This window comes from Clarias gariepinus, chromosome 5 (genome assembly GCF_024256425.1).
Source record: "Clarias gariepinus isolate MV-2021 ecotype Netherlands chromosome 5, CGAR_prim_01v2, whole genome shotgun sequence".
Lineage (NCBI taxonomy): Eukaryota > Metazoa > Chordata > Actinopteri > Siluriformes > Clariidae > Clarias > Clarias gariepinus.
In genome coordinates, this window is record NC_071104.1 from 19,841,819 (window position 1) to 19,985,997 (window position 144,179).

Here is a 144,179-nt window from a genome sequence, read left to right on the forward strand (position 1 = left end):
ATGCTCTACGGCTTAGAGACAGTGGCGCTGAAGAAAAGACAGGAGGCAGAGTTGGAGGTAGCAGAGCTGAAGATGTTGAGGTTCTCTTTGGGAGTGACAAGGATGGATAGGATTAAGAATGAGTTCATCAGAGGGACAAACCACGTTAGATGTTTTGAAGATAAAGTCAGAGAGGCCACATTGAGGTGGTTTGGACATGTTCAGAGGAGGGATTGTAAATATATCGGTAGAAGGATGCTGAGGTTGGAACTGCCAGGCAGGAGGTCTAGAGGAAGACCAAAGAGGAGATTTATGGATGCAGTGAGAGAGGAAGACGAAGTTAGTTGGTGTGAGAAAAGATGATGCAGAGGATAGGGTTAGATGGAGGCAAATGATTCGCTGTGGCGACCCCTGAAAGGGAACAGCCGAAAGACAAAGAAAAAGATATATGATGCATATAATGAAACGTAAGTTGGTTTGGATAAGGGTATTTGTCAACTACCATAAATGTATGTTAATGATGGCTGATTTTCAGTGATCTCACACTAGTGCTATCTAAATAAATGTGTGTTTGAAAGACAAGCATAAAGTTGCAATCATACCAGTAACCAGTACAAGTAGAAGTAACTGTCTGTCTCACAATGCACTTAAACATATTTAAAATATATAATTTATATTTAATATCATAAATATAATTTTTATCTATTTAACAGAAATTTAATAAAAATAAAAAACAATGCAGTTCAAGATCATGATTTTGTTATATAATTTATGAAGTCAGACCAGTTGCCCATCAAAAAACAGTTTATAATATTTTTACTCCTGTAAATGTATGTGTAAAATTTATTTTGATCTGTACCTTTCAGAATAATAAGGACATAACATATTCACCTAAACGTCCTGCAGAAATTAAGGACTGGGATAAAGAACATGTGAGAGACTGGATTCTTGGATTAAGAGATGTGGATAATTCAAATGCAAAGATTCTGTATGATCAGCAAGTTAATGGACAAAGTCTTCTGTTACTGGAGATATCTGCTTTTCTAAGTATAGGCATTAAGCTTGGACCAGCAACACTGATAATTCACTATCGAAATGAACTTAAGGCTCAGCAGTTAAACATCTCAGGAGGCCAGACTAGTAGATCATGCAAGCCCTATCCTTTTAATCGATATCATGCTGCATGCAGATACAAGAAAAACAGTATTCTTGATATAACAGAAACAGGTATTCTAAACTTCATAGAACCATGCCATGAATACAAAGCATTTATCAATTTCCAAAATATTCATGAGGAAAAAATGCTTGAGACAAAGTTAAAAAAGTTTGGTGATGAACTTCTTAAATTTGCATGTGCTTGCATGAACAGTCGAACTAATGGTACAATTCATTTTGGAGTTGGAGATTTACCTGATTTCAGTCATGGACAAATTTTGGGTACTATAGTCGAAGACAAGGAAGCATTTGTTATGAAACTGGCAGATGTGATTGAGGGGCATTTTGAAAATAAGCACATTGACCTTGCAAAAGAATGTATTAAATCTCCCAGGTTTGTTGAGGTTTTTAATGCAGATATGACATCCTCAGGCAAATATGTCATAGAGGTAGACATTGAACCATCCTTTTTGGTTTGTGAAGACAAATTATTTCACATCTACAATGTTGACACAAGGAAATCAAAGAAATCCAAAATAAGACATCTAGGTAATGATGATCAAAAAAGTGGAAAATGTTTTTACATTAGAGACAGCAGCCGTAGCCAAAATCTTTGTACTCAAGACTTCTTAGAAAAGTACAAAAAACATACCAGCATTGATAATATGGCACATCTGTCTAAGCTGAGACAGGAAGCTGAGGAAAAGCACCTTACTGGTGTTAAACGTAGTGTGCAGGGTTCTAAGCTGTGTGAGATGATAACAGGAGGCTCCCAGTCTTTGGACAAATCTCACTTTGAGCGATATATATTAGTGATAAATAAAGCCCATCCAGTTCAAACTAAATCTTTGGCATTTCTCCAGGATATGAATCTAACAGCTGTTTTGGATTTTGATCCAGAATCTGCTGAAACTGGCTTGAATAAGCTATTTGAAGACAGAAATACAAATGTTCACTCACCTTTGCAATATAAAATCACAGGGTCAGTTGAAGAAACTGTACGTAAGCTGAAACTGACCAAAATCACAAGCTGGGTTTTCTGTAATGGAGGAGTAAATGATGAAACACCCTCTGATGTGGATAACTGGCTAAGAGAGAAAGGTTCCTCTGTTCGTGATGTTGTGTCATTCCTCTGCCGAAAGGATGTTCTGCCACACAAAAAATTTCTCATCATATTTATTTTGTTGAGTGATATTACTGACAAGCATGATCCTCTCCTTGAGACCTTTAGTATGTTTTTCCAGGAGCTGCAAGGTACAGAACAAATTCTGTGCATATGTGAAAATGAAAGATCATTCAGTTCCTGGAAGGATCTCATTGAAGCTCAATGTAGAGAAAACATTTCTAGAAGATGTATTTCTGAGCTCAGTTTTGCAGAGATTAATGGTACTGTCCTCAGTCTGTGGTCAGAAAATCGCAAATCCAGCAAATTTTTGCCTGGTGCTGGTGGTAAGGTATTACTATCAAAGAAAGTGGAGGGCACCTTGGATGCACTGAATGTTCTCTGTGTTAACCAGTGTGAGGGAGGCAATGAAGACAAACTGCAACTGGAGGAAATGTTTTACAAGGGAGGAAAGGTGTCCTGGTGGAACTTCTACTTTTCAGAGCAGCCAGGATCAATGCCATTTATCAAACGAGACAAGTTTGACTACATAATTAATACTATTATTCCAGATATGTGCTCCCGCAGGCAAGCTTTTGTCCGGTTGAACATATTGCATATTTCTGGTTGTGGAGGAACAACTCTGGCCATGCATGTTTTGTGGACAGTAAAGGAGAAATTCCGTTGTGCAATACTGAAAAATGAAAATGTTGATTATGAAGATGTAGCACAACAGGTAGTTCACTTGTTGACCTATGAGACAGTCGATCAAAAAACACGGCTTCCGGTAATGCTCCTAACAGACGACTTTGAAGACTTTGATGCTGTAAATGAACTTCAACAGCACATTGAGAAGGAATGTCAGAAGAAAAATGTATCTTCCAGGTCTCCCCAGGTCATCCTGCTGAATTGTATGAGAGCTGACTCAAGGGACCAGACAGAAGCAACAGATGATACAGTTTTCATCAGAAACAAACTATCTGACATGGAAAAAAGTTTATTTGAGACAAAGCTAAAAGAAATTGAAAAGGTTTACAAAAATGCTGAAACGTTCTATGGTTTCATGATCCTGAAGAAAGACTTTTCTTCAGAGTACATACAGGGTGTTGTGAAAAATACACTCAAGGGCTTCAACTTTAAAAAGAAAGATGCTCAACTCTTTGCAGTTCTAGTCCTCTTGAGTTGCTACTGCAAAGGTGCAAAGGTGTCAGTCTCTATATGTGAAGAATTTCTTGGTCTGGAAACAAGGCCTGTCTCAACTTCATGCAAGGCTGAAGATGGGTTTGGGAAGTTTTCTACACTTGTAACACGATGCATAGCAGAGTCTAGTGTGGAGTTTCAGGCTTTGAGAGTGATCCACACAAGTATTGCAGAACACTGTTTAACAGAACTTAAAAGTACTTTTAATATAACCAAAGCACAGATCACTGACTTTCTACTAATAACAGATGCATTTTACAGTTGTATTCAGGGAAAGGAAAAGCTCGTGCAGGACATTCGCAATATGTTGGTGAGAAGACAATACTCAGCTGAGAGTGGCCGAGCAGATTTTCAGTTTTCCCCACTTATCCAAGCCATTGAGAAGGAGACTCCAGGGTATGAAGGAACTGTTTTAGTAAATGCTACTAAACGCTTTGAAAAAGATGCAGTAATATACCAGCTCTTTGCCAGGTACAACTATCTGAAGAAAAAAGACTTTAAAGAGGCAAAAGTCTTTGCAAAGAAGGCAAAAGATCTCCAGAGGGATAACTCCTACATTTGTGATACCACTGCACAAGTGTTTAAGCATGAGCTGAAAGATGCTATCAGAAATCACAAAGGTGAGGAAATAAAACCTGACGAGTTGAAAGAATATCTCAAAATGGCAGAGTCTGCAACAAAGGCTTTTAAAGAAACACAAGAAATTGCTAAAAGAGAAGTTTCACTTCGATATCGAGCAAAAAATGACTTTAGCCCCTACAACACTGCTGGTCGCCTTGGTGAGCTTCAAGTTGCTGTTATGGTGATAGAGATACTGGAAAGAATGCCAATGTTTCCTTCAGACAGGGTTCATCATGACATTCTGGGTCAGGTTCTCTCAGGTAAAATGAAAATACAAGACATGAAAGAAAATGACAACAAAAAGCAGAAGAATGCATCCTATTATCATTTTCTGATGGAATTTACAGATCTTTTGTACAACCTTAGAGACAACATGAAGAAGCACTTTGATTTTCTTGACAAATACTTTGTTAACTTGAGCTCATTTTATTCCAAAAGAGACGAGACCAGAGAGTCATGCACACGAGAGCAGATCATTTTGTGCTTTAAACATTATGTTGACCTCTTTTGTAGGCAAGACACAAAAGAATTACAAAAAAACAAGAAACTGAGCACCATGCTCAAAGTTGAGAAAACACGGGATATGTTGGAAAAAAACAAAGCTGATTCCTACAGTGGACTGCTTACATTTCTTTTTAAAGAAAATTCTAACGCATTAAAAGACATTACAGATGTTATCTGTAATTACAAGTTTCTTTTGAACAATGTTCCTTTCGAAAAACAAAATGAAAGGCACTTCAAGGACAAGGTGAACTTCATCTTTGCAAATATTGTTCTCAGTAAAATTTGCCCCACATCTCTGCTTTTGGAGTCCTACATGGACCTTCTTAATTTTTTTAACGACACCCTAAAATTTTTCAGTTGCACCCCTCTCAGTGACTGCATAGAATTCTATTTTGTTACAGTGATGATGCTGTGGCCAGAGCCCATCTCTCTTTTTTCAGAAGAAGAGTTGAGTGACAGGTTGGGAAGTTATGTGTCAAAGATGAAAAGTTCTTTTTCAAATCAAATGAAGCCAGTATGCAATGGCAAGAAAGCAGTTGTTCATTTTTATCTGGGAAAGGAAACAGGTTACGATCGTCTGATCACTCAAAGGGACATTGATACATGTGTGGGCTTCACGCAGACAGTATCAGGACAGTTGCAAAATGGAAAGATTTGGGAGAATGAAAAAGTTCAAAATATACTCTGCAAAGTCTCAGGAAAGATTGTTAAAAATGCCATTATGGCAGACACATTGAATCCAAATGTGAAGGTTGCAGTCTCTCCTTTGTTTAAAAGTCAGTTGTGTGGAGATTTGGGTGACAGAGTATCATTTTTTGTTGGATTTTCCATAAATGGTCCAGTTGCACTTGGCATTCAGCCTGAGTAATACATTTTCTAAATTTGATTTAGTGAGCGGCTTCACATCCAACCTTTGTAATTCATGTTTATAATGTCAACTTGTACAGCAGGTAAAAGTTTGTTCAATGGTGTGACCTTTTAGAAATTAATGTAGCATACTCATTTTAAGCATCAGCTAAATGTGTTTATTTATTTTTGCTAATCTGTACCTGTTTATCTGTATGGTAGGTTATTGCTGCATATTCTGTGTTGTGTTATTATTAAATGGTTAAAGTATTTTAAGCTTGCTAATCGCAGAGCAATTTAGGCCTGTTGTGAAGCCTACCCTATTTTTTTTTAAACTGTTCTTAGACCCAACATGAAAACATCTTTTTAAAACATCTGTTCATTTTTATAGTGTTTATAAGTGCTGTATTTCTTTTTTACCTTGCTTTTTGCATTTTTTTCTTTCACTTTCTTTTTAAAATATTTTATTAGTTGTTTTACTAATGTTCCATTTTATGTCCTCTTTTGAACAAGAATTTTTTTTTTAAAGTAAAAATGTAACACTTGTCAAATCCTCACTGTATTTATTTCTCCTGGTTATAGAAATCATACTGTTATGCATTATAGAACAAAAACATTTCTGTCCTATGGAATTCTATATAAATAACATCTTTCCTCCTTCAATTTGTTTATGGACTTATTTTATTTTATTTTATTTTTTGTGCTTGTTTTTTTTTATTATTAATGTATAGCACCAAAAAAGAAAAAAAAAAACACGTTCATGCAATCTGGGAAAATCGATATGAAGTCATTTGGCTATACTTCATTTCACCACTAGAGAGGGATATAGGACTTTTTAGGATCGTGCTTCATCACTCTGTGTCTGTGTGTGTGTGTGTGTTATTAATAACTAATTAAGTACTGATCACAACTTTCTGCCTGATTTTAAAACTCCATGTTTTAAGGTAATTAGAACTTTTTCTTACAGTTTTTTTTTTTTGTTGTTTCCAGCTTGCCTGGATAAAATAATTAAATATAATTTATAAAGTGGTAAGAAACGTATGTTAATATGGAATTTCATGGTTTACTGCGTTAATTTGTCATAATATTTTATCTGATCTTCATGTAAGTCAAGAGTATTGACACATAATGTGCCTAAAATAATAACACAAAGTTCTCGGCCCATATTGACTAAGCGTCTCAGAGTAGGAAATCGCTGCTAAACAAGACGGAACAGTTATAGGGGGAGGGGCGCGCCCCGCGCAGGGGTGCTACTGCATAACAGCATGATGATAGTTGTGCACGCATCCTTCACGTGAGTACTCTAGTGAAAAAAAAAAACCCTGCGTGCCTCTGTCATTGGGTAGGAGCGGAACAATGTTCTTGTGTCGAAGTGTTTGTAGTAAAAGCTGCTTTGCACAGAAATTCATTGCAGCCGGCTTTATTTTTTATGCTTATTTATGAGTAGGTATTGTATGAATAACATAAGTCAACGTAGATCTACACATACACACACTTTGCACTAAAGGTAAATCCAAAATAGTGATGTCACTGTCTAAGCAGAGGGATGTTGTGCAAACCTATGGAATATAGTCCGCACATGAAAAATGAGGTAATAATATTTCAGAATAATTCAAACTCAGATATTGTTGTATGATATCTGATTTTTAATTATTTGACTACAAATCTCACCTCATCATTCCTCTCAGTGATTATTTCCAGGATATACTAAGATGCCCCCAAGCTGGCTTCTTAAAACTTAAAAAAAAAAAAAAAAAAAGAGCCAAAAGAGTCGTTCTTTTGAACGGCTCTTTGAAAGGAACGGATCGCCAAGATCCGGATCCCCTCAAAGAGCCATAAATCCCATCACTAGTCTTACTGTTTAGGAGTAGCGAGGAAACGGCGTTTAGGCAGAGACGCGCGTGGAGGAGACGTTTTAGTAACACTGAATGACACAGAGCTCATAAAAGTCACGTTCGAACAAAAATTTAGTACTTTTTTAAATTTATTTTTTATATAATCTTGTGTGGTGTTCAACTGGTTCAGCAACGAGTATGTCGTATTCTGTCTCCACAGGTGACTGATACTATACGGTTTTTAGTAACACCGAAGACGCAGCTTTAAAACTGTGACGCGGCCGCCAATGTCGGAAATAATAAAGTAAACTCTGCTCTTACAGCAGCCGCCAAGCATGCGCAGATTCATACACGTTGCATAGAGTAAAAATAAATGAAAAACAAGCTGCATTCATGAAGTCGTAGGCATCACCTATGGCACATACATTAAAACAAAACTGTATAATTATATAAAATTATTTAAGTGGACACCACTATTTATTTGAGATTCTCCATTATAAGAAGCACTTTATTAACACGCACTTCATTAACACGCCGTACCACCTTGTTTCACACTCCTCGGCGTTACGTGCGGCAACTTGAGAGATGGGACTGATGCTTTCACAAATTGCCTCCGTTCACTTTTTTCTTTAAAAGTAAGAGTGGGGCAGAATTTAACTTTAATAATTTCTTTACATTTACTACTTCGCTCTCATCCACTGTCCAGTTTCACTTTATTTTCGAAGTCCTTTTGGTCAGTTTATGACAGTCCTACACAGCTCTATTACTGTTTAAAACTACAAAACCAGTAAAAACTACAATACCCATAACATAACATGCTGCCTACTTTACGACTCCCAGTGTCGTACATAGTGACGTCACACGCTTTCCTCGGCGCAGTCCTACTCCTCGCCAAAAAGTAAGAATAGGAGACTTTATAAATAATTTAATGTCTTACACTAAGGTAGGACTATTTTTAGTCCTAAATGAAATGTTATCGCGATTCCTACGAGTGATTCTGAGATGCTTAGTAAATACGGGCCCTGCTGATCTTTCATGACTTTCAATAACCATAAACGGATCATATTAGTGCTAGTAAAAGTAGACTAGAGTTACCTTGACTGATAAAAAGCACTCCAACTGTTTGTTTGCTGTGCACAAAAAGAATATTGAGTACTGAATATACTGGATCTGCCTCACCAAAAAAAGCTTTCAGAGGATCTATGATCAAGAATTGTTGATTTACATGATGTCGGAAAGGGTTATAAAGTCATTTCAAAGACTTTAGAAATTCACTACTCTACAGTTGGAGACACTTTGGGACTGTGGCTACTTTACCAAAAAGTGGGCCCCAAGTCAGAATGACCCAAAGCGCATAAAAAGATTCGTCAATAAGGTAAAGAAAAAACCCAGAGTGACAGCCAAAATTGAAAGCATCATTGGAACTGGCTAACATCTGTGGTCATGAGTCTACAGTACATAAAACCTTAAACAAGTAGGGTGTCCACCACACAGGAAGCCGCTGCTTACTAAAACGAACATTGCTGCATGCTGCAAGCACATTGACACTCCACAGCAGTATTGGCAAAATGTTCTGTAAACCATAAATTATGTTGAAAAAGAATTGAATTCATCATGATTTACATACACATACACATACATACACATAAGATGTCCAAAGAAAATTACCGAGCTGAAGCAGTTCTGCTTGGACTAAAATTTTTCAACGATGTGCAGGTCTGATCCACAGATACACATGAAAAATCAGATTTAGTTTGTGTTATTATTTTAGGCACATTATATTTGGCAATACTCTTGACTTAGATGAAGATGAGGACCTGTATTAACTAAGCATTTCAAAATCACTTAAAGGAATCACGCTCAAATTTCATTTAGTACCGAAAGTCTTCCTACCTGAGAGTCGGACATAACAGTTATTTATGATGCTTCTACTCTTTTTTTTCAGCAAGGAGTAGGACTGCGGCAAGGAAAGTGTGCAATGTCACTTTTACAATGCTGTGAGGATTAAAAAGTGGGCTGATCCTGCTGGGTTTTTTAGTTTTTAAAGGTTTTTGTAGTATTAAAAGGTGGAAAAGCAAAATGGTGAAATCAGCGCCAGTTGTGTGAAAGCTTTATGCACACAGACAGAACTTTTAGATGTGTGACTCGGCTGCATGACATTATCCTAATCAAAGTGCTCTGATCACAAGCAGTTATAATAGAGATGTGTATGACTGTCATTATCTGGTCAAAATAGTTTCTAAAAGAAAGCGAAACTGGAGAGAGAGTCAGGCGTTTTGCTTTCAAAGGAGGTACTAAAATGTAGAGAAATAAAGCAAAATTCTGCCATACCCTTACTTCTAAAGATAAAGAGAGAGTGAAGGCAATTTGTCAAAGCATCAGTGCCACCTGTCAGTTTGCTGCACGTACCCCTGAGTAGTGTAAAAAAAGGGGGATACGCTGTGTTAACGAAGTGATGAAATGCTGCTTATAACAGAGATTCTAAACTAAACAGTTGTGTGCACTGAAGTAATTTTATATAAATATACAGAAATTGTATTGAGTTCCTTGAGACGCCAGGCCTCTGAGAAACTATTATTATTCGCCTTAATCACTAATTCCCCAATTTCCTTTATAACAATTTATTAATTACCATAACAACCTAAGCAATCATCCTCACAACCATGCACACTTTGACTCAGTAGGTGGTAGTAATGCACCCTACTGCTGGCTAATCTTATTTAAAAAAAAAATAATAATAATAATAATCCATCCATTCATGAACCTCTGTAGTCCAAATAGGACCGGGAAGACCAATGGTGAGCAGGCTATTAATTCCTATTTTTATGACCTCCAGTCCACATTCGCATTGGAATGCCAATTAGCCTAATTTTGTGTGAATTTGTTTGTTTGTCTGAACTGTGTGCGGAAACTCACTAAGCACAGTGAGAACGTGCAAACTCCAAGCAGGAATTGGCAGGAATTGAATGCTTGAGCCTGGAGGTGCAAGACGACCGGTGCCACTGTGCTACCAACACCCACCACCACCTAGAGTGCCTGACACGCCTTTATTAAGATATACTGTGAATATACAGTATATATATATGGTGGTCATAAAGGGATGGACATGGTCAGTAACAATGCTCAGGTAGCCCGTGGCATTTAAACGATGCCCAATTGGCACTAAGGGGCCTAAAGTGTGCCAAGAAAACATCCCCCACACCATTACACCACCACCACCAGCCTGCACAGTGGTAACAAGGCATGATGGATCCATGTTCTCATTTTGTTTATGCCAAATTCTGACTCTACCATTTGAATGTCTCAACAGAAATCGAGACTTATCAGACCAGGCAACATTTTTCCCGGTGGGATCTTCTGCTGTTGTAGCCCATTCGCCTCAAGGTTGTGCGTGTTGTGGCTTCACAAATGCTTTGCTGCATACCTCGGTTGTAACAAGTGGTTATTTCAGTCAAAGTTGCTCTTCTATTAGCTTGAATCAGTCAGCCCATTCTCCTCTGACCTCTAGCATCAACAAGGCATTTTCGCCCACAGGACTGCCGCATACTGGATGTTTTTCCCTTTTCACACCATTCTTTGTAAACCCTAGAAATGGTTGTGCGTGAAAATCCCAGTAACTGAGCTGATTGTGAAATACTCAGACCGGCCCGTCTGGCACCAACAACCATGCCACGTTCAACATTGCTTAAATTACCTTTCTTTCCCATTCTGACATTCAGTTTGGAGCTCAGGAGATTGTCTTGACCAGGACCACACCCCTAAATGCATTGAAGAAACTTCCATGTGATTGGTTGATTATGAGAAATTGAACAGGTGTTCCTAATAATCCTTTAGGTAAGTGTATATATATATATAAACCTAAGATTGCAAATAAATTGGTCTGCGAGCATTTTGCAAGACGAGCACAAATCTTAAATAAATTTGAACTAAATAAACGAGCGAGGTCGTGACATATGAGTAGTGTATGCATGCGCTTTGTATGCAGAGTGTCACACGATCACAACTGAGTCAATGGTTCTTTTCTTTCTAACGTGCTGCGGGATTATGGGTAATTGTCTTACATTCAATCGCAGTGTACTGTATGTGCGTCACTTGTATCGTCAACATCTGTGCACACGAGTACTGTTTATTATAACACTGTGACTACGTGTGTGTGTGCGCAAAGTACTTTTAAATTTTGTGTCCAAATGTATTGATTGTTCTATATTAACTGTACTGATATCAATCTTGGCCCAGGTTCTCGAAAGCTTCTTATCGCTAAGTGGTTCTTAAGTTGTACCTTAACCTCTCTCTTACCGTTATGGCGCATTTCCTGAAACGTTCTTACGCTAAGTACCTCTTAGGTAAGTCACACGTTCACGTTCATAAGGTTGCCCTGGACAACGTTTTACCACGGGCGCTCGTAGACACCAGCTCTACAGTTTCGCTGTTGCGCTCGGGATTATTGGGACAAGGCGAGCGCGGTTGCACACTGCCGGACCCAGCCTTCAACATTCGCACTGTGTCGGGGAGCCATCTGAGGATACGGGCCTGTCGCACAGTGCGAATACAAGTAGATGCAATTACTCTGTCTCATCCATTGTTTGTGGCAGACATCGAGGATGATTGTATCTTGCGGTTGGACATTTTAGAAAGGTGCGGTGCGGTACTAAATCTCGCTGACGGGACTCTGCGTGGTAACTTCGGGTTAGCCAGGTTGCTAGTGCCCAAAGCACAGTCGGACGTGTTGGTAGCACACACCAGGGGGGCGGAACTTCCGGTGGTAGCGCCATGTAAACATCCGGTAGCAGACCGAGCGAGAATAATGGGCGAGCTCATGCAGCGTAGCAGTATGGGGTTGAATCAGACACAGACCGACACCTTAAAGTCCCTTTTACACGAGTTCGTGGACATTTTCGCGGTAGATGAGCGCGAGTGCTCTTATACCAATTTGGTGCAGCACACGATCGATACAGGAAACACAGCTCCTGTGCGGCTACATCCAAGACGCCTTCCATTAGCCAAACGAGCTATCGCCGAACAGAAGCTGCGTGAGATGGCTGACTCGGGCGTCATAGAGCCAGCGTCCGGACCGTGGTCTTCACCGGTTGTGCTCGTGCGTAAAAAGGACGAGTCTTGGCGGTTTTGTGTTGATTACCGGCGGTTAAACGAGGTAACGCGCAAGGATTCTTATTCGTTACCGCGAATAGATGATGCACTGGAACACGTTGCGGGCTCGGCTTGGTTTAGCTCGTTGTATCTGCGTAGCGGGTACTGGCAAGTAGAGCTCGCCCCGGAAGCACGACCTAAAACCGCGTTTTCGATCGGGCAAGGGCTATGGCAATTCCGGCGCATGCCTTTCGACCTATGTAACGCTCCAGCAACGTTTAAACGACTAATCGAGAAAGTGCTGCCAGATATTCCTCGCAACCGTTGTGTGGTCTACTTGGATGATTTGTTGGTGCACGGGGCGGAGTTTGAGGGCGCGCTAGCTAACCTACACAAGGTGTTTCTGGCTATCCGGCGGGCGAACCTGCGGCTTAATTCCAGTGCCAGCTGTTGCGGCAGGAAACCGTCTTTCTGGGTCACATGATTAGTGCTCAAGGAATCGCTACCGACCCAGCCAAAATCGCTGCGGTAAAGACTTGGCATGAACCGCTAAATGTGTCGCAGCTACGCACCTTTCTCAGGTTAGCCTCATATTACCGCTGGTTCGTGAAAGATTTCGCCACGATCACAAGCCCACTGCACAGGCTAACGAGGAAGAACCAGTCATTTCGCTGGGACAATGTTTCCGAGGGCAAAGAGCGTGCTATCGCCTACTTTAGCCGTGCGTTGTCTGGACCGGAGAGGAATTACTGCGCTGCTTAGTTTTAAAGAGCCCGAGAGGGCAGTAAGCGCGCTGGCTTAAACAGCTACAGCACTACAATTTTACCGTTCAGCACAGAGCGGAAAAATTGCATGCTAACGCCGATGCTTTATCCCGCCGGCCGCGCAGCAAAGCGCGTTGTCGGTACTGCGAGTGGGTTAAAGAGCGCGTGGGTGGTTGCGACGTCGAAACTCTCCGAGCCCCTTGACTCTGCGCAGTCCTCCGGACACCCCCTCGGTAATCAGCCGTCCGAGCCGGCGTGCAGCCGAGTTACTGCGTCGTCTAGACCACCGCCTGTAGTCGGTTCACCTGTGCTACAGTTGGACTGTGATCAGCTAATTGCCGAGCAGGAGAAGGATCCGGCGCTGCAGCAGTTACTAGATTGGGTTAAAGCGGGCCTCAGATCGGATTATACCGCGGTCGCTCATCTGCGGGCATGTGTGCTGGGGATGGTTCATGGGCATGCAGGTTCGGGACACTTCGGAGTAACTAAAACTCTGCGGTGTTTGCGCGCTCGCTTCTACTGGCCGGGCTGTCATACTGACAGCGAACTCTTTGTTCACAGGTGCGACGTCTGCACGGCAAAGAAGGGCCCTACCCAGCGCTCGTGAACACTCCTGCAGGACTTTCGGGTGGGGGCACCTATGAAGCGTTTGGGCGTGGACATACTCGGGCCGTTTCCCATTTCCGATCGCGGGAACCGGTATGTGCTGGTGGCCATGGACTTTTTCACCAAGTGGCAGGAGGCTTTTGCTGGTCCTGACCAGAGCGCTTTCACCACGGCTCGAGTGCTGGTGAATGAGGTGTTCAGCCGATTCGGCACCCCGGAGCAGTTACATAGCGATTAGGGGCGCAACTTCGAGGCGGAGGTGTTTGCGGGGGTGTTTGCGGAGGTGTTTGCGGAGGTGTTTGCGGCGGTGTGCGAGCGCCTCGGGGTGAAAAAGACCCGCACCCGCCCCTCCATGCAAAGTGACGGCCTCGTGGAACGGTTCAGTCGGACGCTCACCACACAACTCGCCATGCTTACCAGCGACCGGCAGAAGGATTGGGATGAACATTTGCCTCTCGTGCTCTGGGCATATCGCACAGCAGTGCAGGAATCCTCACAGCTGACGCCAGCTGCGTTAATGTTCAGCCGTGAGTTGCGCACTCCCGTGGACCTTGTGTTCGGACCACCTCCCCAATTGGATTTACCCACGAAGCCTGGGTTGGATTATTTTTGTTCTTTGAAAGACAAATTGTTCTGTGTGCACGAGTTGGTGCTTAAACACTTGGCGGACGCCGGTGTTAAGCAGTGCCGTGTGTATGACACTCACAACCGGGGGCGAGACTTTGCTACTGGGGAGCAGGATTGGGTGTATTCCCCCGGACGAAAAAGTGGGCTCTCGCCTAAGCTTATGTCTCACTGGGTGGGCCCCTGTATAGTGATTGCCCAGCTCTCCGATGTAGTCTATCGGGTGCGATTGGCGGGGCGGTCGCGAGTGGTCGTGCTCCACCAGGACCGTCTCGCTCCCTATCAGCCCCACGCCAGCAAAACAACGAACTCTGTGGAAGCCGGTCCGCCTCAGGGAGAGGGTTTCACTGGATATATAGATTTTAGGCACCTTGCACCAAACACCAGATTTTGGGAGTACTTTTCCGTCCTATGGCCATATTTTCCGTGTTGAAACAAGTTCCATCACTATGCTGCTTCTAAGTAAGGTTATAAAACTTGTCCTTGTTCCAGAATCTTCAGAATCGTCATAAGTGATGAAAAATGAGTTTGCAAAATTAGATGAGTGATTGAGCATCAGCAGTTTCATAGTCACTGAACAGAAGCTGTGTACTAAAAAATATTTGTTGCTATCCATATTTAATTCTATTTAAATTTAAGTGTATAGCACTTTTAAAAATTGTCATTGTCGCAAAGCAGCTTTACACAAACAAAAGAAATTATGGAAGTTTTTATGAAATGTGAATGTAAGAATCTAAGCTGAATTTTGTTGACCTTAATTTTCGAATTATGGCGTCCATAACAATTATTCATGTCAATATATATGTAAATGTAAATTTAATATTAATATCAAATACATTTTCTATGATTTAAATTCATGTCCATCTTATTCCATGTTATATACTCTAATACTAATTACAAAGGCGTACTTGCTGTCTTACTGTTGTCTTACATCCTGATCAAAGGGGTAGAAGAGAATGATGCACTGTATTAACTTATGCCTCTCAAAGTGTTACGCGATTTAAGCATAAAAGGGTGTCCTGTTGAACTTGTTCTTCACTTGCCCCATAATTTCTGAATTCCGACTCTTGTACATTGACTTGGACACAATGCTTAGATTGAGACTGTGTTTTAATTGAAATGGGGAAATAAAAGATGGTTTCCTTTGAGTGAGGTAGATTTATGGGGCCTGTCCTGCCTGCTGGGCCCACGGTTCCTCTGATCTGCTTTTACGTCCTCACCCCTGTGACCCATGCAATCATTAGGAATCCCAGAATGGTCCCAATGGCCAGAAGCCAATCCCATTTCTTTATGTTCTAAATTTAAAGACTATATTTAAAACCTGATAATTCCTTTAAAAAAAAAAGAAAAAAAATATAGATAGATAGATAGAACATGTATATTATAAAATAAGCACAGTATAAACCATGCAATCAAGGCCTTGAAATGTTATGCAAGTGTGCAAGAGTATAAAGATATATTAGAAATATATAAGAGAATAGTTGGATGTTATAAAATATATATACTGTAGAGTCTGCCAAAAAATGTATGCACACTTAAGGAAAAGAAAAAATATTATGACATGTATTATATTAATATTTGAAGGTATTATCATAATATTATATTTAGCAATAAATGTAGTATTAAAAAAATATTCAATATTTGCTTTGACTATTGGAATGGACATATAGTGTGGAGTTTTACATGTTCTCCTGTGACAGTCTGAGTTACCTACAGGTTGTCTGGTTTCCTCCCACCTTTGAACAATATGGTCAATTCATCAAATAAGTAACACTAAGTGTGATAATAAGGATGCAAGTGTGTGTGTGTGTGTGTGTGTGTGTGCATCCTGGAATGTCATGTACTCCTATATGTTATGAATAAGGACTTTGAATGAATAAATAACTTTTTGAATGGGTTTGTTTTGATGTGGTTCGATTATATAATATGGTAAAAATGGTGAGCAGTGCTATAACAGTGGACCCTGACTCCAAAGTTATTACAAATAATTCATATTAATATATTATGTATCCTGAAGGGTGTGCAGACAATTTATATTTTATTGTCATTAACTAAGCACAAAAAATAAATACTGTAAATCTGCTGACCTACCCTACATTTACTTTCTACCATTAATTTCTTTAGCTGACTTACCTACCTCACAACATATAGTAACAATACCTCAAACAGATGAATAAGGGTGAATGGACTTTTTGTCCTTTGGATCTGAGCATTCTTCACATTCCCTCTGCTGGATCATATTTAGAGAATGATTCACATTTCATCTAACCCCCCTTTCTTCAACACTTTCTTGCTCCAGCTGCTTCAACATAAAAGAATATTAAGTGCTTTCTTTAAAGACTTTCTTCAACCACTGCTTCATAAATTCTAGCAAAAGTTTATGCGTATCCTGTCCTCAAATGAGGTAATTGTGCTTAATAGAAAGAAGGGAGTTGAGTTGGATTTACAGGAAATTAATGAAGTAAGGTTTAAAAATATATATTTTTGTTAATGCAGGTACAGTAGGTGAACATTTTTTAAACGCTGTATTTATTTGTTGATTTTAGTGTATAATTTTTATCTCTTTAATGTTTGAAATAATACTTAAAAGTAAGTCTTGAAATCTCAATTCCCTAGAGTTAGGAGCATAAAACCTTCTCGCCTACTTGTGTTATAAAAGGTTATTAGGACAGCAATCAAAATGTTTGCACTTACAAGTCTGAATATCTCATTACTGATGTAGTAATAAGTTATAAAACAGACCACTCCTCTGAGAGGCATTTCAGTAGATTTTTGAATGTGGCCTTGATTTTTCTATTCAATCACAAGAACATTAGTAAGGTCAGGCACTGGTGTTGGATGAGAAGGCCTGGGGCGCAGATGGAATTCTAATTCATATTAAAGATGCTCGTTAATGTTGAGATTAACTCTCTGTAAACGCAACTCAACTTTATCTACTCCAGGGTTGACAAATTGTCTTCATGGAGCTCACTTTGTGCAGAGGGGCATTGTTATGATGAAACATGTCTGGGCCCCTTTGTGTCGGGTAATTGCAATGATAAAGCATACAAAGATATGCTTTAGAATTGTATGCTTCCAAATTTGTGGCAATAGATTGATGAGGTCCAAGTCATTCATTCATTCATACATTCTTCATTATTCATCCATTCATTCTTTACTAAATGCTTTATCATGGGTAAGGCGAGCTCAGGCAGAGGAATGCTGCCTGTAATATGGCAATTACACCATAGGTGTGAAGCCAGTTCATGACATAACACCATGCACATTCAAACAGGGGGTTGTTGATTAGCCAAGCTACCTACTTGGATGTTTTTTGGGTGATGATTTTACATGGACAGTAACCTGAGCAAAGGACTGAACCAGGGACCCTGATGAGGCAGTGATACCATCTGTTACACTAAAACTAGCCTGTTACGTTTAATTGAAATTGATTTGTTAATAATATAGATAATTTAGACATACTAAATATTATATGCTGTGCATGCAGTGTAAGGGATCTGACTACAATGACACCCTTTATGCTGAGACACCCTCTTGACCAATGCATTGATGAGTGGATTGTGTAAAGAGGGTTTAACTCTGTGCCTCAGACCATGACCAGGGTCAAATCCTCACATCCAAAATGAGTGCATTATATTCAATTTTCCTTTTAATGGCAACTCTAAACCAGGCCTCACAAGGAAGACAGATGAAAGTCTGGTCAAGTGGATTTCACATTATGTAGAGCCTTAAAATAATTAGAATTATTACTGTTCTTGATGTTTTATGTATAGAATTTCCTTATAGTCCATGTTTGGCCTGTTATAATAAGGCAATACCTGTTTTGTTGCATAATGAAGTGGTATTATTACTACTACTCAACACTGCTAATAGCTATAGTTTTATTAATGTAGAAATAGAATTTTCACCTCTTAGATCTTCCTGCCATGGGAAACATTGATACTCTAAAATCTAAGTTGACCCTAAAACAAGGTACTATATGTATGGTTACACTCTGAGGTTCAACTAGGACACTGGATTAAATGTGTCAGCTATGCCTGGAGCTGCTTGATTAAATAAGCAGTTTTATAACATTTTTAGGTGTTTAACCCCACGAGAAGCAGCTGCCTTTCCCCAGCTGTCTTCTTTTCCCAGAGAGAGGACAGCTGCATGCAGACATCCTTGTCTGTTGAATGTAGATGTAAATGCCTTTGTTGTAATTTCATGGCCAGCTCTGTATACACTCTTCCATGTATAATCATCGGCCACCTGTAATATCTGTGTAACTCATTACTGAATCTCTTAGTCAGCTCTTGCTCAGTGTAAAGTTTCTTATCTTCAGGCTATTTTCCCATCATCATTTCTCTAAAAGAATATGAAATTTCAGTGCCATAAGTCATCAGAAGAAACTGGGTTACATGAATTGTCAACAAAATATGCTGTCAAAATGAAACCGTTTGTCACATGCTTTGCTGCCATCTTTCCAGTCCTCAGCAGAATTTTCATATGGTTCTTGCATCTGTAGGTCAGTCCTGTCAATGTTAATACTCAATAGGATGAATGCATATTACATATGTACAGTACCAGTCAAAAGTTTGAACACTCCTTCTATTTCCATGGTCTTTCCTGATTAAAAAGCAAAATCTTTCTACATTGTAAAACAATGCTGAACAATGCATACAAAATTTATAATTTGAACAGTTGTTATTGAGATGTGTCTGCTACGTGTCTTTCTAATGGCTCTAGTCTGAGGCTGGTAACTCAAAATGAATTTCTCCTCTGCAGCAGAGGCAAGTTTTGGTCTTGCTTTCCTGGGGTGGTCTTCATGAGAGCCAGTTTCATCATGGTGCTTGATGGGTTTTGCAAAAGAACTTCACAATTTCAAAACTATTTCAGAACAGCTGACCTCTATGTCTTAAAATAATAATTGACTGTTGTTGTTGTTACTTAATTACCTAATGCCAAATGTGTTATTGCATAGTTTGTAAATCTCCAGTATTGTTCTAGAATGTAGAAAAATAAATCCAAACTTAGGTCCAAACTTGTGATTGGTATTGTATATGCACTTTGAACTGTTGGATATCCCCTGCATGTTGAGATGGGTAATATTAGGCATACACAGTAACTTTTATTTACAAATAACTAAGTCAACTAAATAAGTCATCTAAAACACCATAAAATTTCTACCTATCACATAAAACATTTTTATTTATTAAATTGCCAATGTGAGGGGCAGAAATAGATGCACACCAGTAAAGTTGTACTTAGCTGTAAATAATTGCTTATATGTTAAGGTTAAGGTGACACACCTGTGTGAAGTTGCCCCTCACATGATCAGAAAATGAAAGAAGAAAAAAAGTATGCACCCGTATATTTATACAGTAAAATTCTTAGTGTTGGGGGTTGTGGTCCTGCCACTGATTAAATTTGGGGCCAATCAGATACCTTCCTGATCTTGCATGATGGATAACTGCACATATTTCTCAGTGTTGAGGACACTATTAATCTAGACCAAATCTCCAACTCTATTTGCAGAAATGCAGCCCCAATCTTGCAAGGATCCTCCACCATGCTTTACTTGTTGACTGCTGACATTTATTATTATGCCACTCTTCAGCCCTTCATCAAACAACCTACCTCCTGCTACACAGCTGAACATTTTAACATTTTGACTCTTATGTTTTGTGCATTCGAGTCTTTTGGCCTTGTTTACACAAAAGAGGTATGTCTTTTGGCTCGCAATTCTTCCATGAAGACCACCTCTCTGGACTGTACATGGGTGTAACTGGGCCTCGTTTTCGCCAGCTCTTTGCTAATGGCAGTAGACATTTTCCGATGTCAAAGGAAAGTAAGCATGATGTGTTAAGTTTCCCTGGCCGACCACTCTACAGTCCTTAACATTGCCAGTTTCTTTGTACTTCTTCAAAATACCTTGAATAGCACTTCTTGAAACCCCAGTCTGCTTTGCAATCTTTGCCTGGAAGAGAAACCTTGCTGATACGGTATAACTACCTTGTATCTTGTTGCTGTGCTGCTTGCAATGGTGTATAACCTGACATGAAACTGTCCTCAACACCCTTACCTTACTAGCAGAGTTTGGCTGCTTCAATCATTACACCATTTCTACATACCTGCCTTTTGTACAATATTGTGTGTGCGTGTCTTTGTATGTCACACACATGATGCACATAAATGCATCCAATATAATTAGGAAGTATAAAATTCTTCCTAATTAAATTGGATGCATTTCTCTGTAAATTAATAAACAATGTTTTTGTAGATTTCTGAATCCATTAGGCTGCTGCGATCATGAGTCATTAATTGATTAGTGAGCTTGCCATGTTCTGTTGTTTACCACATCTATAAATATAAGGATATGATAGCTGATATGTAACATCTGACAATTCTTTAAGTGGGTATCTTTATTTGGATTGAATAAGTAGACACCACTACTTCACCATTAAAAACACTTTTAGAAATTTCCTAGTTTAAATGTTGCTATCACACAAAAAAATTGTTAAGTGTGTGCATTAATTGCCCAGCTAATTGAATATTTTTCAATAACCTTAAAGCAACAAGTAAAAGACAAATAATTTGACTATGTACTGTCTGATGAGAGCGATGATGTCACCAACACTGCTCAACTGTTTATTTTTTTTGTTTTCACAAGTACACTGATCATCCAAAACATTAATGCCACATAACATTAACACATTACCATTATATACAAGTAAACTGGTGACAGGATCATGTGCACCCAAGGCTCGTTTATGCCTGTGGGGAGGAAAGGCCAGCCTGTCTGGTCCGATCCCAAAGAAAAGCCAATGCAGCACAAACTGATAAAAAAGGCAATGCTGGGCATGATTAAAAGACACCAGAACACCCAGTGCACCATGGCTGACCATGCACGGGACCCGACAGGCAAAGAGCTTAAAGCCCTAAACCTGTCCTCCAAACTCCCCAGATCCCAATCTGATTGAGAACCCATGGGATGCACTGGATAAACAAGTCTCAGCCATGGAGGCCCGACACCACAACACCAAGCCCCAAAGGATCTCTTTCCGATGTCCTGGTGCCAGACACCAGAGCACTCCACCACATGTTGTAATGTTATGGCGGTTTGTTGTATACTGTATGTGAGCTTTTATTTTCTTTAATTATGCTGATAAAGGGTCAGCTGAGATCTAAAAACACCTGACATGACAGCAATTCTTCAGTACATCACTGTTCCTTTTAGAATAGTTAACTGGTGAGTGAAAATGTAAAAATATTTATTTACACAATGTTGCAATGCATTTAGGAGAAAATACTAAAAAATCCCCCTTTTGAGTAAGTTACTTATAAACAAAGACAGTGGTAGCGGTCGTAATCAAGTAGGCCTAATATTTATTTATTTTAATTATTACAAAATCAATGTGGCCCGTGACTGCATTTTTCTGTCTAACAGGAAAAGTTTGGATGCTCCTGCCAAATACTGTCATTTGAAGAAAATAATTCATTTGTGCTGCTAGTGATTAATTATCACAATTTAATGAAGATAACATATGGAAACTATTAACAAAAAAGAAATAAAACACAAATATCTAACACTGAAACTAAATACAAGATGACATACAGTTGAACAAGACGTTAATACTTTTTGCATGTTGATTTTTTTTTCTTTTTTTTTTTCTTATCTTTTTTTTTTTTTTTTTTGGAAGGCACTTAGTGAACCCCTACTAAGTGTACTGCTGAGGAAGGAAAATTTAGATTTATCCTAAGGAGGCCTGAGACCTTTAACCTGGACAGATTGAAAATGGTTCGGTATAAGTGAAATATATGGCTTTCTGATTTGGATATATGTCATAAGACCTGCAATTCTTTGTGGCTGATTGCATATCCAAGTCAATTCCAATTTAACTGCAGGCATTTGGTATTGCTGACCCAAATGTCTGTCAATTTTACCGTAATATATCAGTGCTTTTATCTTATTAAAATTATATGTACATATTTTGATCCAAATAGGAAATAAGTGTCTGATGATCTATAGTATCAGTCATACAATGTATACAAAAAGTAGAAAGATCACTAAACAGAAGTTGCTAAAAAATCTTTCTCAGTATTCAATGCATTAATCCTCAAACCATCAAGTTTAGGAATTTACTTTCCTCTGCAAGGGCAGTTAACATAGAGCTCATATCACCAATAGCCATGTTGCTGATACCTGCTGGCACTGAGGCCAGTGTGACAGAGTTACGTGGAGTAGTGAGTCGTGAGGAATTCTGTGAAAGACTCTGCAAGAGTCCTGGGCTCAGTGTGCCAGACATCAGGCTGGAATGATCTCCATCATCTAACATGGTATCAAAGTCTATTTGAGCATGTTCAGCAGTTTGAGTAGAATCCACTGTGCTGGTAACCTGATTGATTCCAGGGGATGCCATTGTAGCTACTGTAGTATATTTAGTTTGACTGGCAGAAGGAGACATTGGGGAATTATAATCTATGTTGCTGTTTACAATTTTATCACGTGAATAGCACACAGTGTTATCTCCACTGGAGGAATGAATAGTTGCAGCAGGTCTTTTTGGGCTAGCCTCAGATGTGTTAAAATCAGAGCTTGTACTGGACAGAGAATAACCAGCTTGATGGGGCAAACCGGAACCTGTGTGATGCCCGTTTGAAGGTTTTGGTTCAGGTGGAGGCCTAGGCTGAAAAACTCTGCCTCCATTTTGAAGTGCTGTTTGGGTCAATGAAATATAATTATGCTGGTTTTCCAGGCGTGAATAGCCAGACTTATAACTTTGCATTTCTTGATTTTGCAAAGCCATGCTATTGCGTACTGGACCATGGTAGATGTTTCCTGATGAGAGATTATGGTTCATTTCCTGTTTATAACCTGGGTGTACCTTTGTTTGCTCGTTGAGGTTCTGACAGGGATTAACATATAACTGTCTATAGTACTGATTGGGGTTTGTCCTCTGAAAGTTCCTTTGTAAGTATCCCTGGTTAGAAACAGCCAAATTCTGGTTGATTGGTGTAGACTGCGGATTTGAACCAAAGCTTTGATAAGGGCCACTGTTCTGTTTTTGCTGGACCAGAGCCAAGTTGCCTCTTAGATGCTGTTGCTTCTGAAATCTAGCTGAGTTGTCCACTGTACCTGAGCTGACTTCATTCCATTGTACAGGCATGTGATTCTTATTTACACTGTCAGAGGCTGGGAAAGGCTGCTGGGAACCTGGGCTGATTTGGCATGGGGGCATTATTTGCTCTATGTCATTCATGTTACCATCAACCAAGGCCATGCGTCGTTGCCCACAAAACTGCTGGTGTTGCTGGGAGTTCTGGTTGCTTCTGAAAACCTGTGGCTGACCACCATTGTAGGCCATATCATCCTGAGTTGAGCCAGCATGCTGGGACCTGAGGTATTGCACTACATCGTCTGGAAGCACTATGTCCTCTTCAGTTTGGTCAGCTTCATCCATGGCCATATTTTCTATGACAACATTTTCTGAGATGCTTGGGGGCCTCTGGTTGAAAGCATGACGATGCAAGCTGCCATCAGAAAAGGTGTTATTTTGCAAGTTAACACCATGATGATCACCTAGAGTCACCCGGGAGGGATTCATGCTGCTCATGCTATTGTAGCGCTGAACACGGGGAAAGGAGTGAGGATCCATAGTTGTCCGACGAACAGGATCACTGGCTCTCCTTGGCATATTACTTGGGATTTCATGAGGCATCATACCATGGACTCCATAACTCATATCACTGCAGCGCCTTGAGATGGGTATATTCCGGGCTTGGAATAAATGAGCTGAGTTCTCTTGAGAATCATTGTACAAGGCCATCCTAGTTCTAAGACTCATGCGATCCATGTTGGGCAGGGGTGTAGGTGGAGCACCCCCTGTGGCTGCTGCATATTTTGCCTTCAAACGATAATGCTGAGCTGGGGTTAGGCTTAGCAGGCTTGGCAAAGCACTTCCACCACACTGACTGGCTTCACTAGATCGTCGTGATAAATCAATAGAGATGGGATCATAAGAGTCTGCAGAGCTGATGTTGTTGTTGCGTCCCCCAAACTGCGAGGCTTCACTGGAGCGCCGGCTGGAGTAGCAGGGCGAGATGCCTGAGGATCTGCGGCTGAGCGTGTAGGCTGAGCTCACAGTGCTTGTGGTGCTATCTCTACGATCCTTCAGCTGATTCAATACTGTCATTTCACACAAGGGTAAGTCTCCGAAGCGCTGCCCAGGCATGCCAACACTTTGAGAGCCTGTACTTGAACTTTCCAGCATAGAACCTGAAGGGGAGAAAAGTGTAATGAAAGAGATACTCTGAAAGAGTTACTGTATTTTTATGTACAGTATGTGCATTCCAAATGCAACGAATGTTAGCATACTCACCAACAGCTGGTATTGGAGGCAGCTTGGTGTTTCGGACTTGAGGAGTTGAGTTTGTCCAGGAGCACGAGTCTCTCATCGTCTTTAGTTTCTCCTTCTTTATATGATCAAGATGTAGAACAACCCCCCTATTTTTGCGCAGCTGGAGACCTACTCCTGCTGAAGTCCCTGGAGAACCTGTCGAGTCTACCACAGGTGGATCATCCAGAGCACACAGGTCCCCCAAACTGCCTCCACTGTGTATAGCCATTTCTACTCCACTGTCATTGTTGGTGGTGCTACCAAGGGGTGAGCGCTCACTGCTACATGATGACTGACCTCCAGGGCTGGACTGATACATCTACAATGGATAAAAGATTATTTTTTAATACCTACTTAAATTTAACTTAATTCACCCTGTACATAATTCTAATGTTAATTAAAAAAAAAAAGTTTCTGACAGAATGGCAATGTAGCATATACAGTATGAATAAGTGCATTGCTCAGTCTATTTGTTCAGGGCTTAAAGCTTCAGTGATATAAATGAGTTTTGACTAAGTCTAAACTAAAAAGTGCTTCTTGATCACAGTGTGATGCTTTTTGTCCAGTAAACACAGAGTAGTCTCAGTATGTAAATATTAAATGGATGACTTTTATCGTTGTACTACAGAGGAAACTGACAGCTCCCTGGGTAATGAAGGAACAGAACAGAATATGGTGAGATAAGAGGACTTGTGCTATGTAAGAAACAGAAATGTGCGATGTGTGGAAAAACTGCACAAACACACAGTGTCAAAAACACTATATATGCGTAATCATATCTACAGCATATAAGACATGTAAAAAGAAAGGTTTACATGCAGGAACACAAATGATTTCTGGAGTTTTGATGTATTTAACATTAAAACTGTAGGAAACATGCTTTACTGTTGTGGTGGATTGTAAATCATTGTCTCACATTGCAGAAAATGACAAAACAAAGATTGCGCTCACCTTCGTAATGTCTGTCCATAAGATTTAAAGCATGACAGATATTCAAGAGTCAGCTCAATACTTGTTGTAATAATTATACAAGCACAATTGTATTAAAAAGGAAAAGTATAAGTATGTATAAGAATATTGTATATGCTGTTAATTAAATGTGATGCTACTGTAAGTAGTTAGGATTAATACGGTAATATAATAAAGCAAATTAGCTTCTTACCATTGTGTTCTCAGTTTTAATGGACTTGACTTGTAGGCCATCCTCCACACCTTTGCTGGTGCTGCTGGCTTCAGTTGAACCCTCTGATCCTCTCTCAGCATGCTTACTGTTGGCCTCATTTTCCCCACCCCCTTTAGGTGGCTGGGGTTTTGTAGGTGCATCGCCACGTTGCTTCTTTGTGACGTGTGCTTCAGGACCATGAACTGTTTTCACATGCTTTCTGAGGGAACTAGGGTCTGTGTAACGCTTTGTACAACCTGGGATCTTGCAAACATATGGTTTCTAGGGGAACATGAGGTGAAGAATACGTTTGCCAGGATTTTTGGTTCATATAATTATCACACTTGCTTGTTCCTCTTGTTCTAGGAGTAAAAATAGAGTACAAATATCATCAGTAGTCCTACCTCATTTGAATGTGTTCGGTTCTGGTGCTTGGCTCGGTCTGAGGCATTAGAAAAGGCCTTGTTGCAACCTTCATGTTCGCATACATACGGCTTCTCTCCGGTATGTGACCTGAGATGAGTTTTCAGGTTCTCAAGTCGAGAATATGCTTTGGAGCAGCCTTCAAACTAGAGAGAGGGTAGTGAATGATTATCAGCATCATGGACAAAACAGATTTTAAATTATATATATTTTTATATATATATATATATATATATATATATATATATATATATATATATATATATTAAAAATTTTCCCTCAATTTTCTCCCTACTTTAGTTGTATCTAATTCCCACCCATCTTTGGTGCGCTCCTCCATCAAAGCTACTGCTACCAGTCAGGGAGGGCCGAAGACTATCACCTGTTTCCTCCGAACCACACGACTCGAGCACTTTACAACTGCACCACTCTGAGGCGAGCTAATGCTAATGTTTGTCATCAATGGATAAATTAATGGATATATCAGCAATTCCAGGCCTTGGCATTGACTTTGTTAAATTCAGATCTGAAGATCTAGAATCCATTTTAGGTGTCCAGAGATGATCAACAAACTTGATTCCCTGTTACTTACTGTGCATTTGTGAGGCTTTTCTCCAGTGTGCCGGCGCATGTGGACTACCAGCATGTATTGGGCTTTAAAAGGTTTCTGCTCTCGTGAACATTCCTCCCAACGACACACAAACTCCTTCTTCTCCCCGTGGATATGGTCATTATTGATGTGCTGTAAGGAGAGAAGTGTGTTAGAGATATACTGCACTCTAACACACTTTGTTACACTGCAATGACAATGGTGCTTTGAGTTGTAATTTATCTCAAGGTTTGAAAAAGATTCCATTTACTGTATCAAAGGGTCAGCATCAATTTATCACATTCAAACATAGTGTGATAGGTACTGCACTTATACACGCATTAGAGGTGTATTCCCTTTGGTGGCGAACCCGATCATGAAGGGCATTCCGTACACCGGGGGGGCATAAAATCCCCATTCTTACATTACAAAAAGTACTGAACTCTTTCAACAGCCTTTTAAAATCGGTTTTCACTCAACTGTACAAAACTAATACAATAAGGCTCCATGCTGGATGTTTTAGACTTATGGATAGTAATTCTCCTTCATACACTGAAAGTATTTGTATAGAATAGCTGAGAATCAATGAAATGCATTTCTCATTGTCTATTTTTTTTAAACAGAGTAATGTACAGTACAAGGGCTAGGATTATACATTCAATTTGAGGCTTAAGCTCTTCACTTTTAACTAAAACCTTAATTTAGAGCTATGTAGATGACTACTTTCAAAAAAACTCATACAGTACCATATTTTTTTTCTTAGATGTGTAATTTAGTTTATATGGGAAAAAAAAATCTCAGATTAAAGCTTTAAGGACCAAGGTGTAGGGATGGATAAGCTGTAGGGCTTCTTTATCTGTTTTTTAAATAATGATTCCCTTTCACTGCTTTTCCTTTTTTATTTTTACCAATATTACTCTTGCAATATACAATTTAATGCAATGATTAAAGGACAATAGTCTGCATGTAACTGCTTACCTGCAACCACTTGAGACACAGTGTCTTTATTTCTATGTAAATTAGATGTTTCTTAAGTTACAGATATGTGCTGACATTTTGACTGGCTCAGACCTGCTCAGTTTAGAAACTCTGAAATGGAAAGACGTTCAGAGGCCACTATGATTGAACCCTGAACCCCTGCTGAGTCGGTCGGTGCTCTTTGAGAGGAGTGTTTAGTCCTAGTGAAGACTCTGACTGGCTGTGAGTGTTTCTGTCATGGTGTAGAGCACACGCTGTTAATCACGGGGAGGGGCGGGGGGCATATCTGAGGTCCCATGGCTAGGGCAGCCGCATCAGAGCTGCTAGCATGTTGACAGATTTACTGCTGAACCTCGGGGAAGGTGAACAGAGACCGAGAACCTGAGTATGTTTCAGTGCATGTGTTAAAGTGCCGTGGTGAGGGGAGAAGGTTCCTGTACAACTCGTTGCACCTCTGTATACAAACTCAACTTCTCATTTGACAATGACAGGAATAGAGCAATTTCAATTATAAGAAAATTACTTTTTTTCATAACTAGGGTGCACTTTAAAGCTAGTTTAGTCCCAACCTATTTTTTCAGCTTCATAACATGGGGTACGGGGTAGCTGATTGGGAGGTCCTACTATAGGTTCAAACGCCAACACCAACAAGTGGCCACTGTTGGGCCCTTAAGCAAGGCCCTTAACCCACAACTGCTCAGATGTATAATCAGAAATAAAATGCAAGTTGCTCTGCATAAGGACATCTACTAAATGCCATAAATATAATAATGTATAAATATCATACATTTAATTATACACACAGACCTGCATTGAAAAGTAACTGAAATATCTGGCAATATTAAATGATCACCTCTGGTAATTTTGACTCATACACAATCAATATTCTGACATGTGGTTAAGCACAGCAGTGTTACTTACATGCACCAACTGCTCCTGTGTGTCATATTCTTTCGAGCAGCCCTCCCAGTGGCAATTGGTCTCATACACTGCCTCGGGCTCCTGCTTGCACTCGTCTTTATCCAGCTCCTCTCTCAGTTCCACATGCTCCTGCAAAAATGGCCATGAACGTAGTTTGTAGAACAAACAAACAGTTGTTGTTTGTAGATATACTGTTGTGGAGACTCTAGATACGGAGCTGTTCTACTTCAGGTGTTCACTAAGCACTATCGTGGATCTCTACCATATTTCTGGAGCCATTTTGTAGGCGACTTTCCTCTCAGAGTCTGAGAATGTTTAGAATGCTTTTGAGGACTAATGATTCTGGCATTAAACTTAAATGGGCCAAACCTTCTCTAATGTGGTGAGCAAATGGAATGCTTTAAGGCCACATCTAGTATTCCAGTCTGCTCATTCATTTTGTCTGATAGTGTTTATAAACTGAAGGGGTTTATTTAGCAACTAATGACATGAAATAAAGGGTAGCCATGTGTGAGGATAAGAAAATAAAACCAAACAGCTTTCTTAAGGTTGAATGCTGGTATGATGACAACAATGTGGTTCTATCTATCCTGCTATACTATACTTGTCACTCAGCAACTCTGTACAGTAATGTGCGAACATTTTAAGCCCTACTATTCATTCAGATTTAGCTTTCAAAGAGACAGATTTTCTTGTATTTTTTGGCAGTTTTAAGGAATAATTCTCCAAGCTTTCTGAATTAGATTTTCATTCCAGTCTCTGTACCTGAACGTTCTTGTTTGTTAAGCCACACAGTGAAATATTAATCATTCAAGCATAAAAACCATCTAACTTCAGGCATAAACCAGTGGGAAACTGGTGATGGTTGGAACAGACAAGAGGGAATATGAGGTTTTTACATAAGTAAGCAATTTTTAATTAGTATCTTTAGGCACTTCGCAGCTTGTCACAGTAAAACAATTGTTCCGAATTCTTTAATTTAATCTGCATCATTTATTTTGATTAATATGAAAAAATGAGGTGTGGCTCAAGACTTTTGTAAAGTACTATACTTCATACCACCAAACTGTTTTGCAAAAAAAAAAAAACTATGAAAATGTGAACAGACCAGTGATGGTAAGTCCAGTAATAAGACCAATTGTCAGACCAGTAATGGTAAAGAAGGCAGCACATAAAATGAATGCTATTAAAATAAAAATACATGTATGATTATAATTAAATAATTTACGAGTGTCAGACAGGTTAAACCAAAAAGACCAATTCTTGAATGTGTGACCTTAATACCTGAGAGCAAGGGGAGATAGGGCATGTCCCATCCACTTCTGTCTTCACCTTTGACCTCTTGGTGGTCATGGGATTGACTGTACTGCTGACTGCTGAGTCTCCTCCTGCATTCTAGTGGCACAAATGATAATGAGAATAGAGCGAGGGAACACAGGTCATAAGGAGACTCACTGTAGTGATAATGTTGGCAATGCAGTCACTGACAGTAATGTGCAGATTTTATTTCTGCAGAGGCGCCACGTTAAATATCCTCTCTTTCAAAAAACAACTTGCTCAGAGACTAAACAATTACGAGTGCCCTTATAAGACTAAAGCACATTCATGACATTATAAATTCTCCTATAACCCACAGAGAGTGAGGCCGCAGACTTTTATCTTTAGATAAATTTCTTAACACACCATACAGCACTCTCAGAGCACAAAGTTCCTCCATGAGAAAAGAAGAAAAAAAAATGGGGGTTGGGAAGTTATCTTCCAAATCCCACCCAACCACCAGAGTAAAGTGTAGGCCAATGTTTTCCATAACTCAATAACTGACAGGGATTTGTTGAAAAGCAAGGGAAATGTGTTTCTCATCATTGCTTGTGTGTGCATGTGTGCGTGTGTGACACAGAGAGAGAGGGAGTGTGTGCACTTTATAGTTTTGAAAATGAATTGGAATGAAAATGGATTTAGTGAGTGTCTGGATATAAGAGTGGGTCAGTGAGTTTGGAGGAAGTTTACATTTTAGGCAGTCCTAATGTTTACATGAGATTGATAGAAGAGGTGGAAACAACACTTAGGATTTTGGACGATGAACATCATAGCACAAAGGAATGATGCCACAGTCTTAAGGGGTTTATTGTGGAAACAAGGACGTATATATAAGCAATCTTTTAATTTCCCATGCACAATGCATTTGCCTACATTACATGAGCTCAGAGATTTGCTGGTGTGTTCAAAAGGTTGCTGTTCTCTCATTAGCTGGCTCACCTGGTTGGCTTCTGAGCTGGGGTTGTTGCTGCTGCTGGTGCTGCTAGTGCTGGTGGTGCTGTGGGCTGCAACAGTTCCGATGGGCTGCTGGCGGTTGATGAAGGAGGGAGTGGGTTGGATTAGGGGAGGTGTGTGGCCAAACGCGCTAAGCCCTCGGTGGTGGGAGAGCAACTGCTGGTATGCCACAGGAGTGATGGGGTGGGGGAATGTAAACGATGGACTGATCGGTAATGGTAAAGGAAAAGAGGAACTGGAATTAGGATTTGTACAAGACATACATATGTGTAAAAAAACAACAACAGCAGGCTTTCCTGTACCTGATAGCTCCAACTGAAAGATGGCCATAAGAGCTACTGGCATTGGAGCTGGAGCGTGAGTTATTGATGTAGGCCACCAGAGAGTTAGGAGAGGTACGGATCATTGTCTGCAGGTCAATGCTGGCATCTGACAAAGGAGAGATGGACAGTGCTCGCTTTCGGCTCGGCCTGGGTGTCAGTCTGGGGCTTGGAAACCTCGACACTGGGGAGAAAAGTGTTTACATGAGCTCTCACTGAGAATTCCCTGTTGTTTTTTTCCCCTCTCTGGAGCTATATGCCGGACAAGGGGAGAAGCTTTGTTGCACCGCTCTTTATCGTCTGCATCGCTTTCACACTACTTCACTGAATAATTAATCAGCTCAATCGTTTTACGGTAATTATACTGATACTAATCTTCCAGAGCCTGCATCACTGCAACATGCTGAAAAGAGGCAATTTACCAACATCGATTCCAACACATAACTAAAGTGTAATGACATTGAGAGGGGACACACAGTACCCCTTCCTGGTGGACCATATTTGTTGTAGAGAAAAAAGCTAATTATGAAAGCTTACTTAGTTTGCATAGTTTCATATAGCAAAGTGCTATATTAATAGCAAAACCTTACACTATCATCAGACTTACATAGAGTATTTTATGACAATGAACATGATATATGGACTATTACTAATGCAAACAGTAATATTTCCTAATGTTTCTAGGTATTTCAAAAATAACTTATAATAGCAAGTTGAAATATTTTAGACGACTGTTGTGTGTGCGTACACTATATATACTGTACTGTGGCTTCAGTTAATTGGTGTTCATCAGGTACATACAGAGTAATAACAAAGCAACAAGCTACCATACTAGGTACTATACCAGGGCTATAGTACTATACTAGGTACTATGCCCTAAAAAAGGGCATATGGAACTAAAAAATTTTTTTTAAAGATACACCAACATAATTTACAGCATAGCCTGTTGAATTACAGCAAACACATTCAAACAGAACATAACCTCTCTTACTCCATGTCCCTCTTTGACTGCAGTCTCTGTCTCGGTTTCCTCGGTTGCTGTTCCCTACACATATTCTGTTGGCTGTGGCTCAATGTCGCTCTCTTTCACTCCATTCCCTGTCTCCTTCTCCTCATTTGACCTAACGCTTTCCATCAATAAGGTGCACTTTTGTGTTTAAATGTATTCTTTAGTTAACCATAATTAATAATTCTATTATTAAACCTAAAAAAATATATATTGCATATATATGTTTTTTTATCATAATAATTTATAATAATTATTATTATATTACAAAACTAAATAACAAAATGTATTTGCCATGTAAACAATGATTCTATTCTTATTCCTTTTGCTTTTTTCTACCCTACCCACAAAGCAGCCTTTATTTTTCATGATATTAATAATTTATTTTATGAATATCATAATTAATAAAATAAACTACAGAGTAAATGACTTGAAAGAGGCCCCGAATATTCTGCAATAACTCTTCGCTATGATGAAACAATCTAAACAAAATGATGAAATATGCTACACACCTTGATTTATGGGTAATCGATTGCATTACATGCGATACTGGAAATGTTCTGCTACACAGTTAAAACTGTATACATTTCAGTATGAACTATTCATGACGCAAATAGTTTGGGACTGTGACATAGAGAATTCCTAAGACATACTGTACAGAAATGTTTAAACCCACTCATGCTTTTCCCTGAGCTGCACAACTACCTGTACTGAACCTACTACACTTTGGCTACGTTTACACTGCAGGTCTCGATGCCCAATTCTGATCTGTTGCCTATATCTGTTTTTTTTTACCGTCTGTTTACACGTTCTTTCAACTATGACTCATATCTGATACACGTGTTTACACTTGCCATACCATCTGAAACATCGCGCATACTTTAAGGGAGGTTCTTGCGCTACACACTAGCCAAGATGGACGAAGGTGAAGTATGCTTGACGCTCTGCGATATATGCAAAGTGCGCGAAACGTCACCATGGTTTTAAAACGAAGGAGGAGAAAAAAACAGCCTAATTGCAGCCTGCGCATATGCTTCATTTACCAAATACTGATTTCTTAATTTTATTTAGCCCTAATAAGCATTAAAAAAAGGGGGTGGGGGGTGGCTGGGTGCTTTTCCTTTTTCATATCACCTGCGATGTTATAATTCCACACACGCTGCCACCGGAGAATAACATTACGTCATTAAACCGCTAAGAAGTCACAGTTTTAATGACGTAGAGAACGCAATGCCTCAGGAAATCCGATCTGTCTGTTTACACGACAACCACATTAGCACATATCTGATTTATTTCCACATATGAAGGAGGCCTGAAACCGATCTCAAAATATCGTAATGCATGCGTTTTTTTCTGGTAGCCAGGGCATGTCACAAAAAGGTTAAAGACCATCATGTGATGTTGACTGATGGCAACCGAGAGACTTTATTTAGAGCTTTGGTACATGAAGGCCACATGTAGGCCTTCACAAAAAAAAAAAAAGATGGTGGCTTGAACAAACTTAACCCCCACCCCCTTTCCTTGCATGATTGTTTATAAAGAATATATATTACAGTTTACAGTATTACAGACAATTTATCAGCAACTAACACAATCAAGCCTTTTGTTAGTTTTACTGTTTCTAAACTGTAGAGTTAGCAAAGACAACAAATGATCCACTCAGAATGCTCCCCTGCAGGTCTTTTAAATAAATATGTCAGGCATCATTAGAACTGTGAAAGGGTGCTGGAAAGAAACAGTCATGACTTGGCAAGACTGGAATCTTTTCGAGCCACCAGAAAAGTCATTGTAACTGGAATTTGCATCCATTTTTTCAGCATATGCCTAAAAAAACTTAAACAAAAGAAAAATGAGCTTTAAATTGGTCTAAACTGAATGATGTGGGACAGTCATTCATGCAAGTTCACCTTCACTCTGTCACATTCCTGACTTGTAGTGTAGCTTTACTGTGAGTGCTCGCACTTTGCTTTAGTATAAAGCGAGCTATGAGCAGAACTGTGTTTTCCCTGGCTGAGGTCAAAGCAGTCCATATGTTCTGTGATGTGCTTTTTTATGAGTGCCATGGCTCTAATTTAGGGGTGTGCAGGTTTCTACAAGAACTGGTTTCTAAAGCAGATGTGCGTTGCTGTGTGGCTTTTTTGGTGCCTGGCGCGACGCTGTGCGCCCCAAGCCACTGGGGGAGCTGGGAGGGGGCTTTTCTAATTGGGAAGCTGGTCTTATATATGGATTGAAAATTACAGGCACTTTCTGCACATTTAAAAAAAAGGGGGCAATTAAAGGAGGCATCTGCTGCAGTACATTAATTGGGATGCCTTGGTGAAGATTTATTTAAAAAAAAAAGTGGGTGTTAATTCTCTGCTTTAGTGAAGCACAATGTTCCAATGTTATGTTTTTCCAGATTTTTGGAATACAATTTTTTTCTTTATTAGGAAAATCTACACCTCTACATCTTTTCATGCTTTAGCCTTAACTGAGGTGAGATTGTGAGATAAAATTTTTCAACATCAAGATAGTTAACTTTGCACAAGATCTAAATAAGTTTTGCACTGGATGATCTCCAAGCCTCAGCATCGCGCCCCAGCCAGGACGCATACATACATACACTGCTGTGTTCTAAAACACCCTCTACTTTGTGCTCCAAAACCATCCAACATCAGGTTTCTCTCTGCAGTCGAACAGCAGACGTTGGCTTTGGCAGCTGCTATTGTTATGGGAGCTCAGATCCCTGTTGGCTGCTCAAAAGCCTTTTTTCAGTCTCTTCAAGTGTTCTTCTGAAAGCATCTCAATTAGAGACCCAATTCGAGAGTAGTTTAGTTATACATAGTGTGCTGAAAAGAGATCTGGTCAGTGGATTAGCTCAGCCTTTGCAGAATTCTTATTTATTTATTCATTCATCTATTTGCAGGGATTCTCTAACAACATCAGTGAGTGGGACTCAGACCACTGTATTGAATTCAGTAAAGCTCCACACAAAGAGGCCTGAGGAACGTAGAAGGGAACAGTGCGTTTTTTATGTATTTGTTTTTCACTGCATGTTCTCCTGTTTGGCCTATAGCTGTTTTTACATTTACATTTGGGCATTTGGCAGACGCTCTTATCCAGAGCGACTTACATTTTTATCTCATTATACATCTGAGCAGTTGAGGGTTAAGGGCCTTGCTCAAGGGCCCAACAGTGGCAACTTGGTGGTTGTGGGGTCTTCCGAACCGTAGTCCAATGCCTTAACCACTGAGCTACCCCTGGTACACTTTTTAACAAGTTATGTACATGCTATTGGCACAGGCCTACTGTACTAAATCAAAGCATTTAATTCCATTCTTTGTTTATAGCTATTTTTTCCAAGCTTGATTGGACCAAAGCTATCTAGTGACCAAATGTTGCATAAGAGCTGTCAAAAAGGAGAAGAACTTGTGCTTCTGAACCGATGGGTTGAGACTCAACTAAATGTCAGATATATAATGTAGTCAACTATACTGATTGCTAAAAGACTAGCCCTTAAAATATATTTATTACATAATTTATTATACGCCAAGAAATTTTACTTAGAATGCCTTGGAATATTTTAAAACTTTTTTCACTAATGTAATGTCTACATTTCTAAATACATATATTGCCAAGAGACAAACTGTAATTATGTTGACAGAATATCATTAACTTCCCTCCCCCACTCCAAAAAAAAATTAAAAATCCCTTAAAGTTAATGATATTCTGCCAACACATCTTGAGTGTGTAAGGGTCAGTCATGGCCTGTCTTGACAGCAACAACACCATTCATACTATTTTTTAACCTCAGGGTTTGTGGTTTTAGATGGTTGCAATTCTATTTTTATAACACATATTGAGTAAAAAACAAACAAGAAGAAGCTTAAAAAAAAATCAGTGTTAGTAAAAGTGGTGGCATAAAGAAAATATTCACTATACCGCTGAACAAAAGAATATATTTACTTAGCTAGCATTTTGCCTGGCTAACACTAAGGCCTTCTTCTAATCCACTTGCTGCCTCAATTCTCTAATTATTTCCTTTTTAACCCATACATGCAGTGGAAAAGTCAGGCTGCATAAGAAATTTATGGTGCAGATTATATTGGCTCTAATAACAGTCTACAGAATTTTCCATGTGTGCTTTTCTTATTTTTACAACAACGGTAACCATTTACAGTGAAACTCAAACCTAATCCCTCCCCTTATGTTGGCTAATAGTCAAATGCGAATCATCAGGAAAGCAGGCACAGCACTTTGAGTTCACCAATGCTTCACTCTTGTGGTGGGTCTGCTGAATTTATTATCACATAAATTGATTTTTAAATATGCATATGAATTTTATGTTTCTCCATTCCAAGACAAATGACAAGTTGTGCAATGCATATTTATCAGCCCCTCGCTCTGCTGAACGAGCTTCTTTATTTGGCGGTCTGGCCGCCATGCCATTTGCTGGCAGCCATGTTCAATGAGTGCCCTGTGTCTGTGGGCCAGCATGGAGAGCCCTGGACCTGTGAGTGCTGAAAGGGAGACCACATCAATCCAGTTCATGGAGAAGCCCAAATGCATGGTTGTAAGAGGAAAAAGTCCTGCACTGTGTTGGTGTTTGCGGGTGATTTTGTGCAAACAGTTGCACTCCACAAACCGTGGCCAGACAGCCCGATGGAGGCCTGGGCTTTTGGCTGCAGATGCAGCCGCTCTTATGACCATCTCATTATGGTTGTGTTTGATTAGTGGGCCGAGAAGTAATTACAACTTGCAATGTGAGAATGCTGGTGTGCCATCTTGATGGAGAAGCATGAAGATTTGTGCCGGACAGGCATGGAACCAATGAGGCATAATGGAGAGAGAAAACCCACTTCCTCTGGGTGGCTGTGCAGAGCAAAGCCAGTGAAAGCAATTACAAATTTCCTTTAAAGTAACCTTAAACCTGGCATTGACAGATCTCCCCATCATTCACCTCTCTGCACAATATTAACCATTCATCAGGTTAAATTTCATTGGAAACAGGTAGACCCTTTGGGTTGTATCAGAGCCAGAGTTCTGCTCGGTTCCCAGATTCACAGCCTGCTGTATATTATAAAAAGTGAAGGTAAACACTATCTTCTTCTGAGGTCAGCAGGTCTGGGCATCTTGTTAATGATGACACACTGAGTTACACTATGGAAAAAAAGTTTACTGTATGTTTTAAAAGCATAAAAGATCTCACGACTACATAACATGACTAATTGGCTTAGATTACAAAACATCAGAAGGGTGCTAGATACCTGCCATAACAGTGCTTCAGAAACAAAGTGCAGAGATGAAAGCTCTGCCATGCGCTGTCCTTCCCCTCACACTAAGCCTTTGAGACTCTCCATTTAAGGTTATAGTTATAGTGAATGTGTAAGGATATTACTTATAATAACAAAGCACACCTGTTGCATGGTCTGAATTAGAGGCCCCAAAAGAAACACCTCATAAATTGCTGAGTGTACTTGTGTTTATAGTCTGTTTCACCTGTGAATCATGTTTTATATCCATATAACAAAACATCCTCCTTGTTTTAAAGTGAGAACACCATGGCACATCCTGTAACTCAAATCTCAGTCACATTTCTCTTCTGACTTTTTAATCATAGCTCAGAGCATGTTTTGATTGTATCACTGGATCATTACTAGTTCAACCATTAAGGACTTTACCATCTAAACATCTTATAAAGAACTGAGGTTGTTAAGTTGTTATGGTTGATTTGTATTTAAATCAACAGTCAGGAAACATAACACCACACTGAATGGAATCCACACTGCCATTTCAAAAGGGTCAAATTATTGCCCTGCATCAAGCAAAGAGAACAACTAAGGAGAAACAACACAGCAAAAAAAAAATATATATATATATCAAATATATATAAATTCTTGTTACTTTACTTTAAAAATACGATCTATTGAAGCAATAAACAATGATGGGGTATGCCTTACATTACAATTTATAGGTTTTTTGTTGCAATAATAAAAACTTGACTAAAGTCCAGTTAAAACTTGTTTGATTTATTATTAGTAATATTTACAATTAAAACATTTTCTGCCAAACAATGTAGTCAGTTAATAGCAAGCTTTGGTTACTAAGCCAAATAATTGTTAAATAATGTGTCCAAGGTATCCCATGGACCCAACAGTGGCATAAGTCTAATAGTTATATTTATTCAAAACTTGGTGCATTCATGTAGAGTTTTATTATGATGCAATATATACATATAACAAGGATTTTCCAATGGCTCAAAAAGATCTCACAACTCAATCCAGTTTATTGACTTTGGTATAATTTCTATATACTACATGTGATGTGTTGAGGAATTGTAAAAGGATACTCACTGTCCACGGGGCTGATGTAGTCTGGTAGATGCACGGCAGTGGCAGCAGCTGCTGCACTAGTCTGCATGAGCAGCTCTCCATAAGGGCTGCGGTGATTAGCCATTAGGTGATAGTAGTCAGTTGGGTTAGTCCCAGGAGGAGGAGGAAGGCCAAAAAGACCTCTTTCTTTCAGCTGCTCATGTGTTACTGAAAAGAGAAATAAAAGTTGGAGCACTGGAAGATCAGTGCGCTTTCTAACCCAAAACATTTTTAACTGTAAATATTCATCATACACACATATACAGTACATGTATACACACATACTTACACTATATAGTTGCAACCTATACACATAAAGACCCATCAGCAACTCTGTCGTCTTGATAAAAGGCCTGTTTTACCACATGCACCTAGTAGATTACAACCTAAAGGTGTCAAGTAAAGCCACAAAAAAAAAAGATTTTTTTTTTGTTGAAGAAGTTGTTTTTCTTTCTTACTGGGTCAGATAACCATTAGTGCCCACCCCCACCATTTCCTCTTTTTCCTGAATGAACAAGTCAATTCATGTCCATGCTGGTCACTGAAGAAGAGGGAGTTCCGGCTTGTTCCTTTCCCCCTGCGCCTTTTGGGTCGTTACAGCTACATCTGATCTATCAGTGATAATTAGGCCACAGCATGGTAAAGAGAACAGACGTTTGTTTGTGCTGGATTCATGGCAGAACAAGGCTGATTATTTTCACCACAGTTGATGTATCATGGAGCTATCATGTATCTCTAGAGGTCTCTAGAGTCAAAGAGCTGAGGATTGTGGCAGAGACTGGCCTTCTCAAGCCCGCAGGGGAGTCTGATCAGCGGTCAGATCAATGCACTGGACTTTCCCACTAGAAGTTAACAGTTTGATCCACACATCTAAAATTGTTACTTATGAAAGCTGATATTTGTCAGGTCACGGCTGTACAAAACAGCTGGCATAATGAAGGCATTTTTTGGCCAGTGCATGGTAATATATTTAATATGGCATGGAATAATTGAAAAAAATATGCTGTGATTATGATCACATTTCAAATTCAACACATGCTGATAATGAACTTTTTTATTTTTTATTTTTTTGTTGAGAAACAACAAGAGGGGGGCTTATGCTCATTAGTTTGTGCTCACTCAAGCTTAATTCCCTCCATTTGCTTTGCTCACTAGTCATTTTATCAGTTACACAATCTTTTCTACATTGCTTATTTAACTGTAAGAGCAGAAAGCCATTACTGCATACAGTCTGTAGAAGGTGATTTATCTTTGATACGGCCTCCTTGTCCCAACCTCTTAAAAGGGTTGTGAGAACAAAGCTGACAGGATGGGAGGTTAAATTTTAGGGAAATTCTCTTTTGGCTCTGTTTTCTTTACAGCTTTCCATGGTTTCTTACTAATTCTCACATATCATTTAAGAGCAGGTCTTGAGAATGTTTTAGGTTTCAAAGAGTATTTGACAGGATTAATTACAACAACAGAAGAGATAAGCCTTTATGTAAACTTAGACATGGCAAAGTGGTGTCATGGTCTTTGCAGTGTCTTTGCATTTGTGGAGTAAGGGAACCATTAGCTCTTCTTCCTTCTTAAGCACACTCAGTTTCTTTTATTTTATGCACTCAATGCATGGCTTTATATTATAAACTCAGACACCATTAGTGCATCACTACATGATCATGACAGAAAGAGGCGAAATGTGCTGGCTATTCATAAACTTTAATGATTTCCATTTTAGTGTGAATAAGCTTTTGACAAGAATGTAGTCCCTTTAATGGAGACTCACCATCCGCTGGGCTGAGGCCTCGCGCCGCTGAGATGACGGACAGCACAGGGCTGTTATGGACTGAGCGTAGGTAGGGCTCCATGTGAGGGTTGATGTAGGGATGTGGTGGGCTAAATGGAGACTCACCCATGGCTGCCGCATGAGGAGACACCCGGATTAAAGAGATATCAGAAATCACTGGACTTCCAGGTAATCCAGCAGGTCTAGAAATTCGGAGACAACAAAAAGATATATAGTCTTATATATAAAGTTATAATTTTTTAACTGCAAGAAAATCCAAATCCATGCATTGGCAGCAAGGCTACTATTATAGTTTGGCACTCTGGCTTTGTCACAACTAACTACTAGCATACTCCTAGGTTTAATGTCAAATGCCAATTCAGCCAAGTACATCTCTAATGAAATCTGAGCACTGCTCTGACACTAATTTGAGCTGTGAAATTAGTATTTCTTTGAACTTCAACCTACTCTAACTATTACAGTGAAATCTTGGTACATGCCTTGGGCGAGCAAGTTGAGACTTAGATGAGATTAATACATCATGTTAATGGTGATCTAGTGTCTACAAGAGATGGTTCTTCTCTAGTTTGATGTCTATTTAACATGTCCTAATTACTACTGCCCTTTGACTGAGCCTATTTGTAGAACATGATTCCAGAGTGAAGGTTTGGGGATGGCCCTCAGATTAAGTTGAAGAAATAAATGTGTCATCTCTTGACAGGTAGCAGAGCCGTCTGCACACCCAGGGAAACCTAGCCAGGAAGGAGACAATAATTGTAATGCCTCCTGAAGGTAGGAATCTGACATCCGTCGTTTGATGTCATCTTGCAGAGGCATTTTAAAAGCCTTAATATATGAATTTCACAAATTTTCTTCTAGCCTAGTTGTAATAGAGTATTTCAGGATGGAAGGGCGCACAAATCAAACACTGTGCCTGGAGGTCTGGGTGGACCAACATGCTCCTGTAATGCAGGTGTGACACTATTCTATTCAAATAACCTTGCTTAAGGCTTCCTGGCTTTTAATCTTGTGTTAAAACTTAATTCTAAGCCTTATTCATTTATCTCTGGCAGGTCAATGTTTAGAATAACAGGCTTTCGTATCATAGGAACAGAGCTAATAAAACTATTTACTATGCTCTCAGCACTAGTCTTCAGCATTGCTTGATTGGGTTTTTAACAGATTAGACATGCAATTAGATAAAGCAGAACAGTCTCTGTGTTAACATCACTATTTACAAAGAAAGAAAATGAACTTATTATTATTAAATAAGATTCTCCTTAAACGCTTGTTCAGTATTCAGACTAGGAGCAGAGTGATGCAGATGCAGCTGGGGGACTTTTTATGCCAATGAGAATATGTCAGGTTTTGGCTCGCCCATAGAAGGAGGCCCTCATTAGCTGTTCTAAAGAAAATCAGAGAGAATAACAAACTCTGTATTTCATGATGACTTCTATGTTGATACAAACATTTCGACATAACAGTCACTACAATGAGCCAATCTACTGGATTCTCTAACCACATTTAACAGTTAATACTACAGTACAGAAGCCAGCACAGTGATCTACTTAAGGGATTATAATCAGTTTGGATATATTTTTGGCTGTGTCCAGTCTAATACAGGTTTATTTCCATAAGAATTAAGCTCTTATACAGAAGTTTGAGCCATACCTACAGGCTGACGATCCAAAAGGTACATCTAAGACACACTATACTTGTACTGCCTAGCTTCATTTCAGTCCTTCATTTATACCTCCTCTGTATACAGGCCAACCTACATGCAACTTGGATCTGAGTACAGTTTCCAGTAAACGGCTGCAGACTACGAAGCTTGTGCAGCAGCCAACATTCTGCCATTAGTCCCCTTGCAACGATAGCCATAAAGGCGGCTCTGTTCTGGCGAAGCTGAGAGAAAACAGACTCCCATACACAAAACACCCATTCCTCCCCTCCATTCAGCATGAGGGGGAAAGCTCTCAACATTAATGTTCAGCTAGCATTGTGATTTTCGAAATGGTAAGATTGAGGGTTTTCCCCACTTTGGACAATAAAACAGCCCCACTGTGCCATATGTGATATATCACATATATACTTGAATATACAGTATACTTGTATTAATACATAGATTTATGTAAACCAGTTATAGCTTGATTCAAAAACGAAACATTTTGCACTGACCTGTGGAAGACTATTTACCATAAATGTTTTGGCACTGTGGATTCATCATGGTTTTGTGTGCTGTGGCTGCCATTTAAAAACTTTAATCTGCACCAGCCTTTACTGGCTCTTTGCCTACTGTTAAGCTGAGCAGTGTATAACTAAAAAAGCAACAACAAAATGTCTTCATTATTGCTCGTCTGAAGTAAATGAAATAAATTTCCATAGCCCTGATGAAATATTTCTGTTTCATGCAAGTTCTCAATATACTTGTGGTTTTCCAAATTAAACAGCTCTGTACCAGTTTCAGTTAGTTGATTAGTTACATTAGCTAATTTTAAGCATAGGAAGAGAGCTCTTGCATGTGATGTCATGCCTGTTCCAGAACCAAACTACACTTCTTTTTGACAGGCAATCTGACTGTGGTTTTGCTGAACGAAATACAGACAAATGACATACAAGTTATAAAAATTGTTGTGAATGCCACACCAGACAAGGTCAAAAACCTGAAAGACAGTTTTTTTTTAGACTTTCCTTTGGAAAAAATAAATGAATAAATAAATAAATAAATTATAGTAAAAAAATAAAAATAAATTATAAATATATTTGTGTACCTGTTGAAGAAACCATTATTCCTGGAATTTCTGATTACCTGTTGACTGAATGGCACTCGCCTGTTTTGATTTGGTGGTAGTTCAGCATGGATGTTAGAATATTTAAATTGACAATTGAACAGCTTTTTCCAAGCGTTTTTTCACTGATAATAAATTCACTGTAAATAAATTCAACACAGTTTTTTACTGTTGTCAAAGTGTCTTAAATGTTCTATTCCAGCCTCTCCTTCAGTCTGCTTGTTGGGCGACCTAGATGGTGTCACTACAGAAGCTAACACAATCCACATGGCTTTTACTGCCCTATGCATAGCTAAGAAGACTGTCCTCAGGTTTTACTTTTATTGGTTATTTGACAATTTTTTTTAAAATTATTTTTATTTTTTTTTATGTTTATATTATTCTATTTTTATTATTTTTATTTTAATTACTTTATTGTTTTATTTTTATTTAAATCTTCTCTACCATCTTTATATGTCTTTTTAAATCTTTATTTTCATCAGGAGTTTGTTCTGTAATGAAAGAGATTCTGATTCTGATTCTGATTCTCATAAACTGGAAAAATAAAAATAATCTTAATATCAACCAATATATATTTTGTTGAATTATATTAGTCTTGACACAGCTTCTGCTGCCACATTAGATCAATCTCTCTGGGCTCCTTTGAGCAACTCCATCACCTAGTGTGGGTGGGGGTCCCAATTCTGTCTGGCTGTGGTTTTTGATGTTGGTGTGGGGTGGCCATATGGGCTGGGGGCATCTGGGGGTTCCTTGGGGGTGGGTTTCTTGGGGGGTTCGGCGCTGGGGCTGCGACCCTGGCCTGGATGGGGTTTTGGTGACTTTTGGGTGCTGTTTTTCTGGCAGCTGCATGAGGTGCTGCTGGGAATGCCTGTGCCGGCGGACGTAGGTTGGGGTTCTGGTGGCAGTTTGCCTCCGGGTTGGGGTTACAGCTGGGCCTGGGGGGCTTGGGTCCTGGTTGGTGTACCGTTGGGTGCATGGGTTGGTGCATGCGCTTGGACCCTGCCGTGGTGGGGGGTGGTCTTCGATGCATCAGTGCTTTGGGGGGGAGTTCCAATAGAGGCGGGAAAAACGGGCTTAACCTGGGTGTCTATTGTCTTATGCAGTCGGGGAGTTGACTGAATAATGGGGGGGGGGAGTTTTTCCTCTGCTGTGGGGTCTGGTGGGCAGATTTGGGGAAACGGGGGTGCCTACGGGGGTCAGCGGGGAAGCTGGCTCCTGGGGGGGGGATTTTGCCCCCTCTGATGTCTGCCCTCCCCATCCCTAAGGCTTCACTTCTTCCGCTCCATCTCACCAACACACTGGTAGGGTCTGACGTGCGGGTGCGTCGCTGGGATGTGGGGGAGGTGGTACTCCTCTGTCTACTCGTGTCCACCTGAATCTCAATCACACATTACAACCTAGACACTCTCATTACTTACTGTCACATGACACATACATATAGGGCCTTGGGGGTGGGCACATCGAATGGCATCCAAGGGGCGGTCTGTTCATTTACCCTTCCCTCTGGTGCCAGTGCCAAATTCTCAATTTTAAGTTGCACATAGACATTGAGGGCTCTGTTTTAAAGCACCACTGTTTTAAAGCACCTTAAAACAACACACAACAACACTACATTTATGCGGGTGGGGTGAAGCATGGGGTTTTCCTTTTTTTTTTTTTCTCACACCCCTGTTCTCTGTTCTCTGTCAGGGACCGGAGGCTGTGAGGATGAGCTGGCCCCCCGGTCGGGGTCGGACTGGTGATCTTCTTTGCTGCTGCAGAGAGCGAAGGGGGTTAAGCTCCGGGATCGGGCGCTGATTGCCCCTCTGGGGTGCCTGGATCTAGGGGTATAGAGTGCATATGGGGAGTGTGAGTGTGGTTACCGCGTCCATTTTTTTTGTGTCTACATGTGGGGCGAGGATGTGAATATTTGTTTGCGTGCATGAGGGTGGGAACGTATGCTTGTGTATATGTCTGCTTGTTCGTCTACGTCTATGTGTCAAGTCGGGCCATAGAGTTCGCTTCACTCATCATCTAATCGCCCCCCCACCCCACCACCATGCCCTGCCGGTGGAGGATGCCCCCGCAACCGGTGTGTTGGTGGTTTCTCGTGCCGGGGTGGGATGCTCGGGTAAGCGCTGCCCCACTCTCGGTGGTCGCTTGCTGGGGCCTGGCCCTCCTGGCTTTGCTGGGCCCCGGTTGGGGGGTGGGGGGCCCTTGGATCTCCGGGCCCAGGGGCCAGTCTGCCCTGGTGTGGTCGGCTGCCGGCGGAGCCTGCGGGCTTGCCGCAACGGCACCCTGGGGCGTCTACATTGTGGCTGTCGGATGACCCACCTTCGGGCTCTCCTCTGCCCTTTTCTGGGTGGGGGCCGTGGTTGTCCCTGCGGTGATTCTCCTGGGGGTCTCGTGCCCTGGGGGGCCTCCGGATGTTTGGGGCCCGGGTCTTTTCCATGTCTGCTTTATGCCTTGCGGGACGGGGCTGTTGTTCCCCACACACACTATCAAACTTTTACATGGAGGAACCTTATGAACACAAGCACGCTCATACACACAGGTGTGCACACAGGTGTACACACAAGCATTCACATTGGTGTAAAAACAGGGGTGCACAGACACACACTGTCTTGATCTGCTGTTGCTTCATAACTTATTTTGTAATATTAGTTATGTGTGCTGCTAAATAACATTTAACATTAAGTATTTACCGTGATTCATACAGATGTTGGTTGTTGCTGCAGTTTCTCTGTTGTTTTCTCTTTTTGTCAGCAGGTATGGAAGCAAATTATCTGTTTTTTCTGTTTTTGTTTTTCTTTCTATCCCCTATTCTTTTTTTTCTCTCCCTCTCTCCGCCTTCTCTGTTGACTTTCTCCACAACCCTTTTTTTGTCTTCTTCTTCCCTTTTTTTATTTTTTATTTATTTTATTTTATATATGTGTGTGTGTGTGTATATATATATATATATGCCATGGAGAGTTATATATATATATATATATATATATATATATATATATATAACCTTTTTTTTCTTCTCTCCTGTTTCTCCCCTGGTCTTGTCTGTCATAGTATGTTAAATAAAAGGGTATATAAAATTTTATTAATTAATTAATTAATTTAAAAAAAAAAGGCTGTGAATGATGATAGCATAGCTACACAAACGCATTGTCATGTGTTATCTGTGTTACAACAACACTTGACTGCCTTAAGAAGACCTTACTTATACAGTAGATAGCCTATGCCATGGAGAGGTCTGAGGGCTGATACATACTGTAGAGATCCTACAAAGATTTCATCATACCACCATAGGTGGCTCCTGTCCACGTAACCCAGTTCCAGTAAATGTGAGTTCTGTTTAACAATCGTATAACCTGTAATTCTGGGAGGAGGACAAGAACATTCCACTCCAATGACACTATTGCTTTGAGCTTTACTGCATAATGCTACACAGTTGTTCTAACCGAATTATACTGTATTTAATGGCTTAGGCCTTAGAAGTTTCCCATTACTAAATACCTATATGAACAATGCCATAACTGTTCGAGTTTATACACTTAATATTATGTAAACTTAAAAACAGCCTTTTAAGTAAATTTGAAATATATTTTGAACTCAATTTGGCAGACATGGTTTTAATATTTGGCAGCTTGGTAAATATTACTGTTATCAAAGCCCTTTTTGTATCTCGGTATCTTGTCAGGGTAAGCTGCTTTTTGGCATTACCCTTGCTAGCTTAGGGGATATATAACAGTCTAATACAAGTCTGATACTGACAGTGTTTCTCATCAGTTGCTCAGATTTTGAAATATATTTCATGTAGAGATTACTAATTTTTTAAGTAAAGTTAAAAGTTTTATATATGTTCTGACACACTTTCTGTTTGCCTATGCCTATGACACTAAGTGTGTCAGAACTTTCTGTTTGGGCAGTTGTGCTGTTTTGGTTAAACCAATAAGGTGACCTTAAATAAAAAGAATTTCTGCCACAGTTCATGCATTATTTATTCTTTTAACTGTTATTTTGCATATAGGTACACTTTTGTGGTTTATTTAGACATAGACTTACACCAATACGAAAATGATTTGTATGATGATAAAAGGCCACAGTTTTGGTTTATTTACAAAAGAGTATGACAGACGGCTACTTCTCCCTACGCACACAATCTATCATTATTCATTGGCATTGACCAAGAAAAAAACATATGAGTGTCAGTAATAACAGGTATAAATTGAAAGGTGGAAAAACAACATTATCCTAAATCAGGAGAGTGTGCTGAGGTTGTTCTGTTGAGGCCTAATGTGGTCAGTAACTTCACCACAGGAAAAGTTGGGCATGTTCCATACTAAAACATTAAAATGCTTTTCAAACTAAAAAAGCGGGGGGGTGTCGGTAAGAGGTAGGGGGGAAAAATTATTTTCTCATTCCTTCTTGTTAAGTAAAGCTCCATGCAAACTGAAAACTGATGGCGCTTGATATAAATAATGCTTTAGCTGTGAAGCATGCAAATTTCAAAACTTTATACAATGATAAAGACAAATTTTGTCTCAAGTAGATCATAGTATAAAGTGCAGTTCATACTTGTCTCAATGACTGCAAGCTTCCCAGGTCTTGTGGCTGCAAAAAAAGCCCAAATCATCACCTCTTTACCACAATTCTTGACACTTGGTATGAGGTGTTTGTGGTGATATGCTCTGTTTGGTTTTTGCCAAGCACAGCACTGTGTATGATGACCAAACAGTTCAACCATGGTCTTATCAGTCCAAAAAATATTCCAAAACTTCTGTGGTTTGCAAACAAGTTTGTGCTTAATTCTTTTTTGACAAAGGGGCCTTTCTCAGTTACACGTCCACGAAAACGAATTTTCATTCAGTCTTTTTCTAATAAGAGCATAAACATTTAATATGTTCTCAACGGCCTGCAGGTTACATGATGTAGCTGATGAGTTTTTATTTATATCTCTGAGCATTATACAGCCTGATTTAGTACTGTGTTCATTTTGTTTTAAAGATTGTTTGAACTATTCTTCAAACAATCCTTATTACTGTAGAATTGTGAATTTGAATTTGTTTATAGATGTGTGAGGAGCTACATTTCCTTCTTGGGGGTCATAGCTGATGTCTTTTCCTAAAGGTAGTAATATTCTTGTGTATTTCACTAGTAACAATACGCTACTAACTATTCTCATAGAAGTATAAAGTTTACTTATTTTTGCCACCTGGTTTCTGAATGTTGGTTTAATTTTGGGGGTTAATTACTAATAAAAGGTCATTCGCTTACATTTACATCTATGTTTATGTCATTTGACAGATGCCCTTATTCAGACAACTTTCATTTATGGTGAGGGCTAAGGGCCTTGCTCAAGCGCTAGCAGTGGGAGTCTGGCACTTCTCTGATTTGAACTCCACCTTCCGATCAGTAGTCCAACTTATTTATTTGTTTATAAAGGTTTGTGTGGACATTGTTATTTATGCTCTAAAAACAGAAACAGCTGAAGGATACTGAACTTTCTTCCCCCCCGCCCCATCATCAGCAGTCTTTTCTTTTGCAAAAAACAAAGGGACCCGAAATCAAGTACAGACTGACTCTGAATGGCCAAAAAAGGTACTACATAAGCAGCCCTCTAACAAGAACATTCCTAAGCTGTCAGACTTTAGTCACAGTGTAAAGACATGTATTTGTCATACAGACCTTAATAGTTTTGTACCATCTGTTTATGCACAGATATATTCAGCACTCAGGGCCCAGACTCCAGACACTTGAGTCAGTGCGGCTAACAAAGTACCAGCCCTGTTGACCAATGACACTGTGCTTAATTTGCTCTTCAACATGTGTTGTAATTAGGTACGTTTGGCAGAAACGGAAAAAAGCTACTTCAAGGTCTTGATGAGTTAGGAGCCATTGTCAAGACCAAGTCACATTAATCAAGGCAGCCAGAGTTCAAAGAGAAAGCGAGTCTTCTCCTCTCTTAAGTCTTCCATGTTCTGTGATTAATAGCCCTGCTGTTTTATAGGCGGACACTACACATCCCTATAACATTTGTGATGTAAATATGCGTGTCCATTTTTACTGGGTGCCCTGGGTCTGTATGCGTGGAGTTTTTATGTTCTCCGTGTGCCTGGTGGGTTTCCTCTGTGTACTCTGCTTTTCTCCCACAGTACAAAGGTATGCAGAAAAGGCTAATTGGCATTTCCAAACATTTCCATCGTGTGTAAGTAAGTTTTTATATTTTTTAGCTTGTGCCTTGCTAGGGAGCAGCCCCCGTCCAGCATGTACCCCGCCTAGTGTCCAGAGTCCCCTGGGATGGTCTCCCGGACGCTCATGTGTTTCCCATGCCCGTGTACAGAATACACAGAATAGAGAACGAGTGGGCTGTATAGAATTTATATGCCTGTTAAGAAAGACTTATCTAGCAATAATTTCACAGCAGCAAGATGGCTTTATATTTTTCAGTACATAGTTCCCAGGTACTGAGTGGATGGGCAGCAGATCCTCTTACACAAATGGAAAGATTATGTCAGTTGGCAAAACTTTCCTGTATTTGGTGCATGGCATGTTAGCATCACAGAACTGTCCAACACAATAAAATATTATAGCTGAGATCATGGATAAGTGGAAATGGGATTTTCTTTATTACATTTTATTCTATATTTCATAATTCAGCACTAGGGGAAGCAGCAGAATATACAGTACCATCCTGAGGGTGAACTACTGCTCTTGATAAATGATTCTAGAGCTTGTGTCTTCGGTACTTTGTGTTTTTTATGTTTAGTTTTGTAATTTAGCTTTTTTATGTTTTTTTAAATATTATTTTTATGCTGATAAAGTGTGTCTATATTTTCATATTATTAAGACTGAAATACTACTCTATACATGTGTGGTATTTACTTCATTATTATTATTATTTTTAGCAAATTTTATTATGGTTGCAATTAAATCTGGAGTTGCCTGTAAATGTTAATATACTAAATGGACTTACCCATGCATGGCATGAAGAGGGTCTGGCTCATAATGGTATCTACCCTCATGATGGCGCATGTCGATTGGGATTGGTGTGTGGAAAGTCGGGAATAGAGGAGGCGCTGTGAATTCAAGGACAGGCACAGAGACAGAAAAAGAGAGAGAGAGGAGGAGGGAGAGAATTTAAATAAGTGGAAGGCTTCCAGATTATTTTTTTTAAGATAGTGAAAATAAAAGTCTCCAATGCTGCATATATAAATTTGCAAAGGCAGTTTGAAAAATATATTCACAGTAACATCAAGTAAAAATACATAAATAAATAAATAATAATGATAATCTCAAATATCTTCATCTTCAATATAATATGGTCTTAAGCTAAACCATAAGTTTGAGGCTTTTTTTAAACTTAAGGACAAGGACACACAGAATCAAAAAGAAGTGGTGAAGTTACAGCAAAGGGAGGTAAAAGCACTTCATATTTCCTGATGCTTTTCCAGGCCATAATAAAGTATGGTGTTGGCCAGAGAGTGCAACTGCCTGACACATTACCACACACGATACCTTAAAAGAATTGTTGTGATCATGACGAGCTGTGGAAAAGTACAAAGGTCTCCTCAATGCCCCAGACACATGCATTTTTGTGATACACCAAGCAATAAAAAGCAGATAATACAGTGTGCTCCATGGTGCTTATTCGGGGTTCCAGGAAATAATAAATGTCTCTTTCTTTTTAACAAGATTTACTTAATGCAATGAAATGTTTAATATCATCCCATCATATATGATGGGAGTTTTTTTCTGTTTTATTCTATATGTGTAATTAAGAGGTAGAATATGCCGTGCAATTTTCCCCCATTATTTCAGTCATTATAGTTTTATTCTTTGACAGGGTTTTGTATCTCGAGCCTACCCTGGGAACACTGTGCATGAGGCAAAAATACACACCAAAAGGGACACCAGTCCATCACAACACACAATGCACAATGCACACACAATTGCACCTAGGGGCAATTTATATTCACCAGTGCATGTTTTTGGAAAGTGTGAGTAAACAGGAAAACCCATGAACACATGAGAACATGAGAAACTCCATAAAGACATTTAACACAGGCTCAGTATAGAACCAGAAAGGCTGTCAAGTAGCTGTACTACCCACTGTGCCACCATCCCACCCCTTCCATTTTTTCCCAAAATGAGAAAACCAGCCTGCAGATGCTTTCCTTTCTAAAGAAAACATGTAATCATCTTCCCTTACTGTGTACTGTCTTAGTAAGCTGTTTCAATGCCCTTTCTAGGCCACAATCCAGTTTTTGACATAATTCTCACGGTATCACCAATGTCAGTAAGTCAGTTACATTCTAGGCACGAGAGCATGGGAAGTCATAAAAAGGTCTCTAAAACATTCACGACTTTTAAAGTTTTAAAACCCTTAAGATGATCTGATCATAAAGTATTTTAACAGATCTTTTATCCTGTGTTTTATTTTGATACATGTATCTATTACATGGTTAATAAACCAGTAAGTGACAAAAAAAAAACAATACGGTTGATCTAAACATAAAATCTGTAAAAAAAAAACCATGTAAAATCTGATTAAAAAAACTAAATAACTTATATATTGCATAGCAACGTTGGAAAAATATAAAAATGTGTATTAGACTCTCCTTATAAAGAAAACCTACTTTTGACCTTTTCGTGAGTTTTTTTTTCTTTGCCATTACTTTCAACCATTTCCTTGTTGAGTTGAAAGTAAGAGACGTTCTCATGCCTAGTACAGAGACCAGGATAATGAGCCCCTCAGCTATGCCTTTTGGGAGAAAGAGTATGTGCATGCATAACATCTTCATTCATGCTGTGGTCCATGTGTGGCATCTTAGTGTGTGAGTTAATCATGTGCAGCACATGGGAGGTGGCCTTCAGGGATGTCTGTGTCATTAATAATGGTGGAAGCTGGTACTGGAGAGTATGCATGTCCCATTCTTGCTCTCTTTACAAAAATGTGGCTTGTCAGTCTGTTACAGAGCACTGACAGCTGGTATCCTTCCAATAAAAAACTTTCCTGACAAAAAAAAGATACTGCATCACGGTGACATGTTTTTTTTTTTTTTTGGTAAACTACACATCTTTGAAAATGCATTTATTGTTGAGGTAATAAGTAATAATTATTTCTGCATTCGTAATCTTTCTGCCAGATTTAGGAATTCATTACTACACAGGCCTATGCATGCTAATAATAATCTGACCATTCAGTACATTCAGGTTATAAGCTGACTTCATTTTTTTGCCACATAACTTTGCTGAGCCTAGACATAACCAACCGAAGCAACCACATATCATAACACTGCTTCTAAATGATATATCCGTTCATCCACTTCCCTTCTTACCCTGACATTCCCATCACTCTGGAACAGGGTCAATCTGAACTTATTAGATCTCATAAACTTCTTCTGTTACTTCAAAGTCCATTTTGTCTCAGTAACAGGGTGGTTTATTATGACCACTCAGCTTTTAGTCCCAATCCTATGAGTCCCCATCAAAATGTTCTTACTTTCACTATTAAAAAAAAAACGTGATTTCTATGGGTTTTCTTTTTTAAGCAGTGCAACTTTATCAAGTTTTTAAGTGATCTGCATTCATGATTTTTTCACACTTGTTCAAGAGATTAACCCTACAGTGCACTGTGCAGTGTTGCTCCTGGGCCATCTTTGCCAAACAGCTCTAACATCTACAATAATAATTATTTTATATAGGCACTATATTATTACTTTTTGTAAAACATATCACCAGACAATTATTTCACATAAACCTTAGGATGGCCCTATAGAAGCAGCTTATCTAAGCACAGTATAGTAATACTAATGATAGCATTGGGAAGTGTTGGGAAAAAGCTAGTTCTATATATTTTTTTTTTTTATTAAATGAACTAGTTTCCTTGTGTTTCTTTACATATTATCATTTCCACAAATTACGGTCATATATTAAAATGATTATTATTAGTTTCCCATATCAATGGCCCAAATGTGCAAAACATCCTGTCAGGGCATCGTGAGAACCTGCCAGACTTTTTGTAACAGGATTAAGTCAGGACCTGATCTCCTTTTAAAGACAATTCCAGGTGGTAGACATTAACATGGGGTGCACTGAATCTCAAAGCACAGGAAAAACATTCACTTTTCATGTCCGAACGAAGCTGAGAGTACTTTTGTGGTGAGAGAAGCTCATCCTCAGAGGAAGCACTCAAGAACAATAATAATATCCTGAGAGGCCAGGCAGCGGCAGTGTAATTAAAAAGCTTTTCTGTCTTGCTCCAGGAACAAGGAGGGAATAAGCAAGGGGGAGTCAACTCAGACAGGAAATTCCAACTGAAAATCCTGGCAAGAAGCCTAACAATACAGCCTCATGCCAACTACTGTAGACTACGTCTCCAAACTGCCTTGAGTCTTGGGAAGCCGCAGGCCAAATGGTAGAGTCTTCCAGCCTTAGGCATTCCTGGTAGCTGTTTGTTTTCCTCTTCTTTTGAACAACATGTTTTTTTGTCCTGTGCCTTGTTTCTGCTAACACAAGTCCTAAAATCTTTAATAAGTAGATTTTTTCCTAGTTTATCTGCACACTTAAATTGTGTACCCTATCTAATATCGCATTTAAACCTGTATTGATATTTTTTGCTCCCTGATGCTAGGTGTGGCAAGTGAATGCCACTAAGAACTTAACTGATTGGATTTGCTTTGGTTTCACACCATAAACATACACAGCTCTTTGTTTGCACATTGCATGTGCACTTTGTATTATGTTATCTATTGTTGTCTCTTTTTTGTATAAAAGTAGTTTTAAGTTAACTTAAAATAAAAAAAATGTAAATTTGAAAGCTAAATTGGGTCTAAAGCTAATTAGGTCTCTTTGTTAGCTAGCTGGTTCCAGTAGGGTTGTGTAGTTAATTTATGTTGTTGCATGTATGTACTGTAGCACCTTGGCCCTGGAAAAAAAAGCCTACCTACCAAGCACATCACTTGCTACATTGCACATCTGCACGCTGCTCATTTGATGCACATTTCTTGTTCTTGTTTGCACACTGCTCATTTACACATAAATGAGGACTACCTTGCACTTTGGAACATGGACAATAACACTGCTGCTGTTATTGTCTATTTATTTGTATTTGATTTTTTTATTGGAAATTCTATCTTTAGTTTAATTGTATTCTCTAGTGCATTTTTTATTAATTGTAGTAAATTCTTTCTATTCTGTACTATCTTTCTATTTACTGTGTATAGTTGTGTAAAATTTGAACAAAAACTGCTTCCAGGATTTAAAGGATACATAGAGCAAAATTAAATTCCACCATTCATCTTAATAAGAGTACATCTGAGAAAAGCTGGGTGGAATTTTTTATACTGCACCAAACATAAAAAGCATACATATAAACCAGGTCCTGTCAATTGTAATCTAATAGTAAATATTGTCCATTGTTTCGAAATTTGGTGTAGTTGCAGGTGGACATGTGTCCAAACATTGCATGGTAATAAGCTCACATATTGGGAAATTTGTCAGAAGAGGGGTGTTTATGGTACGGTATAAGGCAATGAGGAATATGAGCACTGTTTCACATGGTTGGTCAGCAACCAACACCACAAAGCACAAAGTGATTTAGCAATTGTCAATAAGCAGTGACTAGTTTAGCTCCAGTCCTAGCTATGTTTATTGGACCTTGTCATACATACAGTAGCCCCAGATGTGGAGGATCCTCAGCAGACCTGTAAACCTTTCCTGTTAATGTTTACAAAACTGGGCCCTGCTGGCTTTGCTCTGGCAGTCTGAATCCATGTCGAACAACTGGCCAGATTCATACAATTGCTTACACAATTTCCTGAAAGCTGCTGGCTCTCATAATGTCATGCAGCTGAGTGAGTTTTAATAGCACTCTTAATTAGCTCTAGGCAACATAAGTTATTTGTAATGAGCAGCTGCGCAATAGTGTCACTTGCTAATGTGGCCAATGTATCATGGCAAACAACAAGGCTTTATTGTCTAGCATTTGACTTTTATCGTTCACTGCATGTTAACATGCTTTTGACATAACCATAGTGCTAGCAAAGTGACAAGTGTTACATATAATTACATGTTATAATTATATATATGACTTAACACCTCTAATTCATTACTGATTCTCAAAAGCATTGTTGTGATTATAGAAATTGTAAAAATAAGTAAACATTTTCTTTGCCTAAATTTAGCATGGAGATCGTATCAATTACAAAAAATTAAGTAGAAGAATATAAAGATTAATGTAACGATGTGTGGTTCTCCTAAGATCTTCATGGGTCTCTAGTCTTTCTATAAAAATATACAAATCTATGAATTCTAAAAAATCTAGGGAAATTATGCAAATAATCATGACAATGTTTTACAATTTACTTTTATGGCTAAAATAAAAGAATCCTTAGACAATGGATGTCAAAACATACTTGCATCCTTGTCTTGGTCAGTGCTGTCTCAGCATTAGGTGCACTACAGCTTTATAATGGGAAGAATAGCTGTAGAAGAAGTGCTCTTTAAGATTGACAAAACAAGCTGATTCATCTAAGGGAATCCAAGCTGGCGTTGCCCCTCAGTCCACATTCTGATGACACAAAAAGCAAAAAAATATTGAAAAACGGAATGCTCTAGAGATCAGGTCAATAAACCATTTATATATTAAGGGTTTTCTTACAAACTAAAAACAGCTGCAAATGTACAAGGTAATTCTCCTTGTGGGTGCTATTTCTTAGGGTAACAAATTAAGAAAGATGCCTATGTTGAGATAACCCCTCTTTTTGCACCTATTTTTGCCTAGGGTTACTTTAATGTTTCAAATATCTCCATACAGGGCCTGGCTGCTTTGGTGTAGGTGTGTGTTTTTCTACTATGCACAGCTATAATCATTTTTTTAATTTCAAGAAACCAGAAACACACTGATGACTAACATTCATTATTGCACGTCCTCAGGCTTATCACCATGCCACCAACAAGAATTAAAATGGTTTGATAATGACGCATTGATGTCCCTTTAATACCTATTATATTGTTTGTCTCATATAATCCCCAACTACTCTTGCAGAAATGATTTGATGTACTAATAGGACGATTTATTGTGTTTTCATTTCTAAAATATTTACAACCCAGTGTGGTGCTGCCAGCTTCAGTATGACTGGACAGATAGATAATAAGATTGAAGGAAACTCGAAGGGAACATTACCCCTCAACTCTTTTTTTTTTTTTTTTTTTCAAAGGAAGAGAAGATTATGCTCTTAATTAGTGCTTCCAAAGGGAAGGCTCAATTTACGGGATAGCAACAAAGAGAAGGGGGATGGGGAAGGAAGATGTTCAACAGTTTGGTATGGGGGCCCCTATTAAAAAGGGGAAAAGGGGGGTAGGAGGCTGAGAAAACCTTTCTTTCCAACAATAGGGGTGAGATCCTTCTTTATGGTGATTCAGAGTACACTGGAGGAGGCTCTAACTCTCAGCATGACCCATGAGTAAGGGGTCATGGAGGTAATGCCTACATCAAACGTATTCTTTCCCTACACAGCAGTGTTGGCCCTGTTGGGGAAAAAAAATAAAATAAACAGCTTCAGTCAGCAGTATGGAGAGGGGAACAAGTTAGAACTAAAGGCTAAAGAGGAAAGCAAGTAGGGCAGAGTCAACAGTGGCATGAATTAAAATGCAAACTCCAGGAACTGGCAAGCAAACAAGCACTGCGACTGTTTTTCTTCTCTAGATCGGAGTGGAATTGCAGCAGTGCTAGTCCTTTAGCTAAGGGTCTTAGAATAAGAGACTGTTTTACCACGTGCCATTCAAACAACTTGTAAAAAGAGATTCATGGGTAAACCCTGGCTCAGATAATGTCTAATGGTGGCCGTTGTGTTCATGTTTTCCAGCTGTCTAAAAAACCTAGTAAAAACAAAAACCTATACCTTAAATGCTTTCCGTCACAGAACACAATGGCCTAATAGCCTTTACGTTGCCCAAAACTGCTGCTTAAACTAGTGCTGAGTAGCACTTCTACTTCCACAGTCTTTTAACAAATTTTAAACACTCAGTAATTTTCTATTTGATGCGAAGCTGTTTCAGTGTCTGCACTAAATAGGGGGAAAATCTTAAAGTGGACCTTTATATTTTGAAAATTAATGACTTTTTAAAAGATCTATAAAACTAATAACTCTCTTGGCAGGTAAAAACCTGTTTTGTTAACAAATTCTTACTAATACTTATTTCATAGCACAGGCAGCATGGCACACCTGCCAAAGTGGAAAGCTTCTGTAATGCTTTCACAGCATCATAAAAATCTATTCTGTAGATGTTTATAGTGGCAAGTGAGAGTATGCACTAAGTAAGATCAAGTCAGCAGCTATGTGCACTTGTAAGCTACATTAATGGTAGCAAAAACAAAACAATAAAGAATGGTGTAATTTAAATTTCTAGGTTTGCAGTGTGCTGAACTATCAAACCAACAGTTTGTGCCACTCCGGTTCAAATAATGGTTAATGAACTGGGGTCAAACCAGAAAACTGGAATTTGACTAATATTAGTTTTAAAATGTTTTATTTTGTCAAAAGTTTCTGGGATTTTGGTGGATAAATATCTTTGATTGTATAAAGCTGTGTTGTTTCTTACAGTTTTTTGATTTTATAAAGGGTTTTAAACCAGCAATGTGTGACCATGAGCACAAAGCACAATTCCATCATCAGGTTTCCTTTTGCTGCTTGCTCTGAGTAGAAAGAAAATAAGAAAATGAATCACGCTTGGTCGGTGTTTAATTCTTTGGACTTTGGAATTGTTCCATGAACCACATCCTCCTTATGATGCTGGCTTGACATTGCCAATGGAGGTATTACAACAGAAATGCCCCAGGATTCGAGAACTGTAGTCCCCATGTTGCACCTGGGTGAAGGACGTTTAGTGAAAAGATATTGTTTCATAGTAGCTGACTAACCCTTGAGCCATTTGTCAGATCTTCGTGTTTTGTAATGAATCATCACTGTGAGCTGTGGAAGGCAAGCCCTCTCTAGTTCCACCGTTCTGTTGAAAAACTATTTAACCAAGTCATCACACTTCCACCATTGTTGCTATATTCGGAGCCATCCTGTTTACTTTGTTTTACCATCAGTGTTGGTGTATGGGTACATCCTGCAAAGATTCTTTTCAGTTCGGTTTCACCTTTGACCCTGCTTCCTTGGACCGTTTATTGTCTTTTGTATGAAGGATGCAAGAAGGTCATTGTAAATCATTTTTTGAAGTAAAAGAATGAATTTAAAATATTTAGAAAGATCCTATTAGGATAGGATCCTGAGTATTATAAAATCTAGCTAAATAACAGTGATAAAAAGTCATTATGGGGGAAAAAACTATCAAATTTTACAAATTAAATATGTTGGCTAAATATTTTATAATAATTTGACTAATAAACAATGAACTACAGTGACAAAGCAAAGCTGTGCTTAAAGCTTGTTGTTAATCACCAAATAAAAAAGACCAGAGCACTCAAAGGGTTACTGAAACTACATCAAACTGTCAGAGTAAAATATATAGTCAAATCTATACCCGCTAGTATAAAATGTTGCTTTGTGTGGCAAGCATTACACGATGGGACTGTGTAGTAAATAAGTGAGTCCAATTAAATTTTCGCAGCTGATCACTTTTTGGTAAAACACAGATCCATTCTGTATCATTTTTTTCTGGACCTGGCTTGTGTTATCACTGAAATCAATGCTAGTTAGCTTGCTAGCACTACAGGTCATACAAAATGTTTTTTTTTTTTTTTTAACAGGCCAATGCCAGCAAGCCACAAATCACAATGGGTCACCCTGAAACATTCTCTATATCGATTATCTTCTAAAGGGTCTTGAAAGACCTGGAGCCTACCCCAGGTAACTTGTGGCACAAGGTGGGGGATACCCTGGACATAAGCCAATCCATTGCAGAGCACACACTGTGGATAATTTGGAAACACCATTTCGCCTAAACAGTATTTGGACTGTGGGAAGAAACTGGACCCAAGGGAGCTGCGGTGAGCATCGAACCCTCAACCCTGGACGTGCGAGGCCACAGTGCTAACCACTACTTGACCAAGCCATCTCTGACACACACACACACACACAAGGGTCTTATACAAATTCTTACTGTACTCATACCCATGACTCACCGCAATTAGTAAATTCACAGTGTTCCATAGCAAAAATTGTGTGAGTAGGGACTATCCTAAGGGGAGAACTAGACATCAACCATACGCATCCCTGCTGACCGTGCCTAAATGGAGTGACAGGTTTTACATTTCATTTGTAACCTGTACATCTATACTCTTAATTCTTTTCAGGATATTTTTCATCTTAGAAAGGCACTCCAAAACATCATGTACTATAGCCTGAAACAAAATCTACTATGTTTTTGTTCACACACTTGTTTAAGTCCTTGTGGTGCTCTTGTAAATATTGTCTGACAAGCAGAAGCATGCTTCTGTCTGGCCCTCCGAGTGCACTCTGCATAGGGCAATATTTATCTTAGCACAAGCTGCTAGAGAATACTGAAAAGAAGCACAAGAGGTCTATGTAAACACTTCAGAGGGATCTAAGATGACCCCGCAACACTTTACTGAAAAGTACTACACCAATAAGTCACCAATGATTCAACAACATTATCCTAACTGCAGATCAGAGAAAAGCAGGCAAACATTACACTGTGAAGTGAATGACTAGAGACATAGGGACTGAGGAGGAAATGTTGTATTATACCCTTTTATCACTGTTGTGCCAAATAGTTGTCAGATTTCCTAAAGATAGGTGTTTAGAGGTCTTATGAATGGACACCGGTTCTTTTTTTATTGCTGTGCTGCAACATTGAGAGAATAACTATAATAATAATGGGAACTGCACAAAAGTAACAGCAAGTAAAACCATATTTTGTTAATTTTTGATATAGGGAATTTTTGACAATATGAGTTTTTTTTTTTAGTTAAACAGATCAACATTTCATTTTTTGACCACATTATTATGCTCAAGTCGGGCTAAACATACACTAAAAGAAGTAGTAACAGATGCTAAGCATCACAAAAGTGATGCAAATTAAAAAAAAAAATTGTGATTACCCCCATTATTATTATATGGTTGCAGTTTGCTTGTGTCTATATGGAACATTTGGTGCTAAAGTGGGAAAGAGACTTTTACCATGATGGTAAGTAGAATATGCTATTCAATATACTATATATTGTATATAAAGTGAAACCTCGGATTGCGAGTAATCGCAGTTTTTACTGAATTTTGACTTGAAAAATGAACAAGTCTTGGTTTACGAGTACCGAGTATCATGTATCACGCATGTGCTTCTTGTTTTGATGCCGAGCATCACGTGATCTGTTGGGAGACTGGCAACGCACGCGCAGAACGCGGAAGAGCGGCATGCAAGAGGGGCAATGGAACACGCCCAAAGGGACTTCAAAGAGGCGAGTACAGCCGCGAGCTCACTGCCGTAGCTCCCGCGGATCTTCAACTCTTGCACACAGCCGGATTATGGTGACCCTGCCGCCGAAGAGGAAAAGGCCGCAAGGAGGATCAAGTCACGGCCCTTGTTCAGGATATCCGTTACAATGTACTTTTTCTGTTTATAAGGCTTTGCATTTTTTGCAATGTTATGTGCACACTAATTGTTTTCCAACAGATTATTTACAATTTGGGAAAAAAAATCTATAGTTTCTTTTTTATAGTTGTGAACTCTGAAAACTGTCATCTTAATGTCATTATGTCCAACGTCTGTTTAGCTGTCAAAATGAAGAACCCACTTAAGAGTGTCCACCTGTCAGTTTCCATTATATCTGCTCATTCCATTGACAATGAAGCAAAATTAGGATTGAAATTGCCATCAATTATGAGGGCAACAGGAGTGAAGGTGAGAAACATAAAAGCTGTGTGATGGGACGTCTGAAAGACCGAGAGCTTCTCTGGTTGAAAAGTTTCATGCTGACAGTAAAGCAGAATTCTACAATGATCTCTGTCTCAGTTAAGAGGAGGGTCATTAGCACAAATAATAAAGACATCACTTTAGACACTTTAATTTGGTAATTAGGCCATTAATGGCAGCCTGAACTTATTCTAAAGTGAAATGACTGTCTTGGAGAAGTATGTGTGCTTACCTTTTAGAATAGAAGGTATATCTCGGCTTGGTGAGCATCGACTGCAGAAATTGAATCAGATAAATAAAGCCTGTCTGCCACTTTCAAATGGTTAGATAAAGTCCTTCATTGGATACTCTGTAGTTATAAAGGTATCACTAATAACTGAAACTCAATGTTTGAGATTACAGAAGTAGGTACATTTGCAGCTTTGCAAAATAGTCCACTTTAGTCTTGTACTTCTGTGGATACATGTACCTACAGTACAAATGCATCTCCTTTCACAGAAAGAGGCAAATTAACTTCCTTGGCTGATCAACAACCACAGACATTTTCCTGCAGTTTGGTGGGAAACATCTCATCTCATATATCGTATACACATCACCATTCTCTTTACACAAAACACTCTAATATGTTCCATGAACATTTTTTTTCATCAATGTCTTGCTTATGATCTTCTCCCACTGGAAACTGGAACAAAAGTGTGTATATTTATAAGTGTGGGCTGCCAGATTGTACCCTCAAGATGATTAAAGTTGTGGCCAGAAAAGTGTACAAAAGTTATCAGATACTCCTTATCCTGTGGGTGGAGTGTCTGAGGCTGAGACTAAATGATTTTAAAACTATGTGACTGTCAGTTCCCAGCAAAACAGCTCATCTATCTATAGATAACAAAGACCTTTTCTTTTTCATAGCAGAATTGTTAGATGTCTAGACAAAAATTACAAACTTTCATATAAAATCATAGTTTGTCTACAGTATGTGCCCATGTGTACTAACTACCAGAGGTCTGTGGTCCCTCTTAATTAAATGTATCAATGGATATCCAAGTTATAGGCTTCATGTTTCTAATAATGACTTTGAATGGCAAAATAAATCCTCATTAAAGCTTCTCAGACAAAGATAACAAGGTTTTTAGCAAATAATATTTATAGTTTATATTATATTTAAAGTATATTTAAGTATAGTTTAGCTGTATAATGAATGTTTAGCAAAATTAGCATTCACAATTAGCAGTGAATGAAGAATGATAAACCAACTTCTGGTGTTTTTACCTTCCTGATAGATTCAACAGGAAGTTAAGCAGGGCAAGACCTACCAGCAATCTGATTAAAAAGCATTTGTACTTAACTTCAAAATAATCTCAAAGCTCAAAGAAATTTCACAATCGCCATTTCCATGATGAAGATCCACATGTGCCGCAGATGTGTTCAGATTCAGTTAATTCTCCCTGATGGTAATTAGTATCACATGGTGCCATTTGTGGAATTGCTTTGATTCCCCAAAAAACTGAACAAGGCTCTGCATAAATGATGGTTGTGTGTACCTATTTCAGTTGTACTTAAATGTCTGATGTGGTGGATGCTAATGATTACAAAGACAAAGATTTTTGAAAGATTATGTTACTAGTCTTATCAATAAGCAAATGCTAACATGAACTGTAATATCTGAGAATTCTTCTCTATCCTCAGAATTCTTTCTGACTGACAGGACAAATAAAATTTTGACAGGTAAGAAGCCTGCAATGGTTATATGATATTGCATGCTGTCACAAACTGTTTGACGTAGAAGTCAAATAAAAGTTATGCAGCACGTTTATGTAGAACACAGTTTAAGTTTCTCTCAGTATTTAATTGCTTTGTTCTTTCTAACCCCTCAGTAAAGGCACGTATGAGAGTGTGATTTGAAACGTAGGGCACTGGGTAAACATTTAAAAGTTAGAAAAGTCTGCTTCATTGCAGTCATCGTAAACGTCACAAGAACTATTATGCATGCTGTGCCTAACGTGAAGGTTGTCAAGCTCATATTATTTCTTCTGTCTGAGTACATTTTCATTAAGAATTACATGCCAATTTTACTGTCTCACTGCATTTGACAAGCCGTCATGTCAGATGTGCCTGAAGTGTCAAACCTGAGCTACACCAATTCAGACCAACACAAGGACTATTTAAAATGAAATATGTATGCATTTCCACAGCTAGGGTATGCCCTCTGCAACAACATTTAAATGTCTTACTCTGAGATCTGACACAAAGATTATCCATAAATGACAAATACATACATTTATAGCTTTGCTTTGAGTGTTTTACCCTTGAGGTTTCTTTTAAACCCTGGCAGTAAGTTGGATACTTAAAAGCATTCAGGATACACAAAACTGAAAAGAATCCTTAAACACAATTAACACAAGATCTTAGCAATACACACACACAAAAAAGAAAAAAAAATGACTTGGGTGCTTGAAAGTATTTCCTTTGGTTGCAAATCTAAATTTCACAGGAATACACTGTGCCACTTTAAACCAATTGGAGCTTGTGCAAAAAGCTATCTGTCAACATAAAGAATGGCAAAATCAAAATAGTAGAAGCAGAACTGTGTCTGGCAACCACACAAAAATCCCATGGGATACTATATACAGCATTAGGGCTACCAAATCAGATAAGGCAAAGCATATTTACTTTCAGATTCAACATCACAATTTAATTGATTAAGGATAACTTCAGAGTCAACATTGTCCCTCCTTTCTTTTTAGTCATTTGGTGGCTCTATGACCAGTGGGTTAAATCTACAGACTTGCTAGGTGTTGTTTTGTGTGGATGAAAATATGCTTTTTTTTTTCACTTTGGCCTGCTTTTTGGCAGGCCTAGGATGACTCCCTCTGGGCCCAGACGCCTCTGTGTCTCTACCAGCAGGGTGAGGCCCGCCCTGATGGAAGAAAATTTTACCTGAAGCAGAACACTTTTTGGCTACTGCCCAGGCATCTTAAGCTAATGAATACAGAGAGTGCTCCTAGCAAATGGCATGAAAAACAGGGGGGAATCGGCTGGGAAAAATTAGTGTGGGGGGGCGGGTGTTAGGGTTAGTCAAAAAGACTTTTTTGCCATTACTTCATTTAGCTCATACTTCAGCCTTATTATTCCAAAGGTTTGTTTTTGATACTAGAATCTACTAAAGCTTAAGTCTTTAAATGGATAACTTTGACCTCTTTCAGTGCATGGGTGTGGTAGAATGATACAGATTTTCTCTGTTTCCACACCCAACAACTCAAAAACTTAGTGTTGCTTCAGCTGCTGAGCATTAGCAGCAGGGTGAGTTAATGGCTGGCTTAAGGCTAGCTGCTACAGTAACTACTGAGGACAAAATTTGTTTCCTTAGTAATCAACAATAAAGATGTGTTAATCATACACATGTAGACAGTTGCAGGATGTTAAAAAAAGATCAATCAAACTTTAAGAAATTTATCAAGCTATTCTATTGAAACAAAAGACAATAAAAAACAAAATTATAGACAAAACCAAATTCAATGGAAATTAACCAAGTTAGATAACCATTTGATGTAGAACTGCATGGCAATTTTCTAGAGATCTTAAAGATCTTTTTTTTTAAACCAAACAAGTAAGCTCCTCACATTAGGCAGTTATTTTTTTTTCTTCAGAGCCAAAAGAAGTCTTATATGTACATCTGCTTCCCCCATCTCCTCTTAAATATCCCCTGGTGTGTTGTGGGAAATTTAGAGCTTGCATGATCCTTTCATAGAATACAACTGTCGAATAAGAAGGATTAGAAGGGAATTTCTCTCCAATGACTTAACCTGTTTAGTGCCAAAACCAACAGTTTGTATAGGTGTACAGTATGATGTAAAATTTGCTTGTGTTCAGAAAAAAGACACACTTAACTCTAAAGAGCTGTCTAAAGAGATAATCATAATCATCATGTCACTGCATTGCCAGCAGACAGTTTCAGACCTAGGCCAATACAGGATCTGAGATTCGCTGCATTTACTTGTGTTTGTGGTGAAGTGTATGTGGCCCTAAGCCACAGCATGTCAGGAATATGGGTTGTTTATTTCATTGGTTTCATACCATCGTCTGAGCCTTAGATAAGATAAGATAAGATCCTTCCTACATCCCCACTAAATTGGAAGAAACAGGAGTGGGATGATCATGAGAGCTAGGAACAAGTCTGTATTTGCTAGTATGGTGTGCTGACCTTGCATCGCTTTGAAGCCCAAGCCAAGAATGCTTAGTTTACATTGTGGGAAATTACTTGGTCCACAAAACTAATTTGTCTGGAGGCTTTACATTTGCCCAGATTTCTACCTTGTCATTCAAAGTTTCCTTGAACCCTGATACTAAAAAAATAGAAAAAAATTGCAATTAAAGATTATGATATATAAATACTCCAACTGCAAAAATGGGCACATATGTGGAACCTTGAAATAATAAAATCTCTATTAAATCGTTCCACAGCCCCAAAAAATAAATACATAAAAATAATTGATACAAAATATAAAGTAAAAATAAAACAAGTTAACCTGCACTTTACCTTTAAAAAAAGTAAAAAGAATCATGACAGAGCAGTGTTTATATGTAGAGCCGAGAGAAAGAGTGTGTGTTTATGTGTGTTTTGAAGGCGGAAGTCGGAGAGCTCTGTGTGTGTGTGGGGGGGGTGCACGGTGTCCAATGACGCGTGCGCACTAAGACCCAGCAGGGGAGACGATTACCCGCAATTCTGCAGCACAAGAGAGTGAAAAAACATTATCTCAATTGTGATCATGTGATGCTCAGCGTCAAAACAAGGAGTGCATGGGTGATACGTGATACTTGTACATCAAGACTTGTTCGTTTTCCAAATCAAAATGTCTTTGCTCGTCTTGCTGAACATTCGCAAACTGCGTTACTCGCAATCCAAGGTTTCACTATATTCAGATCAGGTCACTGTATGGCGTTGCCCATGTTCTCTCTTTTCATGGGTTTTTAATGGAATTGCCCATACAAAAATACCCATAGGTGTGAATGTGTGTGAGCCTGGTATGCCTGAACTCACATCTGAGGTAAATAGTTCTGGTCTATGCCCACTGTTACTGGTATAGGCTCAAGAAAGCAATGACTAAAGAAAAAAGAAAAAAACTAAGCTAAAAAATAAAAAAGATTTTTCTCCATTATTTTGACATTGTGCTTAAGGCTAAAACTTACCTATGTTTAACTCAATGAAAATATTATTATTTGGGGCCTGACTAAGAAAAGTTTCTGATTTCATTGGCCATGTTGCAGTCAGAGTCAGGCCACCTCTAATTGCTACTAACTGATCACACATAAAGGGAAGAGTAATGTGGACATGTGACAAGACATGCAAAGACATACAGACAGACAGTATTAACAAAATCTTTCAGTCACTTTCTGTCAGGAGCAGTGTATGAGTAAATGCTCATGCTGTCCTTTTTTTAAAACCATGGTGGCCAAACTGCACACATCGACTAGGCTCGAAATTAAAGGGTGTATCAGCGTAAAAGCAGACACGAGTTCTAAAAGCAGACTAGTGTCTCTGCAGACAGAAAGCCAAAATATACCAACTCTCTTCTGTCCAAACAAATCTCAGTTTCTCTTGGGCTTTGACCTCATCCTCATGAAAAACAAGCCTTAATTTGCAAAAACCACAATGCACTTCTAAGCACAATACACACATCTTGCGAGGTCACTTTACCATGTTGTGGGACACACACTGTAAGGCCATGCATGGGCTAGTGCAATAACAGTTCCATTCACATACACTCATTATTTGGCTGAATGACTAAACCTCCTCATGTTCCAGGTCTGACTTTCTGTCCACCATCAGTTGAGGGATTCCTCTGTTTACACAGTCATCCCTTGCTGTTTATTTTGCTGGTCACACACTTTTCTATAAACCATCAGGGCTTTGGAGAGAGTACAGTAATGACCAGTGCTGTCAGACTATCCTGTGCTTGTCTTTAACAAATTAAATTAGGGACATAGGCAAGTTTCTGGATAGTCACATGGGGCTCATTAGTAGTGGTATTAACCTTTTTCAAATTATTTGTTTTAGCATTATTATAACTTATATTTAGTATGTTTGCTGTTATATTTGGAGGGTTGCTTATGGTGGCACAAGGTTCCATTTTGGGAAATTACTGCAAGAAAAAAAAATAAAAATAAATAAATAAATAAATGCCTTCTGTAACAATATTTGTTCTTATAAAGCCCTTAGTCTAAGACATGAACCATTTAGCATTCAGGCCATTCTAGTGGCAGGAGTGGCTCAATGGTCAAGGCTCTGGGTTACTAAAGAGAACTGATAAGTCCTAAAGCTAAACCACAGTTGAGCCCCTGATCAAGGCCCTTAACTATCCCTGCTCCGGAAGGCAATGTATCATGACTGATCCTGTCCTTTGACCTCAACTTTCATACAAGCTGGGATATGCAAAGAATATTATGCAAATGTATGCAAAGTTAGAATTTTACTGTGCTGTAATGTATATAATACCAATATGAGATTCTTCATCATTCTGTTGAGATTGACAGGCCAAGAATGACATGAAGGTATGTAAAGGAGGTATATGTCTAAACATATTTAGCTAAAACTTTTTAAAATGCTGGAATGTTTTTAAATCATTATTTGACCCGAAAGTGTCTTTTCACACAAAGTGTCTAATTTGGTTCATAAGTGTGTTTATTGATAATATAGGACAGGAAGTGAGCTTTCTAGGCAACTTCCAGAATACAATCATTGAAAAAAATAGATCTTAAATCTCAAAAGTTCTATTAACCAAATAGAGAAAATTTTGTGGTCTTTTTCTCCAATTCAGAAGGGACTGGAAAAAAAGGAGATTGCCGAAATGACTGGAATTAGGTTAAGAACCATCCAACACATTAGTTGAGCCTGGATGGATAGTGCTAAATCGTGGAAGAAATGTGGTCAGAGAAAAAGTCATAAATTCCCATTATCAGAGATCATTTAGACGCTTGGTAAAACTGCATCATAAAAAAATCACAGTAAGAATCACAGATTTTTAATAGTGAAAGTACTATAAGAGCATTTCCACACTCACATTGTGCCGATAACTCAGAAATATTGAGACAAAACAGCCTTCTCTGGCCATAAGAAGGCCACTCAGGCTTGAGGGTAAGAAGGGGAGCACATGCAGCGATGCACCCAGCATGTACAGTGGCGACTGTACAAGCCTCTGGAGACAGAGTTATGATCGGTGGGTGCTTCAGTTGGTCTGGTCTAAAATTTGTCAATAAAATGAAGTCAGCTAACTACATGGATATACTGAATGACCAGGTTATCGTATGAATAAATTGGTTCTCCCTGATGGCAAAGGCATTTTCTAAGACTTTCAGTGGTTCAGGGAACATACGGAATCATTTTCATGCATGAATTGGCCACTGCATTGTGTTCCATAATTACAGCTAAAACTGGTTATTATATAAGTTATTTTGGCCAGGCAATGTAAAATGTTTTTGTTGCTTTTTAAGCATCAAAAGGACATGTAAGGAGGTGTAAAAGTGGCAAAATATTACACTGTAAAGTAGGTACAGTACTATTTCATGAAAGTCATAATATTTCTCTGTGGTATGTATTTTTCTTTTTTTTCACTTTGTTGACTTCAGACATGTTCTTTCTGTTACGCTTAACTGATCTGTTGGCTAGGCTCTGAGCTGCGATGTGGGTACTGGCTGACACCATGTTTTCATTATAGTGAGCACAGATGTGCCTGTACAGATGTGCCTGTATATAGGAGACAACACAGCTTGCTGTGTCTTTCCTGCACACTACCTGGTGATAGTTGTCTATTGACACAAGTAACACATTTTTCTTCTCTTTAGTGGAGTAGCACCAGATTGCAATGCCACTTGAGTGTATATTTACAGATATATTTACTCTGTCTTTGGATTTTTAAATAAGTGTGCATCAGTACACCTGAAACAAGACAGAACCTAAGGTCGATGGATTCACACAGGGAAGAGAAAACAGGAAAGGACTATCCCTGAGTCTGATGCTAGGATTAAATCATGCATGCAAGGAAAGGCATGCCTTTAAAAATGAGCGGAAGAAGAAAGGAGTGGGAGAAACGAAGTAGGAATGAAAGGGGGAGCTGTCTAATCCCCTAAAGCATCCATATATTGCTCCCAACTTCTCTCCCACTGCTTGTAAATGACTTGGAATGTAACATGTTGTCTTTGGACCCCATGTGTGTGGACTTCTCCAGTATGGAGAGATTTATGTGTGCAGACATTGCCTAAAGTGCCCTCATTTTGACTTTTAACTAGAGGCTTTGAAGCAGCAGCAAAGCCTTCTGGCATTAAAATAATATCACAGAGATGTACTTTCATTTTGAAGTAATTTATGTATTATTTCTTCCTGGGAGTTAAGTTGTATCTCTGTCAGCACTCAAATGTGTATGAAGACTATTACTATGTGTCTCAAATCAGAGTGGGTTTTTCTATTCTGTAATCACAAACTTTTTTTTCCATATGCTTTTAAGTAGCATGCTTTAAAGCTCTGAAATATTCTTTAGAAGTTACAAGTTAACTGTACAAATATATTATTCATTATTTCACGTTATTTTAATATTGAAAATCTGCCACACGATTTTAAGTGCCAACATCAAAATAGTGGAGGAAATCCATGGGGTTTATTTCAAGTTTATTCTAAGAGAAAATGATGAGGACACCCCCATAACCAACCTAATTCTCTATATAGGCCACAATTTCATTCATTTTAACTTTTCTTAAGTGTTAAAGAAAGTGTAATATCCCTAACCTCTCGCTCAGATTCTTCTGAATACCAACTGAACTCCATTACCCTTACTTACAGAAACAAGGTGGAAAAGATAAGACATCCTTCTGCATTTATGTCCCATGTCTAATCTGTAAATCCCTGTTGGTGCTAGCCAATAACCTAAATGAAATTTAAGATTGGAAGTGGAGTGGGCAACTTTAATAAAAAAAAAAAAAAGTTAACTTTTTACATATAATCCCACACAAGTTAATCTCAACACAAATCACCATCACTTGGTAATTCACTTTTGGTCAAAAAGGTATTGTTCACATAAAGTCAGAAAGCAAAGTAAAAGTATAGCACAGGTTTCTTTGACAATACAAACTCAGCTGAGACACTAACTCAACACCACATGCATTTATTACAGTCACAAAGCCTTTACTGCAAGCGTGGATGAAAGCCAGTGCTATAAATAATGTATATTCTTGGGTCACCTTACAGTTTAGGAGAACTATAGGCTTCAGCTTATGCCTTTAAAATAAGAATATGTCCCACACTGAAAATATATCTGCCCTGTCGAAGAAAACAGTCAGTTCCAGATATTGGGCAGCTCTACCCCTGACAGGAAGAGAAAACTGGCCTGAGTCAATATGGCTTCCTGTAATCGCTCTCTCCAAGACTTCTCAGATATCGGACATTAGGAGAGACAGTATTGATATATGCAGACTACTGTGTATGATTTTTCCCCTAAATATTTCAAGCCAATAAAATAATTCGGGTTTTTTTTGTGTACGTCAAAGTGCTCAGTTTGGGTGTTATAACTGAAAATAGGGTTGCATTCAATTATCAATTGTTTCACCAAAAAAGCTGATATTTTTTGTAGATCATCTAAAAATCTGTATACTTTAATGTAGACACCGATAGACACAAAGTCATAAAACATAGAGACTGGAGATATAGATTAACATAGATTAACAATAAAGGTCTAACATTTAGTTTTAGACCAGTTATTAAAAAACTACAGTTTAATGACTGACGTCCAAAATTGGCAAGCCATGATCTTAAATGCTAACACATCAGAGTGTAAAATGTACACATTAAAGTTAAAGCAGCATTACCCAAATGCTGTCTTTTCATAATGATGAGGCTTAAACAGAGTACACTTTACCCTGATAGGTAAGTCGTCCTTGATTTAGACTGCTAAACCTGTGAATGATTTCTGTTCTTTGACTGCTTTTCACAGAACCAAAGAACCAGAGTGGTGGAAGGGCCTCATTTAGAGAAAGAGAAGAAGGGGAAAAACAGAGCATAAATCCCTTTCTCAGGAAGATTAGTGGCTGTCCCTTTAGAGTGGGCTACGGATGGAGCAGCTTTTTTAAGCCACATTTTTCTCTACCAGTGGCCTGACCCTTAGTGCATTCCCCATCCCCGGGGCCACTTGCCGCATGGCTAAGCAGAGGGCCCTCTGCCCCTGCCATCCCCCGCCTACCTCTCTGATACTCACCAAGGAGAAATAAAGTGCCCTAATTAGTGTATCAAAGCACTAGAAGGTAACACATGCCACAACCAAGACACATAGCCATTTCAATGAAAACAAGCAAAGCTTTACATGTCAGCACAGACCTTTTTTTTTCTATAGTATGCTCTTTTCTTCAAAATCCACATAACATGAGAGGTTACACAGTGAAAAACTTGCAGTAATCATTACTGAAATTTAAGCTAATGTCAAGGCATGCGGTGTGATGAAATACAATCTCTAAGGGTCTACCTCTGAAACCACTACCTTAAGTACACCTGTAACTTATCTATGCTTTGAGAACATGCTGGTTTAAGTCATGAAAAACTAGATGTGGAGGATCAGAAGAAATGCAGGTACAGTATGGATTAATTACCAAGTCATGCCATGACATCTAACCTTCTGAAAAAGAGTTCAGAAATGTTAAATTCTAGGCCAAATGTAACTTTACTCGTTACTACCAATGTCAAAGAGTACAGTCTGTGGAATTTAAGGGTTAAAAAACACATGGTAAATGGTGGACTGGGAAAATAAGCACCAAAGTACTGAAAACGGTGCAATAATTTTTCAAATCTGGTATTAACTTACTCATAGCTCTCATGTAGCAATACCCATCATGCATAAGGAGAGAACAATGTTAGGCATAATGTTAATATTCTGAGTTAGGTGTATTACAATAGGGCAAAAGGTAAAAAAAAATCATCAGGATCATAGGCACTCATAGCTTACTCATGTCTGCGGGAAAAAAAGGCTACCAACGCAGCACAAATTGCTAAAAAAAAAAATCAATGCAGTGCCATGGAGCCCAGCAGACAAACAATCCAAAGCTGCCAAACCGGCCCCCAAAATCCCCAGATCCCAAACTGATTGTGCATCCATGGAATGCACCAGACAAACTAAAGTCAGATCTATAGAGACTCCACTCCGCAACTCATTGGCACTGGATCTCCCAAATGATCCAATTCCAATGTCCTTGTGCAGGATACCACAGTACACCCCTAGAGACCTTGTGAAGTCACACCCCAAGGTGCCAGAGCTGCTCCAGCGGCACAGGGGAAACGTACACAATACTGGGAATAATGATTTGTATTGTCATATTATGGCTGATCAGTATGTCTACACATACACACGCACACACACTTTGCATTATTGCTTTTAAGATTTATCCTTAATATTATTAAAGTACACTGCCACTGTAATTGAAAACTAATCTCAACAGTGCCTGTGAATTATGTCTTATGGTTTTATTATTAAATATTATTATTTAGTGATGTCATATTTACCAAATAAAAAAAATTATAAAGCCCACTGAATCACTAAAAGTAGCTTAGCACTAATTTATACACACTAACTAACAGTATAACTAACCAAAATTAGGGCTGTACAGAAAGCTCTCACAACGGTGAGCTGTTCTGTAAAGCCTGTAAACACACCACATAACTAAAAATGCAATAACTCACAGTGCCCAGGGGGAGATACTGACTGTCACACATCAGGGCAACCAAAAAGTTCACACTCTTGATCTCAATTTTATTATGATTTAAAAAGAATTTTTTTTATATACTGTGCATTTCTCATGCAATTAATTCTATAAAGTTTCTAGTAGGTTTTCTTACTGTGGTGGTGTAATACTTAATGTATCAATGTATATATTTGAAACTTTACAGTTGCTAACCTGACGCTATTACAAACTTGTTAAAGTTAACCTCTAAAAAGTAGAGTGGAGATTGCATTGATTGATCTGATTCCTTACTCTATCACATGTAATGCCAGAAGAAACAGCTTGAGAGAATAGATCAGTTTAAACTATTAAATTAATAATCATCTTGTGCTATGGCCCCTCACACACACACACACACACACACACTAGACAGTAACCTTTAACATAATAAACTCTATTAATCAGTGTTATTGCCATATTTTTATCAACTGTTATTTTGTCTGGTTATTTATTATTATTATGATTATTATTTTTAAATAAGCATATATCATTTTCATGTTGGTTTTTGATGACTACGGACAGCCCGTAAAACATGTCCTATTTTCATCAGCGTCTTTAACAATTAATGATTATTGCCTTCTTATGGCAGGCCACCAAGTCTTTCATTAAACAGTAAAATACACAGATATGAAAAGGCTATTAGCATTTCAAAAGTCTCTTGCCATGCTCTTGTTTGTCAGAGAACTCTGATGGACAGTGTGGACCAGTCTTCCACCAGCTGTTTAAGTAATTTATAACATTTATTCTCTTGGGGTAAGAACAAGGTCTTTCAACCTTGTTAGTCTGGTTTTTCATCACACATTCACTGACATCTTTTAAACATGTGCTACTTTTCCCCTCTTTTCTTCAGTCTCTCTTTTTGACCATTGAGTCAAATGTTAAATTGACAAACCATTTGCAATGAGTCATGAACTGGCATCCGCTAACTATTAAATTAATACAGCTGTACTGAGGAATAGCTTTTGTTAAAACTTTTATGAAAGTCTTTCACAGAACTGTCCTTTTTTATACAATTGACAGACTGTTTTAGACAAGCTCTGTAGGGCTGGTTTCATTAAAATTGATAACTATACTTGAAGTCACCTTTAAAGCATTTGATCATCTCCTACTTACAATTTCATGCCAGAGTCTAGCTCACCTGAAGGTGAACATCATCTGAGCATATATTTTAAGACAGTTCTCTTACTCAATATTGATAGAGAGTAGGTGAGGTTTTCTGGTGAAACACATTGTTTTTCAATAGGCTTGCACACCTCGTGACATTGTGGTGGGTGAGGGCTTCTTAGGAAGGTCAGAAAAGCTGCTAGCATCCAGGCCTGAACTCTTGCACTCCTTCTTCTCTGGAGCAGTTCTGGTTGTTGAGTCCATGATGGGAATAGAGTCTGAGGATGAGAAGAAAGTACAACAATGTATATTGTATAGCAAATGTGACATACTGCTGCTGATACACTAAATTTTTGTAATTAGCCAAAAGGCTAAATGCTTTAGTACGAGAAGAATGAAGGGGAAATGGTAACTTGCAGCTACCTAACAAAACACTGTGCAGTAGGATTCACGATGTAAGTGCACAAAACATTCCAAATAAGTAAAGAGAAATGCATCATTTCATCCGTACCCTCATTAACCACCATTACTGACTATAGTTTAAAGTGATTAAGTAATCTCCTTTAAATACAGTATACCCCAACAACAAAGATGAAGCACAGTGATTATAAAAAAAAAAATCTACAAAAATGCTGGACCTCTGCCAATGCTACACTCAAATGCCATGCTGAGAGCAGATGACTTGGCAGTGTGCCGCTTGTTTAACTTTGTGGAACCTACAAGATTATCCTTGGTGTAGTGCAAACAAGTGGTGGTCAGGGACTGAAAGAAGTCTCTCTTTGCAAGCTTTTCAAACACTGATTAAGTCTATCCATGGTGTTTGCTCTTTAGCTAATCAGCAAGGACACTGAAAGTGGCTATAGAACAGATGTTATCAATGATTTAATTGGTCAAGCACTCAGGCATGTGTTGTGCTAATATGTATTGTACTTGCGTTGTAACATATCCAGTTTAATGACATACATAATACATTTTATACTATTTGAGCTGATTTAGATGGGTAAAATGAAGTCACACTGTTTTCTTTCGATCCTCAAGTTTACAAGATGAGTAAAGCAAATATTAACCTACATAAAAGTGTGGAAGGATGCTGTTAACTGGTATGCAGGCAAACAATGTTAAGCCTACTGCAGATTTTAAGGTAATAATTACAACTCAAAGTGCAAAGACTTTACAACTGTTGGCAAAGTTTAAAACTTGGCTGTCCAAATTGGGTGGCATATGAGAATACTTGTTCGCTTTTATAGTGGTCTTTACTGCCCTGAACTCCAGCATTTAAATGTACTAATACATCATGTAAATAAAAAAGGGAATTACTGTTAAATAATTTCCAACTGACTCGATCCTGTTTGCCAAATGGATGCCTTTACTCAAACTAAAAAGTTGATGCAGGCCTGAAAAAACAATCTGGTTAAAGTCATACAGACTTTAATTTCGGGAAATCATACTGCATTACAGTGATCTTAAATCTCAAATTTACTCAACATTTGGACTACATTAATGTTCACAAGTCCTAAATATTGTCTTAGCTGGTGTAACATGGTTAATGCTGATATAACTTTTATATGGTCAGCATCTTTTAAGCAGAACATAGACCATATTCATCACCTCTCATGAATGCCAGCTGAAGATTGTACTGCCAAGGCAAGCGGATTTGAGATAAGTTGTTAGTCTTGGCTAACATCTGTTTTACTTCTTCCAAGCAAAAAAAAAAAAAAAGTTCATTTTCAATCTTATGTCACTAACACCCCTTTGAATGTGTTTTCTGGGCTTCATCTGAATAACATAAATTTTCTTTATAATCCTAATGTACTAATAACTGCTGATCTCATGATTATATGATATCATCCTCTGTAAAACACAATGTCTTAACATTCCTGTCAAGTAACTTGGACCTTCATGGAGAAAGGCTAAATATGTAAAAAGTACAATCACTGAACAAGACAACAGATTCATCCTTGAACACTGTCCACATTTCAACAAGAAACCAGAAATTACAGCAGCATTACAACAGAAATTACAGCACTAGTCAGCAACAACAGCACACTAGGAACCAGTGATCTGGGAATTTGCCTTCAAATAGCAACAACACCTGCCCATGTCATGCCATAAAGAACAAGGCTGAGACTGACCCTTTGACATGGCTGCTGAGATTTAATGGGATAGTACAGGTGTCAAAAACTGAGTTGACAGGTGGTAGTTAGGGTGAAAGAATGGCGAGAGGGCTCCCTTTTTCATTCTGGATGGTTGCTCTGACAAGTGAAGTGTGTGAAAAAGATCAGAACGTCAGGGTCCATGTGTCTCAATGCTATGGGACCCTGCAGAGTTAGCAGCTAATCCTCCTCAGGAGTCTGTGTGCTGGTTCCCCTTATGCTACTGAGCCCCATGGTTCAGCCACAAGTGCCTGATGAATAACCTCTTTCAGGCTTCCCGTATTTAATCACATTTTTGCATTCACACAACTACATGTCATCAGAAAGGGTTAGGCAAAAATGTCTGCATTCATGCTAGCTTCACCACAGATATGTAAACTGTTTTAGTTATAACAATGTGCTTTACATACGATTGCCTTCTGTTAGTACTGAATTAGAAAATAAAGACAAAATAAAAGAATTTTAGCATTCTTCTATTTTGCAATGTGATCTGTTGCTTTCATATGAAAAATACATTCTATATCCATGTGTCTGCTGGCTCCCTGTAGACATGCAGTAGGATAATGAAGATAATTGTACATGCGTATTTTTCAAATGTATGGACTGTAAGCATCAAAGAGAACTGATTTTGACATACCCCTGCCTATTTCATTACAAATTCACTTCTATTTTGCACGAATAAGTAGACTGAGTCAGTCTACAGACTCATAGTTCATTTAGTTTGCAACAAAAAGTGGAACATTTCTGTTTATTTGAGGTCGGTCCTAACCACTATGAATTGTCTATCAATATGGTCTTCTGCTTGACAGTAACAGCATGGGAACCTTTAATTTAATCCACTTTTTACTAGCCAGCATTTTTCCTGCCATATATTATTGGTTGAAGTAGTACATTATGTCCAAATAATAGTTTTTAGGAGTCGTATTTTATGGCATTCCAGAACACACACCCAGCCTATGTCCTTGAGGAGAGATACTAAATATACTTCAAAATTAGAGATTTCAGTTTAGCTTTTGCCTTTCATTCCACTTAAGTTTAGTTTGACTGCTGAACACAAGCTCAGTTTAGACTACTAAGCAATATTAACGTTTATCTGTGTAGCTCTGTTTCAAACATTTTTTTGTTCAGCAGTACTAATCATTTAAGGAATTACCAATAATCTAGCCTGTGACTTAAAATAATAAAAAAACAAAACCATCATGAGGTAAAGCTAGACAATAGTAGATATAAAGGTTTATTAAAACCAGATGTGCTACATGCTAACAGCGCATGTATAAGTCTCTTATACACAAGCAAGCTTTGATGAGGTAGCATTTGGATTTCATCTGTAATATTATTGACCTCTGGAGAGGAGGAAAAAACTAAACAAAATGAAAAAGGTCAAAAGACAACCAGTGTCGAAAGGATGAGACTGCCCTTCCCCCACCAGGCCCACATAAAATGCAATATCCTGTGGTTGAGCTCTTTGTGCCCCTTCAATCTAAAACAGATGTTAGCTTCACAGCCTACACGTAAGCACGAGGAAAAATACTTTGTTGCAGTGGCTGCAGGAGAAACATAGCTATGTAGATTTAAGGTGCTAATTAAATAATCATGACTTACGTTTATGCTACAAATGGGTTTCAAAAAAAAGTAAAGCTCAGTGATGATAATGTGTGTCAGACTCCTAGGTCACAGCTGTTGATTGTCACATTACAAAACGTATGAAGGAATTTGTTTCCTCTTAGCACCATTTGCCTGGATCATTAAACCAAGTGGCGTTGTTAGCTCTTTCCTGTCACAAACTCAGCTGTCGTTCCTCTCACCCTCTGCCATTCTTATTAACATCGTAGTGTAACACCATAAATATACATAAATATAGGTTTAGGGAAAATGGCAACATAAGTAACATAGTGCACCCATAGTGCATACTTAGTTTCGCAATAGTTACAACCATCCATCCAGACCATAATAGAGGTCCATGTGGTTTAAACTATCCTGAAAATAGCACATTGCTATTTTTGGCCTGATTTTTGTAAAATCTCTTCCCCTCCTCCAAATTTATTTAATTTATTACATGTCCTACTTCACTTTTGCATTTGGCTTCTTTTTGGAAATAATCTACAGTATGTTACTGTAAGCTGATAAATGATGAAGAGAAAAAAAAAGTGGGAAACATCATTTACACTGTGTTTCTTTTTTACACTGGGCACAATGAAAATGTCCAAAAAATGTGAAGTAACAACGTCTCTGCTGAGAGAAAAAAAAAACAGCACCACAATTTTCATTCTGATTAAAGATGGTTACTGCTGGATAAAGCTGGTCTGATGTTTGTATATTTGGTCCACCAGCAATCCCTTTTAGGAGGATTATGAAATCCTGACTGGATAAGCTGGATTGGTGCAAATAGAATAGTCAGTATGCTTGTTATGCTGGTGATCAGCTATGCTGACAGGCTGTTTTTATAAATGATATAATGAGTAAAAGCATAATTAACAAAACTTTAGTAGACTGATTAACAAGGCAGACTATGAGCTATGTAAAAACATGTAAACTGTTAATTTATTTTCAGGGATTTTAGCTCCCTAGGACTGGGCAATTAAAGCAGAAAATGTTTTTGAAAATTGCTCAACACTCTCACCAGGGTTGTGGAGCATGTTACCACTCATTGTGAGACATCCATCTGTCTGAGCGTCTCTCTGAGTTGTGAGTCAGCAGTGTGTCATCTGGGAACAGGAAAGAGGGGCTTTGTAGAGAAATGTTGTGTGTGGGGTGGGCTAGAAAATTATACCGGTTGTTTGACACCCCTATGCCAGTTTAGTCCTTGATCTTTGATCACCTAGAAACTAACTCCTCTATGAAGTGACCGGTTAAGCACCTAGCAGCATAAAAACCTTAACGAAAATGTGATAACTTCACCATGTGGCCCTTCTCCTAAACCTTAAAGCTTTCACAGAGTTATCTCTCAGTGTGGAGTGTTTCACATACTGTAAAGAGCTACATAATTTAGTTACACTAGGTGTTGATGGATGATGACAGGATAGCAGATGATCTTGATATTAGTGGGCATAATGAATGAAGTCCTCAGTGAACAGCCTTCGCTCGGCAAATATCCAGCACAGCGTTCAGCTAAAGGCCATGAGAGGGAGTGGATGTGTGTGTCAGGGAGTGGGATAGGTTGATTGCTAAAGACTACCACATGGCTTTTCCTTGCTTAACACATACGACTCATGAAAAGGAGTCTTTGGCCTGGCAGGGGTTCAACACTCCTTTAAGATGCTCCTGCTCATCCTTGGGAACATAATGGGGAGATCCATCTGCCCACTTGATTCCTGGCAAGTTGGGCTATGGGAGGCCACCCAATAAATCACAACTGGCTTAGATTGTCTGCTGCACTTCCAATAATCCTGTCTTAGAAGCAAAAACAGAAGATTTCCCTTAAGAAGGTTTTACCAACCTGCCTGAGGGCTCTGCGCAGTTCAGAATAGGCTTCTGCATCAGATTAGCCCTGGCAACCACCATGTGAAACAGTGTGCCATTGTTTGAGTCCATGTTGGTAAGGGAAAGAAGGAGCAAGGCAGCTTACATGCCATGAAGATGTCACCATGACTATTATGATGATCCTTTCACTGCGTGCTGCTGTTAAAACCTTGCCTGAGTGAAGCAAAATCATCTGGTTTAACTTAGCCTTTGGAAATAAATTATCTTGTACATATAAGCTGGTCTTCATGTATCGTACTGCATAGATGTACAGTACACTGTCAGAATCTAAGGAATCAAAATACATATTTTTCAGAAACCACAATTTGTGACAACTTTGTATGGTGCCAAAAGTTCACTGTGCCTTCAGCTCTATTCTCATCACTCTCCTTAATGAGTCAGTAGTTGAGCAAGTGCAATGTTCATGTATTAGGTCATTCTAAAGTTCGTCAACCCAAGGTCAACTGTATGAAGAACTTGTTTCATAGTTTAAAAATAAGCTACAAGGGATAGCATTCCTCTTAATTGCTCACAAAGACATATAATTTTGGTAAGTATAATGTTTACTCTTCTTCAAGTAATGAAATAAATCCTTCACACACTCTGCCTGGTCTTCTTTCACACGAATCACGGGTGTGTGTGCGGTTTGGTTTATATATATATATACTGTATAGACTATACAGTATTTTATTTTTTCAATAATTCAAAAGTGAAACAAGTGAAAAAAGTTAAATGCAGATCAAGAAAATAGGGTGAAACAACAACTAAACAACAAAACTAAAACAACCAGTCATTACAGCTTTAATTACCTCTTGAACAGATAAACTACACATTCGATTTTAGGAGTCCTATTGTTGACTATTATTTCAGCAGGCTCTCTCTTTATATAAGACATGCATTGTAGATTAATGTACCACAGTGATATTTTATTCCCAAATCTGATTGGTCAGAAGATTTAATTTTATATAAGAAAAACTGACAGTAACGTCACAAATCAAAGATTTATATTAATCCCGTCTTTGTAATGTATTATTTCTATACTAATGGCTCATTCAGTGGGACATGTATGGTGAATGCTGCCATATAATTGAAATACATTACTTAAAAAATGACATAATTACCCATAAAAAGACATTTATCCATTAATATACTGGGTAATCTTTCTGTAAAGAAAGGAAGGACATCTTCAGTGTCTCTTTGTATCAGTCAGAGCTTTCTCCTAGGGAAAAAGTAAAAATGCTTGTGAATTTATAGGTGTTATAATATAAGTAATAACAGGAACTTCTATCATACACTAATAAACCATTAAAAAAAAAATTTTAATAGAAGACCTTGAAAATACAGCTATAAAACATAATAATTAAAAGAATCTGCTTTGCATCAAGCTGTATCATTCACACCACACAGTCAATAATTCCTTTTTATAACAGCAGATAAAAACATATTTTATTCTTAACTAAATATAAAAAATAAAGAAATGAAGGAATAAAACAACTTATAAAAAAGAACTGGCACAGTACTCGCCCTAACTGGTTCCAACCCCGGGTGATGCTGTTTTCCTCTCACAGCCGGAGGCACAGAGAGAGCTGATTGGCCAAGCTCTCTCAGGGGGGAGGGATGAGAGGTACAGTACTTGCGCTTCCACATTAATCACGGCTCTACAGCCAATCAGGGGCGTTTGTGAGCTCGCGCGCGCGGAAGAAGCAGCTAGCGCTTTCCTCCGAGTGTGTTACTCCGCCCCTAATGGTGCGTGAGCAAGTAGTTCAAAAAGATGCGGTTGGCTGACTTCACACGGGTCCGAGGAAACTCGGGAAAGTCTTCGTCCTCCCTCCCCAAAAAATTGTTTTCGCCCTCCCAAATGAGTGGTAGTAGTAGCCTTAATGGGGGAGCCCCCTAGCGACGGGGAGGAATTGGCTACGACTAATATTGGGGAGAAAATTGGAAAAATAAAAATAAATAATAATAATAATAAAAAAAGAAAAAAGAAATGGCGCACTTTTAACTGCGCATATACCTTATTTTATGTTAGGGATACTCATTCATCCAATGGCTTATCCAGGACTGGGTCACGGCAAGCCTGGAGCCCATTTCAGGGCACTTGGGCACTAGATGGTTTGCACACTGGATGGGTGCCAATCCATTGCAGGGCAACATTAGGCATAGTTTTAGAATTTATTTATCAATGAATGGGTTTAACAGATAATTGCAAAGATAAGCATGTGGTTTTGATGGTTTTTCTGATGATAAACCAAGAGCAACCAATGCCTTCATAGCTGCACAAGAGTAAATATAAAAGTAAGAGAAATTCTTTTTAGTGCTAAAAACTGGATGTGATTTGGTCTTAATTAACCCAAGCTACTCATGTGAGAATGAAGCTAATGTCTAAAAGGACCTTTGACAGCCACCATAAAATGCTGGAATTGTCCTATGCCCCAATGGCCAGTTCTGAAGAGATGAAACTGAGAGTTCACTCTTTGAAAGCATAAAGACATGTAAGGGGTTAGCCCTCTTCACACTCCTCAGTTTCCTGAACACTCTACCACCATCTCCGGCTGAACTAACCACTAAGAACACTGTAGATTTGTACCAAACACTGCTGTTTTGCTGATCACTTGAGGTCCCATCAATTCACATGGAGATACAAGTGTACTTCAGCCACTACTCACAGTTTCAGCTAATAGATTTGAGCTCTGACACTAACATTGTCCCAGACACAAGGACTGTGGTTTGAGCTAAGCTCATGGACTGTTCAGGCATGCCTTCCTGACAGCGTGATTGGTCACTCTGACACCACTAATGGGCAGAGATTACACTTAAGCTAGCTAATTTTTACATGTTCATAGGGTTGATGTTTTTAGAATCCAATCAGTTACAGGAATAAAAAATGTTACACCCTTCCTCCAGAAGAGGCAATCTGAAATCATTTATTTATTTTAAATAAATCATGTTATTTAAATACAATTACACTCTCATTGTTTTCCGAAATCCCAGAATGACACAAAATGGAAAAAATGAAAAGTTAATTTAATCTTGCCAAACTATGCAGGCAAAGCACCCAAACACAAGCATCACACAATACAGCTCAAAGAAGCCACATATAGAAAAAAATAAAACCTCACAAATATAAACTTAGTCAATGAATAGAGTAACTAAACCAATTTTTGGTGTGTGTCAGAATGAAGAAACTTTAGGCCATTCATGCGCATGATTATTTTTATGAATGGTACAGTGTGGGGCATGTTTAGCATGAGTGGATCTGCAGCATGCTCAGAGAATGCAGTGTAAACAGTAAGAAGATGGCAATAATAAACCCTAATTAAAAAAATTAGTCAAACCCCTTATTATCTTTCAAAACAGTGCTGATTTAAATATATATAATTATACACACCGTATATGCATATTATTTTTATATATTGCTAATTACCATATTAGACATTTGCATGTTTTAAATGAAAACAATTATGTTTTGTGTCTTAAATAATGTGTATATGTTTATCATTCAGTATTACACATTATTTGGTAATTAATTATATTTTACAATATCCAGTCTTGTTTAATGGTAAACACAAAGTGTGAAAAGCAAATCACTATTTCAGAATCCTGCTTTAAGTCATATATCATACTGCTGTCATTTAACCCAATAAAGGCTTGTAGCCTTGCAGAGTAAGGGTTCATTTTTCTTTACTCATTCAGTAGCTTTTCTGAAATTTGAATGAGCTCACCACAAATGTATATATCCTCATCCGGTCCATCGTTAATGCTCTGTACCCATTTTTTTGGCCCCATGAAAAACCCTAGAGCCACCTTTGTAACTGTAATATATTCACGTGATGATTATGTCTACCAGCTTAAAAGCACATCTTTTCTATGTAGTAAACTTTACAGCTCTCTAAACACCTGATTATGTCATTAATGCTCTAATTTAAGTTTAACAATGGTAACTGCTTGTGTGCTGTATACTGGTGACCTCTGGTAAAACTGAGGTCATTTTTATAAAGATCATTGAAAGTGACTATTTTTGAAGGTGCCCTCTCTATTTCTAATATTCCAATCATAAATGAATGCATATTAATTGATTAAGATAATGTGAAACTACTGAGTTTATATTTTTCTCAGTTTTTATATTCTAAAACACACCCCATTTTTTAAAAACAAGGATATGTAGTTAGTTAGTGGAGAACAATGTGAGGAAACAAACAATGATAGCACCTCACTATTTACACTTACACTAAACCTCAGGATGAAACGAATGAAGTTGGAATGCACATGATCTAAAGACATTACATCACCTTTTATTGTTTACTTTACACACAAAAAGTGAAGTTCTGCACTCTCAGTATGAGAGACTTTTCACTAAGCTGTCACTTGCATTTTCTACACCTCCTCTATTACTGCCTAGTAGATCGCATGCATGTTTGTTTTCTAAGCTTTCCCTTTTCTGTGTTCATTAAATTTTACACACCAAAGAGAGAACGAGCGGGCGAGTATTGAAGTAACGCACAGAAAAGCAGGCCTAAGACATAAAAGTGATGCAGCCGTCCCACATCTCAGAGGCTCATGACCGGAGACCAAGCAGGGCTGAATAATCTGAATAGCCCATCATTTCTTTACAGCCTTTCATTCGCTCTGTCTCTGACTGTTGGAACTCCTCATTCCACACAATAGCAAATTCACTAAGACCTTTCTTCTTATGCTAATGGTCTCAACTGGGCATCGCATTAAATTTTACACACACACACACACACACACACACGCACACACACTAAATGTGTTGCTTTTACATTAAAATTGATGTGCACTTCAACAAGAAAAATAACATGGAAATACTATACTGCATAGTATAACGTGGACTGGAAGATTAAGTACAACTCGGTGCGTTGTATAATAATTGATATTTTATTATTATTTTTTAGTGGGTTGTGAATGTCTTTGATATTGCACAAGCCTGATTTGCACACTAATATAAAAAATGAACAAGCGGGAGATAGAGAAAAATACGAATATCAGTTATGAGGAAACAGCACTCCAGCAGTTCACATATTCAAAGTGCAGATGTGTTACTGTATACGCTAAACCTTATTCAGAGCCACTGTGTAATGTTGCATAATTTACAAACTGGCCTTTAAGAAAGTTTTGTAACAAAAGTAAGAAAGGGAAAAACACGAAGTGTAAGTGAAAAGAGTTGAGCTCACCTCACTCCGCCGACAAAGTTTGCTTGAACTTAACTATGATCAGACGCAGATCGCGGGTTCTCGCGTGCAAGCCGAACTGAAAATCCACTCATGTTCTTCAATCTTCAGCGCGCGGAGTTTCTCAGAGAACAGCCCGAGCGTCACGCATCTCCCCGCAGCGCAGAACTTCTGCAGTCCTTCACGCACACATCGCGCAAGTTTTACACAGTTAGCCTGTGAACGAAATCTCTCCACCTCAGCGCGCGCGCGCGTGTGTTTGTGTGTGTGTGCACGCGCCCGCGCGCTTCGTTTTCCAGAGAAAAGTTGGTACGTGAAAAGTTTCAGAGCCGCTGTGCTGTGTAGCAACCAAGATGTTCGACTTGTTCCCAGTTCTGCCCTCCCCATATCTCCCCCTCTATCTCTCTATCACCCCCTTCCCGTGGAGTTCAGCCTCTCGCTCCTTCACTCCAGACCACAGACTAGTATGAAAACACTTTATGTGCAGTACGAACTCATAGTGTGCGTTCTCACACATTATCTCAGCCATCAAAGGACCCGAAAGAGACACTTTAATGCAGTTTTAAGATGTAAAGCATGGCTTCAGTTACAGTTGCTAACCGGCTAATAGCCTCTTTATTTACAGTTTCAGATTTATCACATTAGTTTCATCACGCTGTTGATTTCCTGTACTGTCTGATCCACGCTAACAGCTGTAAAAGAAAACAGTCTGCTTTATAAACTCTTGGCATTAAAAAAAAATATTATTGAAAAAAAAAATTAGTTTCCAAAGTACGTTATGACGTAAACATTACTCCCTTCTACCATTTACGCTCCTAAATTACTTTAAAACTCCAATAAACGGCTTATGTAGTGGCAGGATAGTCTAGTACACACTATTATTTCCATTACAGGATAAGAATAGAAAGAACAGAATGTGTGTGGTTTATAAACTGCTTAGGTTATTACTGCTTGTTGTGGGGAATGTGCACCTCTGATCATGAAAATATTCTCCAGAATGTTTTTTTTTAAAATTATTATTATTATTATTATTATTATTTCTTGTTGATGTTGTTTATAGACTACAGGTTTAATTTGTATATTTTCGTGATCCCACATACTGAGGAATGAATAGGCCTACAACAGATTAGTAAGTAAAGATTTTAACAGATATTAATTGATTTAGCAAATACGTTAGATCATTGCTCATTTATGCTCCAGAGACCATTAACCGTTGCATATATTCTTGAATTCATTCATTCAGCTCTTTTCAGAAACCATTTTTCAGAATGGTCAGGGTTGTCACTGGTCCTCCAAACCTGGTGCTGGGAACACTGGAAATAAATTGGATGAAACACTATCCCCACTTACTCATCGTCTAGACTGCCTCATTTTGTATACAAGGTTGCGGGGGGGCCTGGAGCCTATCCCAGGAGACTCAGGGCATGAGATGGGGTACACTCTGGACAGGGTGCCAATCCACTGCAGGGCACACACACACACACACACACACACACACATTTCCACTTACGAGCAATATGGGAACACCAATTAGCCTAATCTGCATGTCTTTGGACTGTGGGAGGAAACCAGAGTACCTGGAGAAAACCCACCAAGCACGGGAAGAACATGTGAACTCCATGCACACAGGGGTGGGAATCGAACATGGCTAGGAACCGAACCTGGACCCTGCAAGGTGACAGTGCTAATCACTAAGCCACCGTGCCACCTAGACACCACATATTTTCTTTTCTTTTCTTTCTTTCTTAGTATTTAATATAAATATATTTTGACAAAATTTGTAACATTGTAGATTTGCAATTATATAGACAGTGTAGGACTTCAATACTGAGGATTTTGCTGCATTTGTTAAAGAGTAGCACTGAAGATTGTAACGCTAGCTGACCTAGAGGATTCACACATCAAAGCTCAAAGCCCATACTTTCAAAGACTGCTAACAGCTGTAAAAGACTGATCGATGTCAAACAGGGAGAGACAAAAATAATATTATTAGCTAATCACTAATATGTGCAACAATTAATTTGTTTTTCTGTTAAATCTTTTTTTTTTTTTGTGCTGGTGAAAACAGGGTCTAACAGCTGGCTGGAGTGTCAGCTTTTCACTCTTCCTCACTGCTGTGTGTATGTCCGCTTGAGTGCCTCGTCATAACAGGCCTGAATACTGATCCCTACCCCGTTACCAAGGCAGCAGCAGTCCTAATTTCCCAAACCTCTGCAACATATGATTTAACTATAAATTACTTCAAGGATATTTTTGTCAGCAAAACACTAAACTCGACACTGTTGTGTCATTCTGGTTATGAGTGCACACGGCCTGGTCAAGCTTTGGGGAATATTGCAAGTGACTTGTTTGGTGGATTATGCTTGAGTGATCTTAAGCAAGTTGAGCCCATGAGTCTGTTGCTCTGCCTGGATTGTGAATGACAGATTCTTACACTCAGACCGTTTGCCTTGTTCCTGTGCCAGCATGCCCTGAGGCAGGAATGTTAATGAGCATGTTGGTCTCCTCCATGGACAGAAGGAAAAGAGACAAAATGTCACTCTCACTGTAAAGGAAGGGGAATTGTACATGTGTGGTTTGGAACCAAGTTGACTTTAGTATATTTTTCCATATGATGTCATGACTTTGTAACTAGTTTATAGTCATTGACAAATGAAACACTGTTGTAATATTTTATATAAGGTGTATGCTGCACATGTTTCTTTTTTATTATGCACTCATTCGTTATGCATGTCTCTCATACTTTCTGTGCTTATGCATCATATAGCCTAACTACTCTACTTTACTCTTTATTTTTGTAATTACTGCCGAAACGCTAATGTTATAACTAACACAAAACATCTTTTTTTGCCAGTGTGCGCACACACACACACACACATACATACTTTAAATTTGTGAAAGGGCTCTTTATTTTTCCTCATATGTCTGGTAATTGCGGTTTCTTAACTGAGATACCTCTTTTGGAGACAGTGCTTGCATTGTCTTTATCTGCATATGATCTTTAAGCGCACACAGCACATTGGATTTTCTTTACCTTCTTTCGTCATGTCTTATTTCATGAGAGTCAGTACACACACAGACACACAAAGACATGCTACTTTATTTAATTTACTATAGGCATATTGGTATACTATAGGTCTATATCGTTTTCATATTCATATTTTTTGATAATGGCATGTGATAATTCAAAGGTTTGAAATAACACTTTATGTCATTAACTGGGGAGAAAAGGGAAATGTTTAAATGTTTTTGATTTGCAAAAGACATCAGCAGAAGAAACAAGAAACAATAACATTGTCACAGCAGTGTTGCTACTTTACACCAAGTTTCGATGCTGAGCTTGGATTACTGTCTGTACGGCTTTTCTGTGCATGTTCTTCCCATACCAGAGTGTTTTCTTTTGCCTTCTTTGGTTTTCTTCTAAACAGAAGAACTTGGCTATGTGACTTGGCTATGATAAATCACCTCTAGATGTGCTCCTTGTGCCCTCCTATGAATTGGCATCCTGTTCATGCCGCCTCATGCACTGTATTCCTGATACACAGAAAAAATATCATTAGTGTTGATCGAACACTTTCAGAGTTTCTTTGAGTCTATCCAGACCTACCTAAACACTGTTCAGTCGTAATTCAACACTTTACACTCACCAGTGATTTTGCTGTGTATAGGTTCCAGATTCTCATTATGACCTTGACTAGAAAAAAAATAATAATCAGTCCATTTTATTTGTATGGCATCTTTATAAACAACAAAGAAGAAACATACACGTGTGGTAAATAATAATAATAATAAAAAAGATGGGTCGGAATAGCAAGTATTTTGCTTTAAAATTTAAAATGGTTAAAAGATCAGACAGACTTTGTGGAAGTTTGGGAAATACATCACTATATAACGCCAAACGTCACCTACTGAGGCCTGTGTTAAATGCAGTACTGAGCTTTAAGTAAAAACGCAACACAAAAGCTAAAAAGCAAACTACCAATATTACTAAAAAATTATGGATAAGAACGTTTTTAGAGATAAACAGATTTAAAAGAGAAAATAACCAAGACATTACTGAATGCAAAAACTTGCTTGTAGCCGTCAAACACAATGAGACGGAGAGCGAACGTGTCCATGAGCAAATGTCTCCATCTAGTGGTGGATTACTGAACTTTCACGGCCCTACACAACAAAGTGACCTAAAATGCACCGATCAGCCACAGCATAAACGCCACCTTCAGGTGAATTGAGTAACATTGATAATCAGTTATAGACAGTAAACTGGTGACAGCATCATTTATGCCTCTTGGGACCAATGGCTAGTCTGTCTGGTCCGATCCAACAGAAAAGTGTTAGCTATGGTAGAAATGTATCAGAACACTGTGCATCACAGACTGCTGTGTATGAACTTAGCAGACAAAGTGTTCAAGTTTCTTGATCCAGCCTGCAAATTCATCAGAACTAAATCCGTTCAAGCATCATGGTGTGCTGGACAAACAAGTCTGATTCATGGAGGTGTCACCCTGCAATATAAAGCACTTATAATAACTTGATTGTCAACAGCTCGTAAAGGCTAAAAACGCCTGACAATAGAATTAGTCAAATTTATGTTTCTTAAGCAGTCTAAGTAGGTAGTAATTACAAAGATGCCAAATTGGGGGACAAATCCTGTGGTCATGGCAAAGATGTTACTCTGTTTCAGGAATGTCTTGCATCAAAAAAAAGTAACGAAAAGTAGAACTCACAGCTAATTTGATAGTGAAAGTAAGAGCATTTCCACACACAATATGAAGATAATTCCATGGATTGTTAATGAAAACCCCTATCACTAAGGCTAATTAGGGAAAAAGGCTTTAATTTGCTAGGGACTGTAAAGCATAGGTCATGTGATCATATAACCCCAATATTATCATCCCTGCACTGGCTACCTGTTCAGTTTAGAATTAATTACAAAATAGTATTACTTACATACAAGGCTTTAAATGGTTTAGCTCCCACATACCTAACTAGTCTTCTGAAACGCTATAATCCGCCACGCTCCTCAAGATCACAAAACTCTGGACTTCTGGTAGTTCCCAGAATTTCAAAATCTACAAAAGGGGGTAGGGCTTTTTCATATTTAGCTCCAAAGCTTTGGAATAGCCTTCCAGACAGTGTTTGGGGTCACCCTTGGCTTGCTCATCAGAGAAATTTCAAATTTCTAGACACATTTTTCTCACACATACACAATTTATTATTATAATTAATATTTTATGATTTTATTATTATTATTATTATTATTTATTTATTATTATTATTTTTTTGAATTTCTTTCATCTTTGTGAAGCTGCTTTGAGACAATGACCATTGTTAAAAGCGCTATATAAATAAAATTGAATTGAATTGAATTGAATGTGGCTCAATGAATCCAGATTTACCCTGTTTTAGAGTGACGGGTGCATCAGGGTAAGAAGAGAGGCACTCATCATGCCTAGTGCCTACCGTACAAGCCTGTGGGGGGAGTAAATGATCTGGGTTTGCTACTCTTGGTCAGGTCTAGGTTCAGCAACGTAAAAAAAAAAATAATAAGGTCAGCTGCTTATCTAAATATACAGTTTTTTTCATCAAATGTTCCATGTTCCAAGATGGCAGGATTTATTGAGCCCCAATTGTGAAAGAGTAGTTCAGGGAGCATGACACATTATTTTTTACATATGGGTTGGCCAAACAGAGTTAAGACCTTAACACCATTGAGAAACTTTGGGATTCTTTTAACATCAATACAAGATCTTGGAAAGAAATTAGAGCAACTTTGGATGGAAATAAATTTTTTGACACGGCATAAATTTACCAAAAGTATTCCACTGTGAACAGTGCATTTTAGGCTAGGCGGTGTATATCAAACATGAAAAAATGGCATTTACTGAAGAACACTGGTCACAAGTCAAAGCCTACTGACAGGGATAGCTAGTGTATCATTAACCTAGAAATAATAGCAGGGCTGCCATTTACATAAAGTGTGTTACTGTTGACAATACAGGTCCTTCTAAAAAAATAGCATATTGTGATAAAGTTCATTATTTTCTGTAATGTACTGATAAACATTAGACTTTCATATATTTTAGATTCATTACACACAACTGAAGTAGTTCAAGCCTTTTATTGTTTTAATATTGATGATTTTGGCATACAGCTCATGAAAACCCAACATTCCTCAACTCCACAATCAACTAATCAACTAATTAACTCTAAACAGCTGCAAAAGATTCCTGAGACATGTGTGTCAATGTCAGTGGGTGTCAATGATGGCCTTCTGGACAGCAGTCAGGTCAGCAGTCTTACCCATGATTGCGGTTTTGAGTAATGAATTTGGCATGACATCAGGACAGAGAAAAGAAGATAAGGAAACTTGGAGGTGAAGGAAGTACAGGAAAGCATAAATAGATAGAGCATCAAGAAAAAAGAATAGGGATAGTAATATAGATGAGGAGAGTAGACGGGAGTATGAGGAGATGCAATGTAAGGTCAAGAGGGAAGTGGCAAAGGCTAAGGAACAGGCATATAGTAAGCTGTATGAGAAGATGAACTAGGAAGGAGAAAAGGATTTATATCGACTAGCCAATCAGAAAGACTGAGTGCGGGAGTATGTACTACAGGGTAAGGTGGAAAAATATGCAGATGGAAATGTCAAGTGAAGAGCGTGTAGAAGGTGTATCTTGAAAAGATGGAGGAAGTATTTTGTGAAGCTGATGAATTGAGAAAATGAGAGAGAGAGAGAGAGAGAGAGAGAGAGAGAGAGAGAGAAGGTTGGATGAGTTGGTGGTGAATCAGGTACAGTAATACAGGGAATTAGTAAGGCTGAAGGGAGAACAGCTATGAAGACGATAAAGAATTGAAATGCATTTGGTCCAGATTAGCAGTAGCTGCATGACGGTGGACGTTTTGAGAGATGGCAGTGGAGTTGCCTCCTAGATTATTTAACAAGAGGTGTTTTAGTTCTAATTTTTAAGAACAAGGGAGATTTGCAGAGCTGTAGCAACTATGGAGACATAAAGCTGATAAAGGTGTGGGAAAAAGTAATGGAAGCTAGGTTGAGAAGAGTATGACAATCTGTGAGCAGCAGTATGACTTCAGGCCAATAGCAACACAGATGCCATGTTTGCTTTGAGAATGCTGATGGAGAGGTATTAAGAAGGTCAGACAGAGTTGCATTGTGTGTTTGTAAATCTAGAGAAAGAGTGGCAAGAGATGAACTGTAACATTGCAGGAGGAAGGTAGGAAGTAGCAGAGAAGTATGTGAAGTTGGTGCAAGATGTGTACAAGGACAGTGTTACAGCAGCGAGGTTTGCCATAGGGATAACTGGTTAAAGGTGGAGGTGGGACTGCACCAGGGATTGCTCTTAGCCCTTTTCTATTTGCAGTGGTTATGAACAAGTTCACTGATAAGGTTAGACAAGAGTCCCCATGGTCTGTAATGTTTGTGGATGATATTGAGAGGAGCAGCGAGAGGAGAAGGTATTTCTGTACAGTATTTCTCTATATAATCCCATGCTACACTAATGCACTTATCCCAGCATTTCACTAGTGCTCTGATACAGTACCATCTAGGTAGAAAGTTTTCGAGTACGCCAGAACCATGGTCAGACTGCATGTATAAATAGCAGGCCTCCAATGAATGCTTTAATGGCCCAAACATGTGAAAATCACAAGGTCAGGACTGTATGGGGATGTAGCGATAACACAGCTACAAGTTCCTGTAATGTGCATGTGGTGCAGTGGGCAGTATGTGGTTGCATTTTCCTGCAGAAAACAGAATGGCTTTGGTGATCAACCAGGCCATTTTTCCATTAAAGGGAAGGGCCATTAAAGAAGTTCCTAAGAGGACGGCGGTTTAGTAGTTCTAATGACGTAAAGCAGGCAGTCTGATAATGGTTTTTCTACCTTGACACTATCCAAGCACTAGAGTACTTCTACATAACCAAAAGTCACGATTTGACTTGAAATGCTCATGTGTTTTGAAATATGTATTTACCACTTGTTATTTACAATTTATGTACAAGGCTTAACTGCACCCTGTGCTCATCCAGACAAGTACATTTTGAGGTAAAGCAAATTGCTCAATGTTGCAATTTGCAAAAAAGTATGAGGTAATAAATATAAAATGTCCATTAAGAATTTGGGCCACACTACAAAATGGCTTCACTTAAATAAAGCACTATATGGTAAACAGATAACAATTTCAGGAATTAGTTACTAGGAAATGTTATTAGTTACCTGCCACTTCAATGTCACACTACATCTCCCAGAACCCAACTTGACCTACAAACATGGCCGCCAGAATCTACAAAATCTATAACCTGCAAACTGTCACGTTCGCATAAGCTTTCAACCTAATCAAACACACCTGGACTCAATAATCAGCCATGCTTCACACAAACACACACACACACACCACCCTACAGTTCACCACAAAGTATATGCTGGTGACCCTCTGGTTTTAATCTTGTTTCTGGTTTTCTGGTTTTTAACTTATGTCCTGCCTAGTTAATGTTGTTTACTGATTATCTTACCTTGGCCTGTTTTGTATTTTGCTGTACATATTAAATTTGTTGCTGAAGTTTTGTTTCCAATTCCAAGCTTAATATTGGGAGAACTCTTCATGGTAAAACATGATTATTTATAAGATAAGAAAATTCCTCAAATTTTAATTTGCTCCTTGCTCATTTATCCTCAAGTTCTCTTATAATTTTGAAGCGGATATACAAGAGCAAATATTTTCAGGACTATGATATAGATCACCACTTTCTTAGGAGCCATGCAAAAAAAACGTAATATAGAATTTTCTATATAGAACAATACCGGAGATTTCAAAACTATAAAATAACACATATGTCATAAGGTAATTAGGAACAATATGCAAAAATGTTAAGTTTGAACTTAGTTTAAAGATGTGACAAACCTTTAGCATCTGCGAACTAATGCCACTGAGGCCTACAGCCTTTCCTGTGATTTCCTTTGGCAATTAGTTTAACCAATCAGCAATAACAGGATATTTGATGATGCATAGTGAATACTGAGATTGTTAGATCTACATCAAAAAGACTTTAGTAGTTTACTTATTTTAACTGCTGCTTTGAATCATGAATTTAAATCTGTAGGTTGCATAAATAAATATTAATATTTATAATGAAAAGATTTATGCTGTGTTCTGTGTGATTTTTAGGTTCTACAGTACCACTCCTTGTTACCCTACCACTGAGCTCTTGCATGCAGAATAATCTATGGCCTTTAGTATGGTTGCATTTCACGTTTTCTCAGGATGGCATTTCCAGGACAATTCACATTTAAAATCCATCCTTCCTCCAAAAACTCCACCACTAAGCATAAAGTATGATTATTAGTTGGTTTCAGGATCATTCTATCACCTGCATAGGAAAGTGAGCATAGATTTGGCTTCTCTTATATGACGTGATGACATAATAAATTATGGCTTGTTTTTTAAGTATGAAATGAGTGCTAGGAGTGATTTGTGAGGGTAGTAGATTTCTCTTAAACAACCTCTTTATGTATATCAGTAGTCTGCTTGTTGGTATTATTTCTGAGTACTGTTTAATTGCAGGCTTACCTGGTCATATTTTTCATGAACTGTATGTTGGCTCTGCTTATCAGTATTGTTCCTGTATCTCCCATATTTGTTGTGGTTTATCATATCTCCTTATTAGTATCTTCATATATCATGTTTTCAGTTATTTACTGTGTGAGGTGTGGCCGTATATGTATTGTGCAGTTAATAAATATGTAATTCTGTTTCTTAATTATATCAGCCCTCATCATGCATGTTCCCTTTCCTAGGGAACATGCATATAAATAAATGGTCTTGTAAATAAATGGCCTTTATTCACCCAAAACAGTTTGTCATTCTGTAAAACAAACACTCCTTGGTATATATGCCCACAGCTGACATAAATACAGTACCTGTTAACCGTTTGGGTTTATTTTCTACATTCTATACAGAACAATACTGAAGATTTCAAAACTATAAAACAACACATATGGCATTAGGTAATTAAGTAGCAGCAACAATCATTTGTTATTTTAAGGCATGAAGGTTAGCTGGTTTGAAATAGTATTACAAGAACAGTATTGTCAAGTGCATTTGCAAAAACAATCAAGCATCATAATAAAACTGACTTGCATGAAGACCATCCCAGGAAAGCAAGACCAAAACCTACTTCTGCTGCAGTGAAAAACTTAGAACCGTTATTAACTGTTATGGCTGTACAGAGCAGAAGTAGCAGGTCACATCTTAATATTAACTGTTCAAAGGAAATTATTGCTTTTTTGGATGTCTTCAGCATTGTTTTACAATGTGAAAATAAATAAAAATCAGGAAAGACCATGGAAGGTATGTCCAATTTTTTGACCGGTTGTGTACTTTGTATTGCATGTTATAGTAGTGGCATCAGGAAACTGTACTTTTTTGTCTGTATGTATGCGGTATAAAAACACATAGTCAGACTTCCATGATTTTGCTTTTGATGGGAATTGGTTCTTAAATGGATGTTGAGGTTAAGACAGGATGGTGCATTATTCTGCATGAGAGAATATCATTGTGTCTAGACTCTTTGAAACCTAAATGAGCCCCCCCATCTTTTTACAGTACAGATGCTATCACAAAGGGTGGCTTGATTTGTCATGCTAAAGTTTCCATGAAACCACTATAAGTGTGTTTGGTCATTTAGGTGGTGGTTTAATAGCCTGGTTTGTCATGGGAAATGTTGTTTTGAGCAATGCCACCACAAAACAGAAAATTGAAAGGACAATGTGAAATGATTAAAGATGTAGAACAGCAGAAATACAACAGCCACTGATGCTAAATGTGAACCACATATTTATGTCACAGAATCATCGCTCAACAGCTATAGCTTGGTAGCTTATCAGAAATAAAAATAAAACATGTTGGGGAACGACGGGGAAAAATATTTTGGCCACAATGTCAGTCGACAAATACACACATTGGTACAGTAACATGATTGCATGCCTGCTATCTAAACCCAGATTGCATCAGGAAGTTTACAGCAGTCAGACCATCATCTGTGACTCATAGACCACTTTATTTCTTTACCCTGCCATGCAATGCTTGTAGTGGCTGTACCAGAGAGCAAGACCTGACCATAAAGTCTCTCACTGGTAATGACAAACTTGCACTCTTTGAAAAAAAGACCAGTCTCTGTAGTTGGGCAGTGATCTGGAAAATGTCTCCGGTTTTCCCGTAAAGTGTGGTTTAGGCTCATTTAGGTAATGATTGAGATGGGTGTTTTTTCTCTGAGCAGAGTGAAGTCCTCACAAAGCTAGGGATGTGGTGTTGTAAGTGCTCTGACAGCTGGGATACATGCTGAAGTTTCAGTGGGACACTAGAGGGTAGCAGTTCACCACTTTGCATGCTTAAATGTGTTTTTGGAGCTCTTTTAAACAAGATTATTTTATATTAATAATCCAGACATTTGTGCACTGTGATGGATTGGCCTAGGTCTCCTGGGATAGGCTTCAGACCGCAACTGTGTATACTGTATAAAGCGGTATAGACAATGAGTGAGAGATAAGATGAAAGACTCCAGACACTTTCATGTTTTTTTTTAAGTCATGTATATGTAAATGTATAAATCATGTATAAGTAAATATATAAGTCAAGTAATTATGTAATATAGCTTAATGTTAAAGTATGTACATTAATGATTAAATTGCAGGTTATGAAGTATACTGCTGTTGTAATAAATGTTTTAAAAATCTATTAATTGTTATTGTACAAATTTATAAAAACATGCAGCCACTACATATGGGTCCCTTTGTAATCTAGACTCGCTTAAGATGAGTACTGTCATTCACTCATTACAAAGCTCAAATTTCAATTCTGGTATTAATCTCTGACTCACACAGCTGTTGCAATTCATAGGTGGTAATGTATTCATAACACATTTGTAAAAAAACTTGTCTCAGTATATACATGTAAGAACTGACAGACACACCTCAAAAATCACGGAAGGTTTTGGAAACTCCTGTGACTAGTTAAGTTTCAAGGTTAAGCTTTCCCTCCTCCCAGTGTCCACGTCTGACAGGTGAAACTTGCAGCAGTTCCCTCTGTCCACTAAATGATATGCTTTGATTGAGTGCAATTTTAAATCTGATCGTTCCAAATAGAGCCAGACTCATACTGGCTCTATTTCAGTGCAACATTCGCACAGATGCTTTGAATATTTCTGTAAAATTAATTAATATAAATTTTTTATTCAAATTATAAGTCATTATAATAAATATACAATATTTGAAATCTATAGATATTGTCGTTCATGTAAGCAATATCTCAAAATTGTAGTTACACTGAATATCAGCGTCGCTTTGAGTTGACAGTAGGTATGAGAGCGCAGGTCTCGCTGCTGTAGAGCATCACAGCTGTGCCAAAACTCAGCATAACAGCACACTGAAAGCAAGGGTGATTTAGCTTTTAAAAATCACTACTACAAACCCAAAATTAATAAAATATGCATATTTTATATATTTACAATTACATTTTAATTACATATTTTAAAATAATATGGCTGCACGTTTTGTTTCTTTTGTCACAAATAGACTGCAAAGATATAGCAAATATACTTTATACACTTTATAGCCTGTCAGCTAGCTGGCTAGCTAACGCACAATAATGTGTACATTCCTCTTTAAGAGACTTTTGGTAAAATTGGCTTTTTAGTCTGTATCTGACAAGTTTTCACATTTAAAGTCAAACATTATAATTAGGTTAATTGTTTTTGCCATGTCTGCTGATAGTGTACTGTTGTCACAGTTTAGAACTATTGCTAGAATAAGTAATGAATGTGGAATTTATGAGGTCAGTACAGAAAAGCACAATGATACAAACTTTGAAATGTCAAGTGCTGTTATTTAAAAAAAAATAGCATCCTTGGAATGTGACTGATCCATTCAAATTAGCTGACAGAAACAAATGTATAATAAACTTAAGAATTATGGAGGTAGATGCTTGGCTTGCATCAGGGTCTGTCCCACTAAGATGTTTATACATGTTGTTTTATTACAGGATTAATTAAAGTCTTATATTACTTTCCAGTTACATACACTCACTAGTTTTCCTGCATCAACTTGCTGATTCTTTGTATCACATTACCAGTTCTCCTATTCTTTTTTAATCCTCACTGTTTGTAGTGTCTATTGCTCTGGTTTGGAAAAGGCCCAAAGAGCTGTTCGTGTCTTTGATTTTAGTTTATTGTGGGTCTTTGGAGAACAAGACTGAAATTTTTCTGCAAATTTACCAAAAGTAATGAGAATAAACAAGTCTATCTTCTGTGGCATTCCGATGGTGTTGTGGCTGTCAACAGGTGGTTTGACCAGCTGCATGTCCTCAAAGTTACCACAAAAATACCCCTCGGTGAGATTCCTTTTGTGGATGCATCCTGTTTTTTTTTTTGACAGAAATCTGTTTAAAGTTAGTCTTTTATCTGGTAATTTGTATTACTTAATAAAAGACTTTAGGGTACAAACATCTTGAAACCCTACTGCAAGTTTACTTCAAATTTGTCTTTGAAAAAAGTAATATCCCTGTGATTCAACAATGTAAATGAATGCCTTATTTAAATATTAAAATTATACAGAATATATATATAGTATATTTGTTAACATTGTTTTATTTTTCATAGTTCCATGTCATGTGGTTTTATTTCATCATTATTTTATCATCCCATTATAATTTATCCCTTTTTTGTGTTATGAATTATTTTATCATTCTTTGTTGTTATGAGGAAAACTAAGCAGAAGGGTATGTGAGCTACAGATGCACTGATAAAGACCTATGACTTAATGCATCACTGTCTTTACATGGCTCTTTAAATGCTATCTACATTTTAAAAATAGGTATTCCACAGTAGGGCTTCATCGTGATATGCACCTGTGAATAGACAGTTAATGTCCATGCACAGTATGAAGACAAGACATTCTCTCTTTGTCACTAATGGCATAGCCCTGGAGCTGAGCTCTTACTGTGTGTGAGGAGCCTTGAAGCATTGCAATCAACAGCTTATAAAAATGAATTTAAACACAATGAAAGGTGAGTGATTTTACTCATGCTGTTTCTTCTGTGTGTGTGTGTGTTTTTTTTTTTTTTAATATAAACCAAATAGTTATACATGTTTGCATCTGGGTTTATGGAAACTATCCTAATAAATAAAAAGTATTTTGCTTATTTGTCTTATAACTGTCCAGAGGCGGACTGGCAATTTGTTTTATGATTCTAAACACTGATTGTACTACCAACTAGCTTAAAAAAGGTGTGTGCATACCTTTTCAAGATTATGTAAAATTTAACATAGAGACCTAATTCCTCTGAGGAGCACTTCAGAAAGGCTGGGTCAAAGGTCAGTGGTTTCTCCTTTTGTTATCATCTATAGCTTAACCACTAGACGAACAAGTTAGCCTTCCACTACTTGCTTCAACAGTAATGCATTTCAGTTGCTTTGATAATGGGTTGTTGTAAAATGGGTGAATAGGTGTGTGTGTTGGGGGGATTTCTTCTTTGACAGGAGAGTTTGATAAAAGTTCAAAGTCCTGGAAACTTTGTTCAAAGATCTTTGTATTTTGGCCTGTCTAAAACACCAAGAAAATAAAGCTCAAAAGATTTTGTGGTGGCTTATGTTATCTCATCTCATTTTTACATGACATAACATGCAAGCATAGTGAACCAAATTTAAAAGGAGTCTTAGCTTGTTTTTGAATAGTTCTTTGAACAAATCATTTTGCATTAATGACTACCCTGCCAGTAGCTGTAGAGGTCATCTCATGTTACGTTCCTTCATGCTTGGCAGTGTGGAATTAGAGAGAACTGGTCATTTGACTGATACAAAAGGTGTACTGTGCACCTGGGGTGACTGAATGATAAGGTGTCATCAATTGCTTAAGGGACAAAAAAGTTCAATATTTTAAAATATTGTTAAATTAAAAAAGTATGTTTTGTAATGACTCCAGGGTTATAGTTACCATCTTTAGTTAGGCAAATCATGTTGGACTTTTACCAAATTCTTACTAATAAAATGAATGCTAATAAAATTGTAAGCAGAATGTCTTCGGGTGGAACTCTTGAGGTTCAAAAGGGGGAGTCCTAAGAATTTCAAGAATGTATTATAAACTGAAGCTGTAAACCGGATGGTCCATCATAAAATGACCTGAGGCCTAAACCCTTCCCCAGCTGCAGTCATGTCTGTCATCACTGCAGCTCCTATAATGTTCCTTAAATCTCACCTGTTTATCAGCATCCATAAAAGTGTATTACAGTGGCCCAAACTTACTGTATCCAAAAACTCAATGCCATTTCAAATAGCATTCTAAAGCCAACAAGTAGCATTATAGCATACTGGTACACTTTTACCAGTTATTATTAAAAAAAGTATTTTATGTTAATTTATAGAATTCATACTAACAGAAAATTTACTGACATTGGCAAGGACAGGAAAACGTGATTCATATCAGAAACTTAACTGATAAAGGCCTACATTAAAATAGGTTGTGTAAATTGAAAGTAGGTTTTGTTGTCTGCTGACACTGTAAGATGTACTACTCTGAGCAAATCTACAATCCAATTTAAATGCTACCAGAGTCTAGACTGGGTGATCTTTAAGGGCATCTACTATACGAAAAGCTTACATTGAATGACACACTGAGGAAAACAACGTCTCATCCAAAACTTGCATTTTTAAATATGTGTAAAAATGCAAAACAATGATAGAAAAAGAATACTCTCATGCCTTATTGCTAAGGTAGACAGGCACACCTGTTGCTTAAAAGAAAAACACACCAAAAAACATACTATTTCTTTTACCAAGTAGAGCACACAGCAGTTTGATTTCTCCTTACTTTTTCTTGTCCAGTTTGACAGGGTTTCCATGTCTGCATTAAAAAGCATCCCAAAGTAATTTTCAATACATAAAATATGCTTATTTTTAAAGCCTATTTACTGCTATTAAAGTTTGACACCATATTATCTAATATTGCAAAATACATAGTAATATTTAAAAGGTATGTCATGTAATGCATTTGCTATGGCAGCAGCTTAAATGAAGTTTGCGGCAAAACCGACCTGGCAATCCTTCAACGGGTTTAAAGTCTGCTCCCCTTACAGTCTTATAAAAACAGTCTGTCTTACTTAATTGATTGTTCTAGATGCACACCACATGCTTTTTGAGTGTACTGCACAATCACAGGAGGTTCTCATTTTTTTTAGCTTCTTAATTATTAAAATACACAACCAGCTTTATTTAGTGTCCTAAAAACAAGTTTTATTTCACCACACATTGCTTTGTGGTTAATAATGATGGGGCCAGGGGTAGCTCAGTGGTTAAGGCATTGGACTACAGTTCAGGAGATCGCAGGTTCAAACGCCAAGTTGTCACTGTTGGGCCCTTGAGCAAGGTCCGTAACCCTCAATTGCTCAGATGTATAATGAGATAAAAATGTATGTCGCTCTGGATAAGAGCATCTGCCAAATGCCTAAATGTAATGTACTTGCTAGCTAATAACAGTATGACTTTATTTTAAATACTTTAAGACCACTATTTCTGGCATGGTAACTGAAAGAAACCTGATTTAGAACAGACATTTTCTAAATATTTCCAAGGACTTGCATCGTTCTTTAAGAGCCTATAATTTTATGTTAGTATTTTAAATGGTCATATGGTTAGTTAAATTGTTAATTAAATGGTCTTGAACTTCATTCACTTTCAAGCCTGAGTAATGTACTGTATTTCATGTAATGAGTAAAGTAAGAAATTTGACAGATTAGTCAAGGGAAGAAAGTTTTCAAGAACTTTCAGTGGTTGGGTGCAGTTGCCTTCTTAACATTTTCGTGTCTCATCCCTTTTAGTGATGTCAATACTGGGTTGACTAAGATATTTTTAAACCCTTTAACAATTCACTGTGGCACAATGACATGTGGCACAATGGTTAGCACTGTGCTCTTACACCTCTAGGGTTGAGGGTCTGTGTGCTCGAATTTGTGTCACATATTCACCCTGTGCTTGGTGGGTTTTCTCTGGGTAATCCGTTTATTTTCCCAAATTATTTTCTCAAATTATTTTCCCAAATTGCTGGTAGTGTATAAATGAACATGTTTACCCTGCAATGGATTGGCACCCTGGTACCCTTTCGTGTCCGTGAAGTCTGCTTGTATAGACTGCAGGCTTCCTGTGATCCTGTACATGATAAGCAGTATAGAAAATGAATGAATATATGAATGAATGAATGAATTGTTCCCTGTGAGGTCACAAGATTGGCATTTATTTCTCCTGCAATGGTTACACAGGACAAAAGGCATATATATTACAAAGCAATGCTCCCCCACCATCCTACCTTAATTCCTGCGTCATTCATTCTTAAACATATCTCAAAAAGATATGGAGAGATATAAATCTAAAATGGGACATTTTTTTCTGATGAGCAATTTTCTGGCTTAGCATAAACATGTGTATCTGCGAAGATATAAAGCAGCTGATTGTGAGAAAAAAAGAAAGGAAAAAAAAACAGTTAAGTAAAGATGCCTGGAGGGCACAATTTAGGATTGACTATGCAAGTAGTACATAACATTTACCATGCAACTAACCTTTTAAAGCCATTAGTTTCCCTATAGGATGTAAAGTACTGTACTTGCTAATATGTTATTATTTTGGATTAACTTGTTTGTTTTCAGTTGTGCTATATATATATATATATATATATATATATATATATATATATATATATATATATACTGTATATATACTGTATATATACTGTATATATATATATATATATATAGCCTGTTTATCTTATTAGCCTATTTGACAGGATGATACCTGTATTTCAGGTATATATTCACTTAGTGCAGGTATGATTGATTTATTTTGCATGAGGTGTTGGGAATTCAGCTACTATAAACCACAAATATTACATTGCATTTCTCAAATGTACACTTACTAATTTTAAGCTTGGAAACTTGTCCTATTTGACTGAAAGTTGTTTTCTCTGTGCAGTTAAAAGACGAAAATGTAAAGCTCGTAAGGATCAAAAAACAATTCTTTCTTCTTAAAGAATCAACTGTTAATATTTTATTTCTTTCTTATCAAGGACTATAGTTAGAAATACTGGAAGATGTATCAATATTTAATACATTTAGATATCTAAAGATACTTGCTGTTAAAATTATCACATTATTTTGAATTTGAAAGTATTCACAATTAACACAGTTATAATACAGTAAGTAAGGGATAAACAATTTCCTATTGATTTTATTTAATTTTATATAATTTTTTAATTATTGTTTTATTTGTCGTTGGTCTTTTTTAAAACTCATTACATATACACAGAATCATTTAGGAATATATACACACAGAAAAATAGTATGGTGTATATTATATTATCATAATATTATCATATTTATCAATGTATTATGTATAGCAATAAATGTAGCAATTAAATATTTATACAAGTTTTTCTTTTCTCAAAGTGTGTATACATTTAAAAAAATGTTTAAAATTTTTTTTAAAAAAATAAATAAATAAATATATATATATATATATATATATATATATATATATATATATATATATATATATATGTGTGTGTGTGTGTGTGTGTGTGTGTGTGTGTGGTATATATGTATATATTATGCATTATGAAGGATATGACATGTGGTATATAAATATGCCATGCTTAATAGGCTATGAGTAAATATCCCATGCTCATATGTCTTTTTTTTCTACATTTGCAGATGGCCACAATAGTGGACCTGTTATCCAATGCCTCACTTTTTCACAATTCCTGTTTCCCACAGGTCTCTCTGGAGTGCCCATATGGTGTTCATTTACTAAGCCAAGTGAAGGATACTGGAAAAGGTGGAGTGATACTGGAAACTTTAATATAAGTGCCTGTAGCAAATGGAATTTAATTATATAAAATGCTTTCCTAAGTCCCAAATAATAATAGCCAAGCCGTAGTTTTTCCAACATACAGTACTACTTATTAACTCTTAATTATTTGCTTATTTTGCAGTGTTTTTTATCTGTTGTTGTCATAAAACAATGTCAGACCTTGACCTGTTGAGCTGTAGTAATGTGCATTGTGGGCTATGTTTATTCATAAGCTTAAAGAACTAACTGCCTACATCAGATGGCTCAAATATTTATTTTGATCAGGAAGGTAAATTATATTTTTACACAGGGTTGACCTGTAAAACACACTTTATATTAGGTCAAAAAGTAAAATTACACAGCCATTATAAAGGACTCTATGGACTCTTTCTTAGTTTAAACTTGTATTACAACTGTAGTCTTCTCATTCTTATTATTTTAACCTGCATAAGATAACTGTCTTTCACATATTTAAAAATCCTCATGAAGAAAGTGATGAGTATTCTCTCATATTTTTATATAATTTTAAAGAATACAAGTACAGACTAATACTTAGAATGGCATGCAAAAGCACAACTTAGACACTGTACTGTACCATGTAAATCAGTGAAGCAATTTTATTCCACTTAAGTGCATATGTTGAGTTAACAGTAAGTCAGGGGTCTGAAACATTGACATAATCCAGACCGAGGTGATTTGACTTGCATAGAAGTCATCTTGCCAAGTCAGTAGCTGGCCAATTCAGGCTGACATAGCTCTTTGCAATTGGACCTTCCCCAGCAGACAGCAGGAACCAGTGCATTAGCAATAATAGCAGCTATAAAGAACAGTTCAACATTATAAATAAGCCATTTAAAAAAATCTCCAAAAGAGGATATGCTAATCTACATTCCCTGGATGTTAGTACATTGTTATGGTGCAGAAACCGTCTGGATCATGTAAGACAGGAATGTTTGAGGATTCATTAGGAATCAAAAGCACCCTGTTCCCAGCTGACAAGGTACAGTAAGAGGCTATTGTAGATGATATGCTTCGTTTCTGTGAAAAGTTTTTAACTTTACATAATTGTGCTTCTCATGTTACATTAGGCAATGTGTGAAATGACTACTACACTGGCTCTTTCTTTTACCTCTGTGAGCTGAAAGGGTGTGTTCAGGTAGGGTGTGAAAAAAGTCCTAATGTTCTGCAATCAGCATGTCATGCCCCAGAAATAAAAGAAACACTGTACAAACATGCACAGTGTCAGAAGCTCATTATAGGCAAGGGGCTGTTTCTAGTGCAGGAGAGAAGAGTAGTAAATCACTCTATACCCTGAAGCCCTGTTTGCAGCCCAGCCCAGGAGCCATGTTTGCCTTCTCCATGCGTTGATGTGCCACTCCTCTAATACTCCACTTTCAAGTTTGCTGCCCCATAACTATAAAAAGTAATCATAAAGAAGGGAGAAACAGAGGGACACATTCAGCTCTTACACAAACACACATACACACGGACCTATGTAGAAACATGTCTTAGTGTGAAACAACATTCTTTACATCTTATTAAAAAATCTTGTAAATGCTAATTTTAGTAAACCCCATTTTCTATGTTAGTATTATGTGTTATACCTGACATCATATCACCGCAGACATGAGCTACAACCAGCCAGGAGGCTGAGCTTTATAAGATGGCATCTCTTACAATCATACTTTTGATTTAATCAACAGAATGTGGTGCAAATAATCAGCACACTTTTCACTGCAGCTGAAGTAACCCTAAATGAATAACACAACAAGAATCAAGGCCTTGTGCATTGGTGATAATTTCTTGCTTTCTTGTGTATGTTAAATGGTGCTCTGGATGACCCTCGAAGCCTTGTGTGCCTGTTTATGCATGAGGTAAATGCCTCCCATTCAGACTTGCACAAGCAACCTAGTTAAGGTTTGAGATCATTTAAACAACCCTTAAACAGTGGATTAACTTGCATTAGGGCCCAATCATGAGCTCTGTTTTCTTTCTGAGGGCATTCATACAAATGCAGTCTGGCACACTGTACAGCTAGACACAGCTTAGAGAGTCATGGGTCAGGCCACTCCATCAGGTCAAACAAACACATACAGCCAAGCTAACAGTGTGGCATGCTAAGTCAGCCTACTTAGAGTGATGGATTAGTAAAAGAATGTCATGTGACAACCTGAATGTAAATTGCAATGTCATGTAATCACAAAAGACAGCAAATGTTCTAAAATTACTCTGAACCAGAATTATTTTTCTTAATTATAATTCTTTTATAGGTTAATTCAAGCACGATATGCACAGTCAGTCAAAGGACTGCTTCCAAACTTTTCTTTAAAAAAAAAAAAAAACTCTTAAAAAGAATAATTAATAAAATATTCCAAGGTTCTTCTTTTCTAGTTCCAACAAAAACAAAGTAAAATAATGAAATAATTAATGATTATAACTTAAAAGTAATGTTACAAAACATTAATAAATTGCAGCAGTGTAACTTTTTATGTTTTATAAAAACACCAACTCTATTTAAAGTGAATCTATTTAGCTTAGATGAACAAAAATATCAGGCATATTTTTCTCCATATGATGAATACTGGCAATCATATTTACTTCTACTGTGTACTAAAGTCAAAGTACACTGTTATTTATATGCCATTTAAGAAAGTTAGGTTGCTAGATTTGCTGGATAATTTTGAAGTTTTGAGCGTAGAATTTGCATGTATTGTTCTGTACCTTATGACTTAAAGCTGCTTTAAAACTATAATGCACTGTCTTATTAAATTCATTAACAACAATCATATTTTCTTTTGCAAATAGTAGCATGGTTCATTCTGTACAAAACCTTTGAATTTAAATCCTATACTTTGCAATACATTGAGCACCTGAAGTTTATGTTAATGTTAATTTAATATTTAAATAATTTCAATTTATATGGATTTGCAATACATTTATATTAAGACAACCAGACAAGATCCAATGGATTTTATGTAGGTATAGTTTCATTATTTACACAGTGGTTAAACTCATGTCAAACCTTCAGGACATTACTGTGAATAGTATTGTGTTAATACAACATCAATTAAATGAGTATACTTTATCAAGACTTTTTTGACTTAAACAAATTCCAGAGACCATCCACTGTCCAGTTTCACTGCTGTTTTCAGTCAGTGTGTCTAGTAGTTGAAGTAACTTAGGGCCTTATATTTTAACAATTCTTAACAACCTTAACCTTTTGCAATGCATACACACTGAGAGTTCTAAAGAATTATTTTAGCATGAAAATTTGCACACCACAATGGATATTTTTGAATATATATTCTTGAACAATTTTTTCCGGGTATAAATGTAATTTGCATAAGGAAACGTTTCAAAACTATGAGTAACACATACTGTAGTTGTCAAGTTGTGCAGCCATTGCTAACAGAAGTTCTACATAAATGTAACAGAACAGCTGAAAGATGAGATGCTGGCACTTTTAGATGATGGCAGGCTGAGGAGGGAGCATATTTTAAGACTAAGTTTCATTCTCAATGGAATGCATCATTCTCATTATCACATCTAAGACTGGGACATTCACCATGGCCTGACCATTTAAATTATCGCCTTTTATTTCTCTTTTTCTATTGATTCCTGCCTTCACTGTATCCAGATTGACATTAGATACAGTAGACAGGCTTCAATCAGCTATTGTTTATGAGGGATACGTAAATATGTCTACAGCTGTCTGTAGCTGTAAGTTTTAGCTGCAATAACTAAGTCCATATAAAAATGTATTTTAAAAATATTGAGTAGACATAAGTGAAAATAGATGATATTATTTAAATGCTTTTTTAGAGATTTCTACAAGCATTCCAATTATTTCTTTGTATAGGTTGTTTAAAAGGAGATGAAGTTTTTCATAAAAGCATTTTTGATGAATCTCTCCTTGTGTTGATAGCCCATCCACCTTAATTTACCAAAGTACAATCAGCCGTGTGCTTGAATGTTTTAAGCTTATGAAACTTCTCACAAATTCAGGTGGATAATTTACACATTTATTGACTAACATTATTGTAGCTTGTTAGGAAACCTGCAAAGTCTTACAATACAAGAGTAGCTTACAAGCTTCTTTATGATTCCTATATATTTCATGTAAAAATATTGAGGAACCTTTGCATTTATCTTCTAAGTTTCTGCAAAATAATTATTTCAGGGCTGCATGCTTCCCCAGCAAGGCTGATTTTTTTTCTTTTTTGTAAATAGTTAACAGTTTTGCGGTCTCTCCTCCAAAATGCTACTGTTGACACAATTCAGTTATTTACAAAAGTTATTCTTTGTTCATTTCGCACTGCATTATTTCTAGTTATATATTTTTATGTTTTTTGTATATTATACATATAACCATTTAGTCTAGCTTTATACAGTATATAACAGTTAGCACAATATTGCCTACTTGCATGTGGTATGTAGAAGAGATCTCATCCTGGATGCCAAAACATCAGAAGAAACTAAATATCAGGAAGCCTGAGCTGCTGTACATGAAAATGTATCTCTACATTGAGATCATAGGATTCTCAGATTCTCAGAAAAAATTCTCAGATTACAACTGACACCTTGGAATAGTTTGGGAAAACCATCTTTACGTCTGATTACACATTACTACCATGTCTGTCATACAACTTTCTCCATTACAAACTCATTAGGCCATTCCTATCTGCTAAGTCCACTAAAATGCTTTTTCAGTTTTGAATAACTTGGCTTTGCTCTACAAACCAACAATAACAATATAATAATAATATTAATAACAATATAATTATGATAATTAATAATAATAATAATAATAATAATAATAATAATTATTATTATTATTATTATTAGTAGTAGTAGTAGTAGTAATAGAGCATCAAAGAAACTGTGACTAACACATTTAATATAATATATAATAATATATATATATATATATATAAGTGGGTCTGCAACAACAACAACAACAACAATAATAATAATAATAATAATATCTAGACAGGTATATTTTCTAAAGAAAATGTGAGTGGTGCTTGCCGTGGTAAAACTTGGGCCTATGGGCCTTTTATAATGACAGTCTACAGGATCAATTGCTAATGTGGTTGCTAGGGCGTGGCTTGACAGCTTCACAATGATCCTGAGAGACTGATTGGTTGCCTGAGTAAAATGAGTCCACCCCCAGGTCTCTAAGACACCGAGATCCACAGTTAGGTTCAGTTTCAAGGTTCTTATAGATGTTACTAGCAGGGAATGCAACTGTGAGCACTTCCTGTTTCAATAGGAAGTACCTTTATCATACTTTGTCAATGGGGCAAATTTAGACACCGCTTGTGCTCCAGGGTACAATATATACCCTCTTGTGGGTTATGGTCTGACACAGCTCGCAAGCCTCTTGGAAATGTAAATGTTATATTTCTACAAAAATATTGCTCTGCACTTAAATCCGTCAAGTTGTTCTTAATGTTAAGTCAATGGGATTTTTTGGGCGAAAGTCATAGCACCATATTTCCTAAATAAGCCGGATGATTTGACCCCTTTTTCATGGGTCTACGACAAACGGTATGGGACTAGTTATGCGCCAAATTTTGTACAGAATAATAATAATAATAATAAAAAAGATGACTAAGCCTGCAAGATAATACAAGTGATGCTTTGCTTCATACGCACCACTAATCATAATAAGTATAATTATAGTTTTTTTTGTGTGTAGACTAATGCAGCTCACTTCTGGCAGGTCTGTCTTTAAAATCTCAGCATGTTCTTATCCGGCAAATCCTTTCCTAAGTTCACTTAGATGATGTTCTGCAGCTGCCTGTACCAAGTTTAAAACGCTGATGCATGCCTACAGAGTACAAATGGTCAAGTCTCCACCTTCCTTGAAGCACTTCTCAAACCTTGTTCTGCATCATGCAGTTTTAAACTGGTGGGATTTTTTTTATCCCTGACGTAATGAACTTCCATGAGGAGTCGTGGCTGACAAAACACTAAGGTAAGTTGCTTTGGATAGGGTTCTCAGCAAGATGCTGTAAAATGGTAAATGTAAATATATAACTCTGTGCAAGAATATAAATGCTACAAAGTCTAAAAAAACAGATTTTCTTTTCTTAATATAGTGGCACACCAGATAGGATAAATTCTTCAGTGTCATAGACATCCAGATATTAGCTTTTTGACAGCTTTATTGTGGTCTTTTATTAGAACTATGCATTAAAAGGTTTGCTATAATTTAAGCATTGTACATTATTACCCATATATAGGCCTTATATTGTACCTGAATTATAAACATTTCAGTTTTATCAAAACATATGGGTTACTAACATTAAGTTATAAAACTTTAACTATTTTGACTATTTAATGTCAAAATGACTTTACTACTCACTCTACTTGTCCAGTCAAGACCATGGATCCATATTATGCATTTTGTTTCTGTTACATAAAAAGGGGTAAATCAGTCTGAATGCAATCCTACATACAGCTAGACTTTGTAGTATAAGTATCTCAGCATTATTTTGTTAGAAGTGAATAGTGTAGCTGTACTATAGTGAGATGGTTAAATGTAATCTCTCTTGCAGACTGGGAAGTGGTTTAAGTTAGACTAGCCTCTGTCTGGGTCAGCACCTCACTAGACTCCTTAACATTCCAAATGATTAAGACAAGGCTGGCCTAATTCATTGACCTTCACTGTTTGCTTACATCTCTTCAGAAATCATTCCGGTTTATATATGATGTATAGTATATGATATGATGGTAATATATATGTAAGGGTCATTACATAAAATGACTCCTCATGCTATTCAAAGTACAGTGGAACAATTGTGACACTAAAAGGTCTGATAAAATCCTCAAAATTCAGTACTGTGCAGTATCTTCACACATAGAAAAAAACAATGAGTGATGAGCCTACATGTGATGAGCCTACAAACCAAACCAAAACTTTGTATTGCTTTTGGATGATGTTTAATTCAATTACGGTACCTGTCCATAGGGGTGGGTTACTCCTGTGGCGGTGCTGAATGAAAAGAAATAGAGTGCTGATGAGAAGTAGGCAATGGTGCTGTGGACAGCTGGCCCATCTGATCTCCTAAGTCTATTCTTAAATTGGTTTTAGCAGTACTAATAAAGCTGATTATCCCTGTGCTTCCAAGTCCCACTAACCCTAACACCAGGGCAGCTGGGCCTCTTGGACGTTAACCCACCCTGCCCATACCTTACAGCCCCCCGTCCTCTTTCTCTTTTGCTTTTATCTTTGCTTGATTTGGCCAGCTGCTGTTAAAGCTTTGCACAGAGGCCTCACGTGCTTTATTGTATAATGCCATGTTGTTGCCATGTGTGTGTGCGGTGTGTGTGTGTGTGTGTGTGTGTGCAGTTGCAATATCATGATGAGGATGATGATGATAATAATCGAGTAAACAATAGTCAACAGAGACATGTTTTGGTCTTTTGAGTCTTCACACCAAAAAAGTGTATTTAATTTTTTTTTTTTTACCTTTCTGTGAGTGTACATTCTACATTTACGCAGACACTCTTATCCAGAGCGACTTAAATTTTTTTTTATCTCATTATACATCTGAGCAGTTGAGGGTTAAGGGCCTTGCTCAAGGGCCCAACAGTGGCAACTTGGTGGTTGTAGGGTTTGAACCTGGGACCTTCCGAACCGTAGTACAATGCCCTAACCACTGAGCTACCACTGGCACGGAGTATATAGGTTTCTGCATTCAAATACACTTAGTGCATCCTTTTGAAGCAATAAATATTTGTATTTTAAAAAACAAAATGAAAACATTTCACTGTTTTTATTTTGATATTTTATGACATCTTTACTAAAAATGTAATTATTTCCATATCTGCTGTCAGTTTATTAATTCCTGTTAAGCACACGTGCTGTAATTACTTTCCCTGTTCTTGTCAGTGCTGTATGAAAAAGCTTTTATACTTTTTTTTTTAACATGTGTTTGTTCTTCACTGTCTTAAACTGAACATTTTGATAAATGTGGACTACTTCATAGCCCTGCCCTGCCCTCAAGCTGACATGTCACTTATAAATGACTGATTATAAAAGAATCAGTAATCTGTTAATACATTTTACTCGTGTGTGAAAAGACATTGGCAAATAAATTACAAGTTATTATGAAACCACTAATTGCTATAAATCTCCCTGAATTATGTACTTATTTTTAGCATAATATTAGAGTTGCTACTTGAGCACCTAAGGATTGCCTATCAGGTTAAGTGTATAAATGAACAGGAAGAAATAAGAGGGGGTACTGGAGGAATTCGATTTGGCATTAGCTGCACTGTCTTCCAAAAAGCCCCTAAAAGAAGGGAACTGCCTAAGAGCAGGAAACAGCATCAAAGCCTTGGATATGTCTCCAACATTTGTAGACTACACCACAATTGAGATATTCCTTCATGGTCTTTATGTTGAAAAGTGTGTGGTCCTGGGTAGTATGCTCTGGCTATCCAATAAAATGTTAGAATTTTAATTAGATGTTTAGGCACTTTAGGGTATTAGTTTGAAGCTGTTGTGGAGAAAATTAGTAAACCTAATTTTACAGTGAAGATTACATGCAGAACTGTCCAATTACTAGGTTTAAGTTCCTGCAGTGAGTTTCTTTCTGATGTTAATGATCCTAACAACAAACACATTCTTTTCTATTAATTGGCGTGAATGCTGGTTATTTACCACCTTGAGTGGCAGTGGTCAGTATCTTATTATATTAAGAGAATTATATCTGAAACATTAGAAACTCATGTTTTGAATCATTATATTATATTGGCAATACTTGAAAACACAACATTAACATCCTTTAAATATTCCCTTACCTTTAATAGTCATTTTTATACAATTCTATGTTCTATCCATGTACATATACATATAAATACACATATAAATACACATATACATATACATACACATATACATACATATACACATACACATATAAATATGCATATACATGTGTACATATTATTATTATATATATATATATATATATATATATATATATATATATTATATATATATATATATATATATATATATATATATATATATATATATATATATATATATATATTATTATTATTATTATTATTATTATTATTATTCATTCATTCATTCATTCATATTCGAAATATCTTATTCTGTAGAGGGTCAAAGGGAGCCTGGAGCCTATCCCAGAAAACATGATGCAGGTTATACCCTGGACAGGGTGCCAAGCCATCACAGGGCACACATGCACACACACTCACACACTCCTTCTCACACTATATACAACTTGTGAATAGCAGTTAGCCTACCCTGCATGTCTTTTGACTGTGGGAGAAAACTGGAGTACGCAGAGGCACCTCAAGTTTGGCCTGAAGTGTGGTTAAACCAAAATCATTAGGCAGTGATAGTTCAAACTGTGAAGGCTTTGGGTTACTAATCAGAAGGTCGGGGGTTCAAGCCCCAGCACCACCAAGCTGCCACTGTTGAGCCCTTGAGCAAGGTCCTTAACCCTATCTGCTCCAGGGGCGCTGTATATTGACTGACCCTGAGCTCTGACCCCAGCTCACTAAATGGGATATCCAAAAAAAAAAAAAAAAAAAAAAAAAAAAATCACTGTGCTGTAAGGTACATGTGTACATGAAGATTTTTTTTTTATTTATTTAAAAGAGATGATAATGGGTTAAAGGAAACCAAAACAGCATTATTTAAAACAATCATGCAGTGTGTTATTTTCTTAAGGACAAAGTATTTAATTTGTAGTGCAGCATGACAGGAGTGCTGTTAAAAATTACACTTGTTCACATACAACCTTGGTACATAATGTTCAATAATAGTAAAATATTTTATGGATGACATTCTTCCTAAATGCCAAAAGAGCCCTGTTGATGCAAAATCCTGCTGTGTAAATTAATACAGTAAATATATAATTACCCTCCTATTATATATAGAGGAATATTTAGCTCTTTGCATATCTAACATAAACAAACATTATACAGGAATGGAGTATTTTCTTCACAAACTACAAACTACAAACTACATCAGCAGTACAACAAATTAAATAAAAAAATTAATAATTTTAAAATATCCCACACCATTACAGTCATAGCATCTAGTGAAAACATTTTATTGCCATTGAGTGTGAATGAGCATCTATTGTTGGAAGATCTACAGAAAAATATGAGAGAATTGTACAAGGCCAAGATGACTTTGAAAAGCAGGAATTTGCGACTAGTTCCCAAACCGAAAAAAAAAAATATTTACACAAACACTCTTTATTTAAAGCTATACCAAGTATAGCTATATACCATGTATAGCATGAGCAGCACATTCACACGAGAACCACATTCAATTCAGCCTAAGCATGAACAGGAGCACATTTAAAAGGTCACACACTCAACAAACAAACATGGCCGAAGCCACTAACCCAAACACCCTTCCCCAACATGGTGAACACATAGCAACCCCTCCCGCAAAGCATGATGGTCGCCAGCCGAAGCCCCGCCTACGCCACACTGCCCCCATCCGAGCTGTGACCGTCCCCAGTCACCATGACGAACTCTGAGTGAGTCTCTGAGGTGCGAAGGCGGTCGATGCTGGCGTTGTGAACGCCGGAGTCGTTTTGCGGGGGAGGGAGGAGCACAAACATTGTCCTGAGGCGGTTCTCTGCAGGGTTCGATGTTTTGCCGGCGTGCGGCTGATAGGGAGCGAGACGGTCTCGGTGGAGCACAACCACTCGCGCCCGCCCCGCCAACTGCACCCGGTAGATGACATCAGAGAGCTGGGCAATCACCGTACAGGGGCCCATCCAGTAGGACGTAAGCTTAGAAGAGAGCCCCCTCTCCCATACGGGGGAATACACCCATACCTGCTCTCCAGCAGCAAAGTACCGGCCCCGGCTGTGAGTGTCATAGACCCGTCGCTGCTTAACCCCGGCGTCCACCAAGTGTTTACGCGCCAACTCATGGACCTGAAACAGTTTGTCCGAACATTAAAGCAGCTGGCGTTAGCTGTACTGTCGTGCGGTATGCCCAGAGCACGAGAGGCAAATGTTCGTCCCAGTCCCGTTGCTGATTGCTGGTAAGCACAGCGAGTTGTGTGGTGAGAGTCCAATTAAACCGTTCCACGAGGCCATCACTTTGAGGATGAAGGGGCGTGGTGCGGGTCTTTTTCACCCTAAGGTGCTCGCACAATGCTGCAAACACCTCCGGCTCAAAATTTCACCGAATCGGCTAAACACCTCATCCACCAGCACTCGAGCTGTGGTAGAAGCGCTCTGATCAGGAACAGCAAACGCCTCCGGCCATTTCGTGAAGTAATCCACGACTACCAGCACATAATGGTTACCGCGATCAGAAACAGGAAACGGGCAGAGAATGCTTCCATATGCTCCATAGGTGCCCCCACCCGAAAGTCCTGCAGCGGTGCCCGCGAGCGCTGGGTGGGGCCCTTCTTTGCCGTACAGAGGTCGCATCGGTGGACAAAGAGTTCACTGTCCGTATGACAGCCCGGTCAGTAGAACCGAGCACGCAATCGCCGCAGCGTTTTAGTCACCCCGAAGTGTCCAGAACCGGAATGTCCATGCACCATCCCCAGCACACATGCCCGCAAAGTCCTCGGTACCAGCAGCTGAAAACGTTCGCCAGCGCCACACGGCCCTTCCCAGTGGCGGTAGAGTAACCCTTCCCGCAACGCTAGGCGGGTAAACTGCGAGTGGAGAGCTTTTACCTCTAGCCCCAGATGAGCGACCGCGGTATAATATGGTCTCAGGCCCACTTTAACCCAACCTAGTACCTGCTGCAGAACCGGGTCATACTCAATACCCCTGAAGGGTTGCCCGTATAAGTACGCCCAAAAATGTTTTTAAGACACGATGACCGCTAACAGCTCGCGCCGCGTGACACAGTAATTCCACTCGGGCCCAGACAGCGCGCATCTGAAATAAGAGACAACACGCTCTTGGTTACCGGAAACTTGAGTCATTACAGCCCCCAGCCCTACATCGCTCACGTCCGTGTCAAAGATGAACATGCATCCGGATAATCAAGAACGGGACACGTGATCAATGCTTCACGCAACTGAGTGAAAGCACGCGCATGTACAATGTCCCATAGAAACGGCTGGTTCTTTTTTGTTAGCCCGTGCAGCGGGCTTGCGATCGTGGCAAAGTTTTTTACAAACCGGCGGTAGTAAGAGGCTAACCCGAGGAAGGTGCGTAGCTGCGAGAAATTTATCGGTTCAGGCCAATTCTGTACCACAGCAATTTTGGCTGAATTGGTGGCAATCTCTTGAGCACTAATTACGTGACCCAGAAAAACGGTCTCTTGCCGCAACAGCTGGCACAGTGGAGCGCTTTGGAATGTCTGGGCCCGCAACGGGGCGCTCTGAAACGTCTGGGCTCGCAGCAGGGCGCTCTGGAACATCTGAGCCCGCAGCGGGCGCTCTGGAACGTCTGGGCCTGCAGCAGGACGCTCTGGAACGTCTGGGCCCGCAGCGGGGTGCTCTGGAACGTCTGGGCCTCCTCTGAGGCTGACTGGAGATTCTGGGCCTCCTTTGTCAAGCTGGACGATCTGGTCCTGGAGCAGTGCACCCAACTTCAGCAGGGTTTGCATGCGCTCATGATCGTTGATTGCTCTGCACGCACTGATCTGCTGGATGAGCTCTCCAGCCAGCTGTTGGAGCACTCCTCTCTGCTGTTGCTGCTCCACGCTGTGCCCCTTCTGCCGACACACCGACTGGGGTTTTTCCTTACCCCTGGCTCCGTCGTCCTGTGTCCTTGGGGGCACGCGTTGCATTGCCAGCCGTGATCCTCTCCAGTCCAGCTGCTTTGCCCACTCGCCCTCTCTAGTCTTTTTCTGCTGAGCACTGCAGGGTGTCGCTCCACTCGCTCCTGCATGCTCTACGCAGTTCCGTCAGATGGCAAGCCGACTACCCAGTCAGCTTGCCTCGACATCATGATCATAACCCCCCCCAAAAAAATATCCAGGGGAGGCCCCTCCGCGATACCACTTCTTCGATCTGGCATTCTGTAACGGGTGCTGTGTGTGGGCTTTTAGAAAGGTATATAGGCAGAGGTGATCATGTGGGAAAAGTCTTTTAATAAAGGACTGAAAATGAGAAACACCGATCACCAAATATATGGTGACAAGTTCATGGGCACCCAAGCCTCACCCATGCCCTGGAGGGCCAATCACAAGTCCATTTGGTCCAATTTCACAAAAAATCCAATGCAGCACAACTGCATATGGTGTTCAATACCGGACACCATATAACGGCACCAGAACACCCAGGGCACCACAGCCCACCAAGCATGGGGCCTAACCCAGCCTCCATACAAGTCTGATCTATGGAGGCCCACCCCACAACCCACAGAACCCAAAGGGTCCATTATTAACCTCCTGGTACCAGACACCACAGCATACCCCCAGAGCTCTTGTGGAGCCAAACCCAAAAGGCCCAGAGATGCCCTTATGGCACAAAGGGAACTTAAGACCTACATGTGGTTTTAACATTAATGGTTTATGATATGGCTGATCATGTACTATGTACTGTATATATTCAATACACATGCTTGGCTGTTTATATGACCTCCACACAAAATGGTTTGGTTTGATTTGATTACTTAATCTACAAGGCTCCCACAGTAAGAAGTGTTGGGTGAATAAAATGATGACTGGAAGGCTCAGTGCTCACAGTTTGGTCCATATCATGTTTCCTGACTTTGTCCACAGCACAGGCAACAAGCACAGCCACTTGTTTCTCTAAAAAGGTCATCTATTTTAGCGTCGCCAATTTAATTATTTCATATCTAGAGCATGGCATTACAGGAAATAAAGACAAATGTTTATTGTACAAATGTTTACATTTGCATGCAACTAGATACTGAAATTGATACAATAATTCAGTGCCTTGTGTGTATGAGAACATGTTAACCTTTAATTAACATGAAATAAATACCCGAGTATTAATCTTCAACAGAATAAATAATACCTTAGACCATAATTTAAAGTTTATTGATTATATTGACCCAAGTAATAGGATTAGCGTAGAATAATATTTTGAGCATTCATGCTCTATTAACTTCTTTATATACTTGGTTGGCCAAAAAGAATATTTCAAATATTTTCTACTTGCCTTGTCCCCCAGGCCCCTTCTGACATGAACATACACAGACTGTACACACAGTGGGAGGATGATAAGAGAGATACATCTTGCCTTATGGTTTTGAAATTTCCCCTGATTAAAATATAAACTTTTGATTTATCTTTAATTATGTCAGAGCAAAGCCTCTGTCACAAAAACTGCTTTGTTTTTTCCTTTCCAGGTGATATGAACATAATCTGCGTGCCATAATCAGCCCACACTTTTAAAAAACTATGTTAAAGCTTCTAATGTTTCACAAAAAACATTCATGATGAAAGCAATGTTTCATATTTCAACAAGGAAGAGACGGGAGGGTAGAGAATGTGCCCATATCAGAGTACAAAGCAATTACATCACTGTCACTTACAAAAATGCCCTACAACATGTAGAATAGATTGAAAAGCTTTTGATTGACTCAAGACATACTGTACTGTGCTGTTTGTAGTTACAGCGGTTAACTTGACAACAGCCTGTGACTAGGAATGTGAATGAATTTCATCATGGCACAGAGATTAAATGATTGGACCTCTGGTTTTGTTGTTTTTGTCATTGTTGTTTTACTTAAAGTAAAGTATAGTTGATCTGCTTTTGGGTTTGAATTTTTAAGCCGATTAATACCTAAATGATCTCTTAATCTTTTAATTTATAAATACTGCCTGTTAATTACCTTTTAACTACTATATACTGCCCTTAACCTATTTGTCTCTGGAATAATGTTAATTTTTGTACATTATTTGTCAACTAGAAATATACAGTACTGTGTAAAATCTTAGTCATGTATAAAGAAATGTTGTAAAGCAAAAACAACAAAATTATAAATATTCCATAATTAGACATTGACCATAAAGAAGTACATAAAATAAAATAGACAAAAAATAAAATAAAAACAACAACAACAACAACAACAACAAAGTCACTCTATGGTGTGAAAAATTACTGGATGGATTATTTTAGAAAATCCATCAGTAATGCAGGTACAATTTGTGCATTTGAGAATTTTGAGAACTTTTTGTTTTAACAGTTATGTTTGGAAATCTAAAATATTTCTACTTGGTAATGAGTAAGATGTAAAAAAAAAAAAAGTTTTTTAAGATGTAAAAACTAAAATTTCTCATTGATCTGTACAGACAATATATCACCATCTACAGTAGCTGGATCAACCACTAACAGCTACTATGTGTACTGTAATAAGAATTTAAACATTTTCTGTATCACAGTTTGCACATCTTTACCAGATGAATGGTCATTTATTTTGCGTTCTTTAATAAAGATCAGTGCCACCATTTAATAATTACACCTGGACTTATCTAATTTAAACAGGCCTGCAAATGATTAACCAATCAGAGACGTTCTGAAAAAGGAAGCACAAGTTTCCTCATGTTTTAATGTTAAGAATTATAAATGAGCTGATGAGCGCTGAAGTGCTCCATGTGGTTCAGATTAACATATGTTTATCCTCTGTGCTACTGAATTTTATATTAAAAGGCAGAAATGCAGACCTCACTTACTGTAAACTGGTATATAATCAATAACAAATTCATATCGCTCTTTGCATGGAAACATGCTATGGTAAAAACAAACAAATAAAAACAGGACTGTGTGCAAAATAGCCAGGGTTTGTGACTCAATTTTTTAGTGGGGGAGCTAGTGTACTGAAAGGCAACAGGATATCCTTCAGCTCCAGGAAGGACACAGCTAATCAGGAAAACCACAGGCTCTTAAGTGGGTCATTCCGCACACTCTGCTCTTCCATACCAGATTGATCCCTATCTGATGGAAGCAAGGACTAATTGGGAATAAACACACTGATTAATAAATTCCAGGACCGCCTTAATGATTTAGCTTAATGTTATAGTAATTAATCTTTCAAAATCTCCCCTTAACTCTCCAGCTCTTAAAGCATGGTGGTCCACATCATACAGGGCCCTGCACTAAATTAATCCTTCGAACATGCGTATGCCAAGAAGGATTCAAAGTTGGGCCTTTTAATTAAATGACTTATAAGATTAATATTGGATTCAGAGAAGTACTTCTGCCCAGTTTACAGCCATATTAAATTAAAGCTATTTATGAGATTTACTAGTTATTTATTTTTAAAGCTTGCAATTTCATGATTAGCTCTACTTCTGCTGCATATTCTCAGAAGCAGAAGTTAAGCATTTAGTGCCATCTGTCATCTCTTGGAATAAAAAAAAATATCCAGAAACAAAACTGTATTTCTAGCGTCTTTGAAACATATAGACAACCATGAGTAAATGCTGTGATTTGAAACTATATCCACATGCAATGCTTTCAGGTTGGGGGATGGCTGAGGATGTATAGCTTGACAGCAGCCTCTTTGCTGCCTCTAAGACCTGTCCCAACTGTGTTAAATGTTTCTCCACACCCTGTCAGGTTAATAGACTTGTAGCAATCTGTCCCCTGATGATTTGTTTTTCCGAAAATGAAATTGCTTATGACTGGAGAAGAGGGGGGAACTGTCATCAGAAATGGATTAGTTGCAGAGTGTAATTTACCAAGAACCAGAAACAAATCACAGTTACAAAAAAACTTAATGTCATCTGCACGCATCAGGCTAGAGATAAGTAAGGGAGCCATATACTGTATCATTGTATATCAAATACCTTTTTAAGTATTTTGTTATTCAGCCTTAAACCAATTTGTTTATTCTATCTGTACCTTTTATCCCGTGAAAGGGAATAGGGTATAAGGTGGGGAACATCCTGTATATGGTGCAAGGCCACTGCAGTTCACAAGTACTTACACTCACACATCAGATCATACACAATGTTTTATTTGGGAAGTCCAGTCATCCTACACTGCACTGTGGGAGAAAACCAGAGTACCTGAAGAATGCCAGTAGTATGGGGAAAAAATATGAGATTCCAATCCCCAACCCTGGAGGTGCAAAGCGACCCTGCTAACAACTATACCACATTGCCCCTTATATTTAATCACAGTTTAAAAATCACTTGTGTCACATAACGCTAGACAAAAGTAGTAATCTCAGATAAAATATATTTTTAATTACATTTAAACATTTGGCAAAAGCTCTTATCCAGAGCAGTGTTGGGTGTAAGGCATTACAAAGTAACGTATACCCCTATGCGGTTTGACTATGCGAAGACCGACGCGGTGGAAAGATGGAAACTTAATCACAATGCCAATCACAACACTGAATGATGATGGTAAATTATGCGTACTACTGCGTAGGTGAGATCGGGGTATTAGTAGTTAACAGATTATGGGACACACGTCTGAGTGATGATGGTAAAATAATTGTAAAGGTCTTGACTAAAACAACATGCATGAGAAATCACAAAGGAGTTTTCATTTTCTGCAATGGAAAAGTACTCTAACTAGTTACTTTTATGAGAAAGTAATGCTGTAATGTAACTGATTCCTTTTTAAAGGTAGTAAGTACTAATGTAATTAGTTACTTTAAAAAGTAACGTCCCCAACACTGATTCAGAGTGACTTACATTGTCTCTTTCCTTTTTTTTTCCTTTCTTTTTTTTTCTACATCTGAGCAATTGAACGTTAAGGGCCTTGCTCCAGGGCCCAACAGTGGCAACCAGGTGGTCCTGGGCTTTGAACCTGGGACCTTCTAAAATAGACTTGCTTATACTAGTCCACTTTTTGACATCCCGTATCTGTCATTAAATCTTACAAAAATTGTCCTTATATGTGAGCTTAATTGAAAGTTAATTTGCAACTTTATTTTAGTTGTATCCTAGAAATAGATTATCTTCATTGTAAATTAAAAAAATTATCGAAAGGCGCCCCATGTCACAGAAAGAGATCGGAGATGAGCCAAAACTGAAATCTTCATGACAGAATGCCATTTTAAACTCCTCACCACCTGGAAAATATGAAAAGAAAAGAGGATAAAAGTTTTATTATCTAAAACCTTTGTTTGTCTCTTCCTGTTCTGCCTACTATTGCCCCTTGTAGAGCAACCTTTGCCATACTCACCTGTTGTGAAAGTGATACTCTAAGTCTGTATTACTGTTCTCTCCAAAGCCTTTGGCTAACAAACAGCACTGCAAATCTCTTGTTTGCTTCAGATCACAGATATATGTTTGCAGGGATTGTCATCATAAAAGCAACCTATATCCTGCCATTGTGCTTCAGATGCACATTTTAAATTCTTGAGTCTGTTTAACCTGTTTTCGGTTTGTATTTTATTAAAGGCAGTAGTTTATTATAATTTTTTTTTTTACTATATTATTTTGCTTAAGGAAACTTATGTTCACTGCCAGTCAACAGTCTTTGAACACCTGGAGTTTCTGATGTTATTACAGTTTAATCATTACTATAACCACATAGCAAACAATATGATGTAATAAGTGGTTAAAAAAGGAAACATTAACAATTGTGGAGTATATTACGTTGTCACTCTTGCAGTTTTAAAGATTTTATATGGTAATTCTTTTTACACCTCTTCTTGATTGGCTCCAAAAATTGTAAATTTCCAACACTTCTCAAATTACTAACCATCTAATGATAAACCAGTACGTATGTAAACAGAGCTACTGAAATATTGGGTGTTAAAAACTTTGACTGGCAGTGTATTTTTTTTTTAATGATTGTAGAGGAGGTGACTTCTTTCATAGCCAATACTTAATCTACTGTAGTCAGAAAGACATAGTTCACTGGACACTTTTCCACTGCTGTGAAGTTCACCCAGGGGTGTTCAGTAGAATAAGTATGTTATGGAGGTTGGGTAAGAACAAAAAATGCATTGTGGTGGATGTGGAGCTCATGTTCAGATTTGGCTCGTGTGACCTATTCTCAAATGTAGGCAGACAGAATTCTACATGCCCTCTTGCTTTAAATGCTTTTGTGTCTGTTACAGGCACAATTATTCAGAAATACCATGGGGATGTACCTCCATGATTGCATGGCCTCCCTCATAGATGCATGATACTTGGATATTGACGATACATTAGTAGATCAAAGCTAGCAAACAGAATACTTATTAGTAGTATGATACATATTTAACTAAAGACATTAGTGGAATTAGTGGATATTTGTTTAAACATGTCCAAGGAATTGTTGCCATATTTTGTACTCTTGTTAGTATATCTGATCAACACCCATTTGTAGTTATTAGTGGAATGCATGGAATGGCATTGCAACATATCACATTTGACAGTGCAATAAATGAGAAAAATACTAACATGCTGAGACTTACAGTGTCTCAGGCATTTTTTTATTTAAAACATTCATTTAGTTGCTGGAATGGCTTTCCTTTTTGTTTTATATATCCTCTGTATCTAAGCAGCCAATACTTCTCACATTGTACAGAGTGCTGCTTTAAAGGTGGTGTTTTTGTTTGTGGTGGTTTTTGTTGTGCATGCTGCGTCTCCAAACGCATTCATGGACATTGTAGTAAAATGAAACCAGACTCTTGTACTCTGAATCTCTCATGTGTTTGTCACAGTGGCACGCAATATAATGAGATCTAATGTGAAGGACCTGCAGGTGCTTTCTGCCCCCAAATTCCCACACCTGGAAGGGCACTAAAGGGCATGGACACCCTACACTATTGAGACACACAACTCACTGGCCCGACCCTCTCTATAGGATTCCTTGCCCCACTGGCAGCTTGACAATGTGCAGCACTATCTCTGTGCATCTATTCAACCCTGGGCGGGACACACTGGTCATAAAAGCATCTGTCAATTTGATGGCAGTGATCATAAAAACACCTTTATGAAACCAGAAAAAAAGACATGACAAGCCCTCCATTTTTTCGGAAGTGCTTAGATCCAGCTCTGTAAGAGCAGTTCAAGCTATAGAAACTGCCACTTTTTATCTGTCATTATTCAACTCTATAGTAACTGCATAGCATTACAGATTACATAACAGTACATAACAGTATAATCTTTAACTTAACATTAACATTCATTTCTGTGTCAAACAAAACATCTGGTAAATATTCTGCTTGAGCTTAAATTATATTTTAAAAAAATGTATATCTACAGTATGTTTAAGCAAAACATTCACTCTGAAGGCACTGTTAGTTAAAAAGAAAATTACCAAAAGTCAAAACTGGTACAGATATGTACTGCTCAGATATTGCAGCAAAATATATTAAGAAATTGTTGATATAACTGCATGGATCGATGATGTGGTGTCCTCTATACGTGTCCCACCAAATGAAGATACTTTTACAATTAAGAAGTTTGGGCTCATAGATATTTTTACGATGACTTAAAAATATCATCATAATTGTTTGTAATTAAAAAGGATGTAGACATGATGTACGAATCACATGCTCAGTTAACTGGCCTTGTGACTTAAGCTGCTTTAAAAAGATTCCCTTCATCCACTGTCCTCTTCTTCATGTTTACTAGTCAAGAATATTGCTCTTGTTTATGAAAGTCACAAGATAATTAATTAGCTTATTTAATTGCCATCTACAGCATAAGGATCTTCATTCTTGGCTCCAATTCTTACCCCATGTGGGATTGAGATGGAGTACAAAGGCAGTTTGATGCATCACTTTTTAATTAATCTTTTACCACAGCTCCAGTAGCTAAGTGCCAAGAGTAAAAGAAAATAGTATTATACAGTGTTTTCAATAATTTAATAAATTAATAATAAATATATCATGATTATATTGTGTTATTGTGAAATTGCAACTTCAATGGTGGGAATTTAAAACTGAAACCTGAATTGGAAATAATCATGCTCATGTGGAATAAACTCAATCAGCCTTAACTAAGGTATTATATTTTTGCCCTGTAACATTATTTAGGAAGTCTTGAATGCACTGCTTTAAAATTTGTGTAATGCATTTGCTCTATTCTAAGCTCACGAGGAGTTTTGGAATAGGATTGATATATGTCATTCACTCTAAAAAATGATCCTGCGGCCTTGTAAATTTCACAGTTATAAAAAAGTTATGTTACCTTAATAAAATCTCTAAAAGTCACATACATGATTGTTTGAGTTAGACAAATCAAAATAAATGCCTAAAAAAACAATTATTCATTTTGTCTTAAATTTACACTATAATTTAAGTTTACTTCACTAGTAAAAATCAGTATTTGACTAACTGAATTATATTTTTAACATGCACTTAATATTTTTTTATACATTTCAATCAAAATATCTGTTAATGGAGTAATTGTACTGATTAGTTTCAAAAACTACAATTATAAATTATTCCAACTCAATATTCTTTATTTTTAACAACAAAAACTTAAATAATTGAGTAAATTGCCCTGTGCAAGTGCTCATGGGAAGTCTGGTGTAACATCAGAGACAAGAAGGCTGTGAGGATGTGAGAATGGACATGAAGCACCTGGAACATTCCTTACAAATCCTGGTGAGTAAACAGCTAACACAAGTTACTGTAATAATGACTATGTCTGCCTGCACACACAACTTTATAGTGTGTGAGTTACTGTTCTGAATCCTGTCACAGCCGAGCTCCAGAGCTAACGATAGCTAGCAACAGGCCAGTCCTGGGGTTCAGTGTGCTTTAGCTTGTTTGTTCCAACCACCAAACTGCTCAGCTAAAGCGCGTTTAATACAGACACTTAAAATCTGGTGTAAAAGGAGAGATTTAACACCGAGCAGCAGCGCGTGCATGTTCGGGTTTTTTCCGGGTTTCCCGGTGTAAACGGCGGCGGTTGTGCCGCAATATTTGAATTTCTCCCGCCAAATGCAGTGATTTTGCGCAGCTTACCGCCACTGTGGCGAGGATATAAAACTAGCATGTGTACCGGTCCACCTCACACACTGAACCGCGAGTCTGCTCGGTCACTCCGACACTTTAAGGAAGAAACTCAGAACAAATCCGGTTTAAACAGCAGAAATGCGGTGCAGTGTCCGGACTCTGGTACTGTTTTATACGTTACTGTATATGAGTATTTTTAACATGATTAAACACTAAGCAAGCAGCAGCAGCAGATGTTATCAAATAAATGTGCTAAGTACTGTACTAATAACTAAAGCTATGAAATGTAAAGATTTAGTGAAAATACAACATTTCTCTCAGAATTAGAATTGGGAGAAAGTAATAAGAAATTAAAATATTGAAGTGAAACATTATGTATGTTCTGATATGTAAGTAAGAGAACCTAAAACTGATTGATTTTGTGTGTGTGTATTTGTGTGAAACATGTTATATATTTTCTATATCTCTTTCACAGCACCAACACCACTAAGGAAGAGAAGTTGAATGGAGATAAAACAGGAGGTAAATGTCAACTTTTTTTAAATGTTACAGAAGTATGAAATGTTTAACCATTGAATCAAAGATAGAAATAGACTATTAGTCCAAAAAGTATGTATTTGAACAGAAGTACTATTTTACCAGTCTGGTAGACTTTATATTAACAGTCACACTTGTACTTACTTGTATACTATTGTTCCTTTTTCAGGTGCCAGCATTATGGGATGGCGGTGTAAGCTCTGCACATTTGTCGTATCATCAAAAGGAATTTCGATCATTATCGAGTGAAGCATGGTACTGTTGGTCATGGATATTTAGTGTCCTGTGTTCATTTAGACTGTCATTGCTTCTTTAAGACCTGAGAAGGTCTGCACACACATTTGTATGGATCCCACAGTTTGCAGGAAACTGAAGTGTGAAGGTGTGCAATCTTTCAGATGTAAAATGTGACTCATTAGATTCTAATACAAAAGTCTACTTTCCATGTGTTAACTGTATAATACTTGTGGCAGGAGTATTGTTTCTGAAACTGTTTACTAATAACATAAATTCAGCTCTTTGTTTATGATCTTGTTACATGTCATTTGCAAAGTAAACCAGGTTGAGTTTAGATTTCATGTCTTGTCAAATTTGCCAAATAAATGTTTAATTAAAATGAAAATGTGTGTATTGTTTCTTTCATTCAGTTAAATATTTAGTAAATGTAGCACATTTGTTTATTAAATAATAGTATAATTTTCAGTATCTTCTACCTTCCATTTCAATTATATCTACTAATTTTCACTTTTCATTAACTTCTAATTTTCATTACATTTACTCAATTTTGTACATCATTGTACTAAATATAGTTATTCAGGTCTACTTAATTTTTTTACTGACTTGTACTCAATTCATGAAGTATATTTTACATGATTTTTATATTTTTTTATATTTACTCAATATTTTTAAGTGTAAAAATGTTTCACCAAAAAAATTGAGTACAGCACAGTTTTATTTTTTAGAGTGTTGTTTCTTTAGTGGTATAATACATTTTAGAAGAGTAGAGTTCATGCCTGTAAAATGTAATGATCACCATAAAATAACAATATCCTTATCAAAGCAAAATTGTCTTATTTTAGAAACTCTTTAGTTTATTAGATACAATATAGATTTATTTGGATACGTCAGAGCTATTTTCTTGATTACGGGCAGAAAATGACCCATAAATGGAACCGATAATGGTTTTGTTTCATTTAAGTGTAGTGCCCAAAAGGTTTTTAAAATTATAGGGACTTAAACTTTGTCATAAACTTGCTTGTAACACACAATGTGAACAGATTTAGAATTCAACAATTTTATATACTGTATTTAAACAAGGTGTGGGTTCTCTGTTTTATTTTCTGCTATTAAATTTGATAGGGAGTTCATTCAGAGCTTTGAATCTCATCATATGATTGCAGGAATGAACACATTCACGTACCAGTACAGACCAGTGTGATGGAGGCCAAGGCCAAAGACATGAGCACAAAGAAAAACAATCGAAAATATATAGGATAAAAATGTTGCAAATGTGATGTACTGTATATAGGTTTAATTACATGTTTAGTTCTTTATTACACATTGTAATAGATCCATTCATTTTAACTGTCATTTGAAATGTCATTTTACATACAAGATGACTTTAACAAATGTGGGCTTCTAATGGAACCTTGTGACTGACGTATGTGTCTTAGGGAGAAAAAAAAATCCGGTACCTCATCAACTGAACCACAGGAAGCCTAAGGTTAGCTTCTTATTCATTGGTCCAAAACACTGGATTGTGTGCTTGAAATGTTAGGGGTCTTAACCTCGTTGACCCTTCTGGCCCTGGCCCCTAATAAGTGTTGCCTCAATAGCAGTAACAGAATGGTTAAACATATGTCAAGGGTAATCAAGGTTCACATGCACCTGACCTGATATAATCCTCTTTAAAAAGCCTTTCCAACTGTTTACCATTGTTCGCAATGGCTATACCAGTAATGAAGTCTCGCATGGTAAAAATGTTTTATTGGCCCTATAACCACCACATAAAATGCACCATGAACTTCATATAATGACAACAAAACTCAGAAACAAGAATGTAATGAGCCAAAAGCTGTCACAAAACTTTACTAAAGATTAAAAACATTCTTCATCTTCACCGCTGCATCAATGTAATCTATTGTTTATGTGTGTGTGTGTGTGTGTGTGTGTGCGTGCGTGCGTGCGTGCGTGCGTGTGTGTGTGTGTGTGTGCACGGGAGAAAGGGATAAAGAGAGAGAGAGAGAGAGAATTTGACATTTTTGTCAACTGTTTATAATTGAGCCCAGCAATTAAAGATATTTTCATTATCAACATGCATTATTCATATGTTTGTTTGTTATAAACACTGATACATCAGTCTTTAAGCCATGTCTACCCTTCCAGATTGAAACACAAAACCAAACCCTTAACTCTAGTATGCTGTTTTTGTGAAGAGAATGTTGGGGGATGACAGACCAGCCTTGCATGTCCACTACCAGTCATTTTAGTGCACTGAAGGTCAAGGGATTAGTGCTGCACAGGTCACCTAACTTGCACCACACTGATAGTATGAATTGTATAACAAGGTCTGTGTGGAAAAGCTGCCACTGCCTCAGTGTGAGTTTTAGCTCCCTCCCTCCTCTATCTCTTGGGGTAGCAGCAATCATGCAGAACTCACAAGTGAATACTGCAAAGTGTGAGCTCATGTATTTAAGCTTCAAATTAAGGATAGGATATGTCAGTCACTATAACATAACCTGGGGAAAAACTGATCTGTATTATTTTTATCCTTGTAATAACAATTTTCTCACTGAAAATGAAAAACGATGCTCCGAGTAGAATTAACTGTACAATATGTTAATCTACAATGATCTAAATTATTAATCTTAATATAAAGAGCAAGCTTGTATTTTTCCTATGTGCCAAAAAAATACAGTCGCACTCACAACTGTACGATTGCACATACACTTTCCTTGCACCACTAAACTTTTAAAAATCTGCTTTCAGTAGCATCTCGGGATGTACTCATTTCAAGACACTGATTTCATGGAGATATGGAAGAAATGCTTATCTAACCAAGTGTGCTAATGGCTCAGCACAGCTGCCTGAGCGGAGAATCAGTTCATTATCTGAGCAAAGCTAGATAAGCAATTAAGGTGATCCTGAATCAGCATTTAACATATCACCATGGTCCTAATGAACAGTTCCAAATTATTTATAGCTATAAATGTTCTAGACAAAGAGTAGTGTATTTAATTTAAATATTATATAATAATAAAATGTATTAATAGCCTGTATTACATATAGTGTACGTATGTACCATAAATCATTATAAATACATTTAAGATTTCAAACTTAGCATTGCTGAAACATTATGCTATCATGTATAGCTTGCTATAAGCTTTGCTTAAGAATTCTAAAAACAAATGTATTGGCAAGAAGGACCTGGAAATCACTGGGCTCTAAAGAAGAAGTGAGTGTGGATGCAGACCTGATGTCATGTCCTTTGAATTATTACCTTTGTTCTGGTTAGAATGGCTTGTGTTCTCTTTTTCTTTGGTACAACCACCATGGGAATAGCCTTGTATGATAATATACTCAATCTTTCGATCCTGTTCCCTCTGAACATCCTCTGGTGTTATGTTTCTACTCCAAATCTCTTTTATCCCTTGGGTACTAAACTTTCTGCTGAAGAAGAGAGTTAAACATAATTGAGATATGTGTCTGATTGTGTCTGATCAACTGTGTCTGATTTTATTTTACTTTATTCAGCCCAAGTCCGGTCATTAGAAAATGCTCAAGGCTAAAACAAAGGGGAACTTACAGACATTGTGAGTGTGTGCTTCAAGGTTCGCTAAATCTTCTCTGTTGCAAGGTCTAGTTTAAACTAAATGCCAGGTCTTTGAGCTAAAGCTAATGAGCATATTCTGTGCTATTTGATCCACTTTAAAATAATATAGATCAGGTTGCTGGGATTGCAGTACGAAACGGTTTGTAAAGGAATAATCTGTATACAATTTCATGAGTTTAACCTGTGCTCAAATTAAAAGGATTCTAGGAAATTTCTTTTCACTTGAATTTTTCATGTTAGAAATGTTAAGGCTTACTGAAATATTTTGATTCTTATTGGATTATATTTTCAATAAAAATAATTTAAAAAGCATGCTCTGTCAGGTATATTGCTAAAATTAGATTTATAGTAGGATAATTTAGTAGAAAAATATATATAGTTTCCTTTAACTAATAACTTTATAGTACTTAATAAATATAGTCCGAACCAGTATTTCAAACAACATGAAAGGAGAGCTAACAAGATAACAATCATTATATAAAGGTAAATCATCCTAAATTCATATCATTTATAATACTGTAGCAAAATTAACTAGAAATGAGATAACAACAGACACGTGCACAGCAATAACTTGAAGTAATGAGAACAATAAAAAAAGCAGGCAGGTAATTTAGACTTTAAATCAAGACTTCTAATAATAATTGATTAAATAACTATATCAGCTCAGCAATTAGAATGCTTTACTCATTTATTTTAATAAATAAGCAAAAAATAATGGCAAAAATAATTTTAGCTCTTCTAAAAATTCCAACAGCAGTGGTTATGTACCTATGTACCTACAGTACAGTGCATACATATGTAAATCTTATAAACTAGCAGTTAGCAATCTTGATAACTAACAAACCTGACCTCCACCCCTGTCAGCTATTCAACTACAGGCTATTATTAAATCACCATTTTATTTAGAAGTTGCTTTTGGTCTTTCAGCTGTTCCTATGAAGGGGTCATCACACTGGCCCATCCAGTCTGCACATACAAGCTTGGCACAGGTTTTATGCAGAATGCCTTTCCTGATGCAACCCTTCCATTTTATCCGGGCTTGGGACCTGCACTAAATTCAGTGGCTGGGGTTTGGGCACTGGCTTAAAATCAAACCCGGGCCTTTCGCAAGGTAGGTGAAACACCTACCACTGAGCCGCCAGTGCCCTCCAACTACCAGTGCCCTTCCGCTTTATCTATAAGATTGTAGAAAAAGTTGAAGCACTGTAGTTATGCTCATACTGACATGTAAAACAGTGTAAAAACATTCATCAGCCAAGAACCTGGGTCAGAAAGGAAGTACATGAAGTGATGTGCCCATCATGCATAGTGTCCAATTTACAAACCTTTGGAGGCAGTCTTATGATGTGAGGTTGCTTCAGTTGTTCAGGTCTAGGCTCAGCAATGTTTTGTGGCAATAAATGAAGTCAGTTGACTACCTGAATGACCAAAATTATTACATCAAGGCCTTCCTTACGGGTAAAAAAATGGTTTATGTGGGATTGCAAGAAATCATTTTCACACATAAATTGGCCACCACATTTTGTGATGCAACCAAAACAGCATGTGGTCGAACAAAATATAGTTTGTGTGTGCAACTTTTTTTTTTGCCTGGTAGTTTATAAAAAATATAGTATGTTTTTGCTGAATGCACAACAACAATAAAAAACTTAAACATGTCATACTGTAAATACATGTTTAGAGTAACTTGTAGGCCAGAATTAAAAGTCTTTGAAATAAATTATGAAAATTGGCAAAATTAGTATGGTGTCCTATAGTCAGAATTAAAGACAGGATTAGAGAAGATATTTAAAAATATGTATTAAAGGGATCACTGATAAAAAGAACAAATAGTCAGTGTTGAGTGTTCAGACTACCAATTCGGAGTTAATCCCAAAATGTTTGTTTACTGTACATAGTAAGATCAAAGAATCAAAGGACAGAGATTCTGTTATTGTTCTCTTTTGTAATGAAAACATGAGCTTTATGTCTAGTTATCTTCTGGTGTGTGACTACCAATAAATGGGACTATTATATACTATACAACTTGAATCAAAAAGTGTCAAGACATGGTAGAGTTGCAATATAAAACCAACCATAATTTTGAAAAGACAACATCATTTATATATACAATGATGTATGATTAAAACGTTTTAGTAGATTTTATAGGATAAATCTTTAATTGATTCTACCGATATCTCTGTACATTCTATGCAATTTATATGTGAAGTAAAGTGAAGTGAAGTGGAAGGCTACAAAGTCCCTCTGTGGAGTACTGCAGTGATTACACGGAGCAAAACAACGTCAGTAAGATGGTGTCAATAAGGTGGTACATGATCATTTAAACAACCTATTGAGTAGTGCATCATTCTGTGATGGGGAATCCCTGACATTATTTCCAACAAAATAATTTACCTTTCGTGCACTGTGGTAGACCTCACCTTTGCCTACTCATCGGTGCTTGACTTGTCTCCCGTATCATGTATTTATATGCCACTTGGGAGAGAGGGAGAGAGGTTCTGCAAGCACAGGCACATTTCCAGCCATAAGGACTGTGCAGGTGTAGGAGCAGCCTGGCATGTTCCACTGTGGCTTCACCAATTAGCCATGCTTCAATACCATCTCGGTCAGAGGCCACTGAGGCTGCTTTAGTCACCCTCTATTATCCTATTTCAGGGTGCAGTAAAGGAGGTCATTCAGTTGCCAAGACATCAATCTGCCTACTAATATGTGTCACGCTTCTATTATTCCCCACATACGGAATTAGTTACAATACCACATCATAGGGGATGTATGAACAGAGAAATGATCATGCTCTGCTTAAAAAACAAACTCCATTTGAAGTCAGCATGTTGAACCATGGGGCCGTCAATGAAGACAGAAGCTACCATTTGTAAACAAGCTGGAGATTAGTGGAACTCATCAGACTTGGGGTTCAAAGCTGGAGGCAAAAAGCAAAGTCCACAAAAAAGAGATGAAAGACGTGCAGGATGCCACTGAAAAGAATGATTATCACCTGCCTCTAAGCTAACCTGCTGTTAAATGAGGGCCATGCGGGCTAATTTGTGTCCTCATGCACCTATTGAGTCAGTCCCACATTACCACACCTGAGCATGTCAGCATCCCAGGAGAAAGGAAGCTACAGGTGGGACTTGGAATGTGAAGGAGACCTAAGTTTGCTGCAGAGTTTTTAGAAAACAGCTTTTGCAGTTTTATATAATTATACCATAATAACAATAATAATAAAAAAAAAAAAAAAAAAAAAAAAAATAATAATAATAATAATAATGACTTGTAATGAAAGTCTGGAACACTCTAAGGCCAAGATGCCTCAGATCTGCCATCAGCAGCATACGAGCATTCTCCGCCTCCCTTGAGTACTAAACACCTGGCACTCATTAACCATGGACACTTCAAAAACACCCCAAACTCACCTCAGTGCAAAGCCTGGCTTCTTTGACTACTATGAGTTTTGCCACTCTTTTGCTTTGCTTGATCAGGTTTGCTGTATCCTTGCGTATCTGTTTTGTGCATACATAGCATATTAAGCAATCTGGCAGTAGAGTTTATCATTGTTTCTTTTTTTACATTAGCGAAGTAGTTACCTGTACTGCAAGGTTTATTAAGTTCTATCTCCCTTAGATATTCTCATATCTTATTTAAATGATGTAAACCATGAAAACCTAAGGAAACACAACTGTGATGTTTGAGTAATGACCCATTTAATGGCACGCTTCCTCACATGTGGTTTGGTCATTATATTACATGTGGTTAACCAAAAAAGATCTACGATGCAGCAAAATGTGGCTTTTATCGTAACCTATGTGTGTCAAATGTGATTTTTTTTTCAGTTCCAAAGTTAGGATTAGGCAGATGAAATACTGGGTTTAAATTGTGTGTTTCTCTTAATTTTGATCATTTGGTACTATTCATTCTTACATACAACATTTTAATCTAAAAGTCAATACAAAAATCTATGTACAGGTGGCATTACAGCGCAATCATTGACCTTCAGAAATAACAACTGTCCTCTGTAGCTCAGTAAAAAAAGGGAATATTGAAATATTGATGCATAAGAATTTACTAATCATTTAAAAGCTATTCATTTGTGCTGTCACTTGTAGTATGTGTGACACTATCCCACTATTACAGCACAGAGCTGATCTTCTGAATGTGACCTTACTTCTGAAGGGAAATTCAGGACACTGCAATCAAAGCCTTTCTGTTTGTTTATAGGGATATTGTTCATTCACAGCTTAACAAAGAAGCAGTTGTCAGTCTCCAAACACATGTCACATAATAAGTATGTCAGTAACTCTCTGAGCTAACACTGATAACACATGTCAGTTCATGTTCCCAGTGCAAACTCACTCACTTGCTGAGTGTTTGTCATTAAACCGTGCTGATGGAGTGTGTCTCACAGACCTGTGGAACCTGTGCATGGCCAAGTGTGTTTACTTCTTGTAAGAAACTTGCATTTCATAGGCTGTATCACAGGTTTTTATCACATTATCAGGCTGTCATATTATTGTGTTTTATACGTATGTATACAATATGCCTCAACATACACTATATCTGCAATAGTATGTAGACACCTGATCATCACATCCTAATATGGGCCTATCAAACTATTTCCAGAAAGTCAGAACACGGTTGTCTAGGAACTCTTTGTGTAAGCTTTAAGATTTCCCTTACCTGAAAATAAGTGGCCCAAACATGTTTCATCATGACAATGCCTCTGTGCACAATGTGAAGTCCATAATCACATGGTTTACCAAGGTTCGCTGTGAAAGAATTTGAGTGGTCTGCAAAGACTTCTACCCCAACTTTGGTAATCAATGAGCAAAGCGAATTGCACACTGATAATTTAGATTCTATCACCTTACGTATTAAACCTTAATAAACCAAAGACTGTCTGTAAACACATATTTACCTTTAATAGTACTTTATGCAACAGAAGGCAGAATTATATCTTTTACAACAGCAAAATACTACTGATGCATTTTTCACTTTATATGTGTTTTTAGCCCCCCACCCCCAAAAAAGCAGAATGCATAAGTGGAAGTTGATTGCTTCAAGTCTTTTCTGGCAATTAAAGCCTAAATAATTAAAACGTTTATCAAACTTTGGAAGTTCCTTCAATTATAAAGTTGATTTAGTGATTACCAAAATCATCACATGCAAAAACCTAAAAATTTTTTCTCTTCATGTGACAATATTCACACATTAGATTTTCATCTGCAAATCATCTGCAATAAACCCACTCAATCATTTTTTTTCTTAAATACTTGTTAACGAGCACAATGAGGTGCAGAATAAAAAATTATTTGTAGCCTTGTCACGATTTTCTTTTCTTGTGCAATATGTTTGTCATGATTTTCAGTCATGCAGAGGAGGTTACCTGGAAGTTGAGTCATATCAACTGGACTTGTTAGGTAGATACGTTTCACTAGTCATCCAAGTAGCTTTTTCAGTTGGTTGCATTTTTCTCCTTTTGTATTTTTTAGCTCATAGTAAATATAAATAGGACATGTACTACTGAATTCTTTTTTTAGTCTCAAAAAAGACAACTAATGTTAAGGGAGCACAAATAAATTAACTCAGAAATCTGCATGATTTCCAATTAACATAATTATCAGAACTCAGATACATTCTGTGGTCTGGTCCCAACAATCAACCTTAATATTTGTTAAATATCTTGATTCATGTTTATTTAAATTTTTGTCTTTTCCTACATATACATTTTTATATTTTGTTGATCTATGTAAAGTAAATAAATGCATGCCAAAATGTGTGTCCTTTTATAAAGGTGAGATCTTAACAAACACCTTATTCTACAACATTTCCAGAACAATTTATAATTGAAATTTATACATCACATCATATACTAACCATATTCAATAATCATTATAATTCCATCCTAACTTACTGTACCCATAATATTAAAAGTCACTAACTTCCAGAGGAATGCATCCTCTGTGCTGGCGGGCTCTATGTTCTTCTTCTCCAGCATGGACTCCCCTGAAAGCCTGGCCGAGCTGACCCTGGACCCTGGGCATTGTTCATGCAGCTTGGTATTCCCTTCGCAGCATGCTCCAGCCACTGAAGGATGGGCTTTTAGGACCGTGTCCCACTGCTTGTCTGATTCAGGTCCTGCTCTTTCTCTGCTCTCCAAATCATTCAACCATATCCTAGTTCTAACCATTAGACAAGAGCAATAATTCTTAAAATAATGGTCTTTCTTAGGCTGGAGCTCTTGTACTTTTGTACTCTAACTGCTCTCCCTCCTCTTAACTTGCCTGCACCTTTTGCTCTCATTAGCTGGAATAAGCACCATGCATGTCAAGTATCATCATTTTAGAAAGGCGGTTTGAATGGGAGGCCCTCTCTTGGCTACAGTGTGCACTCTTTAGTTGAAGAAAACAGTCAGAAACTGTCCATCAAAGTAAGGTCTAATTCTGGACAGCATCGGGGATCTATTTTCATAAAGCTAGATTTGTTAGAGTAATCATCAAGCATCTCAACGTTGCTTGGTGGTCTGTTTTTTATGTTTTTATGATGTTAGCTCCTCACAATTGTCATGTGCTGCTGTAAACTATTTAGACAAGGTTAGCTTTTTCTTACCTACTTAGCCGTCAACTTGCTTTGTCAATTCGTGTTCTTGAGACAGCTATGTGCCTTGTCTGTATTAAGGCAAATTCTGAAACGGTTTACTGACAGCAGGGCTCTTAACAATTCTATTTATACAATCAAGCCATTCACACTGTAAGAGAAACTAACCAATTTATTGCATTTTTCCATGAAACACTTAACATTGGCCATTAGTACAAATTACAACAAAATGTTGATGTATAATAATGTATAATACATAAAATTTTGTATAAAATAATATAGAATTGTATTTTATTTTAATAATTTTTTACATTATTTAAATTTTGTAAAAATGTAAATAATGTATAATACATTAAGTGTAATACATTACACTCTAAGATTTCAGCACTTTTAACTTTGATTATATAACACAATGTGGTGGCCAGTTTAAAGTGAAAATGATTCCTCGTGCTCCTAGAACTACAGTATGCTTTCAAAATTTTAGTCCAGGAATATGCTTGTGCCATCAGGGAAGGAAATCTCTATTGATGTGATAACCCGCTTATTCAGTACATTCAGGTCATCAGCTGACTTGATTTTAATACCATGCTGAGCCTATACAGTACCTGACCAAATGTAGCAACCCCAGATCATAACACTGCTTCCAAAGGTTTGTACAGTAGCCACTATGCATGTTGGGTGCATCGCTTCATATAATTCTTTCAATTTTAAAAATGATTAGACACCAACAAAAAAAAACTTTTACGTAATTTTTTTTTTAAAGTAAAACCAAAAAAATTTTTTTTTTAAATCACAGTGTCCTAATAATATCAGCTCTGTAATCCTATCATCAGGTAGAGCAGATAACATTTGTTCTTTTCGAAGGGATAACTATGTCCAACACTTCCCCCCCACACACAAACACACACACACACACACACACACACACACACACACACACACACACACACACACACACACACACACATACGTATAAACTATACGTACAAACGTATACATATGCACACATGTACAAATGCACCCACGTATAAACACATACACACACACACACACACACACACACACACACACACACAATTTGATCATATTTACATTTGCATTTTTTGATCTTAGTAAGCTCCAAGTGACGCGATGCATGTATTCACAGGTAATGATCCCTTGGATACTACATAGCTGGTTCAGAATGTTCACAGCCAAACCTCTGCTATGGAATGTGTGCATACACAGTTTTCCAAGCTGTGTGTGTTGTTAAAGCATGTACACGGACCTTTGGATCTTATCAGACATCCCACCTACGTTGTTTAGCAAGTTCTCAGATCTTATTTACTTTCAGTGCATTTTTCAGAATTATCTCACAAGAAAAAATTTATATTGTACGAAAATGAAAGCTAGAAAAATAGTAGTTGTGGATCATTTTATACATAGTATAGCTATACCACACGCTGTATTGTCAAATGTATATTTAAATCAAATTTCTGTTTTTTTTTTTTGGTGCTTAAAATAATATAAATGTTTGAGTAGAGGTATTTCTACTCTCAAAAGTAACTGGCTGGGAAAAGAACATAGTGAGTCACAAACACTAAGGAAGTCCTCTGTCCACCATCAACTGTGCAGGGCCTTGCAAATGTTTGTTGATTTGTCTCTCTGAGATCTGGGCCCTTGCCTGGTTTGTGTCAACACAAGCTGCTGCTACTGCTGCTATTGATTCAGGGCTTGAATGAATACAGATACAGATACCTGTCACAATGATTTTAGTGTTATCTTTGCAACAACAACAAAAAAAATCCCTTTCTTCTTCTTAATTATTATTATTATTATTATTATTATTTGGTTGCATTAATCATGAGTGCACATAATGGAAACAACATGCAAAACTCTTTGATTGAATAAACCACACACCTATGGCAGTAAGTACTGTAAACATTTAATATTAGTTTGTTTAAAAATCCTATTTATGGCAGATGATTACTTGGTACATGCCACTATGTTAAATGTTAAGCTCTTGTATTTGAGGTTAGGTTGTATTGTTTAAATGCTGCACTTGGCTTTTATCTGAGAAAAGTAGCGTTATAAGGAATGTGCTACTCATTACTCATTAAACTTTTTTGAATGTTTAAAATTGAAATAAAATCAGGGGGGAAATGTAATATTGAATAAGGATATTTATAAAAACTTGCTACATATAGAATCGCACGTAGGTATTGAGACATAATACCGACAGGTCACTATTGATTCCCATCTCTAGTAAATATGATTTACCCAGTCATGAATTCCTACATACTGTATATACCTGTATATTTGACTCACTTCACAATACATTTTCTGTATTTAAAGCTAGATGTTGGAAAAATATTTCACTTCACATTGATTTAACCCACATTATTACATTAGTTATATTTTCTTGAATATATTCAATTATTTCCTACTATACTACACACATACAATCTTTTTTGTAACACAGGTATATGGAAACACTGATAAATTATTCACTGCTGCATTTTACTTCACTCCACTCTCCATTACAAACACTATTCTACCTGCCTTGCTTCTTATTCATCCTCTATGTATGAGTGTTTTAACTAATAAATCTTTTGGGTGTACCCTTAATAAGTCATACACATGTAAGTACTTATTCAAATCTGCATAGGAAGGTTAAAGTATTTTATGGTCAACCATGGAATTTTCATAATGACTTGCCCTCTCCACTTTAACCACACCCACGTAACTAACTGTACCTACAGAACTTATGTACCTATAAAAACCTACCATAACTGATCCTAACTGCCTTATCTTATGGAGAATGCATCTAGTGCAATATTCTCAATTATTTAACTCTGATCTCAGTCTATAAAAATGAGAGTGAGGTAACGGTATGCACAATGACTGATGATGAATCTTTGCAGAGATCTCCACTTATCACCATGTCCATCCACCCTGCTCAAGACTTCATTCATTCATTCTACAGCTCATTCTCCCAGACAAGAAAAAAAGCATGAAGGTCTCTCATCATGTCCAAGTCTAGACAAGCCTTGAAGTGAGAACATCTTGCTTTCCAGAAGGCATTACAATAAAGGATATAAGGCAATATCAGTGGGGAATGGAAACAGAATTGCTTCAAACTCTCTGGATCATCAACACAGCCTGGATTTTTCAAAATCCACAGAAGTAATCACCTCAAATTAATTAACCTAGTCATGCTTTCCAAAGACAATGTCTAATCCTAACATCCCTACTCCGCCCTAAATAATTTCATCATATACCCACCACATCTGGATTTCACATGTAAGACCAACCACATTACAGTGGTTCCACCTCTGTTTAGAGGCTTCTCTGTTTCTTAGTTGAGTCTCTATGACTCATGAATGATTATCCCAAGAGCACCAGCTGCTCCCAAGGTCTGAGCATTGACACACCCAGAGAAAAGGGGCTGCCTATCTCTCCTCATAGACCTCAGTATGCATGCACTTTCTTCCACTCACAAATCTAATCTTGCCCCTGGCATGGTATTTAACAGCATGACCACTTACTCTTACCTTAAGTAATACAGATGTGGTCAACATCAGGAAGCAGCTGATATAACTTAGACGTTATTTCCCTACCATGGAACATTAGGTAAGTCAAGTGGAATTCACTGCCATTACCTCAGTCACGCTCAGTTTAGCAACTCACACCCTAACATGGTACCTTATTTGGACAATTGGCTATGTCATAATGATTATTGAAAAACATGGCATTAAGCTTTGACATGTGGTTTGTAATTCCCAAGTAGAAGGGAGGCTTGGCAGTGGTTTAGAGCTTTGCTTACTGTGGAATGATAGATAAACTATGGTTCATAGAAATGTCATCTCTTCATTAATAAGCAAAGCAGGCAAATGATTTTTCCTTGCCAAAGATAGCTCAGAGGGAGTTTCTAGATTTCTGGTTATTCTGGGATTGTGATTTTTAAAACAAGGAAAATGTTCTAGGAAAACACACAAGATTTTGCATATACAGATTAACATTTATGATCTTCAGCAGACTCTTGGTTCCTTATCTGAGCAGTATGTAGTGTTAAATCTGCAAAATCTGACTATGTTTTCTTTTGAGGTTTTCACTGAAATGCACCTCAAATATGTTCTATCGTGTGACATGAGATAGATGTATTTAAATGTTTGTATTTAAATGAAACTTTTTTACATTCAGTGTTATTAAAGAATTCATAAATGAAATGTTAAACTTGGACTATTCCAATAAATAAGTCAATCTCTGCTCTCAACCTTTTAAAACTGTTAACAACTGTATCACTTTAAGATAAGTGATGATAATAAGAATATGAGAATATGCAACAATCTTTTTAATTTTTTGAGGTTCCACTAGAAGGTAACCTTTCTAGAGAATGTGGGTTTGTACTCAGTGCCTTTTCTTACGGACCTGCAGATATATATTTATTTTTTCCATTTACTGTGCAGTTCATTCTACTTTTTATATTGAAGGTTTCCACTCGCCTCTCAGATTTTTTTTTTATAATACCTGATTTTTTAATTCAGAGACAATACATTACAAATTAAATGAATAATACAAATTAAATATCCACATTGTTTCTCCAAGAATATAACTATTATTTAATACAAACACCATGTGTTTCACCATGTGTAATAACCCTACGGTACTTGTTTCTTTTAAAATAATTTGCAAGTCATTAAAATAATTATGTAGTATGGATATGTTATTGAAACTCTTAAATGTAAGCTTAGATATTGAGTAAATTTTTTTATTTACTTTCTTAGCTTTTCTTATGAATCAACTCTTTTTCTATATTAACTCATTTTCTGTCTCTCACTCATACCTCATCCTGAATTCTTTCTGTTTACAAAAAGAGTGAAATATATTATTCATGACACTTTATGAAAGTTAAACACATGCTTTTTAATTTTTTAACATACTTTTAAAAGAGATCTTGTCTTCTTCTGTGGCTGTACAGGTGTCATACCAGTTAACATTTCCAGCCATGTCAGCCAATAAAAAACTGACTCTGTACACACTTATCAGCCAGAGACAGCCCTCAGAGACCTGTTATTTTGATTTTAAATAGTTCAGCTACACTCTGCTTATGATTTTAAATTAGTTGCACCTGTTTGTGGTCGTTAGCCATCATAAAGACATCTGTGCACCCCACAATCAGCCAAAGTCTAAGTAGATACATGGGCAAAACCAAAGAGCTGTCAAAGACACAAGCGACAAAATTGTAGACCTTCACAAAACTGGAAAGGGCTACGAGGCAATTGCCAAGCAGCTTGGTGAAAAAAACAACAACTGTTGAAGCAATTGGCAGAAAATGGAAGAGGCTAATGATGACTGGTTCGGACTGAGGCGCCATGCAAGATCTCTCCTTGTGGGGTATCAATGATGCTATCGGAAGGTTCCCCTGCTTAAGTCAGCTCATGTCCAGGCTCGTTTGAGGTTTGCCAGGGACCATCTGGATGATCCAGAGGAGTCATGGGAGAAAGTTCTGTGGTCAGATGAGACCAAAGTAGAACTTTCTGGTCTTAACTCCATTCGCTGTGTCTGGAGGAAAAAAATGATGGGTATCATCCCAATAATACCAAACCTACAGTGAAGCATGGGGCTGGATGCATCACGCTCTGGGGGTGTTTTTCTGCACAGGGCACAGGACAACTGCATTGTATTAAGGAGAGAATGAACGGGGCCATATATTGTGACATATTGGGCAAAAACCTCCTTCCCTCAGTCAGAGCATTAAAGATGGGTCGTGGCTGGGTCTTCCAACATGACAATGACCCAAAGCACACAGCCATGAAAACCAAGAAGTGGCTCCGTAAGAAGCATATCAAGGTTCTGGAGTGGCCTAGCCAGTCTCCAGACCTAAATCCAATAGAAAACTTTTGGAGGGAGCTGAAAATCCGTGTTGCTCAGCGACATTCCCGAAACCTGACAGATCTAGAGAAGATCTGTATGCAGGAGTGTGTCAAAATCTCTCCTGCAGTGTGTGCAAACATGGTGAAGTATTACAGGAACCGTTTGACCTCTGTATTTGTTAACAAAGGCTTCTGTACCAATATTAAAAATGGTTTCTCTCAAGTAATCAAATACTTATTTGACACAGCAATTTACAAATAAATTGTTAAAAAATCATGCAATGTGATTTCCAGATTTTTCTTTTTAGATTCTGTCTCTCACAGTGGAAATGCACCTATGCTGAAAATTGTGGACCCCTCCATGATTTCTAAGTAAGAGAACATGCAAAATCACAGGGTGATCAAATACTTATTGACCTCACTATATATATAATAATATATACATAAATATATATAAATATATACACTAAAAGAGTCAACACCATAAGACATAAACTAAAAATGTTTCACAATGTGTCCCTGAATGAAGGGAGGCTCAAAATCAAAAGTACCAGTCGGTATCTGGTATGGGCACCAGCTGCTTGAAGTACTGCAGTGCATCTCCTCCTCATGGACTGCCTATTGCGGACAGTCTGAGCACTGATGGAGGGATTGTGTGTTCCTGGTGTGACTCGGGCAGTTGTCGTGGCCATCCTGTACCTGTCACGCAGGTGTGATATTCGGATGTACCGATCCTGTGCAGGTGTTGTTACACGTGGTCTTTCACTGCGAGGATGATCAGCTGTCCTTCCTGTCTCCCTGTAGCGCTGTCTTAGACGTCTCACAGTGCGGACATGGCGATTTATCGCCCTAGCCACATCAGCAGTCCTCATGCCACCCTGCAGCATGCCTAATGCACGTTCACGCAGATGAGCAGGGACCCTGGGCATCTTTCTTTGGGTGTTTTTTACAGTCGGTAGACAAGTCTCTTTAGTGTCCTGCGTTTTTAGAACTGTGACCTTAAATGCCTACTTTCTGTAAGCTGTTAAGGTCTTAACGACCATTCCACAGGTGCATGTTAATTAATTGATTATGGTTAATTGAACATGCATGGAAAACATTGTTTAAACCCTTTACAATGAAGATCTGTAAAGTTATTTGGATTTTTACAACATTATTGTTGAAATACACAGTCCTGAAAAAGGGATGTTTCTTCATCCAATCCAAAGGATCTACTGCTAACATGCCAGTGCCAGACACCACAGCACACCCCAGAGGTCCCTGGCACCATGCCCCAAAGGGGCAGAGGATTAGTATATTAGAAAGACCAGCCACAGCAACCACTGATTTACAGTATCTCAGATTAGAGCCCAGATAGATCTTGGAGCTCAATTCAAGCGGCAAGGCATATTTCAGCACCCACTTCAGAGGAGACTGCGTGAATCAAACCTTCATGGTCAAATAGGGGCAAAGAGACCGTTAATTCATTACATTGCTTTCTTGGGACAAGAAACACAAGGAATTGACAGTAGATTTGTGTAAAAAAAATATTTTATATATATATATATATATTTTTTTTTTTTTTTTTTTTGTCTAAGACATTGAGGGGGTGAACAGATGGTTTCTGAATGTGGCCCACTGTGAAGCATGGAGGAACACGTGTAATGGATGTGTAGGGGGCTTTCTGGTGACACTGTTCGTGACTTTTCAAAATTGATGGCACACTTAACCGACATGTCTACCACCGTATTTTGCAGCGACATGTCATCCCATCTGGTTTGCACTTAGTGTGACCATCATTTGTTTTCCAACAGGGCAATGACCCCAAACACACCTCTAGGTTATGCAAGAGCTAATTATTCAAGAAGGAGAGTGATGGAGTGCT

The 144,179-nt window shown here is 37.9% G+C and overlaps 1 protein-coding gene across 2 annotated transcripts; it reads right to left on the reverse strand.

Annotated features, from left to right (window-relative positions):
• Positions 1–20,906: 20,906 nt before the first annotated feature.
• Positions 20,907–85,145, reverse strand: gli2a (GLI family zinc finger 2a). 2 transcript variants are annotated; one of them, XM_053496589.1, is made up of 14 exons: positions 84,787–85,145; positions 74,132–74,260; positions 50,224–50,326; positions 40,486–40,688; positions 38,703–38,888; positions 31,347–31,548; positions 31,030–31,249; positions 30,058–30,168; positions 28,774–28,902; positions 26,878–27,027; positions 26,267–26,431; positions 25,863–26,144; positions 24,683–25,019; positions 20,907–24,579 (listed from the first exon to the last, which is right to left on the reverse strand). In XM_053496589.1, exons 2-14 carry the CDS (start codon positions 74,244–74,246, stop codon positions 22,421–22,423), a joined length of 4,362 nt encoding a protein of 1,453 aa, XP_053352564.1. In that variant the 5' UTR covers positions 74,247–74,260; positions 84,787–85,145; the 3' UTR covers positions 20,907–22,420. The 2 variants fall into 2 exon arrangements, with proteins under 2 accessions (XP_053352564.1, XP_053352565.1); XM_053496590.1 differs by lacking the exon at positions 84,787–85,145 and adding an exon at positions 55,667–55,821 and having other exon boundaries at positions 74,132–74,259.
• Positions 85,146–144,179: the final 59,034 nt, after the last annotated feature.

Excerpts from the sequence above, each read along its gene's own strand:
- gli2a (XM_053496589.1), bottom strand. The coding sequence starts at position 74,246 with ATGGACTCAACAACCAGAACTGCTCCAGAGAAGAAGGAGTGCAAGAGT. Across the intron at positions 40,689-50,223 it reads CCTCTTCATGCCATGCATGG|ACCTGCTGGATTACCTGGAA; the intron begins GTAAGTCCATTT and ends CCGAATTTCTAG. Across the intron at positions 26,145-26,266 it reads ACCGAACACATTCAAATGAG|AAACCATATGTTTGCAAGAT; the intron begins GTAGGACTACTG and ends ATGTTCCCCTAG.